We start from the raw sequence: 125,256 nt of genomic DNA, 5'->3' as shown, positions 1-125,256 counted from the left end.
TCATGAGTTTTGGGGGGGGGGGGGGGGGGGGGAGAGAAGGGAGGGGGTGTTGAAAAATAAATTTGATTTAGTTAGTGATTTGATATGATTTAATTAGGGATTTTATATTATTTGATTTGGTATAAGTTTTCATGTCTTGTGGACAAAGAATTATTTTGAATTATTCATAGTATTGCTTATTTGTGATTTTATAAATACATTCTCAAGGAGAAGAATAAACTATTGAAACTGTATTTAAGAATTGTGAGATTGTAAACAATTCTAAGTTTAAGGAAGACTTTGGATGCGGTCCCTATCTATCAATATTTTTTTACTGAAACCTTGTTGGTTTTCAATTTTTCATCTAAGTCTCTAAAATTTTCTATTTATGTTATTATATTTTTTAAATTAAAATTTGAAATTTATAGTTGTTTATGTTAATGAGATTTTAAATAAAAACCTATAATTTGTGGGATTAAAAATATTAAAATATAAATTATACTATTGTGTGTTATATATATAAGTGTGTGTGTGTGTGTCTATATATATATAGGAATCCTTTAATAAGAGGGATCCCTATTTTTCTAAAAAAATGGGGACACCCTCTTGATCGTTGGATTTGACTTTAACGAAATTGTGTGGCCTATGATTTAATCTCAACTACACAATTTCATTAAAGTCAATCTAACGGTCAAGAGGGTGTCTCCATTTTTTTTAACAAAATGGGTATATATATCAACATGGGTACATATACATATATATATATATATATATATATAAACATGGGTACATTCATCAAAATTAACAAAAAAATTATTGTACCAAAACATGGGTACATTCTTCAAAACCAAAAAAAAAAAAAAAGAAGAAGATATTAGGCTTAATAACATTAGTAAATTTCTTCAATAAAACTTGACATGAATACATTCTCAAATTAAAGAAAAAGAATGTATCCATATAAGTTTTAAAATGGATTAGAAAAAAATTGAATAGATTATATATATATATATATATATATATATATATATATAAAGTACTATTTTTTTTGCTAGCAAAAAATAGTACATTTTACATATAACAAATTGGAATATTTAAGTATGGGTACATTTTAAGATTAAAAATTTTAAAAATTACATGAATGGGTACATATAAGATTAAAAATTGAAAACATTTTTTAAAAAGCTAATGGGTACAAACTTATTCTAATTTTTTATTTATTTTGGAAATGTTTTGGATTAAAAATTAGTTAGGAGTTTAATCAAGGTGTGTATTAAAATCCTAAATCAATTATTAACTTTTATTTTAAAAAATTATGTAATTGACATGTAAATTCATTATTACATTAATGTTAGGGACTTGAATCAAAATCTGAAAACTAATAAGGTTTCAGTCAATCAACATTAGTAACTAGGGACTGGATACTAATTTTTTCTTATCCTAAACTCTTTATTTTCAATGGTTGCTAATTCATATTATGCTACATCAGATTTTTCTTTTCGATTGAAAAATATTTTTTCTACCATTTTTAACTTTAATGTTGATTTAGACATTTAGACATTTATTTTAAAGATGCTCTAAAAATTTAAAAAGGAGTGCATCAAGACAACCCTAAAAGTTTTCCATTCACTAACCCATCCATATAAAAATCCAAAAATTTGGCCAAGAGTTATAAATGGAATGGAATCTAATGAGAGAGAGCGCACAGTGCAGACATACTGGTGGGTACGTGAAATAATTAATCAGATTTATCTTAATTATGCAAAGTCTAACTAGTTGGCAAGTTGATTATTTGTTTTTGATATCTGTTTTCTCCTGTGCGTTCAAAAAAGCAACCCGTCCGGATGAATGCAGCTGCCCTATCATATCCAAAGACAGGGACATCTCCAAGACACATTAACCCTACCCACAAATTTCCGATCATCAAAAGACTAAATCGATATAACTTTTTCTATATATATTCAATATTGTTTTTTTCACTTGACGTCTATAAGTTTGCTGGGTTTCAAATCAACTTTCAATATTCACCAACCGCAATGTTTGTTGGTATCATATATACATTTAGCCGGCCAATGTATGTTCAAAAATGACACACTCTAATTTCTTATAATACTGACCTAGTGTGTGTGTGTGTGTGTACACCACACTACCGTGTTAGGTTATGTACACACTCAAAACCACAAGTGGGAAGAAATTGACTCGTCATCGTTAGAATGCTACTTGTTAATTACGATAATCTTTGTTTTGTTTGATATAGATGGTTAAACTAAACAATTTTCCAATCGGATGATTTTTTTTTTTTTTGTTTTAAGATGATAATAAAGAGTATGAACAGTAACGATTATAACGTCATCATAGCAAGTTATAAAAAGGTCTAAATTATTTATGCATTTCATAAAGGTGTAGAGACTTAGGCGACTACTGAAAGAGATGAAAAATGTTGAACATGTGTAACAAAAAAGAAACATTATAACCTAAAGAGAAGGCCACTTTTCAGTCTAAATGCATCAATTAGGTCAGATGTGAATAGCATATGGCTTAGACTTTGGATGTTAAGATCGGTAAGTAGCCTCTCTGTACATATCTGAGTTGACTGTTGAATTTTTAAAACTCAATTCCCCGCGCTCACCCTTGAATAATTTTTTCCTGCAATCATTTTTAACGTATAATTATACTAACTATTCTAATCTCCATTTACATTCCTTTAGTAATATTAAACATTGTACGAAAAATCAAAGATTCTTAATTCTCATCACCGAGATCAACGGTTGCGATCATTAAAAAAAACCCAGGTTTACATGATGCTTGGTCAATGTTCAATCCTATCCCTCGTCACGAATGAAGAAAATAAGAGTTACACTTAGACATGCTCGAGGTCACAAGTTTGACGCGAATGTTTATAGTGGAAGTAAAGCGCCGCAATGTTTGAGTCAAGAGAAAATAACAAAGCAAGATGGACCCCACGATTGAAATGTCCGACCAATAATGTAATGGTTTTGCTCAGAATCACATGGTCCAGCAATGCATGGAGCTAGCCAGCTAGGCCATGTCCACCTCAAACAAGTACATATTCTTCAGAATTTTGTCGCTATATCGTCATTGTTTAATTAATATGCCGTCGTTATTTAATCGTAATCATTTTTAAAATTTGCATTATCCTAATTTCAGCCGTTTTTTTTTTTAACAATAAAAAGATCAAATTAAACGCATGCAAAGCCAAAAAGAAATAATTGAGATTGCAATTTCAAGCTAAAAGATTGAGCCAATTTTCTTCCTTTGTGTGCGAAAATTATCTTTCACGCCAAATGTATCAAAATTAGCTTCCACCTTGTTTCATGAGGAGGATTTCAAACTAGGTATCTCTTTTTTCTGGTGAAAAACGGAACCTCAAAAGTCGCCACAAATAAATAGATATTTCTACACTTGTGTAGTTTTATTCCCACAACCTTTGATGCTCCTCACCGCTATCTTCTTGTTTCTTCATAACTTTCACCGGCTAAAATTACTGTTTTTGTTTTGTTTTGTTAGTTTTAATGCAACGATATAATTGATTCATAGCTACAATACTAAAAACTTGTCTAATGTTTCTCACATGTGATTGACCTTTTTTTCTGAATCAAGCTTTCACTGCACCACCATCTGTCAAACCGGCCTGCCCTGTACCGTCCATTGATCATGTTCTCATGCATTTACATGTAATATGCATGTCGACCGGACGTCATCCGATATATGTACCGACCAGAGTTGTTCCACCGTCGTCCTTTTCTTGCATATGTGGACGCCCATGCAAACCCTATTTATTGTACTTACAGCATATAGCTAGCTACCTCCGCATAATAGTTGAAATTGGGGGCCGATACTTTTAGTGACAAGTCACCAACTTTTTCTAGCGTACGTAACTTTTGCATACAAATTTCTAACCTCCACTTACATTAAATTATAAATGATCAATCGATACACCCACCCCAGCTGCATGCTGTTAAATTTGTCGAGGTACGTGTTACGGCATGCAGCTCCTTATCAAGTCGGCTTAGGAATGATGCGTCATAGAATTCCCATCGACACCCAAATTACTATTTGGCTGGTTTGTCCCAAATAACTTATTTGTTTCACTTTCGCTCCTTTGAACAGATCATACACGCGTATATTTCCTTATATATAGTCAAAAAGATAAAGAAAAAAAATCTCGCAGCACAAATGATTGAACGAGACTTTGTCGTATAGGTCTGGTTTAGTCTGATATTAGCACAGCTCAACCTTGTTTAAGCTTTGTCCACACAAGAAGTATGTAGGCTAGCTAGGTTTTAATTTTTTTTATTAGAAAGGTAGGGTATTCGTTAAAATTGAAACAATACGTATAGAAGAGGATAGAGTGCAATAAAAATGGGTCTCGTTACAAACTTTAATGGGAATTCCAACTTGATCAAAAGGAAAAAGTGGGTTTGCGCTGAACAAATCAATTACAGCTATCCTCAAATAACATATCAATAATCAAATCAAGAAATTCCTCGAATCAAATCTATTTTCTTTTCTCAAATAAACTAAAAGCGTGCAAGTCTATATGCGACTCTGTTGGTCTTCAGTTTCACAGTCAAGAGGTTTTCATTTGTACTTAGAGTTAATCACTTTAAGTATTCTTGTTAATTTGGATGTATATAGTGTACATTACGTAGCTACTTGATATATTTGCAATTAATTAATTTGGTCCATTGGTTTACTTACATTAATAAAGCAAGGCTATCTCTACCGCTTTAATTCAACCCTACTCGAACGAGTTTTTGATGACAAATTCATGTTCAATAAACCGACTTTAACTGATGAAAACAACTAATTAATGTATAGGTTAGACTAATGCAAAAAAGGGAAAATGGCAAGTTTGTCACTATATATGTCCATAAGCAATGATCGTAATTAACCATAGTAGTCTCTATGTCGGCTCCATCATTGTCACCAACATAATGTACACATTCAGTATACAGTTAATTAGTATAATAATTAACACGGATCGTGTCATAATCCGTAATTTAATATAAGCGATATCGGTCCAACTAGGCCACAGCTACATAAAAAGCAAAACTCCAAAAGAATGCAGTTGGTTCTTAATTTTGTGTTATCTCTTTTCCTAAGGTTACCCAAACCCACTTGGTTGACAGTTTGACAGTATTATCAAACTGTGGGATCGATATTGATATAAATTTAATGTACATATTGTTGCATGCAAGTTGATCAAACTAAAGTGACTTTTGCAAGTGGACTGCGATACAAAGACTTTCATGCAGTTGTACAAATTCATCTTGCTCAAGAGAAAGGAACCACGAAAACCATTGCTTAAAGTTTGATTATTATTAGCTTAGAGACGCCAGAGTCAAGTTTGAAACTCCACGTGGTTTTTGAATTCGACTATTCAAGTCTTCAAGATCAGACAAACACAAAAGTTGTTTTCAAATGGTATATAATTATCCATAAACAAATTAGTAATGGTTTGGTTCTTTTGTAATTTGCATTTTGTTTTCCTTTTCTTTATATTGGGTTCTAATTAAACATAGAAGGAATAGGGGACGGAAGACATAAGAGAGACAGGAGGAATCACTGGAGAAGAGAGAAGCTTTTGTGATGTCGGAACACAAGTTAGTCTATCAATTTACATGTTATAATAATTAAGAATAGATGTTGACATTGATGTTTCTTATTTTTAAGGTATATTAATAAAAGAAATTCAAAAATTATAATTTTAGTGAAATAGTTACACCATAAAGTTGTATTCTGAGTACACCAAAAAAAAATTACCCGAAAAAGTATAGTTACCTAAATTAAAAAAAAAATTTAAATACAAGATAAAATGTGATATGGTATAAACATGGTGGAATGAATTTTGTATGTATATCTGTTGATATCTACAAGGCTAAAATATTATTCTGGAAAAACACGCATTGGATAAAATTAATAATTATGGATAAATTTTGGTGATGCATGTGGAAGCCTGCAGAACCCTACATGACAATCACTTGATAAGCCAGATATTGCAAATTGGCTAGTCTAGTTTATGTTGGATTGTATTAATTTTGGTACTTAAGTTCTATAGCAGTTTTGTTCACAAAAAATAAAATTAAAAAAAAAAAAAGAAAAAAAAGAAAAAAAGAAGTTCTAGAGCAGTTACAAGTTCGATTCGGCTACAATGATATGTATTAACAGTACGAGTTTTATGCAAGAACTAACCGTTGTGAAAATTTCTTAAATTCTTGTATGCAAAATTTAACCATTAATTTTTCAAATTATTTCAGATTTCAGTGGTATGTACAATGAAAAAAATAAAAAATAAAAACTAATAAAAAGGGTTTGAAAACTTTGAGTTTTAATGATAAAGACAAAATAAAGAATAAAGTGAATAGTACCATGTTTGACTTTTTAGTGTAAAAATATGGTTTTTCATTAAAATGAACAGTATCGTAGACTTTTCGTTAAAATTAAAAAAAAAAAAAAAAGGTCATTTCCATATAAAATAAATAATAAAAAAGAAGTTTGTACGGTCATGCTTTTTTTGGGTTTTATATTTTCTTCAATGCCGAGTTTTAAATGCTAGAAGGTCCCTATTCCCTTTTCAAATATCTTTGTCAAGATATGAAGGACCCCAAAGGTAAACTAATGAGATTAGGAAAGTACGAATTGATACGTGGAATCTTTTTATTTTTCTTGCATTCTGCATTTTTTTTTTTTTTAATGAAAATACGATAACTTGTTGAATTTAAGATGAGATACAACTTGATTTTAGCTGACTGGCCAAGCCTTGGTTGCTCGCAGAAATCTGGACTGGAGGGTCTTCGATCAAATTCTCGTGTTTTTCGTAATTCACCGGTTGGGTTGTCGTTGATATTTTAATTAGACAGTGAGTTCTAACGACATTTGTGGGACGACTGCTCTCGTCACTTAGCACGATCGTCCTTTGCCAATAGATGAGACTTATTCTTCCTACAGCTAGCAACTCTCATCTGTGTAAAATACAAGCCACATTCAACTATAAACAAACCAGATCTGCTATCTTTCGTGAGGTTTCTTTATGTTAAGGATATCCTTAAATACAAATATGTTTAGATCTATATCATAATTTATGTTTGAATCCCGCATGGTTTAAGGGTTATCTATTCTAAAAATAATCCAAATCGAATCAATCGATGACATGCAAAAAAACAAGTTCATTAGTTAAAACTAAAATGAAAGTTCGGATAATATCGAGTGACGATAAAATTACTAATTTGACCAATGTTTTGCATGAAAAATTCTTAACCCTCTATTTAGATGAGGAAAATAAACTTAAATTTGAACAAATCTCAGAATTTATAAATTATCAAGCACAACTTCCTTGTTGGATTTGTAAGAAATTTAAAATTTTAGCGTGAAAAAATAAATTTAGTATTTGGAACCTTCAATTCCCACCTTCAAATTCTATATAAATAGTTGTCCTTTCTAAATTTTTATGAGAGAGTTTAAACAATAAAATAATAATAATTTTCTTACCACCCTTGCAGCCGCCGTCGCCACCACCCACCATAGCTTGTCGCCACCTTCAACGCCGCCACTGCCAACCATCAACATCATCGATGCCACCATTACCACCTATGATCACCACTACCACTGTACTGCCTTCAACAAACATCATCTTCGTCACTATCATCAATACCACCACTACTATCTACCATCATCATATTTGCCACCACTTCCATTCACCATCATCACTGTTGCAGCTGTCACCACCCACTATCGTCATTGTCATCACTACCATCACCATCTATTATCATCATTGTCTACGTTGCCGTCAATGCGCCATTACCCACCATCGTCGTCATCATCACTGTAACCAGTGGCGAAGCTAGGAATTAACGGGATGAGATGCAAAGTTAAAAGAGTGCAAGCTTCAAAAGAATAGCAACAACCAAATCCTTTTATATAGTAATGTCTTCCATAAATTATCAATACAAACAAATTATAATTGTTGCTGATGAGGTTTCATATCATGAAAATGCCGCATAATAGACTCATTATCAATAAAAGCAAATACGTATCTCTCAATGTAAACAAGCATGTTATCACTCAACCATTGATCTCTTATTTTGTTACGCAATGGTGTTTTCACAATCTTCGTAGCAGAAAAAGCTCTCTCCACCGAAGCGGTTACAACCGATAACACCAAAACCAATGTAAGAAGCTTATACACTAACATATAGCTTGCACACCTACCGGTCTTCACCAACTCCCTTGCAAGATCACCAATTCCTCTCATTGATGAAAACTCACTATGCATCTTCATATCGTGAATGTAAATGTCAAGTTGAATTGAAAGATTCATGAGGTCCATACGATCAAAATCTTGAGGATAAAGTTAGGCTAGACGAACCATTTTTACATTGTCAAAAGATGCAAAATTATTCATCGGACTCAAACATGCCATACAAATAAGCAATTCGGTGTTTACCTCATTGAAGCGTTCATTCAATTTCTTTAATTGCGTATCAAGGACGCGAAACTACTGCTAGGATTTTGTGAGGGGTTGGGGGGGGGGGGGGGCGCACGGGTCTTCTAATTGGTTTTCAAAAAGTGAAGGGCTCCATTGAATAATGGAAGGCACGGGGATAGTGGTCCTCTTTAATTTTTTTTAATCAATTAAATGAAACGGCGTCGTTTGATTAAGGAGTTTATTTATTTATTTTATTTTTAATACTAAATGAAACAACATCGTTTCATTTAAGGGATTTTAAAAAAATAACAAAAGTTGTTGCTATGCAGCAGCAGAAACCTGGAAACCGATATGCAATGCAGCCATTAATTATGACGAGACCAGAGGGGTGGAACCATGCTCTTGGGCTTAATTTTCAACGAGATGAGGGGTAGCTGCCCTTCCCAGTCCCTCTGTAGCTTTGCCACTGATTGTAACGCCCCGCCAATTTATTTTAGAATTTTCATTTAATGGTAGGCCAAAAATGTCCTAGTTACCCTTTATGTTATTAACCATACTAACAGTTCTTTCTTTGACGATTTTCCACTAATAATTAATCTCATTTATTTTATGGCTGCATCTAACTTCCCATTAGACTGCCTACGTACCCTTCAGAGGGATCAAGCCAATCGTAGTTCACCAACCGTAAGAAAAATTGAACAAACCCTACTTAGGTCCGTTTCCATCCATTTGCTTGTCAAATTTCCAAAATTAACAATCATGCGATATTGGAACACTTCGTTCGAAGAATTTACTCCAAATTAGTTTCTGCCGTCTAGTTTTTATTTAACAGTCACACACTTACTTAACACTCAACAAAGAATTATATATCCATATTGGAACACTTCGTTCGAAGAATTTACTCCAAATTAGTTTCTGCCGTCTAGTTTTTATTTAACAGTCACACACTTACTTAACACTCAACAAAGAATTATATATCCATAACCAGATTCCAAAACTTCTTATAATTCCTCCATCAAGTCCAACATGAATAAAGTTAGCCGAAGATCACTCAAAATCCAAGGTGAGGCTCATGGCAAGCCTACTCATCAACTTAAACCAATTCTTTGCCACTTTAGTTACAAGTTTAAAAATCCACACAAATTCATCCAACTTACACCAAGAAGTTAACATAACTTAACTTATCTGTTAGAACCAAAAAGAAAATATGAAAGGGTTTCTTGGGTTCTCACCTCCAAACTCCTCCAAAGTTGTTCATCAATCTGCCACTTCGCTACTATGCTCTTAAATCAACTTCATCATCACGAATCCTTACCAAGAATCCCGAAATTTCAAGTTGAACACTTCAATCTCAAACTTGTTTGAAAATGAAACTTGGAATTCGAAGGATTCACTTACATATCCTGGAAGTGCATGATGAGAGGAGTATTTTTCTCTCTTAGGTCGAGACCCATCTCCAGCGAGTTTGACTAGAATCGGCGAAAAACCCACAAAAACCGTCAAAACTTCTAGGCTTCAATAAATGAGCACGCTTATTTCCAGCATATGATTTTGGTATCAAATTGAAGAGGGATTCGCTATGAATACATAGCCTTCGACCATGCGTGATTTCGTTACCATATGAGAAAGTTATTATTTTTGGAGTGAAGAAGAATTAAGGGGGAGATGAACACAGCAGCCCCCCCTTTGCTGCATCTTCCTGCCGGGAAAGGAAAAGAAGAGAAGCCTTTGGCTTGGAGGATGCTCCCTCCCAAAATTACCATTTTACCCTCTAACTTCGTTCGTTAATAACTCATTCATTATAATTCTGTTTGTCAAACGGTTTTCGCCTACATGCTTGTAGGACTGAGCTCTATCCAAATTTATCAAGAAATCATTTAAATTATATTAGTATAAAATACGTCATCGTATAATTACGTTAAACCAACTAGGGGCATTTTCATCTTTTTCACTTAACGATAAATTTTATGATATAAACTATAATAATTTCCGGTATCAAAATTTTAAAATTTTCTCAATTAAATTATCATAACCATAAATCGATTTATTTTCGATTTTCTCAACATATTCATAATTGTGAATATCAAATTCATATACTTAAATTTTTTAGGGAATTACAGTCACCACCTCCGCCACCACCACCTCCATTAGTACATTTTCAAACTACTATCTCTCACATATATATTAATAATATGCGCATTAAATTTCATATTTGAATTTCCTTATATTTTTTAAGGTTAACCGAACAAGTAAATTTTCAAATTATAGAAAATAAATTTCCATCATTTGAAATTCCTTGAATTTATTCATCCAAATATAGTGTGGCATGTTTGGTATCCTTCTTGGACCTGAGAAAGATACCAAACAACCTCTTAAAAATGAAATAGTTCTAAACATCCAATCAAACTAGATATTCTTGCTCTTCTTAAACGGGACATCCTTAATAAATAAAGCTTCATTGTTTTGTATGAGGATTATAAACTTATAGAGTACATTGTTTTACATACGTTGCTTAATTTAACAGCCGGATAGAACCTCAATTACTTAATTTAACAGCCGGATAGAACCTCAATCATTTAGAAACAATAATACGATACTGATGTATTAGTAGAAATACTAGTATAAACTTTACTATTATTTATTTTCTCTGACATTGTTCCAACTTCCAAGCCATACCTAAGATAAACTATAAGTAGTACAGGTGTTCTCTAATTTAAAAACATAATAATAGTGCTCTTATAAAGACACAAATAAACAATGGTTTCAAATTAAAAACACGTGGGCTGTTTAAATAATATTAGTTGAATTTAACCTGCAAGTTGCAATAAACAAAAACCACTGACCCTAATACAAGCGAAGCAAGCTTTAGGGTTTATTAAACTGGCTCTGGAAGTAGCGTGGAAGCTTAGTAATTGAAAACGTGGTCCCTTTTTGAATAAAAAAGACATTAAAGTAATGGTATCCGTAGTCCAAGACCACTGTTTTTTTTGTGATTTATCTCACCAAGGTGACCAGATGATGTTTCCTATCTCTATCTTGGAAGCTAACGTGAAGGCCTCACCTTCACCTTTGAACACATACTTTTCAATCTTCCCGATCTTCCCTCCCCGTTATATATATTTCGTTCAAACCCACACTCTCTTCCATTCCACTATAACACTTCTAGTCTTCACTTCTTTCTTAGTTTTTGAAGTTTCTAAGGATTCGTCTGAGACTGCTTCTGTTTAGAGTTTTTGAAATGGCATCAGAAGACTCTTCAGCTTTAGAGCTGATTAGGCAACACCTTTTGAATGAATTTACAACAGTGGATGGCTTCATCACTAGTCTCAACCTTTGCACCTCCCATATCCCCCAACAACATGAAATCACCCAATCACCCTTTAACACAACTTCCTCCTCCTCCCCCTCCTCCTCCTCCTCCTCCACAATCACCACCAGCACCACCAACAGTGGTAGTGAGTCTACTGACCAATATTTCAAAATCTCTGATTACTTAGTCCCTGAAATTGATCGGGACACTCGATTCGAAACCAAACCCCAAATCTCCCACCCAAAACCACCAAAACACTCGACTCTCAGCCACCGCAAGCCCGCCATAAACGTGGCCATTCCATCCCCACCACCTCTGTCTTCTTCTTCTGGTGATGAAAATCAAAACACATCAAACACTTCCACCGTGGTTGAAGCTGCTGCAAGGCACTACAGGGGTGTGAGGAGAAGGCCGTGGGGAAAGTACGCAGCGGAGATTCGTGACCCAAACAGAAGGGGTTCCCGGGTTTGGCTCGGAACCTTCGACACCGCCATTGAAGCCGCCAAAGCTTACGACTTTGCTGCTTTCAAGCTGCGTGGAAGCAAAGCAATTGTCAACTTTCCACTTGAAGCTGGAAGATCAGAAGAACTCTCAGCCGATCATCCTCTGCTGGTCAGCAGAAAAAGGAGGAGAGAACGGAGCACCGAAAGTCATGAGAGTTCCGGTGAGTTGATCAGAAACAAAGAGATAAAGAAGGAGGAGGATGTTCAGGATATAAAAATCCCCGCCCAAGAGAGAGTTTCGACCGCCGTTTGCCCATTAACACCGTCAAGTTGGACGGCGGTTTGGGATCTGAGCAAAGAAAACGAACTGGGGATTTTCAGTGTGCCTCCTCTGTCTCCGTTATCTCCTCACCCCAATTTCATGGGATATTCTCAGCTCATGGTTACTTGAACTTTTAATTTATGGTTATCATTCCTTCATTGCCAGAGTTTAATTTGTATCATCCATCTGCAAAAAAGCAGCATAAACAGAGCACTGTAAATAGTCCAGAGGACCAGAGCAATGTGGATTGAAGAACTCATATTGTTTTTTAAGTTTGATTTGTTTATATATTCCTTTAATCTTTATATAATGAAATACTTTCTTCAACCAATTTTGTATGGACTTTCCGTATTTTCTTTGATTTTTGAGTGTTGAACCTGCAATTCTGCAAGTATAATAACTGGTTCTTTAGATGTAGGCCTTTGCCATTCGCATTTCATAAATAAAAACTCATATAATTTTAAACATCCAAGTAAAACTTAACTTTCAGATAATCTGTGGGCAAATAAGTGACCTATTATTAAAATATATTTCCAAGTTATGCAACAACACCTTATTTAAGTTAGAGATAAATGTTAGCATAACTCATCCTAATTCTGATGAGCAACAAGCCCCTATATACTAATATATCATACTAATTAATTTGCCTATATTTTGTAGATTAAATAATAAGTACATTTATATAAGAAATATGAATGATATGCCTACTCTTAGAGGCTCGGAATCCTAGATAAACATGTATGAAATATTATACTAGTTTTATAAATTAATTTATCTATATTTTGTAGATTCACTAAATTAAATAAACCCAAAAAAGATTCACTAATTTAAATACTAATATATTTATATGAAAAATATTATTAATATGTATGCAATGTTATACTAATTTACTATATAAATTAATTTGCCTATATTTTTTAGATCCATAAATTTAGTAATAGGTACATTATAGGGGTGGGCAAACGGATAGAGGAACCGCGGGTAGGGGCGGGTAGTGTAGGTTCGGGGCGGGTACGGGCCGGGTTCTTTTTTTTTTTTTTGGGAACAAACAGGGTGGGGCGGGGCGGGCCGGGACATGTTTATTTACGGGGCGGGCTGGTTCCTAAACCTTAGAAAAACGGGGCCCCGGACTGACCCGTTTCTAATTATAATCAACGGTTGAGATTGAATGATAACCTATCATTCAATCTGAACCGTTAATTTGTAACCTAGGTTTCCAAATCAGTTTCAGACTTCAGGGCTCAGTCTCGATCTCTCAAACACTCCAACCCTCTCTTGAATTCGCGGCACCGCTCCTCCGTCCACCTTCTCCGACACGACTCTGGCCAGCCATAAGCAAGCCCCACACACAGACAAGCACACGCACCCTGCTACTCACTCTTTCACTCCCACGCCCCACCTCTCCACTGTCACTCCCTCGAGCCTCGACTCCCTCAACGGCTACTGTCTAGTAGTGTCTACCATCAGTGTCGAGTTTGCCACTAAGACTTTTTGAGGTGGGAAAGTCGAACCTGCTTTCTAGGTTCACTAAGAACGAGTTTAATTCGGAGTCCAAGTCTACCATTGGCGTCGCCGTCGAGTTTGCCACCAAGACTTTAACCGTTGATTCCAAGCTCATCAAGGCTCAGATTTGGGATACTGCTGGCCAAGAAAGGTGATCTTTTTTCTCCTATTTCTTTTTTCCTCTCAGTATTCTCTATATTTTTAGTTTTTCTGATTTGGGTTTGATTATCTAGCTGATTACTGGGAAATATTTGATATATATATATATATATATAATATTGGTTTGAGTTTTGATTGAATGGTATGCTCAAAGGTTAGTTTGAGCTTTGGTTTGAGTTTTGATTGGTTTGAGTTCTGTGATCAGACAAACAATCTAGTTGGATTAGGTATGTATGCGATAAAACTACAGTTCATTGTTTGTCCATATGGTTGGAAACTTGGAATATGGTAGAGATCTTCAGATGAATGAATCTGTGAAGTTTTGAATATATATATATATATATATATATATGCGCAGTTTTGAATCTGTGCAGTTTTTGAATATGCGTAGTTTTTGAAATATATATGCGCAGTTTTGAATCTGTGCAGTTTTTGAATATGTGTAGTTTTTGAATCTGCACATATATATATATATATATATATATATATATATATATATTATGTTGTTGGATATATATATATATATGTGCAGTTTTGAATCTGTGCAGTTTTGTGCAGTTTTTGAATCTGTGCAGAACTGCTGTTTTTGCTTCTTCTGTGTTGTGCAATGTGCATTTCTGTGTGGTGTGCATTTATGTGCTGTGTGCTGAGCTTAGTTGTGTGTGTTTTGAAAACAGTGAACGTGCTTCCCCCATTAGTTGCTTGTCTCTTTGTATGTTAGATAGACACTAAAGTTGAAGCTCCAGATCACGTTTAGCAGTAGGATTTGTCGAATATTTGGCATTATTGTTGTTATTATGTTTCATTGGCTCTTTTTACATTTGACTTGTCCATGCGATGTCTTATATTTTTGTTGTTGCAGGCGTCGTGATCATAATGGGGAGTCATTTTATGGACTGGAAATTCTGGATGAAAAGGTGAATATTTGCTCGTTCTATTTCAGTTTTTGTGAACCGTATAAGCAATTCTACTTTAGCACATAACCTCATTATGCTCTTTGGTTCTACAAGCTTCTTCCTTTTCGTTCGGCACCGGAACCACACCTCATTCTGCTTCAATCTTAGTATGCCCATAACCAGATTAAAAAAAAGTTATTGGACCCGTCCTGAACTGGCCCGTTTGATACGGGCCGGGTTAGGTCCGGTTCCCAAACTTAAAATCCCTATACCCGGCCCGGCCCAGCTCGTTACATTTTAAAACGGGTAGGTCCGGTTCTTCCAAATTTGGGCCCGGCTCGACCCGTGCCCAGCCCTAGTACATTATTTTTCGCTATCAACATAAAATGCTATAATGACTTAATTGAGGGGAATTTGGGGAACCCGAAAAATATAAAATATGACACACACAATCTCAATTAGTTAATTTTCTTAGATGGAATCTAATCATCGAATTTTTGTTAGAAAAATAGACTGAAAATATGACTTTTACCAATTTCTTTCATATAAAACTTGATACAACCTTTTTACTCGAATAAAACCCAATGATTAGACTCCACATAAGCAAATCAATTAATTATGTTTGAGTTCACACATTTTAAATTTTTCGAATGCTTAAAATACCCATTTTTGTATGTTTAATGTGCACAATTAAACATATGAAGATTTTAAGGAGGATTAATGATTTTATAAAAATAAAAAAGGCACTAATATTCTAAATGCATTGCATGTTAGATGAGAATTTAGGATTTCCACATTTGTAATTAATTTGATATAGGAATTAATTTGGCAAGTTTTCTTAATCATAACTGTCACATCCCGGCCGGAGGTCCACCACATCTCGGGTCCGCTCCACCACCGTAGCACGATATTGTCAGCTTTGAGCCCCGACCACGCCCTCACTGTTTTGTTTTTGAGAACTCACACGAGAACTTCCCAGTGGGTCATCCATCATGGGATTGCTCTCGCGTTACTCGCTTAACTTCCGAGTTCCTACGAGCTCCCAAAAGGCCTCGTGCTAGGTAGGGATGGGAATATACATATAAGGATCACTCCCCTGTGCGATGTGGGATGTCACAATCCACCCCTCTTAGGGGCTCGACGTCCTCGTCGGCACACCACGGCCAGGGTTAGGCTTTGATACCAAATTATCACATCCCGGCTTGGGGGGACCACTTCCCAGGACCGTTCCACCACCATAGCACGATATTGTTCGCTTTGGGCCCCGACCACGCCCTCACGGTTTTGTTTCTGGGAACTTACACGAGAACTTCCCAATATGTCACCCATCATGGGATTGCTCTTATGCGTTACTCGCTTAACTTCGGCGTTCCCATGGAACCCGAAGCGAGTGAGCTCCCAAAAGGCCTCGTTCTAGGTAGAGATGGGAATATACATATAAGGATCACTCTTCTGGGCGACGTGGATATTACAATCCACCCCCACTTAGGGGCTCGACATCCTCGTCGGCATACCACGGCCAGGGTTAAGCTCTGATACCAAATTGTCACATCCCAGCCCGGGCGAGACCACTTCCCGGGCCTGACTCCACCGTAGCACAATATTGTCTGCTTTGGAGAGTGATCCTTATATGTATATTCCCATCCCTACCTAGCACGAGGCCTTTTGGGAGCTCACTCGCTTCGAGTTCCATGGGAACGCCGAAGTTAAGCGAGTAGTGCACGAAAGCAATCTCATGATGGGTGACATATTGGGGAGTTCTCGTGTGAGTTCCCAGAAACAAAACCGTGAGGGCATAGTCGGGGCCTAAAGCGGACAATATAGTGCTACGATAGTGGAGCGGGCGCGAAAAGTGGTCCCTCCCCCCTCCCCCCCCGGGGGCTGGGATGTGACAATTTGATATCAGAGCTTAACCCTGGCCGTGGTGTGCAGAGGAGGACGTCGGGCCCCTAAAGGGGGTGGATTGTGAAATCTCACATCGCCCAGGGGAGTGATCCTTATATGTATATTCTCATCTCTACCTAGCACGAGGTTTTCTAGGAACTCACACGAGAACTTCCCAGTGGGTCACCCATCATGGGATTGCTCTCGCGCGCTACTCGCTTAACTTTGGAGTTCCTACGGAACCCGAAGCCAGTGAGCTCCCAAAAAATCTCCTGCTAGGTAGAGATGAGAATATACATATAAGGATCACTCCCCTAGACGATGTGGGATGTCACAATAACAAAATTTTTGAATTTAAATATATATTTTTATTGAAATAGTCTATCTTATAAAATATTTATCAATAAAATAATGTACCTATAATTCTTTTTGCCAACTATAAATTTATACCATGATTTATCTATCATATCAAATATGTGGAGTAATAATGTACCTATTATTTAATTTGTACAACACTAACGTATCTTCAAAAATACTTTACTGATCGTTTAGTTTTAGCAAAAATAATTTACCTACTGTGTATAATTTGTGAAGCTAATGATGTACCTATTGTTTTAATTTTTTAAAAATTAATGTGAGTACAAAAATAATTTATCTATTGTTGCTGACTCTAAAAATTACAAAACCTACGTGGCGCGCAGGCCGAGTAACTAATAAGCTAACTACGTCCTTCGGTTGAATGCGGGGCGTGCCAACTCGTCGGCCAAGCTTGACCGAGGAGTAAAATTTGTTGATGTCGCGTTGAGCGCGTCGTTGACTTCTCTATCTTGCGATTGCGACCGAGGAAGGAACACTCTCGGTCTCTGGGTTCTATAGCCTGAAGACAAGGCTACTAATTCTGCGGAGTTCACAAATCGTCGGAGCCCGATTCGATCACTGTGATTATATTCGTAAGAGTATAAGCACGCCGAATCAAGACCAAACTATATGGGCACAGGTACTCAAATGTGATGTATGTCTTGATGGTAAATGTAGTTCGGCCGTCGGAATGCCGAACCCTGAAACTTACTTGCGAGTATCCAATCATAAAATCACTCGGCGTCCAGTACGCCGAGCAACACAATTCATAACACTGACTACGCCGAGAAGGCTAGCAAGGTGACCTCTACCAACAAGGGTTTGAAAACCCTTCTCGGCCGAGACTTAGATAGGTAACCGGTCTGCCTCGATGCAATGCTGTTTATCCAAACTGAAGGTGCTTCTCGGTCGGCTGGTTCTGCGGTAGCAATGCTGTTTATCCAAACTGAAGGTGCTCGCCGGGTGCCTCCACAATGCTGTTTATCCAAACTGAAGGTGTATCGGCAGAAAAGGAAAAGGAAAAAAATCTCAAGGTATTTGAGAGGTTTTGCGCAGGGCGATTGTATGCTGAATTGAAGGGGTTTTTCTGTTGCATGATTTCTTGTATTTATAGCACCCCAGTCCCTGAGACCGAATTACATCCTTATCTGGATTGGGAGTCCTTGTCCCGTTTCAACTCTACCTCGAACAAGCCTACTCCCACTAGGACTTTGAATTTTCCCCTTTTTCGAGGCTTTATTCTTTGCCAGTCGGGAATCCTGGTCGCACCAGGACTTCCTCGACCTTTTCTATTTATCCGGACTACTTCTTAGGATAGGACTTGACCGACCCTGCCAACTGGCCAGGGATTTATCATTCGGCCCATAGTATTTGACACCGCCTTGAGCCGAGCACATCTTGCTGCTCGGCCCAACAATATTATTTTGGGCCCAAACAATTGTTCAAATTTCAAGATAAAAATTTACATGTTCTTATTTAACAATAATGTATCCACAATTTTATTCTTGTATGCTTATAATTTACCCACTTTTAAATTTTTTATGAAACTAATTTACGTACTGTCACAATAATGCATCTACAATTTTAATAAAAAATATACCTATTTTTTACAACAATAGTGTATCTACAATTTTGGTTTTGTATGAATATAATTTACCTACAATTTAACTTTTCAAAAAATGTATCTTCTATTTTATGTTTTACTACTATATATATATATATATATATATATATGTTTGATGTTTCTGTGATCGCAAAATAATTTATCTGAAGTTACATAGTTAAGAGATATGGTAATGCATTATTTAATTCATTATTAGACTGGTAAAAGAAATTGTTAAAAACGTTAGCCATAACGGTTGACTAATAATGGTTGTATGAGAACAGTTATAGAAAATTGTGGCATAAATTGTAAATAACTTATATTAATAGGTTACTTATTTTCTTATATGGCAATTTATTTAATTTTTGGGTTTTTATTGAACGTTTATTCATAGATAGGTTTTAACCCAAAATATATGAGTTGTATGGGTCTATATTTATGATTCGTCTTATATAAAATGTTGAGTTTGAAAAGGTAAAGTCACATTTCAGTATAATATATATTCATATTTTAGGGTTTTAAAGTCATTGGAGACTGTTCATTACACTAATGTTCTTAAGTTCATAATATTATATTGGTTGGGATAATGGTATATATTTCCATACGGGAGGCTCCACATCTGATGTTTAACTTTTTAATTAGAAACTGATATGGACATGGATGACAGCTACAGGTTAATCGCAAAACATGATTTACAAAGGTGTTGAACAATCAAAAACGTTTTACATACATTGATTATTATAAAACTTTTGACCAAGTTAACTTTGTTCGAGGCTCATTGATCCCAATTGCTAACCTAACGTGTATGCCAAATCATTTCTGTCTTTATTCGAGGCAACGCGAGGGATACTTACACATACGTAGGTCTTGTACACACTATTGGAAGAGTGTGATGACGTTGTGCGTTTCAAGGAAAAAGATATGTACTTGATTCTTTTTGTGGAGAGATTTTTTGATGTGATTGTCACATGAGGTGATACATTATGTGTTTTTATATAAATAGTAGGTTATGTGTATTAAAAGATTAATAACTTAAAAATTAAAAATTTTCATCACTTATATAAAAACACGTGATGTATCATCTGTGTTTCTATCACAACTAAAAATTTCTCCTTTTCGTGTACATAACACAGACATAAATGTCTTCTATGTATGTAGACTCAAGGGAAATGTGTATTAAATAGAATTGATATGTTTAATGAGCGTAGAAAAGAGATCGGAGCTTGATGTTACAAGTGTGGACCATGATGAACGGCTTACAGTTAAGCTAGGGTTTACTTTTCCTTAGGTGTCCATACATAAGGGTTCATGTATATCCTCCACAAGTTGAAAGGCATGCAAATCTGAATGCGAAATGTTAATGTAATTAACTTTAATACAAATGGATGTAATGTAAAGTAATTAGGTTTCAAAGCATGCATGCATGGGGCATCAATTACCAAATTTAGTGATTCAACGATGCTTATTTATTTTTATACGAAAATGAAAAATCGAACACACGATCTTAAATGCGGTAGTGAAAGTTTAACCATTTAAAATACAAGTCATTTGCGTAATATAAAAGGCCTTCGATCTAACCAACATTTGTCAACATCAAAACCAGCTGATGCATGCATGCTCTAAAATATTTAACTAACAATGTTATGAAGCTGTTAATTAATCTTTGGTTTATTCATTTAATGACATGTAAGTACTATGTACCATGTTAGAGAGAGAGAGAGAGGTGTCTTCTCTTCTGTCTCTTTCAATTTGATAACAGGAAACTTAGTACTAGTTTGGTACTGAAGAGCTTTTATAAAATATGGGTATAATAAAAAGCTGACCTTAAAAATATGTTTGGTAAATACTTAAAAACAATTTATTTTCACAGTTTTGGGTTGCAAAAAATTGAAAACGTGATGAGCTTATTCTCACAATACAACAATTTTTTTCAAAGCACATCAATACCAAACCAATACTACTTTTTGTATTTCTTTTCAAAAGCACTTTTACAAAAAAAAATTACCAATTACTCTGCTGCTTATTCCCGCAGCACAAAATAAATAGTTTTTTTTAGAGGGGTCTGCTCACAAGTTGATGAGATGCGTGTGGGGGAGGATCCTCTTTAATAAATCAGTTAAGTTTCTTTTCGATACAGCTTTATTCATGCATATAGCTTGTATCTGGACAAGAGCGACAGTGAGAGATCGACATTATGTGTTAGTTGCATGGGAGGGACCCCTGTCATCACAAGTTGCAAAACTTCTTCAACCTAATTGCAAGCAAGTAGCAAGTTGGATAACCCTCGGCTGGAAACAAAACTGTGGGCTGCTCTCATTTAATTTATTTTTTGACAATTTGATATCTTAAATTACTTTAATCTTTAAAGATTGGAACTCTGGTGCAGTGATGCTAACGGTACACTACCATGGTCCACATATGCAAACATTGATGTCTTAAACTATTATAATTTATCGACAGTAACATTTGTACCTTACATTTCGTTGACGTCAGACGCCATGCTAACGAAGCTGCCCATCTCTTAGCTCACATTAGTCTCTTCTCCTCCAGCTCTTGCTTGTGATTCGAAGATCCTCCAAATTGTCTAGTGGATATTTTATTCGATGATTGTAATCAAATGTAGCTGTTAGGCTGTTTTGACCTGATTATTTCTTACATGATCCATTAACTCGACACGAAAAGACATGAAAAAAACATGTTTAGTTGGGTCGTTATCAAGGAACCCATTAACTTGTCGGGTCGTTATCGGATCACCATTTAAGAGCCTGATAATCGATGAGATATTATTTGCCAGATCTAGACATGCATGTCAATTTCTTGCATGACCCGTTAGTCCAACACAACACGACCCGTTAATGAATTAGGTCGTTATTGAGTCACTCCGTTAAGATAACAAGTTTAACACGACACGACCTGTTAATATAACAAGTATGACACGAATACGACAAATACGACCGTTTGCTAAGCCTTTCTTTATTATGAATGTAACTCTTCCATTTATCAATAAAATCTCATCATTTAAATATAAAGAAGTGGGGATTTGAACCAGAGTGCAAGGACCAGCACTCTGCGTTAAGTAATTAGTCTAAGTTCGTTGTAATTGAAAAGGATTGCATTCATCATTGCCGTAATCATTGAGAAGAATGGATAAGACCGTTGGATTACTAGAGCTGCCCCCTTTTATGGTGAAATGTGGGTGACTGTGTAGTGATTCCACCTAAGAAAATAAAAGAAAGAAAAAGAAAAAGAAATGATTTTTCCTTTATAAATTTCCTCAATTTCTTCTCCACAAGTCATCAAATATTATATCTTAAATTAAAAAATAAAAATAGTATCCATATCCTTCCTATGCATGGCAATTAGCTTCCCCTTGTGCTCTCACTTCAAAATGTCTACACATGAAGAACAAGATTATTCAACTCTTGAGCTCATCCGCCAACACCTCTTAGAAGACTTCACCTTCACAGATTCCTTCATTTCTCATCTCAATTTCGAGATCACCCCTGATGATATCTCATATTTCGAGTTCCAACCAGTCAAACCCGAGTACTCATCCCTCTCTGAATCAGGGTCCAGCTCCCCCATTTCAACCCCAAATTACCACAGCCCCCAACTCTCAAATTCCGAAACGAAACCCGAAAGCGTAAACTTACCATCCATGGAAGTAGAGCACCTGAATTTGAGCTCACAATGCTCACCAAAGAGAAAAAATAGTACTTGTCAAACTTCCAGTTCAAAAGATGAATTACAACAAGTTTCTGGCTCTGGTGATGTGTTAAGGCATTACAGGGGAGTCCGGCGGAGGCCGTGGGGCAAGTATGCGGCGGAGATACGTGATCCGGCCCGGAAAGGAACCCGGGTTTGGCTAGGGACATTTGAAACTGATGTTGACGCTGCCAAGGCCTATGATTGTGCTGCATTTAAGCTGAGGGGTAGGAAAGCAATACTGAATTTTCCGTTGGAGGCCGGACTGTCCAAACCGCCAGTGAACATGGCGCGGAAGAGGAGGAGATCGGTCAAGCAGGAGGAGGTAACAGAGACTGAAGAATTGGAGCTTCAAAGTTGGGTGCTTTGGGAAGGACAAGGTGCTTGAAGGAGCTCAGTGTTAATCTCAGGATCCTCCTCTGCTGACGTGTTAGAATATGATTGGATGGTGGATTTACTGATTTACTGATTTACTATATACATGGTTTATGTATTACTACAACAACCAAGCCTTAATTATCCACTAAGTGGAATTGGTTGTCTAAATATTAGAACGTAACTGCGTTTGATTTTACGTCAAATCTTCCGTTAGATTTATGTATTAGTACATTATGAAATACTGGAAGGATCAAATGTATGCACAAATGTGGAATAATAAAAGATTGTTCGTAAGATGAAATATGGAAGTGAAAACAGAGACTAGTTATAATTAATGAAATGTGTAATTATTATACAATCTTTGCTTGTTACATTCGTAATCAAAATCGTTCTACATTGTAAAGATGTGTTTCATCTTTCATGATCAACAACAATATTCATCACTTCGTTCAATAAAATAAAGACTAAATGTCACTAGATCAAATGATCATGTGCGATGCAATGTGTAATTATTATACGAGTAATACTATTCATACTATGTTTTTGTACCACATTTTCATACCATCTTAAGTGGCAATTGATGTGGATATCCACATCATTTGAATTAATCAGATTTTTTAATTTGATTGTGGTATATGAGAAGTCTTTCTTCTTCATTTCCTTGGGTTTTGCAAATTTTTGCAAACGATGTAGCTGTTTACATCAGATGTTATCTAATGTGGTACAAAAATATGGTATGAATAACATTACTCTTATTATACACTCCTAATTTGTTGCGTTTGTTATTAAAATTGTTTAAAATGGCAAGGTGTGAGGTCATTGGTCGAAACCCTAACATTTTCAGGATGCCGATGTCATGATGTTGATCTAGCTTCTAAGAGCACGACATCCGTGAAGCTCTCAATACACGCATTGATCTCTTTGCTCGATGTCCTAAATACATATTTGACATGGTTCAAAAAGTTAAAATCTTGTAACTCGGTTGATTAAAAGCTTACTCAACCACCCGAGATCCTGTGATTGACTTTCTCCTTCCAGATATCGCTTTGACATTTCATTTGGAATTGTTAACTTTTTTTAAACCCTTACGTGGACTTCACATAAGACCCACGGTAGGTGCTGTTGGGGTGGACTTGCTCTGCGGGTATAGAATCATATCATCAAAGCATGTCCCCAATTTTCCTACTTTCATACCTCACCACCTTCTTGATCAGAATGTTCAGGTAGAATGCAAATGTCTATGTTGACAAATGAGACCAAGAGATGATAACAAAAGTCAATAGGCATATTTCAGAGACAATCTCGTATCTAGGGATATCTAAAGGTAGGGAACACTTCGTCGACGAACAAGTGTTCGGTGCGGCACAGCCCATACGGCACACCTCACAACGGATGGGACCCTGGGTGGACCTGAATGATGCAATATACAATGGAGTTAGAGTTTACAATGTGACCGCACGTAAATGTGATCTGACTAATTCGACCTAATTGTGATCCTTGGAATTGTCACCATGTTCCGTACACGACTCAAGTTGCATGAGTATGCAACTCGCAGATAAATGACAGCCAATTTATGCAACTTGGAAGTTTGGGGTCCATGATGGAACTCTGCAAGTTGAAACTTTAAGATAAGCAGGGCAAGAGATATTGTTTGTCGATTTTGTTGTTGCCGTCACCGTATCGGGATGGTTTGAAACGGATTAGCGTGAAAAAATGATGCTAAACAATAAAACCTACACCACGAAAGAAAGAAATATTTTCTCTCTATTCGAACGATAATCTAATCTAATATAAACTGCGAAGAGAGAGATTCGAACTTGAAAACTTGGATGAAGATGCACAGCCCTAGCCAGGTTAGCTACGCTCGGGCCTGCAAAAAGGAAAGAAATGTTCTTAGAATAACCCGAGAGGAGGCTAAGTTCCTATGCTTATTCTGAGCATTTTTACTACTTAAGAGTTAGAGGTAAGGGAAGTAGGACAAATTTACAGCAAAAGCCCCCCTTCCATAGAGAAGCTTCCAAAGACCACAAAAAAATTTAGTATGGTTGTTCATTCTAATCCTTCATTTTACTCTAAAGTCCCTCCTAGAAGAAGCTAAAATTTAGTATTGGTCGAATCCCTGTAACCAGTCTCCCCCTCTCTATTCCTATCCGAGCCGACCATAGCCTTATCCCATAACCCGTCAACGACCTGACTGCAAGTGTATGTTGGCGAGTCAACTGAATGTTGAGAATGAATCCCACACTAAACACTTCTAAGCGCCATTATTCTATATTGTGTCCTCGCACAAAGCGAAAAACTTGGATAGCATACTTCATGCTGCAAGGAAATTTGGGCTGTGAAAAATATTACAAAGTGAAGTGATGATGCTTAAGATAGCAGAAGTATCTATTAACAGAATAACTGGATTGACGATATTGTTATACAAACATTTGCAGCATATTCAAAAGCCTAAGGGTCCTAAGATATTTCTTTCGAATTTTTGTACTTACTGAGTTTTATTCTAACTACTCTCCCAGCTCCTCTTTTCCTCACTTCTCTCGTCTCTTTTCTCGTCCTCCATGTCCTCTGTTTCTATTTGGTTTACCTTTTCTTGAAAATAAAAGCATGAACAAGAAGGCTCGTAGATGATGTAAAACCTCTTCATAATGGTAAGACCTGTTCGCATAATTCCAAGAAACAATGTTGAGTTGTGCTGTGCACTTGAATGAACCGAGCTCGGCTCCATAAATTTATAAAGTAGCTCTCATGTTGTTTATCACATCAACATCCTCTTCAGCTTTTCCTTGCCCCTCACTGTATTCCAAGAAACTAGGCTGGTTCGTTGATGCAAGAAGTCTAGCCCACATCCGATCTGTCAACTTTACTGTGTTTTGCGTCTCTGTCACACGCTGCAATACCACATATCCCGTTCATAACTATATACTTCCCATCTTTTAGTGAATCATAACCATATACCTCCAACTTAATCAACATATTGGACCCACAACAGTACACTAGCATATAGATTATGAACTATTAGCCTCTGGATTCATAACGTTGTTTCAGTTCAGGCCTCAAATTCAGTTCCATTGAACATGGGCAGTAGCTGTGGTCCATGAGTTTTATTCTATGCTCTCTATTCTAATTTCGTTTAACATATAAGTTATGCCGTTGAACATTTTATAGTTTGGCCTTGGCCACAGTCAAAATAATTGTAGTTTCTTAAGAGTGCCGTTTATGAACTTCTCCCATTTGTATAAAGGGAAATTTTTTTGCCAAAGTCTTGTTGTTACTTTCATGCATGCTACTGCAAATTCAACCTTGCATCATCTAGGTATCTAAAGATTCTATCCGCTCTTAGAATTTTCACACAAAAATTAAATAAAATGCAGTTCAAAAACCAACAACTCGAGCCAAAACTACCCAATAAGAACAAATGGAGCAGGGAAAGTACTTACAGCAATTGGAATATAAGCATGTCTACTGTTTACAGGCCCGACTGTGAAACCACTGAATCCTGCCATGGCTCCATGAACAGCACTCTGAGCAAGAAGAGTACAGTATATATTGTCCGATGCATTACTTGGGATAGCTCGAATCATATAGGTGGGATCTGTAGATAAGAAGATAAACATATATTTTACTGAGATGTATTGCCCAGAAACTTTCTAGTTTCTACAATAATAGTTTGCGAATGATTAGACTATAATTAATGTAAACAAAAAAGGAAATCGTAATAAGAATGAAATAAAAGGAAAAAGGAGTGCACAAACATTTCTTAGGATCCCAAACATTTCATTTCTTTCAAATGTTACCTACAAAGGTTACAGAAGGGGAAGAAAGGCCCTCTCTGAGTTTTGGCAAGAATCAATGGATTGACTATTAAGGGCTATTTATTAGAGACAAAACTCTATATATGATCAGATACAAAATTATATTCTCACTAGCTCAAAATTTACCTATATATTTCATATTTATCGCCATCTTCTGAACTTTTGTAAAATGATCCTGTGTCATAGAAGATATAAGCATATAACTGAATCAGTATTATTGGATGATACAAGTCTATAGCAGAAAAAACTACCCACGATGTAAATTAAGTAAAAAAGAAGTGTCTCAAAACTACTCAAAATACTATTGACAGTTTGTACTACACCTTAATCTTTTGGGTTAACCATAGACCAACATCGAGGAGTAGCTTATTTCCTGATGCATCTTTCACATCAACAGCATTCATCTCCCCTGCAATATATTCCTGCCCTGCTCCTTCTGCTAACACAATAACCACATGTCCATTTTCTTTAAGCCGCTCTTCGACAAATTCAAAAAGCCCGCCCCGGCCTTCCAAATAGAAAGGAGATTCTGGAATCAAGCAGCAATCCTGTTACATCCAAAAGGGTATCGAGAGTTTTTATAGAAGGTAAATTACTACTTGCTGAATATTTCATTCGAGCAATAACACTTAATCTATGAGCATGTTCTTAACAGTCGCAGCATATTTCATTTTACGGAGAACGGATGTTCAATATCATTGAAAATGGTGCTAGTCCAAATTAAAGCAAATTCCTTTGCAGATGTAACTGGATAGTCTCTAGGACAATGTTCACATCCTTGTCCGACATATAGAACATGGGCTAAATGAACACTCCCTCAGATTCACTATTTTGAATCACTGAATTATTCTGGAATGCACATACAAAGGTACGATTTCCATAAGTAATTTTTTTATCTAATCCTTATAATAGATGTCCTTGTTATAAATTTCATATATTTGAATTGCTGGACTATATTGGGGTGCGCATACAAAGTTATGATTTCTAAAACAAAGTATTTTGAAATGCTTTTAATACAAGTCCTTTTGGATCTCATTACATGTTATGATATGTGCAACTGTTCAAGCATCCTAAGTTTTTTCCATTCATTGAGATCATAAGTAGGTTATGTTCTAGGGAGAGGGGTTAAAATTCTTACCACATCTCGACTTGCCAAAGTTGCATGTAGAGCAATGAAACCTACAGAAGAAAAGTGTATCAGGTACAGGCAAAAAATTGTGAAACCAAATACTAGAGACGTTCATTCGTCATCTGACATAAGTTGATAAGGAAAAGGTGAAAAATGAAAGTATGTCATTTGTTCTTTCATTTAAGACACATACCACTGTATCTGCCCATGAGTTTGACAATTCCAACTCCATTTTCCACACTTTCAACCTCCACATGTGCAGCGTTAATAGCTCTCTGTGCTTCTTCAACAGCAGTATCAAAACCAAAAGATTTGTCTATCACCTAAAGCCAAATTTCAAAAATCATACAGGTAGATTAATGATCCACTTGATCAAAGCACAACATCCTAAACCGAAAGAAGAAAGATTTTCGAAGTACAAAACCAAATTGCATAATAAATGAGAAAAGGGAAAACAAACTTTCTTTTATGCCCTTTCCATTTAAGATTTTGGTGGAACTTTCTGAATGTTGACTCTAGAATTCAACAGCATGTCATCCAGATTAAATACAGTTCTTCATCATATGTGGACAAAAAATATGTTGCTCATGAAATTTAGAGTACTCGTATTGAGCTTGTGAAGTTTCCAAATTGAAAACTGGCATCAAAATTTTATTGCATCTTGCAGAAGTTAACAGGATAATGATACCAATAAATGCAAATCATTCATGAACGATAGAACTTACAGCAATATCATTATCAATTGTCTTAGGGATCCCAGCAACTGCCACTTGAAGACCACGTTTCTCAACTTCCTTGACAAAATATGCTAACGTCAATATGATGTGACAAGGAAATGGATTAATCTTAGAGAGAATACATTCACCTTGTATATAAGATCCGCTCCTCTTTGAGTGCCATCGCCTCCAATTATGTATACCTAGAAGTCATATTATCAACTTCCACTCATCTAGTTCAACATTTTTCATTGGGGTTAACACAACCCAACACAAACATGCAGGAAATGCGAGCATACATAATATATTCACCTGATTTATTCCTCGGTCCTGTATGTTATCAACTATCTTGTTCGTATCATGGCCACCTCGTGAAGTTCGAAGAAAGGTGCCACCGCGCTTATGGATATCATTGACAACTTTTGGTGTCAACCTCAATGTATTTTTAGAATAAAATCCCCTATATCCTCCCTGAAAGTTTTCAACATCAGCAAGTTTACATTTCTTGAATCGATAACATTCTTAAAAGTTCCAAAATCTTGAAATAGAACTTTTTAGCAGCCATTCACTACAAGTGTTGCAGAGTTAGAAACATTGTGAAGTGAACTAACCTCAATTCCAAGTATATCTTCAACACCATACATGTAGTTCAAGCCGCATACTATTTCCCGAATCACAGTATTGATCCCTGGGCATAAACCCCCACAAGTGACTATGCAAGCACGAACTTCATCCGACTTGAAATAAACCTAATATTAGAAGCCTCACGTCACATTTTCCGATAGAAAGAAATATCATGGTACAACAGTTTCATTTTCCCTAAGCATATGGTGGTTTGGATGAAAAAAATGCACCTTTTCCCGGGGTCCTGCACGTCGGAAATGCACCCCTCTAGGACCTTCCTTTTGGACAACAACCTAGAGCCATTGCACAATGCAATTATTCAAAAGCAGCAAAAAACGAAGACAAAAACAACAAAATTGAAAACTTGGCATTTAGATTTTACAAAAAACACTCACTTTCTGCGCAACCACATCGTCAGGGCTCACAAAAGTTTGCCTACCAACATAAACAGATCATCTGAATAAATATAATTACCGAAAATTTAAATTTTCAACATGAAATTGTTAGAATTTGCAATATTGACGTAAGCAAAACTTACTTGACAACTGCATAAGCTTGGCTCTGTTTCAATGGATTTGGATATGACTGCAAAAACAGGAAAAAAACAAATATTCAAAAAAATCAAACACAAATTGCTTAAATTTTTTTCAACGCTGATTAATTACTAATTAGAAAAATTACCGGCAAATTAGGGAGAAAATTAGTCAAGTGAGGAACGTCTTCGAGGACGAAGCCGTCGTTAGCCGGCTGATGATTCGGGCTCTGAGATCGGATAGGCTGGTTTTGGCGCGAACGGAACGGAAATCCGAGGAAGCTTCTGGATTTGAAGCTGGGATAGCGGAGGGTTTGAACCAACGGAAGCGACGGAAAAGACTGGGATCTGGAGCCGAGTGAATGGGAAGCCGAATGCAACAGGGGCGAGGACTTGGTGGAGGAGATAGGCGATGAAATGGTGGATTCCATTGGAATTTGCAGCCTCCGATTTCACAGCTTTTGAAAATTTGCAGAAAGAGAGAGGGTGTCAATGGCGGAAGTTTGGGAGGAGCTGCGTTTTGGGTCAGCTGCGTTTGATTCCGTTAAGTGGGGGCGGTAATGGCTAACCGAAACTAACATGGTCGTTAATGGTGTTTGACTACAACGCGACACGTGTTAGGTCAAAGTTAAGGAAGAGGTCACGTAGCTGATTTACGAAGAAACCCCTGGTGTTCACATTATTCACAAAACTTCCATTATATTAGAAAGAGATTCTTTCTGGATCTTTTATTCCTAATTCATCAAATCAGAGAATCTATGCTATTGAAATTTAATCTAACGGCTACAAACAAAGATCCACTTTAAAAATTATAATAACTTCAACTGTTGCATTAATTTTCAATGATACGGATCTCCTGATGTGGTGGATTAGAAGAAAATGATCGAGAGAGAATTCTTTCCCACACTATTGGGCGTCGATTGAAAAAAAATTATGCGCAACACTGACCGTCGTATTGTGTTGCTACCCATGTGTCAAAATACGATTGGGCAAAAGAAATTAATATTCATAAACATATGATATATTTAGAAATAAATTCATGAATATTTATATCCCCCGCCATTAGCATTATGGAAAAACTGTTTTATGTTATAAATAGACAAAAGTTAGTAGGATAATCTTTCTAAGGATAAGAGCGAAGCAGATGCAAAATATCACACTATGATTTTAGTAGCTATAACACAAAAAATGATGGCAGATAAAGAGAGGGAGGATACTGATATTATTTCTCTTGCTTTATTTCGCAGTGCATTTGATAACAGACGAAGTGCTCTATTTATAGAGCGACTCTCGTGACTACAACCATCAAAATACAATGATGATACTTTTGAAAGTACCAAACACTATTACTAAGTCTTTGGGCATTCTTTTGAGTGGGCATTCACGCACTATTTCTATAACATTTTCATATTATTAATCAATAGATAGAAGTGTTATATTTTAGCGGACTGAAGACACCGTGTAGCGTAAAGAATACACTGAAGATGCATATGGACTTAGCTAGTCAGACTCACAAGGGGCTCGTGGAACTGGTTAAGAACATTCACCTCTCGGAGTTTCTGTCCGAAATCCTACGTTCAATTTCCCCCTCTATAATTGGAAAGAAAAAGTAGTGAGGACATGGTAGTAGATAAACAAGTGGAAATGTTTGCATTTGTAATGAAGATCTGGTTCATATACATACATATCATCCCATACCGTAACGAGTAAACAAAATTTCTATCACATAGCTTGCTTGAATTGAACACATTTCGTGCACAGCTTTTCGGTCTAATAACCGATTGCCTTCGGCCACAAGCTGCAACGCACCAACAAAATACAGATACATTCTTCTTTCGGCCGGTAATTGAGATACAATTCAATGGTGCAGATAATCGTGGATTTATCTCCACTCCGCGTAGCATTACTGAAAGAACCGCAGTCAGGACCACGTCGCGATGACAATTCTTCTAGCTGTCGTTCGGTTTTACTTGAGGAAATGATCCATTATATGGCGTATGACATCTTCACCTTCTATATGTACACTTTTATTTTTGACCTGTAAAATGTTCAGAGTGCAAATTTGTTTCTTTAGCGTAAGGTGTGAGCATTCGGGTATGTGAGTGTGCGTGTGGGAGAGGGAGGAGAGAGAAAGAGACCTGAATGACACTATGAGCAGCAAATCTGTGTCTGCTGCTGTGGAAACTAACATCTACTTTTTCCCAGGACACGCGAGATAGGCCTTTCAATAATTCCTCTGCACAAAACAAAGGTGTTAAGAAAGAAATTATTTAGGAACAACCGACACCTCACTACGATAGAACAAATGAAAGTAAAAGGCAGGTAGCACACAGACGCAAACAGATACAAGAGCAATGAAAATTATTAATAAAATATAAGCAAATTAGCGAAGTAACACAAGCAGAAGAGCAACAAGAATAGACAACGACTTCTATTTACATAGAATTCAATAATTAGTATACTATTGAAAGTTGGAAACAAAAGAGAACTGAGTTGTTAACCTTCAAGCTCGTCAGAGCCACCATCCTCCGCTGAAGTAGGCTCACACTGCTCAGCGTCATAGGCCTTGCAGTGTTCTTCATAAACAATATGCGGATATTTTTCGTCAATAGTATTTTCCCACTGATAAGCAGAAAACTCAAAACTTTAAGCGAAAATCAGAAAACCTGACCTTAAAATTACAATTACAAAGCCATGCAGATGGCAATACCTTTGGAAGTTCACTATTACGTCTGATACATGATGTTTTCCAGCCGACAATATCTTTATAGCATTAATTATCGAAAACAAAAAAGTGAATAAGACATTGAAAAATGGAAAGTATATATATAGATTGTAGAAAATAGGATACGGTCATAGCCCACATTTGAATACACCACCCTTCGCTTAAAACTACGCAATGCAGACCTGTCAAACAAAAGACAAATGTCATTCTATATACATGAAATCTCAAGAAACTTCGGATCTCAATTTAATGTTTGGAATATGGATGCAAGTAACATACATGAAATAACAACCATCACAATCTTCTATCATGCGTTTAAGCAGTGGAGGCTTCCCATCGTCGTCATCATTAAGAAAAAGATGCCGACCTGTCCTCCTAAATATCAAATGAATAACTGCACTAGCAAGTTTTTCAAAGGCAGGCACACCAAAAAGGAATGGTACCTACACAAGGTGAATTAATTCATAAGTGAAAAGTGGCAAGTGCATATACCAACTGGGTTACTACCGAAGAAAACAACATAAGATCAACCTAACATCTATCTCTCCTGCATCCTACCTTAACTAAGTTTTTCACTACATAAAACAGAATCAGACAAACCAATACAAGCCAAGAATGTGATCAAACTTGAGACGTTACAAAAATTCTAGGAATTCCAGTACATTCTGAATGAGCAAGTGTTAAAGGCAATTGTATTACCTGCTTGTTACCCCTTGATCCAAGATGAGGTGTAGCAACAGTAATAAAGTTCATAGGCTCCAAGCCAGCTAATGTACTCCTTGCATCCTCTTCACGTCCATTAGGAGATGAATGCTCCGTATTGTCACTTTTAGGGGGTCTATACAGCCTCCCAATTGCATATCTTGCCACTAATCCTCCGACAGAATGTCCAATAAATGAGATCTTACATAGATTAGGCTTTTTTTGAGTCAGTTCGATAACCTAAAATTAATGAACTTGGTTAACAACGGTACAGAACTGGAAGTGGATGCATCTTTTCAGAAATGAAAATAGATCCAATAAATTCCACTATATATAAATACATCAGGTAGAAACCAACCTCCTCAGCCAATCGCTCCCCCATTACATCCACACCATCTAGAGTCAATGTAGAGACATTCCGTTCACTACCTGCAGCCGAATTTCAACCAAATTAATTAGATTGGACAAACATTATATTTTCTACAAACACTATCAACTGCAATCGATCACTTAGAAGTTAAGAACATCAACATTGCAGTAATTTCACTCTTTTAAAATTGTCTTAAAAGTTAAAAGAGCTAAAAATATAAGAAACAAGCAGCAAGGGCATCAGGATCCAAAAAGCTCGAACTTTGGACATGTAAACAGCGAAAAACAAAGAAGCACCACTAATGCAAGCAGGGATCCAAACTTAGACTAGAAAAGTAAAGCAGCAGGGTGATCTTTTCTCTGTTTCGAGGTTCTTTTCTTCCGCCAATCTTCTATGAAAATATTAACATTAAAAAGAAATGCTTAAAGTAGCAGTAAAGTGGCAGGTAACAAATCATGAAGAAGATACATTTTAATAAAAATGTAACCAACGACGGACGAAGACCATGGGACTTGAAATGATAGCATGTTTAATAAAATACAACCCAACAAAGCCTCACTAGATGAAGTGTATCGGCATTCATTGAATGCATAACACAATAGGATGTTCCTTACAATGAACAATAACTTTATCTGGAAGTGTTTTAACAAATTGCTCCGCCCCAAACTTCCAATCCGCGGCACTGCACGAGCAAATGCAAAAACGATATCAACATTGTACAAAACAGAACGGTTCAAATACTCAAACACACAAAATGAAGGAGGTCATGCTCAAAATCTACTTTAACGTACACACAACCAAAGCAGATACTTTCCGATTCGCCAAACATCAAACTGTAATATTTGCCCACTCAGCAAGCGTACATTCGTATAGTAAATAAAAAAAAATCAAAATTGTATACCAAAAATGAAGTCTTGGTACGACTAATACAGATTTAGAACTACCAATTTAACTAAAAGAAATCAAATTTATCATCAAAACAACATAATTTGTCAATAAAATCACTAGAAATTCAAAATTATCTATCGCAATAAGCAAAATCACCACCAAACCGTCTCAATCTCTCGATAAATCAAGAAAATTCAGAGTGCAGCTAAATCAAATCGTGATTATATAATTTTCTTCCAAGAAAAAAGATTAAAATATGAAATCGAAAAGTCGTACGTTCCCATAATTCCATGGACCATGACGACAAGATGATCAGCGGAGGAAGATTCTGACTCCTTCGAGCTCCAGACGTCGCGACTCCCGTTAGCCGACTCCAAGGAGCAGACTCCGTTCTCTACGACGCCGTTTTCCATAGCTACTACTGACCGCCGTTCGGCTACGGGCATTGACTGAGAACAACGGTGGCCGGAAGCAGAAAATCGGAAGCGATTGGGGAGATTGGAGAGAGGGTGAGGAAAAAGAAAAGGAGGAGCGCTTTTATGTTGTGGGACGTCGGAAGAACATATATATATATATTATATTTTTTGTACTAGAAAGGTAGATGTTGCAGATTCTAAAGTAAGTTTGTGAATTGACATCTTCATGGGTTTATAGTTGGTTTGTAATTGCCTTTAAAATGACTGAAAACGTTTTTGATGAAAATATTTTTAACATCAAACATTAATAAAAATTCAAGTGAATCTTGAAAAAAGCACTTTAAGTACTTCGAGCACTTTAGAACTCAAAATTAATTTCACTAAAAACGCTTTTAGTTATTTTAAAAAACACATTCAAACAAACTCTTAAACTACTTATCATATACTACTTGATTTTATAATATAATTCCAACTTTCTTCAGTTCATTAAGCTTAATAATATTTGTTCTTAATTTCCGAGAAATAAAATATAAAACCAAATTTTATTTTAGTGGATGAGAATTGTTGCATGACATCATAATAGTAGTTGATTACATAATCATATGATTCCGTTAAGATTCGTTAACGCGTTGTAGCGCGAGGGAAATAAAGGGGGTCGGGTCGGCACGCGGGTGATGTAAGATTTGGCGCTTCCCAAGTTGGGGGATTTTGGGAAGACGTAAGGAGAGAGATTTATGACCCATACATAGGATAGGATGATATATTATATATTACGTGTTATTATACAAATGATTGGATATATGTGCTAAAAAGTTAATAATTTAAAAAATAAAATTTCTCATCACTTGTATTAAAACACGTAATGTACCACTTACATTCCCGTCACAATTAAATTTTTTTCCGAGGGTCGATCGTAAATAGGCAACTATGGACAAGATTAAGTTTTGCACATCACATTTAAACGGTGGTAGTTTTGGCCGACCTACTTATTATTAATAGATAAGTTTAAATTTAAAAAATTTTATCTATCTTTTATGCTTATCTCAAAATTTAAACTCATCAACAATGATAGATAAATAATAAACATATTATCACTTGAAGGTGATGAACAAATTCAACCCGTGTAGGGTTGGTGGAATTAAAACATAAAGAATCTTATACTTTAATGAAAAATATCTTACGAATGATGTGATCAGATATCGTTTCCAAAGTTTTCTCTTGTGGATAGATCGTATATGACAGGTAAGGGAGCCAACTTAACTAGGCAGACAGGGCAATAGTTTGGACCTTGCTTGAATCTACAATTTGGTCCACTTTGGATTTTCAGATCCCAAATTTTTATACAAACGTGATATTCCAGCGTGCAGCACTATCCACTTATCCTCCTCCTCCAACTAACTAGGAAAACGACATGCAGTATGAGTTGTTCACCATTTGCCTATGGTGACCTATCTGTAATGGCTGTATTATCATAATTATTAATCAATGATCAACCAAATACCTTGACGCCACGTGTATGGACTTATCTCATATATGATGCCATCCATTGGAGCATTAGTCCACGAAAAACAGAATGAAATTTAATTACGTCACAAGTTATTGTGACTGTATTCTAAACTAATTTATCTCATGTTTAAAAAGTTGAAACACATGTCAATGTTTTACTAAATCTACAAAGGTCCTATTTGGAAATTCATCGTGCAGGTTCTCAAAGTCAAGTCAATTTCCTATGAGCACTAACGATAACTGAAACGCAAGTTATGACAGCATTCCAAACCAATTGAGTATTTGTCACATAGAAAATTTAAAATACAAAGCGGCGTTTGATTGATTTAGCAGTGTCACAGTGGCAGCCCAGTTATAGGTAAGTTCTAGGTTGTACGAAAGAAATTGGTCATGTGGGTTTAGTAAGTCAGTCAGTCAATTTCCATGAGCACTAACGCTAAACCAGAGAAATGAGAAACAAATGGGAGAGGGAAAGACCACCGTTATAGTCAGACTGTTGATGTTCCAACTACTACATAAACATTTTACACAGAGAGAGCATGTTAAACATTGAGAAAAGCAAACCTGGCTCAATCATCCGAGCTATATTCACTCGATTCTTCAGGAAGAACAGCGACAGCAGCGCAGCAAAACAACTCTTTATCCTTCAGGAGAAGACAACTTCCATCCGAATTCCATTTCAGATCAACTATGCTAAACTGTGGTTGCGGAGGGATGCTCACACAGTAGGCACCACCAGGAGTCCACATGTACAGATGAGAACTTCCCGTGCAAACAACAAGACGAGTGCACGTAGGATCCCAAACTGCTGCACGAATAGGATCTTTCTGCACCAAGATAGCAGCGAGTTCAAGATGGCGTATGTCCCATATCCAGAGAATGCTTGGCATGCTATCGTTGCGAGTACAAATATATTGGCTATCGTTGCTCCATGACATTAGACCTACAGCAAAACCTATAGCTTTAGCCATATTTTCATACGATGAACTCTTGAACAATTTCGAGGTAGCATCTAAGGGATACCACGACCATTATTCAAGCAAAATCCCTCACTAATACGTTGAAAGTGCATCTAAACTTTGCATTCCTGCGTACAAGTATATTATATTAGAACAGCTTGACTTAGTAAAAACGAAACCCTGTTCATCATTGGAATAAGTTTGCTACCCACAAGGCTGATAGTACCTTCCACATCAAGATCATCTATCCTCCAATCCGTTAAAATATTTCAATGAATGAAACTATTCTTACGCAAAGTCAACGAATAAAGGAAGCTGACACCGCTTTCCGCTAGTGAGGTTTCTATATTATTCAAGGGGAGTGGGAATATCCCATATAGTCAATATTTGACTCCAATATCGACAGACTTGTTACCACAACTTCAAGTTCCTCAACTTGCAGGATTTGTCCAGAAGTATGAATTGACTCAACCATTTGATGCCTTTGTTGAGGACATTGAATGTTATCTGATGGCTAGGCCTATGTATTTATGAACCCTCAGCCGTCTAAGTGCATCTTCTCTTGTCTGATGTAAAGTAGCTAAAACATAAACCAGTTTGATTGTCTTCATAGTTGACTGTTTACAAACTTTGTTTTCATTTGCATCAGACAGTACAAGAGGGAGAAAGGGCTTACCAATTCCTTGTTTGGGGTTAGGTTTGTCTGCAGGAGGCTTCTGGAAAGGCAAACTGATGGGCACTTCTGTAACCTCGTATCTAACTCTGACTTGTCCTTCCGAAGCATCTACTTGAAATGAAACAAAAATTATGCGGGAAAAAGAAAAGGGGATCAAATCAAATAAGTTTTGAATATTAACAGAAGGATTTGTGATTCTCCGGCCAAAAGGCGTAATTTATGTATCATGCAAAAGATGGCCAATGTGATGCAATGGCAAGCCACTCTTTGAGTTTTGCTTTGCAAGAGTAAAATTTAAGGATGTAGCGCTGTTACCTTATTTTCTTAGAATAAAATTATTCATCGAAGCTTATATTGATCTTACGTTATTAAAATTTTACTGTCATCCATCAACAGGTTAAAAGGTGAATGAAAGAATAAGTTATTCTGTGAGCTTCGAATACAAGTCGGTTCAAAAGGCAGAAATGAAATCTAGTAGATACAAACACATACCAACAACAGGAAAAGAAATCTGACCTAGCATACAAATGATACAGCATATTATTTTCATACTCTGAGCACCTTTTATAAGTTAAAAAATAACTGTATTAACATGGAAACATCATGCTTACCATTATTGCCTTCTGCAAAATCATCATTTAGACTTAGCTCGGACATATCAAGTAGCAGTGGCTCATCTACTTCCTGACATTTAGACATTATGGGGTGAGCAATCATCCAACACACTAAAAGAACATGATATCTCGCTATCTCTAATATTAACAATCAATAACCTTAAACACAGCCGCACAACAAGGAGCACGGACAGTAGATAGATGCATAAATTCAGCAAAAGTCTTCCAAGTCAAGTGATTTAAAACCCGCAACATCTGGTCATAACTACCCACTGCTAGAAACTGGCCACACGGAGACCATGAAACACTTTTTACACCCAAAGCACTTTCGTATGCTTGATACTTATACAGACACCTCCCATCTGGGGAGTATATCAGAACCTGCATCAAACCTCACCATGAGATGCTTCAAACTAAAACGTTATATAACTACTGCAAATCATTTTGCCATAACAAAGAAAAAAAACCGAAGTTCTCACCTTATATTCGAGAGGCGAATCCCATATCACTATTGCACTGTCATCTGGTGACCATTCAGTATCAGCCAAGTCCAAAGTGTCCACAGCAAATACACCCATTATTTCCCATGTATGACAGGACAGAAGATTAATATAGTCCTTGCAATCACGCCTTGTGCAAATTGCAGCAAATTGCCCATCTTTGGTGAACGAAACTCCCTTGGAAGGATGCTTTGGCCATTGCACATGTACACATGCTGTGTTTAACAGTGACCAAACTGTTAACCGCAGTTGGAAGTCTGATGTGGTAAGTATGTGACGGCTATCTGGGCTCCACCTAGCATAGGCAATACCGGCAGGACCTTCATCTATCTTACATGTCCATTCAGGTTGGGCCAGCGACCATGCTTGTATCATTGGTCTTTTATATAGACCACAAAGAATGTATTCAGAATCAAGTGCCCATTCGATGTAGCTTATCTTATCCAAACATGAGAACAACTGCACAACCTGCAGTAGAAATGACATTTAATTATATATCAGACAACTTACCTTCAAGATATATGAAATGGAGTTCAGCAATTCAAATTTTAAGCCAGACATAAGATGTTGCACAACAGCGCTGAATGTGAAGCATGCAGAAACCTGTTTAAACCATTGTTCGCTACAGCTTATGTTCAAACGCTTGAGGGTATATTTCTGCCTCCAAAAAGTCCAGAACCTTGTAACTGCTCATGAACCCTACTGTACAATTTTGTCCACGGTAAAAGAGTGATCAGAACGGAGCATTATTCCATGAATTAGTTCACCCCTAATTAGGGTTGAATCCTTCAGTCTGTATAAACTCTCTAGGTGTAAGAAACACTGAAATCATTTTCCTCAAATTTTCCGATTTACTTTTTAAGAACCTCAACGGAAACATGCCGCATGAACTCACTCAAGTTTTGAGGTTCTCTCCCAAGGACAGTCAAAAATACAAGAATACATAGCGGTCCAAAATTCGCTTTGAATCGCTTGGCGAAAAACTCATACTGCAACTACTGTGATCAGATCATCGGCATTAAACTAAGTTTCCCTTAAAATGAAGAAACAAAATTAAGATTTTTTTTTTACTAATTTCTCAGCAACCAAAAAAATTACAGCATACTGAAGCAACAACACCACATCTTGTTTGTCGACAGCTAAATGCAACGGCTGAGATCAACAGAAACTTAACCATGTACGTGCCAAACCCAATCGGCCCAGCTCAACTGTGCACCATATGGTTGCTTTTGAAAATGCAGAGAGATATGAACGAATTAGGACATTTGGACCATCATTTTCCTGGCATTTTCTCGGTAACCAAACAGAGCATGAAATAAATTTATTAAATTACAAAAAAGAAGCAAATTCGATAGCAGCATACCTTAAAGGAAAGAGTGTCGCGAATGACGAGGCGGTAGTCGACGGCGACGGCAATGTAGCGAGCATTAGGTGAGAAGCAACAAGGACCGGTCTGCTTGTAAGCCTCTGTGAACTCCATTCACATTCAGATCAAATTTCCGGACCACAGCACTCCCCGCTAGCTTATATTTCAAGCGTAGGTCCTCATATTAGCTGTAAAATTAAGTAATGCAGCGGTGGCGGTGGCGGTGATTGCTATTACTGTTGCTGTTGCCGTTGCTGGAGAGTGTTTGGCTGAGTGGATGAGATCTGCGAGGCTTCGTTTTGGAGTGAAATGTTGGAAGTTCGAATTTGTACTGGCAAAAGTCGATCGTGAAAGTTTCCAAAAAAAAAAAAAAAAAAAAAATCGATCGGGAAAATGTTGGAATTTTGGGTTTGAATTTCGAAACGGACGATGAGGGAAGGGCCGGGGATTAAAGTCAGTCGGCCCAAAGTGGTATTTTGATTTTTTTTTTTTGCGGGCCTTGGCGCTAGGACCTTCTGTTTTGTGGGAAACAGGTGTATCAAAGAAATTTTTGCGACATATCAATTGTATCAAAGAAATTTCAAACGTTTCACCAAGATATGTGACAATTCGATCCTATCAGCAGAGGAAGGGGTGATCCGGCGGTATCTCTTAAATATTTTTAGGGGCAGAATGGGAAGTTCAAAATGAATTTTATTTTTCTCTGATTTTTCTAATAATTTTACAGAAATATTGATTGTGGCAAAGAAATTTCAAACAAAAAAAAAAGTGGCAATCCGATGCTAGCGTAAAAAGAGGAAGGGGTGGCAGAATGGGGAGTTCAAAATTATAATTTTTTTTTTTGAAGGATCGATATAATCTATATTCAAGGAAGAGTGTGGGTTTAGCATTACAATCGACTAGTAATAATATGATTCAAATTTATCTTTGACGAGAACGATTTTAAAACTTCTCATTTATCAATGAAGAATAAAAAAAATATCACTAAATCATAATACTATGTCGCAGTTCAAAATTATAATTGGGTAAGGAAAGCGTAAATAGAGGGTGCAAATGGAATTGACCGAAAAAATGATAAACCCATTAACCGCCACCATCACCCGCAAAGGCGCAAACTTTAAAAAGAAGAAAAACCCTAAACCCCTGCAAAGGCGCCTCTGAGACTCTGAGAGAGTGAGTCAGCGTCCCCAAACCCAAAACCCTGAAACCTCCGGAGCTGTCCGACTCTTCCGCAGAGAACTCCATTGTTTGAGTATATCTTTCAGCTTCTAGAGAGAGAAAGAGAGGAGAGACAGACATGGCGACCTCGATTGCTGCTCAGCTAGAAGCCATAAAATCCGTGATACAAGCCGATACGGAGCCGTCGGGGTCGAGCAAGAGGCCGTTCACCCGCCCTTCCATTCTCTTCGACGAAAAAGAGGCTGCCGATATCGATGTCCACACCATTTTTTCCATAGCACTCCAAGGTCTCTCTTCTCTTTTCCGTTTGTTTCTCGAGAAAATTTAGAGGGAAAATTGCTGGTGCTCGCTATCGAAGTGGGCAAGCGATGCCTATAAATTGGCCTGTTAGTGTGCATTTTGGATTTAAAATTTTAAGTAGTCAATGCAAGCAACTTAATTTAGAGTTCAGTTTCTATTTTTTCTGATAAATTAGTTGAAACTTGAATATATGTTTCTCTATTTTCAGGTCTGGAGGTCCTTGTAAGCGTCGACGAGCGATTTAGAATCTATAAGAATGATTTGTTTAGCCAAAAAAGCAAAGATTTGGATAGAGAGTTGATGGGCATTGATGATAATAATCAGATTAATGCTTCGATTAGTTCATACTTACGGTTACTCTCAGGATACTTTGAACTGTCATCATCAATCAAGACACTTGAGTACTTGATACGAAGATACAAGTAGGTGTTCATTTCAATTGTTTTTATTTTCTTTTTCAAATAATTTATGAGTTATTTCATCACATTTTGTATCTGGGAATTTCAGGATTCACGTCTACAATTTTGAGGAATTAATTTTGTGTGGTTTGCCATACCATGACACGCACATTTTTGTTCAAATAGTTCAATTGATTAACTTGAGGTTAGTCAGTTATAATTCTTGTACATTGTCATTTGCTGAAGTTAACAGAATTGACTTGATATGTCATTGTGGTTCAGAAATAGTAAATGGAAATTTCTGGACGGTGTAAAGGTTTCTGGTGCACCACCGCCTAGAAATGTTATTGTCCAGCAATGTATTCGTGATAAGGGGGTTTTGGAGATTTTATGCAACTATGTAAGTTCTTGCAACTGTAATTGGTTGTTTGATTACTTTATTGTCATGGTTCTGTTTATAAAAGAAAAGTTCTTTTTAATGACTTTTTTTTCTTTTCCTGCAGGCATCCCCGTCAAAGAAGTATCGGCCTTCAAGGACCGTGATTAAATTTTGCATGGCAGTTGTCATTGAGGTTTTGGGTTCTGCTACATCTGTTGACAGTGATGTTGTGCAGAGAATCCTACCACTTGTTGTTTCTGGACTTGAGGCGGGCACAAAAGGACATCCAGAAAACAAGGTGAGGCTCCACAGATTGTCATTTTGGATATTTTAGCATCTCCTGAAAGTATTATGCAAACTGTACCAAAAAAAGTAGAAGTTATAGTATGCTTTCTAGACACATACAAGGAATAGGAAAGCAGAAAATATTGAATGATGGGATGAACTTTGATTACTTTGCCACATTAATTTCTTCCTGTCTTCTTGCTATGGGGTACCTCTGTGATTTTTGTTTTCTTTTTCATGAAGTTTAAATTATATATTCTTTTTGTAGGCTGGAGCCATGATGATTGTTGGTTTGCTAGTGAGTAAAGTTACATTATCTCCCAAACTAGTGAAGAGTTTGATTAGGTCAATTGCTGAAATTGCTCAAGAAGAGACGAAAGAGTTGGCTGATTTTCAGCTGCTTCGCTTATCACTTATGACTTTGATCAACCTTGTTCAGGTACTGCTTTGTTCTTATATGCAGTAGGTTGCAGCATTATTCCTGAATTTTGCCATGTCATTTCTCCTTGAATACTGTCTGATGTCCTTACAATAGATCATCTTTTTAGCTGGGTTTTGGTCCGTGTCCCTTAATCCAGTGGTCTTTTTATAACCCTATATTTTAATTGTTTTAAAGAAAAAATATATTCCTTCATTTAAAAGCGTTTTATAAGAGTTACTGAATTTCATGATTTAGTAATATGGTTTCCTGCTTGTATGTATACATTTTCTTAACTTTCTTTTACTTATAAGTTTCCATGAATTTTTTCAGTTGCAAGCTGTGGATATGTTTCCAATCAAGTGTTTGGAGATTTTTATGGACATTAGGTAGTTCTTGATTCCACTAATTTTCCGAACAGTTCCATATCTTTTGTGTGTTTGCAATTAATTTCATATTCCCTAAGGTTATTTTCTACTTTCGTTTGAAGGGATATTGCTGGAATACTTTTGGGACTGTTTAACGAGTTCAATATTGATAGATTCATTCTGGTGCTTTTGGATTCTCTAGTTGATTACAGGTGAGAATCCAATTTTGGCATTCAGTTATTTTTGTAGACATCTCTATTCTCCTTCCTGTTTCATTTAACTTATGATCATTTATTTGCAGTTCTTCTAATGAATCATGCCAGCTTGCTTTGATCTCGGTATTAGAGACAATTCCTTCTAAGAGTTTTGTTGAACATGTAGTTGCTAAGGTCTTATCATCCTGCTTGCAAAATTCACAGAAAATAAAAAATTCAACACCATCAGTATCAGGTATTTTTGTTTTGAGTTTTCAATTCTTATTTTGGTATGCATGTTATATCATTACATATGTGGGCATTCTTGTTTTGTCTTCTCTAATGTGCACATTCTTATGACTGCACTGGTTGCCTTCTAGGAAGCTGGACGAAGAAAATCTTAATTGTTCTTAGTAAGAAATATCCATCTGAACTACAGGCAGCAGTTCATAAATTTCTAGATGTATGTTTCCTACCCCTCTCTCTCTCTCTGTACCCATGCCTGCTTTCTTTGTTCATGTTCAGGGTATTCTGATTGACTTCTTGAACAGGAAAAGAATGTGAAATCTAAGAAAGGGGGCTCAGTATATGAAACTTTGGGTAAAATATTGGATGGTAATTTGGACACGTCACTAACTTTCTCGGAATCAAAAATTTGGTTTGGGTTGCATCATCCAAAGGTATTTTTGGTTATCTTCTCATTTCTATTTCTACGTATGAGTGCATATGCTGTCAATAAGTTATGGAAGCAATGTCCTGATGTAAGCTTGTGTTATTGTGTGTTTTTGTATTGTGGCCTAGGCTGATGTTCGTCGTCATATACTGTCTGCATTGGGCACATCAGGTGTTCTGGAAACCAAGGCTATTAATCCACAGGTAGCTATGTGGTTGCAAAATCTAAAGAAAATATTGTTCAATTTTACTATTGCTGCAACAACCAAGTTGCAAATGTATCCAGATTTAAAGATTTGTTTGTTTTTCTTGGGGAGATGCTATTATATAAATCTGGTAGAATTTGCTTTCTAATATTTCCTTTCCGGTTTTAACTGTTGATATAACCAAAGTGTTCAACACTTAAAACTGGAAGTGTTTGCGAGCAAAAAGGAAGGGAAGGGGGTGTTGTATAGGCTTGCCATGCATAAGCATTCTGTTACATTCAGTGTCAAATTGTCCTGCTTAGTTCATGATTTTATTTTCCTGTGTACCAGAGTTTTGTAACCATCCAAGATGCCATATTGCGGCAGCTTTATGATGATGATCTTACTGTCGTGCGGGCCGCTCTGTCCTTAGACAGATTGTCCACTATTGTAAATTCTTCCGATCTTGTTGAAGCACTGGATAATGTTCTTCAAAAATGTTTTGGTATTCTGATGTCATGTGAGTAATTATTTGTTGGATGCCTTCGCTCCATATTGTATTCTCTCTTGTTGAGTTTCCCATACTCTGGCATGCAAATATCTCATTTTCAGTCTATTTTCTTGCAGGTTCTTTGGAGAATACCAGTCTAGCATGTGATGTTGCTGTTTTATGCCTGAATAATGCTAGTTCTGATATCCATGATAATGTTGACCGTTGCAATACACTTGCTGCCATGATATTTCCTTTACTCCTTGCTCTGCCTAAGGTTCTTTCCTTTTTGTCTAAGACATCAAATTTAATCATTCTCCATTTCTCCCATTCTTGCACCACCAAGTTGAACTTTTGTTAAAAGATTTATATTTCACTGAGTACAGACACAGAAGTTAAATTTGAAAGCTTTGGAAATAGCTAAGGAGGTAAAATGGCCACTTTTTGGGAATCTTGCTGGCGTTTCAAGTACAGTGTTGGTAAGTCATCTTGTTGTTAGCTCCACCATGCTTGCTGTCTTCAATTCTCTTCTTCATTTAACAATGAGTTGGGTAAAATGTTAAATAAGCTTTTAGAAAGCTGTGTGCTGTGTATGGAGTGTGGTCTCTATTTCTATTTTGACTACCTTTTTTATGTTTTTGAGTTATGCATGGTTATTGATAGTGGTAAGTGTAATTCATGTGACATGAGTAACTCTGAAGTTGTAAATTTGTACATAGGCATCACAGCCAGGAAGGCTGTCCTCAATTAACATGGACACCATTACCGGTCTGGCCAGCAGGTTCTCATTGCACCCTGAAGAATTTATGCCGTGGCTTATTAATAGTGCTAATGCCTTCGAGTCGTCAAGGACACTTTTTTTCTTGGTGATGTTGCAGACACTTCTCATTCAGAAGAACAGTATGTTCTCTTTTTCCATTCCAGATCAGGAATCAATCAATCAATTTCTCTCTTGGGTGGACTTTTGAACCCTTTGTCTGTGTTTTCATTTGTAAATCTATATGTTGCCTATTGAATTCTGAATAACTTCTCCCTACTTTTTGTAATTCTTTTTGTTTTTTAGCATAATTGCTGGTTTGTGCTTCTTCTGTATCAATGTGTGCGTCTTTTGTTCTTGGTCTTCCTCTCTCCTTTCTGTTTTGGCACTTAAGATACTGATTCTATTTTTTTTCTTTATGCGTCAGAATCTGCTGAAACTTTGGCCTTTTTCGAAATTGGGTTTCCTGCACTAAAGACTGAATGGGAAGCATTTGAGTCTGTGGGTGACAGCTCTATAGAAGAGGTATGAGAAAAATTCTGGAGCTAGCCTGAAATTCCAACTTCCAGATCTTACATTCATACTGATGATCTTTGTTGTTTCATGTCTTTGTAGTTCGATACGGAGATGCTAAATTGGGATTGCAGAAAGTTCCTTGATAAGCTTGATTCCAATTTGAAATCACTAAACGCAAATATTCTCATATGCTTAGTTTGGAATTTAATGAAGGCATTTTTGTCTGTGATGCCTGCAAATGTCTCCATGGTTCGTGATTCCTTATTTGGACTGTTTCTTGAGACTAGTAGTCTAGTACGTTAAGTGGTCATGGATCCCTCTTGTAGAAAAATGGACATGGGTATCGTATCTGTATTTATTTGTGTTGTTACCTCTACTAAATGTGATAAATGCTTTTTAATTATTGCAGGATGATGATAAGAAGTGGCTTAGCTGGGTTAGGGACTTGTTTGTCTTTTTCTCAGTTTCTAAATTTAAGAAAGTTTTCAAAGAACACCTTCTTTACCTTGTCACGAAGTGCAAGGTCTCCGCTGTTTGCTTCTTGCCCAAGTTTTTCACAGAAGAAGGTGCACTGCTCCCTTTTGATATATCTTCTGTGACTTTTTTTTGCTTTCCTTCTTTTGGAACATTTGATTCTTTGGCATTATCATTACTCTGTATTTTTTTCTTCTGAAAGATCATCTTGAATTGACGTGTTGTCTGATTCATTTTACAGATGTTCCACTTGCAGTCCAAGTTGAAAGTCTTAATTGTTTTGCATATCTCTGTCGTCAACCAGAAGTTAGATTGCCAGTCCAACTTCTTGCGGAATTTCCATCTGTTCTTGTTCCATTGGCTAGTTATAATCAGGTAACCTCTGTTGTCTTTTCTCTTTTGTGATTGTATTTTTCCTTGGCTGACGAGTCAAATTATGTGCATTAAAACGTTTAATTTGGTACCTATTTCTTTTTCTGTCAAGTGTGTTAATTATGCTCTTTGTTTAGTTATGATACAAGCACTGGCAGTTGACTTGGTTTGCTGAGATTTATTCTTGGTTTGTACCCTTCTTGCAGGATATAAGAAATGCTGCTATGAGCTGTATTGAGGGGTTACTCACACTTTGGGCTCATGTTGACACTTCGAGCAAGAAAAATGGTATTACTTAGAATAAATACTTTCTACCCTTTTCCGATTTTGTTTTGACAAATGCCTAATCTGAGCTTGTAAAATGCCAGGAAACCATGCAACTTGGATTCATTTTCTTGGTAAGCTTTTGGACTTAGTGGTTCAGCAAAAAAGACTCATCTTATCAGACCAAAACTTTCTTTCTTCCCTTTTGGCCTCTTCGCTCAGCCCATCCTACAAGAACTTCATGGCACCAAAGAATATTGAGCTAAGGTGATATAGTGTTGTTATATTTGCCTTTGTTTAACTACTTTGCTCATCATCATTATCTCATCTTACATATTCATCTACAATGAGCCTTGCTTTGTTGCTTCTAACTTGGCTATTGAAGACATTTGACTTCAAATAATTTCTTCCATGTTTGAATTTCTTATGGAAAATGTTCGCTTTGTTATGTTGGTGCTGTGGTTAATCTGGTCTAAAGTTCATTCGCAAGCATGATAATAATGCATTTGATTGTTAAGTTAATCCGGATTTTTTTTGTAGGGTTGATCAATCTACAAGAGAGAAGATTCTTGCTTTCATTTTAAATTCTGCCCTGAAACTGCCTGATTATGCAAAGGTTTGTTTATTTGATCTGCTGTTACCTTTCAAATCCCGCTCTTCTACCAACTGTTTATAGTTATAATTACTCGTGTTTCAAATCAGATACATAGGATATAATAAAGTCAATTGTTTCTGGCAGCTTTCAATTTTATCTTTGCTTAAAGGAATGGGCAATGCCATTTTGCACGATAGCGAGATGAAGTCATTTTTATCACTGCTTTTGGAAAGACGCAGTCAAGATCATGTCTCCAGCCATAGTTTGTCAAAAATTGAAGTTCAGATACTATGCCATCTACTGGAGGTAAGTCAACAATGTTCTCAAAGCTTTGTTTGACTTTATGCATACATGCTTCATCTTATTTATACTCTGTAATGAGAAATTTGGCTTCTGCCTGTTCTAGAGCTGTGCTATGCCCTCTCCATCAGATAAGCACGTTTCAGAGGATCATTTGTTGGAGGCTTTGAAGGTGAGAAGCTATCAACTAGATTGTTGTGCATCCTGGTCTTCAATGTTAAATCCTTTTACCTTACGTGTATTGACATTACTTTTTGCTATTCTAGTTGGATGATTTGTCTTCAGAAGACCCTGCTGTTATACAGCCTTGTATAACTGTTCTGCAGAAGCTTAACAGTCAAATATACAGTGGGCTAGAAACAGAAATACAGGTTAACTTTTATCTATATTTTAGAATTATGCATGTATGTTGCTTGGGCAATATCAATGAGCTCTTTTGGTATTAAGAAAATGTGTTTAGTTATATCCAGAATTATGAATTTGAAGTAAAGATTAGTACATAGGACACTAATAAGGGTTAATTACAAACATGTGGCACCTATGTTAGTTCTCTCGTTGATATTCCCTGAATTCCCTGCTCTCCAGATGTAGGCACTGAACATTGACATCCTGTGAATTGTTATACTGTTCTTATTTGTCATATCACTGAAGCGTAGAGATTTGTTCATAAATTGGAGATAGCAAATACAGATAGGCTAAATTTGTCATTATTTTCCTGTATTGTGCAGGAGCTTCTATTTCGAAGACTTGTTTCTTTATTTCAGAATGCTAATGGTGATATACAAAATGCAACTAGAGCAGCGCTGCTGCGGTTAAATGTTTGTTCTTCTCTCTCCCTGCCTCTATCTCTTTTTTCTCTTTCTTTTTTGTGTTCATTTTGTGCTATTTGGTTTTGCTTTGCTTCACATGTTGTCAAACTAGCTATTTTCGACTGAAAATGCAATGCAAGAGATAACTAATTTTTTTTTTTTTAACATTCGTCAAGTATGTGATTGAGATTGAGTACTTTCTCTTGGAGTTGATTTATGTTTTTTCATTGAACCATTGTGCACACAACTCATTTGCATACATTTGGATGTATCAGATTACTTGCTCTACTATCATTCGGACACTTGATTACATAGTACAAGACAGAAGTTATGGTACTGGTTCAGTGCATGGAAAGAAGAAAATGAAATTAGTTGGTCATCCGAAGTCAAGCCAGTTCCATGATTTGTCATGTCATGGCTCTGTCCTTGGCTCTCTCCTTGATGTTTTGCTATTTAAGAAAGACATAGAGAACAGGTTTGTACTTTCTTATACTACCACTGTTTTAAAAAAACTAGAAAGCAAGGCCTAGATACCTTTTTAGACTTATTGCTTTCAATTTGTTTGTTGTAGGGATTCTCTTTTGGGGTCACTATTTAAACTTCTTTCCAAAACATTTTCCAATGAGTGGGTACACGGTGTTCTTGACCAGGATGAAAAGTTTATTCAAGTCCCTTCTAGCAAATCTGACTCCTTGAGCACAATAAGTTCCATACAACAGACATTGCTGATAATCCTAGAAGATATTTGTGCTTCTCTAACACATTCAGTGTTACTGGGGGTATGCTACGATATTTGGAATTTGAATTTGTTATTTGGAAATGCTGACAGTACCATAATTTTACAATGTTTTGTAGTTTGCGTTTCTTTATTTTAGTATTCTTTAATTTGTGGCAGGATGACATATTAAATGAGATTGATGTAAAAATGTTGGTTGAGTGTGCCCATTCAGCGAAAGATGGAGTTACTCGTAACCATGTATTTTCACTAATTTCCTCTGTCACAAAGATTATTCCGGAAAAAGTTTTGGAGCATGTACTGGATATTTTTACTGTTATTGGTGAAGCAGCAGTCACACAGGTTTGTTGATTTACTTTACTGCTTTTAACTAGCTAATATTGTGCCTTTGTGCCTTGCACTTTCAACTTCTGGCTTGAGTTCTGCTCTCTCAATGTGTAAAATAGTCATGGTTATTATGTTATTGTGTAGATTGACAGCCATTCACAGCATGTGTTTGAGGATCTTATATCCACAGTTGTTCCATGCTGGTTATCTGGGACAGGCAACAATGACAAATTGCTCCAGGTAATATTTCACTGTTTTCAATGGTGAAGTAAGCAACTTGCAATGGGGTTAATGTTCGTAACTAAGTTGTGATTTCATTTGCTTTTCAGATTTTTATCAATGTATTGCCTGAAGTTGCCGAGCATAGAAGGCTATCAATCCTTGTATACCTACTGAGGTACTATTGGTTTAAACACTAATGATTTTTTTCTTATTTTCTCTTCCGCTTATGTTTTATGTTCATATGCAGGACCTTGGGAGAGGCAAATAGTTTGGCTTCATTACTTGTCCTTCTCTTCCGTTCATTGGTTACACGAAAAGGATTATCTTGCTTTGAGAACACACATACTTCAGATAGCTCCACAGCCTCATTACAGAGAGAATGGGAATATTCTCTGGGTCTCCAAATATGTGAGCAATATTCGTGCATGATATGGCTTCCCCCTTTGGTTTTGATGCTTAAACAAATAGGAGCTGGTATTCAGTCGCAAGAACTGTTTATTGAATTATTAATTGCTATGCGATTCACCTTAAACAAATTGCAAGATCCAGAGTTTGCATTCAAGCTTGCATCAGGGGAAGATCCAGAAAAGATTCAGGTACCGATTTTGCACAAATGAGTTCAATATAACAAGAATGTTAGTTTAAATGGGCTAATTAATAATGATGAGTTCTGTTATATTGATCAACAAATGTCTACCTTATCGTTATGAATATTTTTCCCTTAGAAAAGTTGATATATTGTTAAGGGTGAGTAACTGTTTCTGCTGAAATATCCAGGCTACGCTGGAAGAACTCATGGAGCAGGTTGTCTCTATCCAGCAACTTGTTGATGCAACAAGGAAGAAAAAGAGTATCAATGTTTCTGTTAGAAAAGCGCTGAAGGAGTGCATGCATACTGTATTAAGGATGATTACAGTGGTCATGATCCCCCACACACACTTCAGTGGTATCACTAAGTTGCTTGGCCATAGAGATAGAAATGTGGCAAAGAAGGTACTTATTGGATTCTACTTCTAGGACTTATAGATGACTATATGCATGCATACATATTACATACATATATCTGTCTCTATATTTATATGAAAAAGATGAGTAGGATTTTGATGCTGCTTAGTATAATAATACATCATTGACAACTGAGTTAAAACTGCAATTTGTGTGACTGTACATTTTAGGCACTTGTTTCTGCTTTTACTGTGGCTTGACAAAATTGGAAATCTTGTAAAAAATGATTCCGCCTGAAATTGTAAACAGTAGGACTTCATCATAGTCAATAACGGGATACTTGATAATGGTTTTCGTCGCAAGAAAATCTTGAAACAACATGCACAAAGGGAGATATTCTGGTACTACTGATGAAATTCCCTGTTCTGCACTGCCAGTGTAATCATGTCATGATATAGATTAGCAGTCGGATAGTGGTTATTGGTCTATTAATATAGTCTTTGCTTACATGTGCCTTGTAATAACAATTTGAATTATGATAGGTAGTTGTTATTTTTTTCACATTAAGTTCAATTTTTGGCAGGCACTTGGACTGTTGTGTGAAACAGTTGGGAAGAATGACATGGTCCGACCAAAGCAAAAACATAAATCCATTTCCAGTGATCGGTGGCAGCATCTAGATGAGAATTCTCTTGAATCGTTTCGCAGTTTGTGTTTGAAAATTGTTCAGTTAATTGATAATTCATCAGATGATAAGGAAGTCTCCTTGAAGGTGGCAGCGGCTTTGGCTCTAGAAGTTCTGGCCCATAGGTTTTCTTCTAATCATTCCATCTTCAATGAGTGTCTACCATATGTTACAAAAAATATTAGTATGCACAACTTGGCAGTGTCCTCTAGCTGCCTTCAAGCAACTGGTGCTTTGATTAATGTGCTCGGCCCCAGGGCACTCTCTGAGCTTCCTCACATAATGGAAAATTTGATTAGGATTTCTCGCAAAATGTTTTTATCTTCAGATATGAAAACCATATCTGGTGTGGATGGCACGGATATTGCATTACAGATACCAAAGGAATCTCTTATTTTATCAATTCTAGTCACTCTGGAGGCTGTTGTGGTTAAGCTAGGAGGTTTCTTGAACCCATATCTTGAAGAAATTACAAGAATTATAGTGCTTGATCTTGATTATGCGTCAGGGTCTGATCCGAAGCTGAAAATGAAAGCTGACTCAGTACGAAGGCTCATCACTGAGAATATCCCTGTAAGCATCTTAATAATTTTTACCGTCAATTAGTTATTTTTCTCTGTTGCTTATAGTAAAAAGATTTTACACTTTGTTGTGTCATCTTTCTTTATATCAATTCGGGTTCTGTTATCCAGGTTCGACTTGCCCTACCGCCTTTGCTGAAAATATACTCTAGTACGGTTGAGTCTGGTGATTCGAGCTTAGCAGTTTATTTTGGAATGCTGGAAAACTTGATTGGGAGAATGGATAGATCATCTGTTAGTGGTTACCATGCTAAGATCTTTGACCTCTGCTTGCTTGCTCTTGATCTACGTTGCCAACATCCTGCATCGGTTCAGAAAATTGATGATGTAGAGAAGATTGTGTTCAATGCAATGATTGCTCTCACTATGAAACTCACTGAAAGCTTGTTCAAGCCTCTTTTCATTAGGAGTATTGATTGGGCAGAGTCAGATGTGGAAGATATTGCATGTCCAGGAAATATATCTAGGGCTATATCTTTCTATGGTCTGGTAAATAAACTTGCTGAGAACCATCGGTGAGTCAGTTCTTCCTGTTTGTGCTTACAATAGCCATAAGTTACTTATATTTGTTGTAGTGATTTGATTGCCCTTGTGTATGTCTGTGTCTATCCGTGGTGCCAATCTGTGAATTTGGTTTATAATTAGGGCCCTTGATTTCAGAGATTAGCTTGAATATATGATGAATGACTGCGACGAGGAATGGTTATTTTCTCCACATTGCATTTTGTGCGTTCTTGTTGGTAAAAATTGGTATTAATTGGATTCAGCTGGTCTATGATGATCTAACTTTCTGCATCTTAGGATTGATCATTGAATCACCTTTTTAAAGTCTTATTTTGTTTGATTTCCTTATTATTTAGGGGGCTGATAATTCAAGTGAATTCATGCTTTATTTTATGTTAAATCTCATTTAAACTGCAGATCTCTTTTTGTTCCTTACTTCAAATACTTGGTGGAGGGTTGTGTGCGTTACCTTACTGTTTCTGGAGATGCAAATACTTCTGGTTCAATACGAAAAAAGAAGGCTAAGATTCAGGAAGGGAAGGACAACAGTATGTTGCTTGGAAATTGGCATCTCAGGGCTTTGGTGTTATCGTCTTTGCACAAGTGTTTTCTTTATGATACTGGAAGCCTGAAATTTTTGGACTCTTCAAATTTTCAGGTCAGTCCATTTTTTGTTTTCCTGCAAATTTGGTACACAAGGATAAGTAATGTGTATACTTTCCTTGTTTATATTGGATGTCGTTGATCCCTAATTGATAGTCAGGACTCAGGAGAGATAAAAGAAGGGGAAAGGGGAATTTTTAATGGAGAGAACCTTTAATTAAAAATATTTTTTCGAAAATTTCAACCATTTTTTCTTTTAATCTCTCCACTTGTATTCAGTTGGTGATGATGTGAATAAGAGCTTGACATCCTTTTATTATTTTTCTCTCTGTCTCTCAGCATTTTGTCATGTATTCTGGCAAAACTGTTTAGAAAGTGATGCACACGTCTATAGGTTCCTTTTAGTATAGATGAAGAAAACAGAAACTTTTTATGTTTCTTCAGCGTGCTGTATGCTACTATGTTACTGTCTCACACTCAGTTTATGAATTTGTATGTGTTCTTGGTCTTCTACCAAGAATTTTCATTTCAGTTGTTGGAACCAACCTTTCCTTTAGGCTTGACTTGAGCCTCTTCTTGACCTTGGAATGAATGATAGCGTCTCGAAGACACGCTGCTTTTCAGAATTTTGAAGTGTCATTATGTTCTGCCATCATTTCTGTTATTTATTAAAGCCGCTTGTATTTGCAGGTTCTTCTGAAACCCATTGTTTCACAGCTTGTCGCTGAACCACCATCATCTCTAGAAGAGCATCCAGACATACCATCCGTAGAGGAAGTTGATAATTTATTGGTTGTTTGTATTGGTCAAATGGCTGTGACTGCAGGAAGTGACCTTTTATGGAAGCCCTTGAATTATGAGGTGATTTTCCTTTTCATGATATTTTACGCTTATATACACAAATCTCTACTTCGATCTTGTCTTTGTCACCGTACACATTCATATGAAGTTGGACTTTACCTAGGTTTCTTAAGGTAGCCGAACACTTGGTTGTTCTAGTCTTTTCAATTTTCTCTCTTTTAGTTCAAAGATTAAGCTTCTCTTCCTACATGTTTGTGTGTGTCCTTACGCTTTTATATTGTGAATCCAGGTGCTGATGCAGACGCGCAGCGACAAGGTCCGGACCCGAATTTTGGGCCTGAGAATTGTTAAGTTTTTATTGGAGCATCTGAGAGAAGAGTATCTGGTATTCCTGCCTGAGACCATTCCGATCTTGGGAGAATTGCTCGAGGATGTGGAGCTCCCTGTTAAATCTCTTGCACAGTCGATTCTCAAGGATATGGAGACCATGAGTGGTGAAAGCCTCAGGGAGTATCTGTGAATGCAGTTCATACGCTGACGTTGGCCGAGCTTTTTCGCATTCCAGTGGTCGTTTTGCTCTGTTTACCGACGCCTACGCAGGATCCCTCATCTTAGGAACGCATTTACTTGCGGTCTGAGCGGAACCGTAAAAGTTTTGACGTTTTAGTTTACAGAATGGTTCGGACAGCACCCGAATTATAGATGGTGGTGGTGTATGTATAGAGGCGCAGCCCGCAGGCTGAGCCGTTGAAATTTTGTAGTTTTATTTGCATATAGTTTTCAAAGTTAGTATTTGCTTCTTTGCAATTCTCTTGGCAACCGCTTTATCTAGTCTATCTTTATTACCATTTACTTTACGCACTGCATAGGGCAATCTGCTCAGGTACAACTCGTTTGGAAGTGCTTTTAAAAAGATTGAAAGCGTTTTAGAAAAATATTTTTGGGTTTCAAAAGCACTTGAACTGCTTGAAAGAAGCAATTCAAGTGTTTTTTCAGGATTCACTTGCGTTTTTACCATGTTTTGTTCTAAAAATATTTTCACCAAAAGTTATTTTAATTGTACTTAGCAGACAATCATATGAATGTGTTTGTTTCAACTTTCTAGTTAAAACCAACCTTCTGTGAGTTATATATTTGGTTGGGGGTTTAGTTCAGCAAGCAATCAAAACTTTCACTAGTTAGTTTCTTGTATCCTAAATTTAGATTCGACTCTCGTAAATAACGATAACAAATTGTCATGGCCAGAGTTCAATTTTCTCACCGTTTTAACTTAGTAAACGCATAAGACGACGTGGAAGCATCGTTGGAATATGGAAACATAATGAGCATGTGGTCGGCCCATTGGGCTTATTCGATGGAATCGGATACAGGCCTTCAACAATGACAACAACAAGCCCTTTCTAATTGGAATAAAAAAGAAAGAGAAAAAAAAAAAAGTGAAAAGAGAACATGGGGTTCGCCGGACTTCCACACCTACGGAGTCTCCGCCGTTAGTTTTTTTACTACGCGCGCTCCTCCTTTCCGGTCTGTTTCTCATTCGCGCACTCCACTGTAGGGTTTTGGACTCGCAAAACTCTCAAGTATTTCCATCAACTGCAACTCAAAACCTTTCAAATTTCAATCTAAGGTACGTGCACATTTCCTTGTCAACCGATTTTCAAACTGATTTGTGTTTGTTTTCTGTTTGGTTCCCGAGAAAATATTGATCCTGGAATTCTTGTTATTCGGATCGATTAATCTGTTTAAGATGAATATCTGTACGGTGTTTTTTGCCCCGTATGTATTTGAAGAAATGTTTCTGTGAATCCAACAGGGAGCTGGAGATGCTGCCGAGATGGAGCAGAGCTGTTGCTCAGCTCTCGAGGCTGGGTACGCAGCAGAACCTGAATCTCAGAAACGAATTCTATGTTGTTTCGCGCCAAAGTTATGCCAGGGCTTCTGCTACTGCTGCGGTGGCTCCGGATACGGCTTTTACAGTGGAAAAACCTCTCCCTGCCGAGCCAGTGGTACGATTTGGAGCTACCCCTTTGGTTATAGTAATCAAGCTTGCTGATTTTAGTAATTATTGGTTGTAATTTGAATTGGGTTTTATGGTTTTCTTGTTAATGTGCATAGATTATCCTGAAATTAAATCACTAATGGCGAACGTGTTTTCTCGTGATCGTGTATCTGTGGTTATGTTTGCATATTTTTATCGTTTTAAGGTTTCTGGAATCAGTTCATTGTTGAGACTTTGGGTAACAATGTTGGACAGGTAAATTTGGACAAAGTGTTTTGGTCTAAGCCCTCCTCATTGGCTTTGGCCCCGGACTCCCCATTGAGAATTGATGAGGCACAATATGGGAGGTTTAGGCGTGCGATTCTTATGATGTTGCTGTTTTATAGCAAACAAAGCAAGTCTATTCGAGGGGCCAATGTCGTGTATAAGCGAATTGTTTCACAAGTTGATAAACCGGGCATCTATGAAGGTCATTTCTTCCTCTCAATTTATTTTCTCCTGATCAGAGGGGGTGGTTTAATTTTCAAATGAGCATAAGTTTGAAGGGGGAATGGGCTATCTTTTGTGGAAGCATTTTTTTGTAGCCAAAAAAGGATGTTTTGGGTTTTCCGCGTTTGTGCAGTAACACCTCCACATCATATAATCAATGTAACAGAATCAACCATTTTATCTTTTTCATTTTTAAATTATTCTCACCTTTTGTAGGAGATGAGAATTTTCTATTTTTTTGGCCCAGGAAACTGTCCATATGTGTTAGGAAACTTTACTTGAAATAACTTCACTTACATAGTTCTGTGTAGGAACTAAACTGTTCTCCTAAATGTGCAGTATTCAATTTGGAGAAAACCTTTAAGACAACATTCTCTCTACTTGTACTTCATATGTGGCTTTGCTTACGCCGGTTGAAAGAAGAGGGAAAGGATGGTGTTGAATTCGGGCAATACATATATGAGATTTACAATCATGATGTGGAACTTAGAGTATCTAAGGCTGGGGTATGTTCCCTTAAGTTAAACCTAAATATTCTGCTTTGAACTCAATATTGACAGTTTAGTTGCTTTTTCGTGAGGTTTTTCTAGATCAAATCGAGTTCATCCGTCTTTGAAAAGAACTCAATAAGCTGTTGCTAATAACCTTTCTTTGTGTTATACTATTCAACGCCCTTGGGTTTGAACTTTTTTCCTTCTGGCATAAGAAGTTATGAGAGCATAGGATTTACCTTTAAGCTGTTTAACATCTTTGACGTTACATACTTGTGCTTCTATGCACATTTTCTAATTAATTGGCTCGGTCAACATACTTGGAGGCTAATAATATTTGAGACTTCAGCATTAGGAGAGCATAGGATTTACCGTTAAGCATGCTGATTGATTAATTTACCCTTGAAATCTCAGGTGAACTTACTACTGTCTAGATGGATGAAGGATTTGGAGAAGATATTCTATGGAAATATTGTTGCCTATGATGCTGCCGTGCTTCCAGAGGCTAAACTGGATGATCTGCAAAATGTGATATGGAGGTAAATACAGCATCTACCCTCCCGAGCCCCAACATAAAAATTATCAAACATTTAATCATGGGATACATATTAACCTTCTGCACTGATGTTGCAGGAATGTCTTTTCCGACGATGGTTCATCACAACCAACTGGAGATGCATCACGAGCAGTCCAGGCATGTTCTCTTCCTTGACCGGCACACTTTCAACAGCGTTTAGCATTAACTAATAACTCTCCCATATGATGCATAGAGCTAAAATGAAAGTTTGTGTACATGCAGGCAATGGCAAGATATATTCGCCGGGAACTTTGTTGCCTGTCGTTAACAGGTATTCCTTGTTTGTTCTTTGCGTTTCCTGTTCCGCGTTCGGTATTTCTGATGTTGTTAATTTGTTTCCCTTGAGATTGCACAAAAACTCTCATCTCTTGACGAGATATAACGTTGTAATTCGGATGTGCAGATAAAGAAGCTATGTTTTCTGGTAATTTCATGTTTTCTCCACTGAAGGGCGAGAAAACGAAACCGGAGGCCTCCAAATGAGAATCCATCTACTCACTTTCAAGTTTCTGTCGTTTGGAAGAAAAATCTTCACTCCAATCATAGACATGTAAAAACGATCACAATAAAATATTTTGTAAAATTATCAAAGGTAACTTTATTTTTGTTTTTATTGTTATTTTTATTATTTTTTGTTGAAACCGCAATTCAATAATACAAAAGGAGAGGTTGTGGCGTTTTTGCTCTGGTTTTTTAAACACGTGTGAATCCCAATTTTTTTTCCTTTTCCAACCAGGAATATGTAGTGTTACTATTTTATGTGTTATAATATAAGTGTACGGTTGTTAAGAAGTCTCACTAAGGTATAATTTAAGTAAAGTAACATAATAGCGGTGTTCCAGGTATACCAAAAAACTTATAAACAGCACAATTAAGCTACGAAATGTCATGAAACACCTTTTTCTTTTGGGCACTATTATTGATACTTCGAAAATTTAATTGTGTACTTCTCATAATGTTTTTATTTTTATTTTTTAATATAGAAAATTTGGAGAGCACAATTAAAATTTTGAAATATGTAATTAATAGAGTAAAAGCGAATTACCTTCTAGCCTTATTAAAACATTGACCCGAAGGTTTGTTCTTTGGGTTTGGGCTCTTATTCATATATCACACAGGCTTGGGGGCCTGATTCTTAATGGGCTTCGGCTCATTGATATGGGCTTAGTCATATAAAAGTCTCCCCTGGACCCTCTGGATGGGTCCCACTAGCCACCAGAGGATGGGTCCCACTTGCCACATTTCCCAGAATACCTGAGGATTCTCCAATTCAATTCATACGTCCGTTTACGTGCTCCATCTCAAGGTTCTTCCGTCAACTATTCAACCTCTGTAAAACCCCAACTTTCAAATCTTCTTGTTTCCTTCCCTCCCTCCCTCTCTCTCTCTCTCTCTCTCTCTCTCTCTCTCTTCTTTCTCTCTCTACAGTTACTTCACTCGCACGCAACACTTCCTCTTGAAACCAAAGCCTAAGAGGTTACTGTTCCATTACGGTTTTCTCCTTCGCATGCCAAGAAACACATTTTCCTGTTCTCTCAGATTTCGCTTTCCTCATATATTCTCTCCCTCGATTTTTCACATATACCCACAAAATCTTCTTCGATCTTCTCCAATACCCAGAATCTAATTTCCCCAAATTCATACTAATTCGCAGACTTTCTCCACCGACCACCATGAACTTTTTGAATATTTTCCTTCTTTTTTCCCTGCTTCCGGTGGCGTTTTCTCACGAGACCTTCGACTCCCGCCTCCTGCCGCGGCCGTTGATCCTTGAATACCCAGACATCGCCGAGACCCACCTCGATGATTTGGAGAATGAGCTCAGATTACACTGCGACAGCTGGAGATTTTCTGTGGAGGCAAACAATGTGAATCCCTGGAAAACAATCCCGGAGGAGTGTGCCGAGTATGTCAAGGATTACTTGACGGGTCGGGCTTACGAATTCGATCTCGAAAGGGTGTCTAAGGAGGCTGGGGTTTATGCCAAGCGTGTTGAATTGAATGGCGACGGAAAGGATGTGTGGATTTTCGACATTGATGACACTTTGCTTTCCAACCTTCCCTATTATGCTGACCATGGTTATGGGTATGACTCTTCAACATGCCCCTTGAGAAATTTAAATTTTGTTTGGTTTATTAGAAAGTGTAGCAAATTTTTAATTTTCATTGTTCCAACTTGTTAATACTAGAAATTCAGTCAGACTCTTCAATTCAACAAATTGAATTACTTGAATGAGAATTCTTATTACGAAAATTTGAATTGAGAGTTGTAGAAGGTGGTTTTATAGCCGAGATTTCGATAGTAAATTGGAATGTAGGAACTTGGAACACTGATAATATATTGAATCTATCAACTAGAAGGGTTTATGTTGTTAAAAAAGTATAACCAGAATCCTGTTTTCTAAATTTCATTGAATTTTATCATGATCTGTTGGTTTGGGTTTTCGTTTTTTGATGACATATTTGTGTGCTGATGTGGATATTCCGATATTGTGTGTAATTTTGTAGCTTGGAGGTATTTGATACGGTGGAGTTTGATAAGTGGGTTGAGAAGGCCATGGCACCTGCTATAAAGTCCAGCTTGAAACTCTATGAAGAGGTCTTGGGTTTGGGTTTTAAGGTTTTCTTGCTCACGGGGCGCACCGAAGGGAAAAGGAAGGTTACTGTTGAGAATCTGAACAATGCAGGATTCCGAGAATGGCATAAGCTTATTTTGAGGTGAGTACGAATGTCGCTTATGAATTGATATGGAACTGAATTGTTGTATTGCATTGCCTGACTAGTATAAGTACCCATATTTCTATTGCATTTGAATGTTTTAGCATGAGTAATCGTTGTAATTTTGAAGAAATGTTAGGTTACCTGTCTTGTTGCCGTAACTGTGGGTAGGAGTAGGACATGTGAAAACTAAGAACAATGCAGGATCGTGACTGTTAAAAATAGACGAACTTTATAGGCTTGTAGCATTAGCATGAATAATCGTTTTTCTTTTCATCATTCAGGCTGCTCTCGGTGGAGTAGAATAGATGAAGTGTTCAATTTCTTCCATGGTCTTTTTGTTATAATGTCGATCGTCCTTCCATCCTTTTTCCATTATTGCAGTTACCTGGGGTGGGGTACAGATCCGTCACTTTCTTGCATGATTACTTAGTTAGAAATAGAAATTGTTGATGCACAAAATCAGTGAGACTTTGGAACAACATAAAGCGTCAAGTTTGTGACCTTTGCTCGTTTGCTCCGGTCACTGGTGAGGATAATATATGTAAAGAGATAGAGATAGGGAAGCAAACACAAGATGTATGTGGTTCACTCTAAGTTTGGCTACGTCCACGGAGTAGAAGAGTTCTCATTAATAATGAAGGATTTACACAAATACATAGGTTCAAGCATAATCATCATTAGTGAGTTCTAATGATTAGTTTAAGCACATTAATGACATTAGGGATTAATCGTAGGAGAATGGTCTCCTTTTATAGTTGAGGAGAGTCTTTAGCTTTTGTCCGCGATCGATGTGAGACTTTATGAGCTTTATTCTGACGTTGACATGTGTCGCGATGTGGTTGACCTCCTGGTTGGAGGGAAACTCTTGTGCTTCGACAAGGGTGCCTCAACATGAACCTCTCAGTGGGTCCTTGAAGGTATGACGTTGACCGGTGCTCGATAGTTTCGGGATTGGTCAAGTATGGTACAAACACAAATGATTGAAATGGAAGAATGTTGGTTCAATCACATGAAAATATGATTTAGTTTTTAGTTGTGTCCTGCACATGCGCATATACATTAGCACACATCACTATTAAGGGCACACCTCCCCTATGGGCGTGTTATCTAAGATGAAACGATGGCTTTAACTATTTGAATTTTGTTTGATAATTAGACCCAATCGCTTTGTTAGGGGTGGTTGGTGCACCGTTTTGATGATTTCATCCTGGTTTCCGGATAAATGTTAAGTTTCCTTCTTGTAAATCTGTAAATATCATTGCATCATGTGTTTTTCACGTCATCCTATCGCTGGTATTCGTCAATTGAGTAAACAAATTAATGACACTGTTATTTGATGATTATGTCTGAATAGAGAACGTAAACTCGAAGCTTTCTTTTTAAGACAATGCTCATTATATATGCCATCATAAAGCTTCTGACTTTAGGTCATTGTGCTACTTTAGGTCCTTGTACCAGCTTCTTAATGGCCATTCGAAATTCTGAATCCTATGTTTGTTTTATGTACTATGCAGGTCCGCTGATGACCACGAGAAATTGGCGATAATTTACAAGTCCGAAAAGAGGAGTGAGATGGAAAGGGAGGGATATAGACTGCTTGGGAATTCCGGAGACCAGTGGAGTGATTTGCTGGGTACCTCAGTCGCCCTCCGCTCGTTCAAGCTTCCGAATCCAATGTATTACATTCCGTGATAGGGCAGGCGTCGTTCGTTTCAAAACTCGTACCGATGAATGCAAATCAAGCTGTCTTAGAATTGTCGTGCAGCTTGTACTGATTTAATTCATGATGCCATACACCAATAATACAGTGAATTGTTCATATCAAACTGAATCGTGTATAGAGAGAAAATTGTAGTGTAGGTCTTTGGATGCTTGGAATTGTAAGGGGCCACTTTTATGAGTACTTGAGTTGTATTATTATGAAAGCGCTTTTAAAGAAAATGTTTATGGGTATCAAAAGCACGTGTGCTTATTGCTGGAAACACTTCAAGTGTTTTCATATGATTTACCTGCAGTTTTACTAAAGTTTTGTTCTAAAAATATTTCTACCAAAACGCTTTTAGTTATTTTTAAAGCATTTTCAAACAAGTTCATTATTCATATGTTTTGGTCCTCCACATGACAAAGTATTGGAGATCCGAGAAGCCATCTTGACGGCATATTGGTTCAATGAAAGTCCTCCCTCCGTACATCCCACCACTCCCTGTGGATCCTCCTCCTAGTCCTCCCGTTTTAATCAAACCCGGTCCGGGTTCGCCTATTCGGACCCTCATAACAGCTGCAAAAAAATTTGTACACGTAATCATTAAGGGAATTCGAATTTAGGTAACGAGGATGCTTTTTAGATTCTTTTTGTAAGGATCTTACGAATTTTCAAATCGTATCTTTTTATCGTACATCGTACGATTAAAAATTATTTTAAATATTTTTATTTAAAATTAAATATAAATAATACTTAATAAAAATTGATCACATAATATACGATGAATGATTAAATTAAGAATCTCCGAAACCGGCACAAAGAAAATCAGGAAAAAATCCTCGTTCAGGCACATTCTTAATAACTTAATCGTCCAGTAAATGTCGTACACGTGTCCGTAGAGTCTGACTTTTTCTTTGACGAAACATCGTGTCTCACGTGGTGGGGAGATCCTACGCGTTTGATTTTGATGAAGAAGCTGGGCCCCAAAAACACCACATACTTTGGTGATGGGGGCCACCGAACAACGCATCAATCCCTGCCGTTAATTAACAAATAGTCTCCAACCGCCGCTTAACCTTCATTAGTTACAAATTAATAATGAGCAAGATCCTAATATGTATCTTTGACCCAAAAAAAAAAATTCCAATCTATATTTATTGTAGCGTTCTAGTTCAATGATAGATTATTGAAAAAAAATTTACATTTACCAATGCATTATTGGACTGAAACACCACATAATTGTGAACATATTTCATATAAATTAGTCGTCATATATATTTTAGAAAACTTAATAAAATAGGCTATTGTGGTACCAAAAAAACCATAAGATTTCCTTCTGCCCTAAGTTATTGAGGTGTACTTAAATTAATCTAAATAATAGATTAATTTTAACTAATTTTTACTTACAAACGCATGACTCAATTGTAATAAAGATATGCATCTAAGATGTTGATTCTACGAGGATTGCGTTAAAATCAATTAAGCGTATAGTTACGCCAAACTTAACTAAACAAATGGGTGATTGAATTTAAGGATTGGTCAAAACTAAAATTAACAAATGAATTAAAAAGTAAACAAAACAAAAGACAACGATGAAAACGAGTTTTGGAGATTAAGATGTGCACCGAATTTACGGCTAATAATCCTTTCTTTTTTTCTTTTTCTTTTTTGAACTCAACTACCTATCCGTTGACTAATCCAATTGATGTTGTTGATTAGTTTTCCTTATGGGGCACTCTATTTATACTAGAAAATTCTAAATCGTCTCGTAAAAACCCTTCTAAAAAGAAACAAAAACTTAAACAACATCAGACATAAACAAGTGAAGAATCATTAGACGCAAACTGGGAAATTACGGTCGTTCCACCTTCTAGAAAATTCCAAAAATAGGAAACTTGTATCTGTATCTTATATTTCCAAGCAGATATGTCACATCACCATGAAAAATTGCGAGAGCCTTCAAATCTTCAATCTCCTACAATTGCGCAATTATGACAGGAATGTAATTTTCATGGGAATGATTTGTAAAACTGGAATGTTTGGCTCCATGAAAAATATATGAAATTCAGACAAAATGATCTCCAACCTCTTAATTTCCTTCTCCAATTGGTCATGCATTAAAACTCCTCTAAAAGTCAATTATCATGAAACGTCTTTAGTGTACAATGTGGCTAAATTGAGAAAAAATAAATAAATAAGGCTCTTTTAAGACCAATCCTTTAACAAAACCAAAGGATAATTGACATGAAAAATGCCAAGCTTTGATACATAGCATGTTGAAGAAAAACCTCAAAACTCATTATATTAAAGTGAAAAATGGCTTTTTCACTAATCCCTGACTTGCATTGACGTTATGTTTCAAATTCATATATATTTTGTCACTCAATATTTTTGTCTAGTGGTATTCCTCTTTACTGATATTTCTTTTCATTTGTAAATATAACTTAGCCAAACTATTTATCCCCTTAACTTAAAATATATCATTATACTAAAAAAATGAAATTCATATTTTTTTTTCCGGCAATATCTTTTAAATAGATAAATTAATATTCAATATCAACCAGCGGTATTTACTATTTACCGTCGTATTAAGGTAAAAAAGAATCTCTATTGACCCGAACAACGCATCAATCCCTGCCGCTAATTAACAAATAGTCTCCAACCGCCGCTTAATCTTTCATTAGTTACTAATTAATAATGAGCAAGATCCTAATCTGTATATTTGAACCCCCCCCCCCCCCCAAAAAAAAAAAAAAAAAATTCAATCTGTATTTATTGTAGCGTTCTCAATGATAAATTACTATGTTGGAAAAAGTTTACAAGTGCCAATGCATTATTGGACTGAAATACCACGTGACTGTAAACATGTTTCATAGAAATTAGTCTTCATATATATTGTAGAAAACTTAATAAAATAGGCTATTGTGGTACCAAAAAAAACCATAAGATTTCCTTCTGCCCTAAGTTATTGATGTGTACTTAAATTAACCTAAATAATAGATTAATTTTAGCTAATTTTACTCACAAACACACGACTCAATTGTAGTAAAGATATGCATGTAAGACGTTGATTCTACGAGGATTGCGTTCAAATCAATTAAACGTATAGTTACGCCAAACTTAATTAAACAAATGAGTGATTGAATTTAAGGATTGGTCAAAACTAAAATTGACAAATGAATTAAAAAGTAAACAAAACAAAAGACAACGATGAAAACGAGTTTTGGAGATTAAGATGTGAAGACACTACGACACCGAATTTACGGCTAATAATCCAATCTTTTTTTCTTTTTCTTTTTTGAACAAGGCTAATAATCCAATCTAGCTTTCAACTACCTATCCGTTGATTAATCCAATTGATGCTGTTGATTAGTTTTCGTTATGCATAAACTTAGGGCACTCTATTTATACTAGAAAATTCGAAAAGGTCTCGTAAAAACCCTCCTAAAAAGAAACAAAAACTTAAACAACATCAAACACAAACAAGTGAAGAATCATCACACACAAGCTGGGAAAGAATCATTCTTCACTTGAGAAACACGTAAATTACTTTGCACGCCAAATTACGGTCGTTCCACCTTCTAGAAAATTCCAAAAAAATAGGAAACATGCATCTGTATCTTATATTTCCAAGCATATATGTCACATCACCATAAAAAATTGTGAAAGCCTTCAAATCTTCAATCTGCTACAACTGCGCAATTATGACAGAAATGTAATTTTCGCGGGAATGATTTGCAAAACTGGAATGTTTGGCTCCATGAAAAATATATGAAATTCAAACAAAATGATCTCCAACCTCTTAGTTTCCTTCTCCAATTGGTCATGCATTAAAACTCCTCTAAAAAGTCAATTATCATAAAAAAAACGTCTTTAGTGCACAATGTGACTAAATTGAGAAAAGAAAAATAATAAGGCTCTTTTAAGACCAATCCTTTAACAAAACCAAAGGATATTTGACATGAAAATATAGACAATAATACACCTATCAGTTATTCCACTGTTTTGGTGTATAAACATACCAAACTAAATTCAAAAACAAACTTGCTCAAAAGAGCAAACAAAGTTCACTAATCTATTGGTCATGTGTCAATATTTTTTTTCTTTTTTTAATATTATTTAATTACAATAATTGAACAAATATGGACCTGAAGATGGTTTCCAATTTCTTACTCTCGCCAATATTTTAATTAAATGACAATAACCTTGCAGCTTGTTTGTTAAATATGAACAAAATGCCAAAAATTGCTTCTAAAGGGAAATTAAAATACGCGTATTTTGTAACGATTATGCAGCTAAAAATTTCATAGCATGATGTGACATTCCTCCTTCCTTAGACCCCTTCACATTTTTAATCATCAATACCAATTTTAGGCAAGTGGTGAAATAAAATCGAACACAATAGTTCAGATGCAGATATAAGTTATTTTTCACACTCTTTGAATACATACTCTTTACTTCAAAACACAAAATCTCGAATATATACATATGTAACGTCCTTAATCGCTTTAAATGCAGAACATTTGCTTTAAGAAAAGAAATAAAAGTACCACTTTTTACAAAGGCAACTACTTTTTGTCTCCAGCTTCTAAATCTCACTATTCCTTCCTTCCATTAGCACATCAATCAGAAAAAGACACAAGGTCCATGCAAAAATGCAATGCGGAATATCAATTGGGTGGCAAAAGTGAACTTTCACACACTCAAAGCACAAAAACAAGAGTCAAAAACAGGTGCAACATCACATGGCTTAGATCTATCCTCCCAAGTTTTCGGCCATACCATATTAGCTCATCTTCTCATCTCCCTTCTCCAACTCCATCACCTCTCTCTCTCTCTCTCTCTCTCTCTCTCTCTCTCAAATCTTGGGTTCCACACACAACTCTCCACCCAAAAGTACAATTCCATCCCAACCTCTGGACTCCTACTTGCATTTAAATCTTTCCCCATGAAAGTTATCCACACCTGCAATATGTTCATCATCTTCTCAACTCCCCACATCAAAACCAGATCCCTCAATTGGGTTTTCCTCCAATGTTTCACATGAAGAAATTGCTTTTTTTGACACAATGAACAGAACCCAGGTGTTAAATTTGATTCTTGCACTGACTTCATCAACAACTTTGGTGTTTTTCCTACTTTTCATCTACTTTTACTGCAAGAAAACTGCAAAGAGTGAGCAAAAGGATGTGGAAAAAACAGAGCAGAAGCAAGAGGAAGTCGTGGAGGCAGAGGAGCTGGTGACTTTTCAGGATGGGGAGGACTTAACAATATGTGACATTCTGGATGCTCCGGGGGAAGTGATCGGAAAATCAAACTTCGGTACGCTGTATAAGGCGCTGTTGCAGAGCAGCAACTCGGTGAAGTTGCTGAGGTTTTTGAGGCCTGTTTGCACTGCAAAAGTTCAAGATTTTGGTGAAGTTATTCGGCTTTTGGGGTGCATAAGGCATCATAATTTGGTCCCTCTTTTGGGATTTTATGCAGGGCCGAGAGGTGAGAAGCTTTTGATTCATCCGTTTTACTGGCGCGGCAATCTGGCTCAGTTTGTGAGAGGTGATGATTCTAATTTCTCTTTCCTTGTTTGATCAGTTTGTGTTTTTGTTCTGTTTGCTTGCCGAGAAAATCCCCAAGAATATGAAAAGAAAGAAACTTGAATCTCTTTTTTTGTTCGGTTTATGAGGATTTTGTGTTTTGCCATTGTGTTTCAAAAGAACCGAATCAAAAAGTTTTGGCTTGAAAAAACCTGTTCTGTTTTCCGAGTCTGCATTGCTTCTGCTTTCGACTATTCTGTTTTCTCTGCATAATTTTGATCTCCTTTGTGCATGTTGTACAACCATATTTGGTTTCTTTCCTTCTAAATTTATATATATTGCTTGTCGGAATGAAACTTCTCTGATGTCATTATAGCGGAATTCCAAGCTGACACATACTTTCAGTCGTTTTAACTTTCCCCATGTGACATTGTGTGATTAAATTAGGATACCGCGAAATGACATCTCTATCTTTTCTTATCATTGCCAAATTTAGAGATGTTCTCTTAGAAGTTGTCTTTGCCTGTTTAACTTTAGTTCCCATTAACTATAAATTGACAGACAACCTTTGTTTTCAATGGCAGAAAGCAATCCTGACTCTCACAAATGGCCCATAATCTATAAAATCTCAGTTGGTATAGCCGAAGGCTTGGATCACCTTCATACCGGCTTTGAAAGGCCGATAATTCACGGCAATCTCAAGTCGAAAAACATACTCTTGGGTCACCATTATTGCCCTTTCATATCCGATTTCAGCCTCCATCTTCTGCTGAATCCAACTGCTGGCCATGAAATGCTTGAAGTCTCGGCATCCGAAGGCTACAAAGCACCTGAGCTGATGAAAATGAGGGATGCGAACGAAGAGACCGATATATACAGTCTTGGGGTTATCTTGCTTGAATTTCTCACAGGGAAGGAACCCATCAACCAAAACCCTACAACTCCTGATGAGGATTTTAGTTTGCCAGATTTCATGAGAAATGCAGTGCTTGGACATAGAATTCATGACTTGTTCCATCCAGATTTGCTTCTCAATAGCAACGCTGGCTACGGAGAAATCCCCGTCACAAAAGAAAGGATTCTCAAATTCTTTCAGCTTGCTATGGCATGTTGTGCTCCTTCTCCATCACTTAGACCAAACTCCAAGCAAGTTCTGTCGAAGCTTGAAGAAATTGGAAACTGAAAACTATGAGCTTTGTTTGGGTAGGGGAAGTAGTAACTACATCCAAGATGACACTGTAACGTAATTTCAAACCAACAACACACTGTCACGTAAAACAGTTGATCACATGATAGTGCTTAGATGACTTGAGATGCCGTCACTCTCACACTTCCATGTGTAAAGTAAGTTTCTCTCGTTTGAAGACCATAGAGCCTTGATTCGAGGATATTTGTATTTTGCAAAATCTGCATGATTGATGGCCATGACAACAACTCAGTGACCATATTGACATAGACATGTATAGGAAAAGTATAAGTGGAGGTGTACCGTATTGACAAATTCAAGATGATAAGTTGGTGATTTAGTTTGTCAGATTGCATATTTCTTTATTGCCAAGTAATGAGCAGCCTTAGACAATGGATTCCATATGGTCCCACCTAGCTTTCATATTGTGGAGCACAAATTTATAAAAGAAGGTGCCTTTAATCAGAAGTAAGCAATGAAATTATGCATTTTACTAAAACTTTTTTTTTAGCTAAAATGGTATTTGAGATTGACATAATTCTTTATTTTGATCATTGAGATTTAAAATCGATAAAATTGGTCATTGAGTTTGTCCACCGTCGACCATTTTGGTCATTCCGTGAAAAACCTCCATTAAATAAGGATAAAATAACAAAAATACCCTCACTTTTGTCAAATCATTTTGGCCCATTATTTATTAAATTGAAAGTATTTTTGTCATTTTGATCTTTATTTAATAGTCATTTTGATCCTTATCAAATCTCAAACCATTTTAGCTAAAATGCCTTTATCTAAATTCAAATTTGTTTGCAACTTTGACTTAACCATTTAAGCTTCATAGCTCGATTATGGAACAAGCATCTTTTCTTTTGTGAAAATAGATTCTTGATATCCCAATCTCATCAATAACGTGCCAATAACATTGTAGACACAAAAATGTGTCATGTTATTTATACAATATCGGCAATATCAATAATACGTTGGTACTCTAATAGACCCCCTGCAGATAGAATAAATGAAATTGTCCCAAAATAATTTAGATTAAGTATATTCTAACCTTGAGTATTGGAAACTTGTTTAGTTCGTTTCCTGTTCATTCCTTGATTATATAAAATACATGGTGGGTGGCGGGTGGGCATAAGTTGCTCTGAGTCCGGCTGTGAGAGATCACCATCTAGCTGGGGTGTGTGGAGGAGGTATGACAATATTGTGACCATCCAAAATAAGGCTTTATAACCGAAATGATCATTGAGATTTGCATAGTACATCACTTTGGTCCCTGAGATTGAAAACCAATAGAAATGTTCCCTGAGATTGTCCATCATCCATTATTTTGATCATTCCGTTAAAAACTCCGTTAAGTGTCTCGAAGCTTTTGGCCGGAAGTTTGGGCAATTTTCAAAGCTTCGTAACTCTATCGTTTCTTAACCAAATTCGACCCATAATATATCAAAACAAAGATAGAAAAGTTTATAACAAGATTATACCTATTTGGAAGCCCAATGGTTGCCGAAGATAGTCGGAAAATAGCCTGAAAGGTGACTGGAAGCAGGAAAACTGGAAAACTAACTAGGTAAATTTTAAACGTTCATAACTTTTTCAATACTCAACAAAATTGAGTGATTCATAAATGAAAATCATACTTCTCAATGAGAGGAAGAGAATGGTACCTTTCTTAACTGCTAATTCTTCGTGGTTTGGCTGGAAAACGACTCGAAAGTGGCTAACTCGAGACCAAGACAGCCACTTTCGAGCCGTTTTACGGCCAAACCAAGGTGATTTAGCCATCAAGAAAGGTACCATTCTTTTTGTCTCATCAAGAAGTATGATTTTTGTTTTTGAATCACTCAATTTCGTTGATTATTGAAGAAGTTATGAACGTTTAAAATTTACCCAGTTTCCGGCTACTTTTACAGTTCTCTAGCGGACCAGTCGACTTTCAGGCCATTTTCCGGCCATCTCTGGCAAACATTAGGCTTCCAAATAAGTATAATCTTGTTCTACACTTTTCTATCTTCATTTTGATATATTATGGGTCAAATTTGGTTAAGAAACGATTGAGTTACGAAGCTTTGAAAATTACCCAAACTTTCAGCCAAAGGCTCGAGACACTTAACAGAGTTTTTAACAGAATGAACAAAATAATGGATGATGAACAATCTCAAGGACCAAACTGATGTCTTATGCAAATCTCATAGACCATTTTAGCTAAAAAGCCCCAAAATAATAATAATAATATTATAGGTAGAGTACACTGTTATAGTGACGTTTTATATCAATATGTACAATACAAGAGCTTCTTTTCACCTAATATTATATCATTGGCATGAAACATGTGCTATATGCATTGTTCTTCAGAGTAAAAAAAATATTTTAAATATGACGCTCACGCTATTACACAATACGATTAATCAATTTGCGTGTTATAATATAAATAAATAATTTAATCGCTTCTTTTATAAACTCATATTACCATATGATCATTGTTGCACTGCTTTAATGAAATTGACACTTTTTTGTCAAGATCATTTTGCCAATTTAAGCCCTAGGAGTACCAAACCAAACAAATATATAAATTGGTTACATACATGGCATGACACGTGGTACATTGGTATGACAGAGGACCACCACACCCTCTTTTCCCAACAAATTTTGCCGCAATTTTGAAAAAGACTAATAGGTGTTTTAATTTTTTCACGTAACGTCGTATCATTGATTTAAAATGTTATTATTTTATTACTTTCGTTTTATACGTCATCATAATTTTTCATGTCTACAGTAAAATACTTTCTGGCCTTCAATTCTTGAGTCTTACACTTTTTTTTGTTGTTGGATGAAACAGAAACTCCATTGAAATTTGTAACCATTGACGAATTCAACTACTTACAGAATATCCAACTCTGGACACTACCTAATGCCAATTAACAAAGGAAGATGCTATTGTTCTCTCGACTTCCACCCCATAATTGCAGAAAGAAGAGTATAATTTGGCATTACATTCTTGTTTGGCAACGGCACATTTGTCACCGGCGAGTTATCGTTCTCTTCGAGCCATGTCTCAATCGCTTTGCGGTCGTAAGTGTAACCATCTGCGGCCACACAAGGCTCATTCATCACATCCTGCAACGAAAGATAGCATACAGATTACTAGGTGGAATTATTGCATGAAACTATGTATTCTTTATTTTGGATATGTGGATCAAACAATTGTCACGCATCACGACTCACTAATGTGGCGTTTAACGGTAAGAATTTGACATTGAACTGCAAGCGATTATGCGTACCTTGAGAATTGGACAGATGAAGTGGTTAGGAGGTAGGCAATGAACCGCAGAAGCTGAATTTTTCGCTGCATAAGCAACCTCCTTCAATCTCTCAAGCAGAGGAACTACTTGTTCTTTCAAGTCAGGTCTGTCTATGCGTCGAAGCTCTGCGCAGCTCAATCCCAATTTAGCCAACTGCCTTGTCTCTTCCATTGGCCAAAGACCGGCTTTAGGGTCCAAAATATCCGTTAAATTTTTATCGTTAACAGCTGTTTCTACCAGATGTGTTATAGCTCTTGCTGGTTTTGCAGTAAGCAACTGCAAGATCACCATTCCGAAAGCATAAACATCCGATTGTGGAGAGATTATTCCTGTCCTTTGATACTCGGGGTCTATGTAAGAGAGAGTTCCAACTGGCCCTGTGTCATTGTATATACTTGACGTAGAAGGATCTGAATTAAGCATTGTGGCAAGGCCAACGTCGCCAATCTTGCTCACAAGGTTATGATCTAGCAAGATATTTGCCGGTTTCAGATCACGATGGATGATTGGTTTTGGCTTTGAGCTGTGAAGAAAGACGAGAGTTGAGGCTACCTCCCAAGCAATTCGGAACCTCTCAAACCAAGGAATAGGAGGTGTACCGTTTTTCTGCAGCAACCTGTCCTCCAAGCTACCATTTTCCATGTACTCGTAGACTAGGCTACTGTGATCAGGACATGCACCGAGAAGGAGAAGCAAATGGGGATGGCAGATTTTGCTCAAGATCTCAAGCTGCAAGCCAAAACGAAATGTAAATTAGTGTTCAGTACATGCAGGAGGATATAATAAGTTTACTGCTTTATGTCATGATTGTCCCTTACCTCCTGCTGGAATTGCTTAGTTTGGTGATTCTCTATAGAGTGAAGGACTTTCACTGCTGCAGTTGTATGATGAAAGATGCATTTATAGACATTTCCGTACGCTCCCATTCCAATCTTATGATCCTCGGAGAAAGATGAGGTGGCTGTAACAATCTCATCCCACGAGAACTTCTGGTATTGTTGCACAGGACCTACAAGTGCATGTTCAAGTTTTTCGTTCTCCTTGGCATCAAGCATGGCTTTCATCTCTGCTTCTCTCCTTAGTGAAACTTCTCTTTCGACACATTCTCTCATGTAATCAGCTTCCCTCTTAGCAGATTCATACTTCTTCTTTTCTTGTGTTGCAAATACTTTGGCTTTCTCTTCCATAGAATTTATCTCCTTGAACCTTACTGCTTCCTCCAACCAGCGTTTATTTAAATTGTTTATCTGATTATCAAAAAGAAAATTTCTTACTATCCAAATTAAAGATCTTAAGGATCATGAAGTATTTTCTGCTGTCAACAAGGATAAGAATGCCTACCTTCCTAGAAGCATCCATATTCTCACTTTGAACCATTGCATACATTGCTTTGACATGTCTGAGTTCAATTCTCAGCTTTTCTATCTCGAGGTTCATAGTCGCCTGCATGGAAATTGTCAATACAATCACTACTGAAAAACATATAACTCTCATACTGTTGAAATCAAGGATAACTACCAACAATGTAATTTGTAAACCACATCTCATAAATGAAATTCCAACTATGTATTTTCTGCATGATTCATTGTGAAGCATCATTTAACCAAGTCAAAAGAAGTCAGGAAGTGCTACCTGCCTCTCCGACGAATAATCTGTAACCACGTCTGAGTTGGACACTTGATCTGAAGTCCATGACCGGCTATCTGCAACAAAGCTTCCAAGATCCTGAGATTGGCATCTAGGATCGATGGTGTCATTTGAATTTGTCTTTGTACGAAGAACGGTGTTGTTGATATTTGTAAGAGCTTGAAAGCGCTGCATTGTCAGAGGAGGAGAACGGAAATGAGAGTATGAACCAACCGAGCTGTGATCTGTGCCTGAAAAACAGAAGACCGGAATTAAATATTCATCTGCTTGCATAGGTAGCACCATTAGCACACGACATATGAAGATGGCACTCAACCCTAGTCAAGTATCGTACCTGTCTGTAAACTAGACGTGTAACTCAAAGAACTGCTGATAGAACATGTGTCACTGTTGTCATCTTTGATGCTTCCTACCGACTCAGAATCAGATGTGCGTAGGGATGACAACTTTCCTTTTGAAACAGCAGAATCAGATGCGCGTAGGGATGACAACTTTCCTTTTGAAACAGCATACACGGTGCAAAATCTTGGAGTGCAGGCTGAGATTTTTAAGGAGAGTCCCCTTTGTTTCCTAAGAGCATTAATTGTTAACATGATCACTCAGAAGGCAATTCTGACACAATTGCTCACAAAATACAAAGAAGATACATGGATGGTTCTCTATGTTCCTAATTAGTAATATTAATTTACGCTTGCGTGTGTGAGTGCAGGCAGACGTGATTTATAAAGACAACCTGAAAGTTATATAACCAAATCACATATGCTCGGGGACCAAAGAAACAAGAAGAAAATTTGAATAACTAACAAATGATTAGCAAGGTCCAACAAGTGTTAATCCATTTGAACACCTGCATTTCAGCAAAATACCTTTTAAACATGCCACGAGATGGGGCACCTATGACGAGATTGCTTATAGCGAACTTAGCAACCTCTTCTGCTATTGCATTTGCAACGTCATCTGATTCAACTAGTGCAACTTCTACTTGCACCTGCATTCAAAATATAGCGGATTACGCTTTTGTCACCTCCGATTTCCTTACTATCAAACTTCACAGAATAAGAAAGTTAATTTACCTTCCTATAAGCACACATTTTCTTGTATGGAACAAGCATTTCACTCGCCTGCCACTCCATTTCCTTTCGATAGGCAGCTACTACATCCTCTCGTACTTTCGAAATAGGAATCAGACTTCCCACTACAATCACAACAATAACAAGAATTTCTAAACATAATAGAAAATGAAAAATGTTCAAGACATGAGATTCAATTGTTTCGCGACACATGAACTCGAAGAAGCAAAGCTTACTTGGTGTTGGAACTACGGTGATCCTTTCCCTGACATGAATCAACTTAAAGAAAACATTTCCCTCCGGAACAAACTTATCCAGAGCCCACCTAACTATGTATTTGCTATTTCTGTCCCCACTGACAGCAATGCCAACAATTGAAAGAGAAGAAGGTTGAATATTTTCACCTCCTTCAGTAATTTCACTCCCATCCATCTCTCTGACACTCCTCTGTGGAACTGGAAATCGTCTGTAGCATGTAGAAACAAAGCACAATAGCACAACCAAATAAATCAGCATTTCCAATACAACAAATTAACAAATTGAAATAATCCTCGAACTACCAAAAAAAAACAAAAAATCTGAAAGAAAACGAGTGTGCGGAAATCACTATGGGTGTGCAAAGAAAGAAAACGAGTGTGCAGAAATCACTTCCCGCTTCCCATATAAATATAAAATTCCATGAAGTGGCACTCAAAAGTTCAAAAGAACAACAAAAACTCAAAACCCCAGAAAAGTAATGCACAGAAAACAAAAGAAGAACATACCAGCTGCTCAAGCTTCAAAACTCATCAGACTTGAAGCACTTGTTCAACTCCTCATGAGAAAAGAACAAAAACCCATCAATATCTCTCTCTGCAAAAACACGTTGACATTCAACCTCCATTTGCAAAACTGGAAATTTGGAATAAGTTATAGCTGGTCAGAAGCAGATGACGTGAGAAATGCAACCCCACCTAGGTATGTTTGATTCTGGTACGACTTTTCAGTTTCTGTTTGTTTTCAACGCAATGTACAACTTGTTTTTGTATTTATAAGTGTAATAATCTATATCACTGCTTCACGGAAGCGTTTGAAAATCCACCACCTTTGGACTCTTACCTAAAAGGCTTAAGATAAGAGCAAATTCGATGCTCCGGAAACCACCATGAATTTTCTCCTATTTATCTGCTAATTAATTAGTAATTAGGCACTTTCAGAAGTCACGAGATGATAGAGACCTTCGCATGCTAAAATACTACAACTGCAATTTCCTTATATATATATATATATATATATATATATATATATATTATTATATTATTATATTAGCAGCTGGTACAGGGAACTTAACTAGTTATTTCTTAGAATCTGGACGAAATTTCTTAGTGTATAATACCACTGAATCAGAATGCATAATCTTAATTAGAATTTAAAACCATTCAATTAATCCCAGAGTGAGTGGTTTATATAAATTATATTCATCTTGCGTAAATCATTGCCTTAGTGGTATGTTTACTCGATTAGTTTCTGAAATATGAGTATTAAAATTATTATGATCCTGATTCTCTACGCATATGAAAAAGAAAAATTGTTGGTTTTACATTAAAATTTGGACTTCAATATTTTGAATTAATTATTAATTTTCTGTGTATAAATTGTCCAAGACCATGACATGCTTTTTTCTAGTAGCATAAAAGTTTCGAGGGAGATTGGCTATTATCATCGTCAAGGCATACCTACAATCTCAAGTAGTAAGGACTTACGCGTAACACCTAATTGCCAATTATCACTGGTATGAATTTACGTAACGCCCATCAACAAGAATCGATGGCGGGGTTCGACCTTGGATTAAAGATTAACCACATACACATCCTTACCAACTGAACCAACTTTCGTTGGCCAAGGCCACGACATTACATATGAAAATGTGATAGAAATAATCAAACACTTGCATAAGTATGATCCTTCAAAAAATCGAAGTCCAATGTATGTGGTAGCAAAGGAAACAAACATGACCAGAATAATTAGTTGGTCTATCAAAAAATCGAAGTCCAATGGCAGAAATATGAGTTTTTTTTGTTTAATTTAGTTGGTCTATCATTTTTCCTTGTTTAATAAAATATTTAGTTGGTGTCGACGACCAACAATTACCGTGGACTCATCCAAGAGTATGACATTTGAAGCTCTTGACTGAGTAGCTCAACCTTTCCCATGCATGTCAATTCAACACCAACTTTGATATAACCATTTTCTATTGCATTTTGTTGGTAGGTTGCTAGGTTGTCTTGTTTTCTTTGAGCCACACTTTGGACTTCTCTTAAAAAAATAGAGCAGATGCTCACAAAAAGTATATGTAAACTTCTTGTCAAACATGATCAGAATCGATTATTATTTGAAAGCGATTTTTTCCGTCACTACTATAAATTTGTTGCACCGTCAAGTTCACATGGACCTTGGTCGAGTATTCAGAGAAATATAGGCAAATAATATTATAAATGTCCACCAAATGTAACGCTCTAGAGAGCATAGCCATTGTTATATCTCAGCTACAAATCTTTTGTAGCAACGATATCTGAGAGCTGATCATAGCGAACTGGCTAATCAATGACCGTTGAGGCGCCCGCCTGCTCCCCGGAAATCAACTCCGTCAGCCTGATTAGCTAGTTCGCTGCTTGTTTGTGGCTGCACTGGGGACTGCTTGTTCTTGTACTCCCGTTGAGTCGAAAGCTTCTTCTTTGGAATGCAACTCTGGCCTGTGGATTCCGCTCTCTAATAATTTGCGAGGACAAAGTTAGGATTCACTTTTGCTTTAGATTTCCCCTTTCCAATATCGCTTGTATAAAATACACAGTAATCAAAGTTCGGAAACGAAATTGTTGGATTGATTTTCTTGAAATTTATATTTGGGTACCAAACTAGAAAATGGAAAATACAAAAAAGGTATGAATATGGTACATCATGGGCAAAGTTGTATCAAATTTCAGGACCGGAGGCAAACAAGCTAACAAGGCCTCGAAATACTTGCGCCGATAATTGGTGTGCTTGAAAGAGTTCCCCGTCCAAATTCCATACACTCTCGTTGCCGGAAGACGTGAACGTAAAAGCAGTGGTCTGCACCAAACATATGAACAAAAAATATTACAGTTGAGATTAATTTGACAACACAAGCGATGAAAACGCGATGAGTAAACATATATACCTTGTGATGTTCAACAAACTTGAAATCGAAGGGGTTTCCGCCCTTCTTTGCAAGCTGGGTAAGATGCCTGCAAATTAATCATACATAAGAAACTTTTAGTGTGATCTTCGTGGATAAAGAAGCGAAAAAGTATCGACATATGTGCAATAATTGATGCCAAGAAACGGTAAAATCTTCAGAATTTTGCATAAAAACCTCTGTAACAGATAATTCTTAAGGTGGTGAGAGGAATTATAGACAGATGATTAAGAACTTGGAATCGAAACCTCCATAGAAGAACACTTAATGATTAAGAACTTGGAATCGAAACCTCCATAGAAGAACACTTCAGAAAACTAAACAAATAGACGACTCTAGACTGCCATGTTACTAATGGGGGCCTTTCAAATGTATCATAAAAATCATTTGGCCGTCAAAAGATTGGTGCAGCTTAGAATGTTCCCATCCCAACAATTTGAAACCCGAAATATTTTTCTAGCTTAAATGTGGGAACCGATATCAGCTATTATCCAATTCTCAAGGGGAGAAGGAAGGAATGTGCATTTAGATGGGGGCTATAAACTATTACCATAGATAGAGAGCATGAGAGCAGTCTTTGATCAATATGAGATGCATGAAACCGTCTGAAAGGTGTGCATCGGCCACCAAACCGTCAGGTGCTCTTTCATTTCTATTGGAAATTACTGCAGCACCAATGCTAAGAAACTTTCCCTTTGATATGGACCATTTTGTTTCTCCTGGATATGAGCAAGGGGTGGTGCTGCTACAGACCTTGCAGTTAACACGGCACATTGCTTGATCAGATTTATTTGGGCTCCAAAATGGTCGCTTGCGACCGCTCAAACTTCCTCTTTCAGGAATTGACTTTCCTTCTGGTTTGACTTCTATATATGCTACTTCCGCCTCATAGGACCTGAATGATACGACATATATAAGATAGATGGTTCAATGTTGTTAATTAAAATAAAAGATAATTTCTTGTTAGACACAATCATAGAAAGCTAACGAAGAGAATCTACGCGGTGAAAGTATATTGGGAAACAAATACACAGAGACCATATGAATGATTTAAGACCCAACATTCGTGATTTTGGGACTCGCATAGCAAAATATGAAATCCAACTAGTAAATTACCGGTGCTTTAAAAATACCCTTGTTCCTGCATAATCATATCTTTTCGGACCCATCCAACGGTATTTTTCACTCTCAGTAATGACATCTCCATAAAATCCGTACCTACAAAATATAGAACATCTGGAATTTTAGAGAACTTAAAATGAGAATCAAATATCTGATTTTCCAGACAAGAGCATCACCCATATCATTGAGTAATTGTAATGAGAAACTACCCGGCAAAAGACGCTGCATAGCGCACAAAAGGTTCAACCTTTGATGTAGATGTTGTTTTCCACCTTACAACTTGCACTACATCAAGGGAAACCCTTTTCCCAAGGACAATGTGAAATGTAGATGTTATAGGATCTCGAGCACCAGTTGTGCTGACAAAATGAAAATAAAAAAAAGTCAACACCTTACATTGGGCCAAAGGGAACAATACCAGATGAAATAAAGGTAGAATGATACTGAGATATGTTATTATGTCCAATAGAGACATTGAATATTAACGGTTTTTTGTGAAATGTGCTTAGTGAATTCATATATGATAAACGATAAGAGTTATACTTAAATACACCCCATGACAACAAACAGGAAGAGACCTAAAGAAGTTTCAACTTTTGATTAGGCACTTCAAGTTCAACCCTTCTGATGCAACATTGAAAAAAGTGGATTCAACAAACTCCTACAAGATCTAGGACCAAGAATCATACTGGAACAGGATCGAGAGCAGCAATCATTAACATTTCTAATATCCATCACTACTCAGCAGAGGTTCACTATCATAAACACTAATAGATTCCTTGGCATTTTGTAAGTTGGTGAACTATATTGCAATTTAAACGATCTAAATACCACATTATATATGTAAACTACAGTCAAACGGTTAATTATGTTCAATTCAAATTAAGTATCAATTTGGACAACATTGTGGGTAATGCAAGTGTAGACCCACCCAATAAGGCAGAAAAAATTGAATGCTGGCTGAGAAGTGTAGAGAAGTACCACATCACAATGGCATTGGTAGAGCCAGCAGGAATAATTCCAAATCTGAAATGTTCATTGGGGAAGGGAAACTCTGGATCTTCATCTGCTGGGTTTTCGAAAAGAGAAAAAACAGTAATCATGTTTTAGGCATTAGAAAATACAAATACAAATACTATATACTATTATTATATCATGTTTGTACAACAGAACCAATCAGCCGATGGGGGAAGAAATATCCTCAATTCTTGTAGTGTTAGATACATCCAGTGATATGTACGAAAACAACCAGTTACAACGAGAAATCAAATCAAAGCTGATGTGTATGGAAAATATTATTATGATACATACTGATAACTGTGGCTCCCGAACCATCATGGATTGGACTTGGGAGGAGAGGAGACTGCTCAATGTTCTGAGAAGAAGTTCCAATAACTGTTTCATTTGGATCATGAACACAGAAACTGTCATGATATGTATCAGAAGGAAGAAAACCTGAAGGAGTTGGCGGGTATGGAGCTTTATGCCTTGAAGAAAGAAATCCATTGAGGATTTCATTGAAGAAACCATCACCACCCTAGTTCCAAATCAATTATTACCAAGTAATCAACAATTAGGAATAGAATAAGTTCAAAATCCTTGAAAGGAATACAATATAGCATCAACTGAAGAAGTATGCCAGTATAGATGTTCCTTTTACAAAGATTGAAATAAGTCTAGGAAAGTTATAACTTACAACGGCTATAACTCCATCATATGAAGCAAGCTCTTTGTTACCTATAGATGCCATCATATCATATGCGTGCCCTGACCTTTGGGTCACAATGACCTGATGTTGGAATTGAAAACAAAATGTAAGCAGGATAACTTTGTACATTCAATAGGTTTGCTTGTGGTCTTGATTCCCATTACAGAGTAACCAAACAAGCTAGAACTCTACCTTTGTTTTCACTTTAGCATGGGAGAATATAGGAGCCACCGAGTCCCAAATTTTGCAGCCGTTTCCCTTCCCACTCTTTGGATGAACAAAAACCTAGTCAATCAGAAAAAGATTCTGGAAAAATATAATACCACTTTATGTCAATTTTCATAAACCACCTAAAGGACACAAAAACCCAAACAAGCATAATGATATAGCGATTGGCAAAGTACAAAACATACCAATAGATTCTTTGGTCGCCCCTGTTCTAGGGCCAGAGAAGCATTAATCTGATTGACCCACATATGACATGTTTGGAGATCATTATGACCAAACGTATATGCAGCCAGGACCCGAAGAGAAGGCAGAGTCTTTGACTGCTGGAAACCATGCACTGTAAAGCGGTAAACCTGAACCTATGTAAACACCAACATCAATACCATATGAGGGAGTGAAACAAAATAGCCAAGAATGGGAATTGAACAAACCTCAGATTCATGACGACCCGTAAGGCATCTTCTAGCATTTGAAACCTTTGGCACATGGATCAAACCGTGGCTGATCAACTCAACGGAATACACATCGGAAAATTTGATCTCGGTTGCAACCTTTGAAGTAAATGTGATGCCCAAACAAGTTGAGTCATCCTGATATATTAGACATCAATAAAAAATTTCAAAATTTCATGATTAAACGGTATAATCAACTCATCGATTAACGATCATAAATGCTTCACCGAATAATCATACAGGATCCCGAGTAAATAAATTAACAAAGTAAAATGTTTGTCACAAAGCTCAGGCAAAAGTGATGAAAAATCAGAAATTTAGAAGAACCCAGTTGCCATTGGGCCTAATAAGCAGCAGAAATCCCAGAATCCATACTAAAATTCGAAAGTATCACAACTGTAACACAATTAAGAACAAATTTCAATCCAGAGTTGATAAAAATAGAAACTTTACTATCAAATAAATCAATTTAAAGACAAAAACAAAAGGGAAAGAAGAGGAGAGAAATTAAATACATTTTCCAATGGCTCGAGCGATTTCCAAGACAACCCATCTGAGTTTAAGGAGAGAAGGACTTCCCCGACGCGGTCCAAGGTGAGGCTGCAGCTCAAAGCCGCCGGCGTGGCTCCGCCGTAAAACTGTGCGTGCGGGAGAGGGGGAGATTCATCTGGTTCAATACAGCAATCTACATCACGTTCCATTCAACGAGGTTTGAATTATATGAAGGATAATGTTGAAGGCGGCGAAAACGGAAGAACTTTCAGGTGGAATTTCAAAAAACCGGTGATCGCGTTCGTTGGGCGAAGTGGAATTTGGCGCTTTATTGACCAAAAATGGAAACAAAACGACAGGAAAACGGGTCGTTGTAGCCAGAGATCTAGGCTTCTAGCATGTTTGCTTTTCTCTGGTTATTTTCTTTTTACCCTTTGACAACGGTCATTGTTTGTTGGTCCAACTTAGCGGGTTGGAAGGCCAATCTAATTTTAACTCAACTTTTACAATTTGAGATCGGGTTCGAGTTGAGTTTTAATCGAGTTTATTCGAATTTGGGTTTAATCGGATTCAGGTTTACTTGGATTGGATTCAGATTGTCTAACTTTTTCAAGTTTTAATCGGGCATTAGCATCGAATTTTAAATCATATATTTCTAAAAGCACCCACACAGGCATGTATACATCCACAAAGACATCAACCTATTTGTATTAGCAAACAACTGACCTTAAAATCACTTCCCCTCAACTTGCTCAATAGTCTGCTTCGTCTGAATTGGCACAAGAAAGCAGCATAAGAAACAATCACTACTCAAACTGTGAAGCAGATCAGAAGGAGGGAGGCAGATTGTCTGCTCTCCTGTTTGGATGTCCTTCCCATCATTTTCTATTTTATGCGATCACGGTTAAGCCACGTCAATGATGTAGCTTAATTATGACCGTACAAATAGAAAAAGATGGAAATGGTACCTAAACAAAAGGGCAGACAATCTCCCTCTCTCAAGAAGAGGTTGAATAGTTGCAATATTAATTTAATAAAGGAAGTTGTTCAACATGATGTGATGTGGAAAGCAGAATAAACGTAATATTATTCCTTTTCAAGTCAAATTGTACATCATATCAGTAAGTTGTGATAAAGGTGCAAAAGATGAAAAGGTCATTGAGAAGCATGTTGCACAACTCAATCCAATCGGGTTTGGTTAATCGGGTTAGGGTGGGTTGGGTTGAGCAAATGATCAATCCAATCCAACCTAATCAATGAACGAGTTGAAATTGAGTTGGATGCGGACGAGTTATAACTAAAAAAAATTCGCTTGTTTAGATTTAAAGTCGAGTTAGATATGAGTGGATTCGGGTCGGCCCAACCCAAGTTGCACCCCTATTGGTCAATGCAAAGAGAAAATTTTCATTGTGATAGAAATACGAATGATATACTACTTGTTTTTATATAAGTGGTGAGAAATTTTATTTTTTAAATTATTAACTTTTCAACACATAGATCTCATCATTTATATAGTGACATGTGATATATTATCCTGTGTGTCAATCATACTGAAAAATCTCTCCAAAGCCAAATCCAACCAATAAAATATGGTAAAAAATATATTTACGATTAAATGATAAGTTTGTTGGTCTGTGCATTGTGCTTATCTTTGTATTCCGGGTCAAAATTTTCTTCTCATATATTAGATTGGTCCAAAATACTGTAAACCAAATTTGCAAATTAAATTGTTGAGCTTTTTCTTTTTCTCAAAAGTAAAACTTTTTTATTCAGAAACATAACATGATAAAACATCAAACAAAAAAGGATCTATGCACTACCTATATTACAATCAAGTGGAGTATATTATAGCGCGAGTTAAGTTATAGGAGTTTAAAAGGTTTTTTTAGTCAAAATGGTTTTTTTAGTCAAAATGGTCTATGAGATTCACTCATTGTTTATTAAATTGAAAGTATTATTATCATTTTGGTCTTTATTTAACAAAAAAATTTCATGGAATGAACAACGATTGATCGTGATTTGTGAACAAACTCAAAACCACTTCTATTGATTTCAAATCTTAAGGATCATAGTAAGAAGTATCTCATAAACCAATTTAGCTAAAATGCCGAGTTTATTACATCTCCGGGCTTCTCACTGAGTACTGAAATGTCCATCCGTGGCAAACTCCAGCATGGGCGCCCATCTCATCGATGGCAAAAACAGCTCCAACAAAACCAGGGAATTTTCTCCTGATTCGTGATATCGCATCCTTGGCAGCGAGTTTAGGTTCCATCCCTAATTTCATACTCCACAACTTGATAACTGTAATTCAATCATTTAAAGTGAACTGTTAAGAGTCATTAAATACAAGTGAATGGATTAAGTAGAGGAGCGAACTGGGAACTAAGGGCTCATTGTTTTTAAAATACACAGGGCAAGATAGAAACAAAGCCTACTCGACACACGCACAATGCGTTCTTTTTATCAGGTGAATGAACCTACATAGAAACTACGTACCGAGAGAAGTTTTCACATCAAAACATACTGCCGCTGCAAAATGATGGATCGGATTGGTTTGTTACGTTCAAAACACAAGCCACCAGGCCGGAAACCAGTTTATAATGCTTAACAAGCTTCCAACAGGCATGGTTTGATTAATAACAGTGTTTGCCTTTGCTTTACATTTAAGACAAACTATATATAATTCTTGATTAAGGCTTTAAGAAGGCAAATCAATAGCAATAATTCATAATTCCATCGTCACCCTGTTGGTATTGTCGGAGCAAAACCTAATTTCAAATACGAAGATTTGTAGTTGCTGACTGACATTGACATCCTTCAGCAATATATGCTGCAAAAGAAGAACCTAAGTAAGACCAGGACCAAAGGTGACCAATATTGTTCAAGAGGTGTTTTTTGCATTACCGTGGAAGGAAACGCATCATGACATCGCCATCTCCGGTTGCACCACAAGCCCCGACTTCGTCATCTGCATATTCAGAAGATCCTGCAAGCACTCAACAAACTGTGCTTTCACTCATGCACTCGGAGTTCTGTGTTAGACTCTCCTTGGTGCCAACCCTAGTAATCGCTTGTAGCAAAATCTTGATCACATCCAACGGTGATCCATGATATTGCAAATCATACAAGAGGACATATACTTAATTTTACATCAATTTTGAACAAGCAAAGAAGTGCGGGGGTGGGTGCTTGCCACTAACCGTCATAACCGTCTTTACGTGGTAGTGGGATAAAATTTTCCCTGTTTTTCATACACAATTTAGATGACCAATTAGAAACGTGAACACCTTAATCAGGCCCTTCAAATTTCATCATCTTTGATCCTTAATGGTCCCACAATCTAAGTACTTTGATTCAACGGCTAGCTTTAATTCACCAGTTACGTTTCCATAAGATGCGCCATGTGCATGCAAACCCTAGCATGCTCGAGAATTTTTTTATTTTTTTTTTAAAAACTCAGAACTCAAAAGTTCATATTCCATAATCTCATTTTTTCCAAGAAACCCAATTAATTTCCGGAAGAAAATTTTGTTTCCCATAGGAGTGAAGAAAATTGAGAGATTAATTTTGTAGAAAAATGGCGAGGCAAAAGCAAAACGATGGAGCATACATTAGGAAGGGGCCATGGACTGCTGAGGAAGATGAGGTGCTCATAAGTCATGTGAAGAGAAATGGTCCTAGAGACTGGAGCTCCATTCGATCCAAAGGACTCTTGCCGCGAACTGGAAAATCATGCCGGCTTAGATGGGTTAATAAGCTCCGACCGAACTTGAAGACGTAAGTCAGCCCTACGAATCCTTGGAATATTATATAGATATCCAACAGTAATTAGTTTTTGTAAGTTTAGTTGATGAGTGTCCATTAATTTGTTATGTTCACGTTTTTGTTGAGTACTGGTGGGTTTTTGCCAAATTAGTAGTTGTAATCTGCATTTTCTTGCTTAAGATTGACGCTAACAAAAAATGTGAACTTGGACTTTTACAACAAAGTGGATGCAAGTTTTCTGCAGAGGAGGAGAGGATGGTGATACAACTGCAAGCGCAATTCGGGAACAAGTGGGCGAAAATCGCAGCGTATCTGCAAGGCAGAACGGACAATGATGTGAAGAATTTCTGGAGCACTCGGCGAAAGAGGTTTGAGAGGATTCTGCAGAAATCGACATCCTCAAACTCCCCCAAAAACAAAGGGGAGAGCCTTGTGCATCATGAATTTCCAGTGGATAAGGTAAGGTAGCATTTTTCTCAAATTTCCAAGACAACCTTTTCAAATTAACAATTGTGAATTCTCAGGTTTCTTCTCATCCAAGCAATTCCTTTTTGAATTCTGAAGAGTTGGGAATGGTGGATCTACCGGATTTGGTGAAAGCAAACCAACTGCTGAATGTGGAAGCAGAGCAGCAGCCCATGCTTGAGGCCACGCCAAATAATATGATCCCGTCTTCTGATTTCCCACCACACTTATCTTTGTCTCAGCTTCCTCAACCCCAACTAGACCTCTCGTTTTTATCAGGATGCAAAGAAATTGACCAGGACCCTATTGTTCTGAACTTGCTGGACATGTTCGGGGAGGAGATCCCACCTCTTGGACTGGAGGAGAATGCTCAAGGTAACAAGTTAGGAGAGCTTAAAGACCTTTCGACTCCTGACATTTTCTTCGATGAATTCCCACCTGAGATGCTTGATTATCTTGAAACTCTTACAAGCTCGTCAGAGTTATGAATTCCTGGGAGTCTTGTGCAACTGTTATTTGGTATGAATTCTTGGACACAATTGATGTTTGATACACACTAGAAATGAAGATTGGATCTTGTTTAATAAATATTCTGTTTAATTGTTAAACATGACGAAAATCGCTTCTTTATACAATGTGCTAGTCCAATATACTGCAACCTGAGTCCATAAACTCGGTGTTCACTGATCTTATTAAGAAATTTACATAATCAATGGTGATGAAATACATTTTCCTAATAGTAACTCTACCCGAAGTAAGAAAACAATGCCAAAACCAATCACAACGTCCAATTCAGTATTAAATCCAAGCTTTTTCACAGCTGCACCAAACAATTCATGGTCTACCATGCTCCAACTAGAAATATTGAACCTTCGTAGGACTGGCAAAGGTCATAAATTCTTCTACTTTGCAATTATCGTCTCAGCCAGATCTGGTTTCAGTCTCAAAGCGTTAGTCAGTAGGACTGCCCAAGGAATTTGTGTCATCTCCAGATTGTTTCATTAGCATCTGTGAAAATTGCGTTGTGATGTTCCATGAGACACTGGACAACCTCAATGGCGCCGAAGTCCATGGGCACGCCATCATCCAAGGGGATGGAATCATCTACAGCATCACCTTCATCTGAATCCACAACAAAAAAAAAAAAATACATGCAAAAGAAATGAATATGTTCTTTCAAAAAACCAACAATATAACACCTGTTTAGTTCGTATAATTTCTCTAAAATAGAAATAGGTTGCTAATGAAGAACCGCTCACCAGAAAGCATGTCCCAAGCAGTATAAGTAGGCTCAGGATCCAAGTTCTTCCTGGAAGGACCTTTTGAAGGTTGATTCCAATATTTCCTGTATAGGTCCTGTGTCATACCCTTCTGCCAAATTATAACAGGGGCAATCTCCATCGCGAGACTTTGGGTGCTCATCTGTGTACAGTAAACAACTATTTAAGCAAGCTTATCAATGATTCAGGCTATGAACAACCCACCATGCATACAACAGAGACAGAGAGAGATGCTTCCTGCCTTGTTAAGAACTGACTTCTGGTTAACACGGAACAGTAATGCAGTGACAAATTCTAGGGTTGTGTAGTTGACTGTAGGAAGCCTCCTGAGCATGGTTCTCATCGCATGTATGCTGGATCGAGCACCCTTGATCTCATTATAAAGCTCAAATGTGGTTAGTGGCTCAGGAAGGGTAGATAGGTAACATTTGACTAGAGCCGCTACATCAATTGGGTTTACACCCTCTGGTAATGGTGCATTTGAATCTGATATTACAACACTAGATTAGTGTCATCTAAATAGAACTAAGAAAATTATGTTTCAAAGAAATAAATAAAAAGAAATTATACACACTTCATACACCTTGGTTGTACAGTGAAATCAGTTGGTGAATGACTTTTCTATCTCCCTCGCCTTTAAATAGATAAGGTGTATTTAGTCCTAGGAGTCAAAAACATCACGAACAAGTTAATCATGCTTGCAAAGGAAATCAAAGTACTATATGTGTAAGTGATCATACATGCACCAGAAGTGTATAAATTAGAGAAGAACAGACTATAGAGTACCTGATAATATGAGATAATCTGCACATCTGACCAAAATTTGAGGAATGGGCCTACTAGATTGTTGCCGTTGCACAATAACTTCAATCGGAACTCCAAAAACTGAAAATAAAATTTTTAATAACTATCACCATTTAGCCCAAGATTAAAAGCAACTACCATCCTGATACAGTTTATCTTGACACACAAACCACCAAATTGGGGAGATGCAGAGGACCCGGAATTTCACCATTCTTCAAACAATGCTAACTATAAAAAACCTGAGTCATTTTCTATAAATTCTCAGCTACAAATTTCACCTTACTGCTATAAGTACAAATACATTTTAGGGGGAACCCCGTGTAACAGAAGGTCATGTGTAATATTATTAGGAGTCAAAGAAACAAAGCTTCCAAAGTTTCCTCAATCCCAACTTCGTCCACCAGCACTAACATCTACCCACTATCTCATCTCCTACAATTAATATGTATATTCCTTGCTTGTTGATTCCAGAGAAAAACCAGACATGGGTCATTGGAGAAGAAGTAGCCGAACAGCCAAACAAGCCACAAATCCTCAACAATCCCCACTATAACCCTCGAAATCAAATGTAGTACAGTATCTCAGTTTCAAATTCCACCCAATTTAACACTGTAAATCTCACAGATAAAAAGCTGTTATCCAAATATTACAATTAGGGGTGTGCTATCCACACACCCCTTTTTACTTCTCACACACCCCTTGTTAATTTCTGGGCTTTGATCTTCTTTAATTTAGTCGATCCGACAGCTGCAAATTAAGAGAGTGTGTATGAAGTAAAAAGGGGTGTGTGGATAGCACACCCCTACAATTAATGATGCTAGGCAAAAAAGTATATGGAGGGTGTAGAAAATTCAAGAAACTTACCGTCGGTGCTTGCAACACCCTGAAAATGAAAAGAACAAGATTAGACTTTCAAAGCGTGTATAACAAAGAAGAAAAAGAAAGGTAACAATTGTTTCAAAATTCTATACCTTCTGCCATCTTTCGATATCACTCAAAATGGTTTTGCTCTTTTGGGCAGTCTTCTTTGCCACCTGAAACAAAAATCACCATTTCAAATGTGTCAGTGATGAGTTCAACTAAAAAACATGCTCTAGGCACACACTTGGATTGTCAAGCTCTGGAGCATTACCAGAAGTCTTTACGATCAATTGCATTCACCGTTGGGGTTAAAGAAACAGAAAAATAGTACTATACGTTCAGTGACTTCAGTCTAAGTTCAAGTTGGATATGAATCATTATCGCCAAACAAAGTTCTAGCCAGTTTACCTCTTCAACTTTTATCTTCCCAACAGAAACCTTTTCCTTTGTCTCTGATAAGCCCTTCCTAAACAACGTACCGGTCGTCGCAGCAGCAGTTATAAGGCGTTCCTGCACAGCATGTCTTGTAGCCGGTTGCTGAAGAATCGCCCATCGACTTTTGAACATGGACCCAACTCGTTCTGCCACATCAGCAACATTCACTTTTGCATCTTTAGTGACCTCTCCAACAAATGTTCCAGCTTCTTTAATCTTCCCCCCTGCATTAAAATATAGTTGGCTATAGTCAAACACCGATCTTTTTCTTAGAAAATGATTAAACAATAAAAAACGGTGTAATCGGAAGGTACCTGAGGATGAAAAAAAATCGGTAGCTGCCTCTTGTGTGATGGGGGGTGAGAACGGGAAAGCCATTGTAGCAGTTGCAGAGACCAGAATCAAATTATAAAGGCAAAGACCAGTTCAGCCTGTTTTGAAGGGAACAGATAAAAAATATGTCAAAGAAGATCGAAGGACACTACTTTTCAGAGGTTCTACAAATTCAAGAAAAAAAATTACAACAAATCACAACGGTTTCCCGCTTTCGCTAAGAAAAACTAAGGTATATATAAGAAGGAAACCAGCTTTGATTTCACAGGCAGTAAGTCTCTTGAATCCATTTGTTAACACGAACTCGAAAACCAAGTTAAACAATAAATCATCAAAGTTTCCCTTTACTCCAATAAATCAACGTAAACAATAATCTTTCTAAGTCAACTGTTTGGTTGGTGAGAAAATGAAAGAAAGTCAAATCCCCTCCCCCCATCAATCCCAAATACAAAATTTCTCAACTTACAATTAAAAAAATTATGATCCCAACTCGGCCAATCAGCTCGGATCAATTCTCTTTCACTGTAATCCGTCTAAAGATTAATCCTTTTTCATCAAATTTTATCCAATTATCAAAACCCAGTTCCTACTAATTACATATAAAAATTGGCCAAATCAACATCAATCAACCTGATTAAAATTTTAATTACAAATTGAAAAGAAAAATAGTACTAATACAGCAGTAGTTGAATAAAATTTTAATTTACTTTTCCACCAATTAAAACAAACAAAAACGCTAGTTTTAATCAGTGAAATTGGAGAGAAGATTACCTCGTTGGGGCTTGCTGATCAAGGAAGCTGGAAGCGAAGCAGCTGAAGGGCGAAAATTGCACAACTGCAAATAGAAAAATCCCTTCTTTTTAGAGATAGAGAGAGAGAGAGAGAGAGAGGAGAGAGAAAGAGAGAGAGGAGAGAGAAAGTCGTCCTCTCTAGAAAATTCAAAAAAAGGCGCTTGTCTGCGATTGGTTGGCCATTCAGTGGGGTAGGCGGACGAATAGTATGACGCCACGTAGGCGCTAACTGGCGAACACGCGGACAGGGACCCGCGGGTGATCCTGGAGGTTTTTTAACTGATATAACCGTCGCGTGCGCAGACTGAGATTAACACTTTTGTTTAGTTTAAAGTTTAAAGTTAAGACTGAGATTAACGTATTCTTTTGTTGAAAGTAGACTGAGATTAACATTCCCCCTGTCCCCACCTTAATCCTTGAATGTTCAACTTTTTAATCAAACTGACTGTGTCAAGGGCCCCACTCCACTCCCACGTTGTAATCTTTTCTGTTATGGTGATGATGCTACGTAAAATCAAGGGTGAGGATTGAGGGAATCAATCAAACGGTTAGCAATAAATAAGAAAGTTGGAAAAGTCAACCTGCTCATATCAGGTAATGTTTGGACCTACTTATTTCAACTCGTTTCTAAGACAAATTTAGTTCAGGATTTCGTTGGATCAGTTGAGCTAACTTACTATATATGTGTACCTTTTTTAGTTTTATATTTATAAATTTATTGAATTCAACGGCTAAAACCGAATATGATCAAATCCAACGATAAAAAGAAAAACAAATTTAACGTTCCAAATGTAAATTCAACTGCTAAAATAAATAAATAAATTATTTTATGTGTTTGATATTTTTTCATAATGTTCCATGAGTTTCATGGTGTTGATTTAGAGATTTTTCAATATTTATCGGAATCTAAATTTTTTTAGGTTAAAATGTTCATAAAATTAAATTATGATAGTCTACATAATATTTTTATTAAGTTACTTTAAGAAAAAAAATATCATAAATTCATTCTTTAATACTCTCGAGCTAAAAATTTAACCCAAAAGCATTGGAGGAGAAAAATTGTTTATGGTTAAACCCAAAATTTTCTAGATTAAAAATTTTAGGTTTTAACCCAAAGGTTGGAGATGATCAAGTAAAGGAATAGGATCCTCTCAAGATCCTACCAAACATTGAACAGTCATAAATTAATTTTTTTGTTTACGTTCACTTTTTTCTGTCCATCTTCTTTTATCTTCAACTCTTGCTATTCATCTTCTTCCATCTTCACCTCTTGCTGTTCATCTTCTTCCATCTTCTTCTCAGTTAATCTTCTCATGTTCATCTTCTTCTCTCTTCATGGTCATTTAGTGGAATAATGTTTTGTTGTTATTGTCATTGTATTTTTTTTTTTTAAGAAACGATATTATTTACACTAACAAGGTGGGGGAGTTGGCTCAACCTTACAATGGGTTAGCAATGATGTGATTTAAATTTGTCCTTGACGAAAATCGAACCTAAGACCTCTCACTTACAAATGATATTGTTGTTGTATTTAAGCCTTGAATTTTTAACATTTTTTAATATTTGGTATTGAATGATACGAAAATGAATGGTTAATATTAAAAAAATAATATTTGCAACATAACATTGAATAATAAAAGCAATGAAGACATACTCGTAAATCACTGTAATTTATTTATGTTAATTTAATTTAATTTATTTTTCAAAATTACTAGAAATTAGTAGAACAATGAAAAATTATCGTGTGCTACAGTTATAAAGTGGTATAATCAATTCATTGATCTTCGTTATAAGTACATCAAGGAGCTTCCATCTTGGTGTCCTTGCTAGAGTCCCCCACAATCCTCCTCCAAAACCAGTGCTCCTGCCACACTATCTCCATCTTCTCGATCGGCACATTCTTTGTCTCCGGCAAAAACAAGTACACAAACACCGTCATCACCGCCACCCAACCCCCGAAAAAGAAGAAAATCCCAGCCTTGAAGTGGCACAGCATTGCTAGAAAAGTTTGAGCAACAATGAAAGTGAACAAAAAGTTCACCACCACATTGATGCTTTGTCCCGCTGATCGAATTTCCAACGGGAAAATCTCACTCGGAACCAACCATCCGAGAGGCCCCCATGACCACCCGAATCCCGCTACATAAATGCATATCAAAACCAGCACCAAATAGGCATAGCCTTTGCTCACTCCGCCGCGATCACCAAGCTGAGCTGCCATTACACCTCCCACCATAATTTGTGACACCAACATTTGAATCCCACCAGCTAAAAACAACGCTCTTCGCCCAAATTTGTCTACGATAAGCATAGATACGAATGTTGAGCTTGTACCAACCACTCCAGTCGTCATGGCAACGGACAAGAGCGAAGCGCTTTCTCCCAACCCAATTGTTCGAAAAAGTATGGCGGAGTAAAAGGATATGACGTTGATCCCTGTCACCTGCTGAAAAAATGGTATGGCTATTGCCATCACAAGCTGAGGCCTATACTTTCTCTCCAGGATTTTCTTGAAAGGGTGTTTGATGTTTTTCGATATGCTGTTTGCCTTGATCAGATCATCGAGTTCTGCTTGGACATCATCGACACCTCTGATACGTTGTAGCATTTGCTTGGCTGTTTGGTGATCCGTGCTACGCTGGATTAGGCTGTTAGGTGTTTCGGGAAGGAAAAATGCGCCCAGTGTTAGCATTGAGGCAGGGACTGCAGCCATGGCTAGGGAGATTCGCCACCCCCAACCACCTTTAATCTTCTCAGAGCCGTAGTTGATGAGGTTAGCTGATAATACGCCAATGCCGACGCTAAATTGGAAGCCATTGTTAATTGCTCCTCTGTATTTTGGTGGTGCCATTTCCGAAAGGTACAATGGAACAGCCTGCACAACACAAACACAGATTACACAAGTAACACGAAAAATAGAAACATCAAATAGGGTATGTTTATATGATTAATGTTGGGGGCAAAAAGAACTACCCGATTTCCAAAACCAATACCAACTCCAAGCAATAAGCGGCCGAGGATGAGCATGTAGATGTTCATAGCTGCGCCGTTTAGAGCTGAGCCGGCAAGGAATGCTGCTCCACCGGCAAGGATTGAAGGCTTGCGGCCGTAAGCCCTTGTGACCAAACTGGCAAAAAGGGAAGCTACAAGACCAGCTATGTAGAGTGAGGATGTGAAGGAGGTCAACAGTTCACTGTCGAATTTACAGTAGTTGCTGATTTTGGTGTCCGATTTCATCTTAGTGTTTACTTCAGGGAAGAATTTTTTAAGAAACGGCTCCATTGAAGTCACGCCGCCTGAAATTCCAATGTCGTAGCCGAAAATTACACCTCCTATGGCTGCCATCATGCAAGAGAGGATGACGAACGGCGTCATCCTGCCGTTGTATTGCCCGGCTTTGCCTGCTATCGCTAACCCAACTGCCATTGCTTCTTCCAAGCTCACACACAGAGATATGAAGACAGAACTCAAAGTTGTAATTTTTACTAAGAGAATGGAAATATAGAGAGCAGTCTTACTCCATTTTCCTACAATATTTTAAACTACTATAATCTACGGAGAACAAATTCTTCGCCTAACCACGTCTGCAAAAGCAGCCTTACTTGACTAGTATAGTCAACAAATGGTTTTGGACTTCTGCGGAATATGTAGGCAGTGGTTGCAATCACTACCACTACCAGACAACTTCAGGCAGGACCATGAGCATTTGTCTGAACTCTGAAGAAAGTTAAGCGCCTGTTTGGCCACTCTTCAGCTGCCATTGCCTGGTTTAACAAACCCTTTTGTACTTAATCACTCTTTTTTGCTGCTTTAATATCTGCTTTGCCATTAATCGCAAGCACTTAAACTTGTCAACCGCTGCCAACCGTTGGTACCCTGCCGGAGCTACTAATACAAAGAACAAAAATAAACAGAGAATGTGCAGAAGGAGAAAAAAATGTGTGCGAGTCGGGCACCTTGGCATGCTTCCCACATCACTCTAGTTCCTAGCATGAACTCCACATACTAGAATTTGAGGGCTCGCTTGAGAAAACCGTGTGTATACTCACATGATGAGAGAGACATACATTACGTGATACATACCCTGCTGTTTGACATAAACAGTTTTGCCTTTCAGCAGAAATGCGAAAAATACAATTGCCTTTTTTGCTTGCTTAACAAGTCTGTCTGTCACTAAAGTTGGAGATAACATCATTGCATTTTGCAAACCAACTCATATTAATCTGTTCACGAAGAACAGCAATTGAGGCAGAAATTTTAGGGTATAAGCACAGCCGAGCCGGATATTTTCCTGTTCTCGAGGTCTGCATGAGCTTGTGCTGCGTGAGACAATGCGTATTTGTGATTTACTCGAACGCGCAATACGCCTGATGCAACATTAGCAAAGACCTCTCCCGCAACCTCTAACAATTTGTCTCGAGCTGCAGTGTACTGGAACAAGGCCGGCCTGGTCAGGAAGAGTGACTTTGCTGCAAGAGCTGATAGTGGGACCGGATCAATTGCACCTGATGCTTGTCCGAAACTCACCATGTATCCACGAGTCTTCAAGCATGCCAATGATCCCTGCAAACAATGCCCCAATTAAGTACTAAATATAAAATTCACCATCAAGAAATTAGACTAGCTAATCTTCTGAACTGAAAAAATCAAAGGGTAACCAGCATTTGCTTTAACAGTTTCATAAAACTAGCTCGAACGGAACAGTATAGAGATTTGCTATACCTGGCGTAGCATTGAGAAACTTCAACGCTAGATTAGGTAATAAGCCACGGTAAAGCAGAAGCAGTAACAGGCTGTGTTGATACTCAATGAAACCAAGAACATCAAAGGAACGGTGCAGAAGGAGAACCTAGAATCATTTCTGTAAGTTCTGTATAAAATTGAGGGATGAAAAGTAAGATTTACCTGAAAGGTATCCTTCCCTACAGAATCATAGACAACATCAACGCCATTGTCAGATGTTATTTCTGTCACTCGAGCAACAAAATCCTCTTCCGTGTAGACTATGACATGGCGACATCCATCATCCTTGGCCTGAGCTGTCTTCTCTTTAGTTGATACAGTTCCAATGACAATTGCACCAAGCGCATTAGCCCACTGGCATAAAAGGGATCCAACTCCACCAGCTGCTGCGTGAACAAGGACTGTGTGTCCTGGTTCGACCTCCATAGCAGCACAAAATTCAGATCAAACAACAAAAGCAGCAGCATTGAAATTTATAAACAACTTCTAACACTGAATCAACCATGTTAAGATAATGAAATTTCACATTCAGGAAGCATTTAGTTACAACTTGACCACCAATATTTGTCAGTTGATTGTACTTTTTCGACACATAAATCACATAGTTAACAAAACAGAAAATCGTAACAACCTTGAAAGACTGGCGTAGTAGAACCTGAGCTGTCATACCCTTAAGCAATACGGATGCTGCAACAATAGGATCAATTGAAGGAGGAACGGGCACCACTTTGTTTTCAGGAAGAATCTGCTCTTCCGCATATGACCCCATCGGAGTGCCAACATAGGCCACCAGATCTCCAACTCGCCTGCCTGTTACTCCAGGTCCTACGGCTGTCACAACTCCACAAGCTTCCATACCTGAAATGAAAATTGATTTGTTAACGAATAGGGTTTATCCGTCAGCCTTCTGATCAGGAACTGGAAGGACAAAAGAAGGCTGGACTCCAAGTTGTTGAAGAATAGTGACGTTGAGTTTTTCGACCATTTCTCTTAGGATTAGTCAGTTCTATTTCAAACAGCAGGAATGGCTAATCTGGTTTCATGCCCGGCATTCTTTTAGGTTTGAAAAATCATTCTTGATCATATCTGAAAACTGTAATCTCACGCAAAATGTTTACGCAAGAAACTGTTAAGAAAAAACTAAACTTAGAAATTATGCCTTCAAAGAGTGGACTAGATGTCAATCCTTCCTACATTTTAGAACTTGGAGATGAAGCAAAACCTGGGGAGAAGGGCATTGTATCAGCTTTATAATAAAGTCCTTTGCGGAAGTATACATCGATGAAATTAACCCCTATCGCCTTGTTCTTCACACGAACCTCCCCCTCCTTCGGCTCTCCTATTTCCACATCTTCCCATTTCAAGACCTAGCAGCATTACATCACAAAATTAAGTGAAATGGGGATAAAAGCATTGGAAATTTGGAAATTTGGAATAATGCAGATCAAAGAAAAATACAATAAAAGTTTACGAAATCAAATATTATAAAAGTTTACACTTGATACACTTGATATGAATACACTTGATATAGCTCTAGATAAACCATAAATACAATAAAAGTTTAAGAACTCAAATACTTCAAGGCCTCGCTGGATGTCTATGATTGAACTGGATTGAAAAATCGCTTAGATTCATTAAATGTATGTCAATGAAAGAAATTGGGAAGGCAGGAGAAAGATTAGTCACGAAGAACATTCCAATCGCCAAAGAAATGGTAGGATTGGAAGGGATAAGCTTACTTCATGACTTCCATTTCTTCCTTCGGCATTGAACTAATCTAGTGACTTATCGAATCCAATCAAATCCTCGACGACAAACGAGAACTAACCTTCTCCGGATTAGTCCGATGAATACAATGGCATAAGAAATCATGTACTCTTGGCTAAAAGCAGAAAGGCTATCACTTTCAGCCTGTTACCAGATTTCCCATCAAACAACTTGGATTTATTGTAAATAGAAATAGTTTACAAATGAAATCAGGCACATAAGATTGCAACTGACGAACAAGTCTTGATTTTGTGATCACCAATTCAAACATTCAAGTTACCCAAAAAAATACAGGGGAGAGAGAGAGAGACCTGAGGACCACCAAGTTCATGAACTCGAATGCCTTTCACCATCTTTGTTGGCGATACTGCTTGATTTCTGGGTATTTTCCGGTCAAAAGTGTGATTTCTAGGTAATTATCCCTTAATAATTGGCCCAACTCTTGTCCATATACAGGGTAAAGTGGATAGCATCATGTTTAACTTTTTTTAGTCCATGTGTGTTGATCCCTAAGATCCCTAGGGACGGGATCCGTCGATGATCCAAATCCTCGTACACACACCTGAAATCATAAATTGTAATGATTTTAATACTCATTTCATGTTAAATAAACTGGTAATTATAAGCACATTAAAACTATAAATTTTGATTACAAACAACACAAATTGAATATCTAATGTTGTTTTTTTTTCCTTAACAAAGGATATTAATATTAAGGAGAGATGGTGAGTTTAGCCTCTGGGCTAGGAATAATGTGGTTTAAATTTGCTTTTGGTGAGAATCAAACCTAAGATCTTTCACTTACAAGTAGAGATGAAATCATTAAACCGTAATATTAAGTGGCAATATCTAATGTTGTTAGATATGGATATTCTTTTGTTCAAAAAAAGATATGGATATTCTTTATTTATTTATTATTACATTGAGCAACAAATGTATATTTAATATAATATTTAAGCCCAAAACTGAAAAAATAAGTGAAAATTATAGTAGTGAGGTCCAAAACATTATCAAATGGATTCTACCTTCAAGAATCTCAATGAAAAGTTTCACCTTACTTTTCAAAACTACACAATGAGGTATAGGTGAAAATAAATTGAACGATGATTTAACTAGGTCTGGACAAGGATTGATAGCGTGGTACTGATTTTTACTTTTCCAATTTATTTATTTGTTTTTTGTTTTTTTGTTTTTTCCTTTGAGTTTCTTATTTATATGTTACGTTATTTGAATAACCACTATTAAATTTAAATATTTTTAAATTTATGTTTTAAATTGTTGATTATAAATGTTTAAAAATGAATTATAATAGATTTTGCACGGAAAAATATATTCGAAGAACATGAATATGATAATTTGTTGTTATGTTAAAAGAAATAAAAGAAACATTAGCAAAAAATATAAATAAATAAAAATTGAAAAGGGAGATTGTTATGATGTTAGCGATTCTTTCTCAAAGAAGTCGCTATCTGGCTACCAACATTACTTGTGGACAATCGGTACCTAAGCAACGATCGTATCATTTTCTATTTTATTATTTATGTTTTGTTTTTTTTCTTCCTACATTACTTTATTTAGATTCAAATACCTTTATATTTAATGTATATCCTTATTTTTCAGGCCCTGGCCCTCCTCGTTTTGTGTGCCTTATTTATCTGACGTCGAGCCCACCTCAGTTTGCACGATGGTCCTGCCTCGTTTTCGATGCATAGAGCCTACCTCGTTTACGGAGCCCTTCCTCACTTTCTGTGCACCGAGGTACGCCTTGTTCTGTGTGCGCAGAGTCCACCTTGTTTTGCGTTTGTCAAGCCCCCCTAACACCTAAGTTTTTTTTTTTTGTTAAAATTTCAAATTGTTTATTTTGGTAAAATATTTTCGGTGAGCATTAAGGAAAACTTTATAAGGCATATGGAAACAGTATTACGGTTTATTGAGCAATAAATATAGCATAACATCTAAGCCGAAAGCTAAAAAAATAAGTGAAAAATATAGTAATGAAGTCCAAAACATTGTTAAAATGGAGACTCATAGAAACAATAAAAATGAGTGACATGAGAGAGAAGTCCTCTTCCCCCATCTTCTTAATTCTCATGAAGAATATGAACATGAATTATGAGACCACCCTCCCAACCACTTATCTTCATTGGCATCTGGAAGGCTTATCTCCCATTTCAACTTGGCCAATTCTAAAAATGTAAATTATAGTTACCTGACTAGAATGCCTTAATTTATGGGGACTTGAGGGCACATAGTTTAAAAAAACCAGCTCTTGGAGCCCATGGTTTTCATGGCAAGGATTGTGTGTTCGCACATGTGCATGCTTCCCACGTCACTTGGTTACATTGGCACCCTCACATGAACTCCACGTACTAGAATTAGAGGGCTCATACATTAAAGTAATTTTTTTTTTTTACTGTTTTTTTCTTCCTTCACACACATGTTACCAAATATATCTCTCTCAACTCCCACACTCTCCTCACACAATTTTATCTTCTCTCTGTTCCATATATGTTTTCCCTCTTTTGAAATCTTTTATATTTACACACTGTGTGAGCTTCTCACTCAAAAAATAGTGTATGAGCTCATTAGTATTTATTACCTAAAAAAAAATTGGAGATGTAATACAGATACTCTAACCAACTAGTATTACGATTTAGTGATTTTCCTTTTTACTTGTTAGCGAGAAGTTTTAGTTTATGCTGAGTTCGGTGCCTAGTTAGTGGTTGGTCCATTGTATGGCCTAACCAAATCCCCAATCCCTTAGAATTACGTTGTATAAAAGAAATACCAAAACTGCAAAAGTTGTTGTCCCTTACACGAAAGTTCAAATCCCTCTCACCTAGATTTTAGTGATTTACAATATCGCCGGATTATAGTGATTTTCAAATCCCTCTCAAGAACAAGGATTTTAGTTCTTCGGCTGGATCTAAAAGAGTTTACATATGATGTTCCAAAAGTTTTAGCTCAAAACTACTTTTAAGATAATACTTAGAAATCAGTAACAATGCAAAAAAGTTCAGCTCTTTTTATTGCTAGCTTAACAAGTTCATTTCTTGACGAGTACGGTAAGAGACATCCATCGCAGTCGGATATCCTCATCAACCTGAAGCCCTTATTCGCTTTAGACTTAGGGGGTAAGCACAACAGATCCAGATGTTTTCCTGTTCTCCAGGTCTGCGTGTGCATGTGCTGCTTCGGACAATGAGTAGGTGTGATTCACTCGAACCCGCAATGTACCCAATGCAACATTGGCAAATACCTCTCCTACAGTTTCTGACAATTCATCTCGAGTTATAGCGTAATGAAATAGGCTAGGCCGAGTCAAGAAGAGGGATTTTGCTGCAATAGCTGATAAGGGAATCGGATATGGCTCGTCTGATGACTGCCCAAAACTCACCATGAGTCCACGAGTCTTTAAGGTTGCCAGCGATCCCTGAAAACAATATCTATTGGTAAGAATTCATAGTCCAAAACAAATGTTATATATCAGATGAAGTCGAATGCTCTTAACCAACTGAGTTACAAGTCACTTGCGTCGATTTTGGAGTTGATCAAGCATATGTATGCAACAACATTTGAGTAAATCATGACACACTTATGGAGATAAATAAAAAAAGTAAAACTTATACGTCAAACGTATCCTTCCCTACGCCATCATAAACAACATCAACGCCATTGTCGAAAATTATTTCTTTCACACGAGCGACAAAGTCCTCTTCCTTACAGATTATGACATGGTGGCATCCATCCTCCTTGGCTTGAGCTGCTTTCTCTTGAGTTGATACGGTTCCTTACAGATTATGACATGGTGGTACTACAACTGTAACAACTCCACAAGCTTCCATACCTGAAATCATAAATTGCATGTTTTTTTGTTGTTAGTCAAAAATCATTAATTGTTAAGTCTATACTACTTATTAATAGATGAGTAATGTATTCTTACTACATTTTTGTACTATATTTTTATATAGGATGTGATATCTACACATCTTTTTTTACTTCTCACATACCCTTTTAATTTTCGACCGTCGGATCAGATGAATTGAATAAGATTAAAGGGCATAAATTAATAAGAGGTGTGTGAGAAGTAAAAAATGGTGGGTGGATAGTACACCCCTTTCATACTATCTTAGGTGACATCTGATGTGGACAACCACATTATTTGAATTAATCAGATTTTTAAATTTAGTTTATTATTTAATAAACTAATAATTAAGAAAAACTAGTTAATTAAATGATGATTGTAGTATACGAAGAGTCTTTCCCTTTTCTTTTCTTGGGTTTTGCAAATTTTTCAAATAATATGACTGTCCACATCAAATGCCACTGAAAATGGTATAGAAATATAGTATGAATAGTATTACTATTAATAGATTATTCTTTATAAATTACTTTAGTCTAAAGTAAGGTTTGAAATTGGCAATATTTAAATGAACAGAACAGTGTTCGAACCCGAATTTTGCTCTATTTACGACCATGCCACTGCTTTTCAGAGTGGCCTATGTGTTGGGTCCGAATTTCAGTTTAATTACGGTAATGCCACTGCTTTAAAGAGTGGGCTTTGTGGGTTTTGCGTTCGGTGGGATCGACTGCTCGGTGTGGGATTTGGTGAGGGGGAAGGCATGCGGCTTACAGAGAGGAGGAGAGATAGAGGGGGAGGGGGGGAGAGAGAGAGAGAGAGGGATTCGGTGAGGGGAAGGCATGCGGCTTGCAGAGAGGAGGGAGGGAGGGAGGGAGGAGAAGACGAAAAACAACTGCAGCAAGTTCATGGACAGGGAGAGAGAGAGAGAGCGTTCTGCAGCCCGCTAGCAGATTTTGTTCAGATCCAGGTTTGTTTTTTTCCCCTTAAAATTTAGTTTTTATTCGCCATTTTATGTTTCGTTCAGATCCGGGTCCGCTTGGCTACCGAGAAATTCACCTGAAAATTTTCTTTTCGTTGGGTTTTAATTTGTTATTTGGGGTCGCGTCTGGGATGAATTGCTTGCCGGCATTTGAATTCGGCTTCTGGGATTGCGAAATTCTTCGATTCGAAGTATTGCTTGTCGGCATTTCATAGATCACATTATGCATTATGTTAGTGAATCGTGCTGAGAACATGTCAATCATATTTAGATTCTGTGCAAGGAAGGGGACATATGAATCCTGCTCTTGATGATTCAATATGTCATCAAACATTACTTAGGCTTCTAATTTCATACAGAAATCGAAAACCCATTTGGTGAGCCCTTGATTATGAGAGTGGTCAAAGCCAATCATGTTTTTGTATTATTTTCGAGTTGAAAAATTAGGTTTTGCTTCATAAGAAGTTCAAATTACACTCTATTGGCTCTGAGACTTGGAAACTCAATATCTTTGTGATGTTAGATTAACATAGTTAAACTATATTTTCTTTTGATGGACATATCTAAATTTCTGTATTTGCACTGTAGGGATGTCTTATCTGGTGAGGTGTTCAAAATCCTTCTGCTAACTGATTTAATAGGTTGAATTTGTATCCAAGGTTTTCTTCCAATATGGTCTGAACTATTTTGTTTAATTAACGAAAACAGGTCACTTCTCTCTATGGTGGTCCCTTAGAGTTTACGTTTATCGTGCAAAGCACAGAAGACCCTGCTTATCGGGCTGTATCTATGCTACTATCAGAGCTTAAGGTATACGCAACAATAATCATGGTTTCTTTAATATAAGAAGAACATCCAGGACAAGTCATATATAATATATGCTTGGAAGCACAAGTTTAATGCATAACATTTTTTTAGGTTACATGTGTTCCCAGAATGATCTGTTTTACGTTTAACTTCATTTCCTTGCAGGACGAGGTTGATGTTAAGATTGTTGTGGCTGGTATTTCAACAACCTGCGATCAGAAAATTCACAACCAATTGGTATGTACCCGATTAAAATAATTTACGCTTTGCTACCATGCTGGTGCAATTGCAAGGTCTTGCACAGTTTAAGTGTTATCTTATCAAATCATTATGTACCTATAATTGTTCTATATGACGAGTTTCTTTTCTTTATGGAATACAGGAATATAAATTTATTACAATGTCTTAATGGTGTAGGGTATATGTAAATGAATTCAATTAGAACTCACATTTTTGTTTTCTGTTTTGTAGCTGCCTTGATCATTAGTTGGTGATATTTGAGAGATTGGGTCATCTGGTTGTTTGGATTTAAGTGGGATTGAGGTTATATTTGCCGCTTTTTGTGATTTGGGTCTGGGTTATGGTTAAGTTATTGCTATTTATTCTGGGTATTTGCTGAAATTTGTGTTCAATTAGTGTGAGTTTTGTAATTGGTTTGTGTTCGTTCATATAACCTTCTGTTCTTGGAATGTGATTTAGTTGTGGCTCTTTCATTTGATTCTTAATTCTTTATGATTCAGCACTAAGTTGATATTGATGATGAATTTTTTCTAGAGATTAATGCTTTCATGTTTAAATCTTAATAACTATACTTGCTTCTCTTGGGTGTATGTTTTGCCGGTCATGAAAAACTGTCGGCCAGTCTTTTTGCACCACTCTTTCGCACTCTTTTCCGTGGCTATCATGTTTCTCTCTGACCTTATAAATTTTGTCTTCATTCACAGCAAAAAACCTTGCGGCGAGCAAACAGGCACAACCAATTCTGCCAGAATTGCTGGAGAATTCCACAACCAAGGTCATCGAGTACGGCCGGAAGCATGTTGAGGGTCGAGATGGCGAAAGCACCAATGTTGGCAAGAGCTGCGACCCCTTTTCAAGGTATGGTCTTCACTGATTTGAAGTTTTATTTTGTTTGTGATTTTTTTTTTCTTTTGGATTTGTAATTTATCCTTTTGTACCTGACAATTTGTGATCCAAAATTTTTTTCGCGCGTTTTGATTTTCCTGTGAATTTATATGGGTTTAGATTTTTATTGTTAATTTACTGATGTTGGGGGATCATTTTGGCTTCTAGATTGGTTTGAACATTTTTCTGTCTTTGTTTTTTCCTTTGTGAAGTTTTAGTCAGATTGAAGTGTTCTTTTCAATTTGAGATTTAATTGAAGTGTTTAGGATTATCTACATATATATAATCAATGTTGAAATTTTAAACTAAATCACTATGCTGCAATCAAACCCACAGATTGTTGGGTCCAAAAGAAGAAGAAGAAGAAGGAGTGAACAACATGAAATTGGCTTTGGGTAAGCTTCCACTCTCTTCTGTGTATGATCTCTTTGAGAAGTGATTTTGGTTTGTGCTTTCAAAAAAGATGATGGCAATTCCATATTTGGACTGAGAAAACAATATGCATGTATAATGAAGTGGAATTTTTCGTGGTATTATCAACATGCATGTTATAAAGAATTCTTCATTTAATTTTTGGGTTGTGTGTTTTGTGCTGTTTCATTCGTGACTTGTGTGTTTTGTTGTATCTGATTCCGGTATCTGATTCGAGCATACGTCATTGAAGAATGTTAATGAATTCAAACATGGGTTTTGGCGTGTTCTTGCTAGAAAAGCCAAAGACATTCTCGACGATGATGATAATGGAGTTCAGGATTATGATTCATCCCGAACAACAAGGATGGATATGCTGTCTATGCCAACAAGGGGGTAAGGTGAGATATAGTTTTCGTCATGTCTTTATAGTAGCTTGGCCTTTTCCAAGGACTTTTAATTGCTGCTGCATTGTTGAATACATTAAGAATGATCCGGTAAACCAGAGAGGGAGTCATCAGCTTATGGATCTGTTAACACATCCAATGTGTTGTAATCTTTTCGCTACTTAAACATGTTAAGACATCAACTCTAAAAAAAACTTTGGTCTGCTACTTTACTTATGTTGCTGTTGGTTTACTCCAACGATAATACCTAGCTAGGATAGCCTTTTCTTTATGTCTTAATTATTGATAGTGCTATCATCATGGCAGGCTATGTTGGAGCAAAAACTGTGCAGGCAAAGACATAAGAGTGATGGATTTTGGAATGAAATGCAGAGGATATCATTTTGTGCTGCTTAAGTAAAAGTTTCCTCCTCTGTTATATTTGTGTGTTGGATATTGTAGAAAATTAATATAAGTTGTATATTCATGATAACTGACTGATTAAGATTACTTACAAGGGGTCTATATGCACAGGAGAGCTCAGCATGAGGGTGCTGTTCGTTTACCTTGCCTGGATGTGTTGTGTTGCGGGGTTGTTCAAGAAAAAAGGTTTTAAAGGATCCTTTGCAGATGCAGGATCTTCTGCTAAGGTTTGGGAATTCCTATTATTAAATGATAACATTGTAATCCGAGTGTAATTAGTTTAGGTTTTTTTTTTTTTTTTTTTTTTTTCTGTGAAATGTTATTTACAATGTCAGAATGTTTCTTTGAATTCAGTTGCTAAGGTTTCTTTTTATAATTTCCCCTTTTAAGACATTCGCAGTTTTGTCCGGATTGTGTGAGCCGTTGCTTCAGCCAAAACAGGTGCTCTCTCCATTTTTCATCTCTTCCATACTCAAACCCTAGCCGCTTCACCTCTCTCTCCCACACATAAGCAAACTCCATTTGAAAGCCGTAGAATCCAAAGGTAAATCCCTTCGAACTCTTCGATTATCAACCAGATTTCAGACTGTTTTTGGGATATACACTGCTATTTCATATAGTGTTAGTTCAATAGTTTAATCCTAAGACCTAGCTCATGAGACATCAGAATTTCGATTGACTTAGCTTTTGTCCTATGCCTTTTTTGTAGGAACAACAGGGATTGTAGACTACACAAACTTGGAAGATATGAAGTACGCGGTAAGTCCTTTTACTTTCTCACTCCAGAGTCCAGACATTCATATTTTCTGTAACCTTCTATGGAGCATGGGTACTAGGTTGTTGAATATTGCTTTTTCAATATGTCGATGTGTCTGAAGCGTCTATAAGAATCTCAAACTTCATAAATAATTTCCATGCAGATCAAAAAGCTTGATGGCTCTGAGTTTTGAAATGCTTTTGACCGCCAATCTGTTCGCGTATGAATCTTACAAGTTGAAAATTTATTTTCTTTCCTCCTGTATTTTTGTTTATCTGTTGCTCTGATGGGTTTTTTTCCAATAACTCAAAGGGCCGAAAGGTATTCCCTTTTCATATTCTTCTCTCCCAATTTCTTTAGGGTTAATCCCAATTTTCTAATGCTATTTGCAGTGGTGCTGTTTAGGGTTTAACTATTTGATTTCACAGATTCATTTCAGACACGGTAAATAGTTACATTTTAAATTCGTATTTCATAACTTGGTTGCTTGATTCTAATGTCGATTCGTTACAACAGAAGTGAACTTTTTCTTTCAATAATTTAATCTGATGCAACTCTGTTTTTGTTCTCTCATGTCTAGGTTGGTGAAGGACATGGGGAGAAGAGCACTTTTGAAATGGGTATGAAAGGAAATAAACTTGCTGAACTGCATTGGCATCTATTGTTCCGGTTTTTCTTTGACAAGTTAACTTGCTCTCTCTTTGCAGTAAGGTGCACAAATATGGGAAAAGCACGACAGGGGAAAGCTGGGATATTGTTGTGGATGAGGAGACCTATTACGAGTGAGTCTGGACTTGGTTCTGGTTCTGTCTGCATATAGTATGTTGAAGCAGTCAAAAGGATTTCAGGGGAACCAAATATAAATAATTTAGATTACATCTTCTGGTATTGCTCTTACTGTAAAAGTAATTTTGATCTTTCACTTTTTTATGAAGGGCTGAGCTGTGAATTAAACCTCGAGAAAGGCCACCTGGCGTCTACCCTGCCCTTGATTTTGGATCGTCGTCGCTTTCAGTTGATGAACCACCAGATGAATTTTCTCCAATATCGTGCGGCTCAAAAAAATTTGTATGTGTTTACGCGTATTTTTGAGCTCTGAATAATTCTAATCAAATTCCATTGCTCCTAAGCTTAATATATTTTTGTAGGTGTAGCATCTGCTTGGAAAAAGGTTTCAAGTTTAATGTCTGTATGTGTTATTACTCTTCACTGATTGTCAAGAACCAGGATTAAAGAAAAGCATCCTTTAAAGTTTGAAAAGCATCCTTTAAAGGTTATAAATTACAGGTGAAATGAAACTAGAAATATATAGTCTTATGATTTGTGTCTAAAAACATAATAAATGATATTACATCCATCCATGATAATAATAAGATTGTTATTTATGTGGTTATGAGTTTCACGTCTCTTTGATTAAACATTTTCTTTCGCACTCAGGGGTTCACCATGAACCACCTCTTTTTGATCAGCTATTATACTTGAATAGAAGTCTGATCTTTTGTATGGTGGTACTATTGTTGATCCATAGCCACAAGAACTTTGTTGGTCTAATCTTTTTTGCATGTAAATAGAAGTCTGATCTTTTGTGTGTATACAAGCAACAGTATCATTTAAATGCTTTTAAAACCTGCAACATCGCATGGGCAATTGTTGCTAGTTATAACCAAATGTATGAAATTGAAATGCTATAGAAATGTTGTACGAGGTTACAATTGGAGAGATTTTTCAATGTGACCGGAACATGAGATTTTTAATATCTTTTTGTAGGTGTAGCATCTGCTTGGAAAAAGGTTTCAACTTTAATGTCTGTATGTGTCATTACTCTTCACTGATTGTGAAGAACCAGGATTGAAGAAAAGCATCCTTTAAAGTTTAAAGTGGAAGGGGGCAGGTTATAAATTACAGGTGAAATGAAACTAGAAATATAGTCTTATGATTTGTGTCTAAAAACATAATAAATGATATTACATCCATCCATGATAATAATAAGATTGTTATTTATGTGGTTATGAGTTTCAAGTCTCTTTGATTAAACATTTTCTTTCTCACTCAGGGGTTCACCATGAACCACCTCTTTTTGATCAGCTATTGTACTTGAATATGATTATCAAGTATAAACATTTTCTTCGGTTATCAAATTATGTAGCAGTAGCCAAATATAAACATTTGAAATAACGTTGCTTAAAAGAGCGGCTTTAATCCAAACTCAATTCTTTTCGGGGGCATATTGTAGGTTGATTCACATTCATTCTGATTACTCGAGAAGTTCCATTTCTTGAAATAGCTTGCATCCTTATTGCTGGTCTGACAATCATTCTGTGGCTAATTGTGGTTGTCTCAGAATGCACGGGCTAATTGTGGTTGCATCCTAGCTAGCTACGAAGGGTCTTTAATCTTAGCCATGACTTGTACGAAGGACTGTTCCCAGTTCCTGGTGGGGTTGTGAATATGACTCTACAGATGGCCTACAGATGGACTAGCTTCTTAAATGGCAGTATGTATAGTTCAACCCTTCTTATCATCTTTGAGTAAGAAAAATCAAAGCATTAATTATTCTGCATGAGTTTTCATGCATTCACCATCGTGTGAATACATCAGAGTTTTTGGCCAAAATTTCCACATAAAGTTTAGAGAGTTTTAATGAAATACTCCTGGTACTCGGTTTTAGCTACGACTTGTATGAAGGACTGTTCCCAGTTCCTGGTGGGGTTGTGAATATGACTGGTCTTAAAGTTCTGTCCCTACAGATGGACTAGTTAAATGGCCGTATGTACAGTTCAACCCTTCTTATCATCTTTGAGCAAGAAAAATCAAAGCTTTAATTATTCTGCATGACTTTTCATGCATTCACCATCGTATGGAATACATCAGAGTTTTTGGCTAAATTTTCCACATAAAATTTAGAGAGTTTTAACGAAATACTCTTGTACTTCATTATATAGCTACGACTTGTATGAAGGACTGTTCCCAGTTCCTGGTGGGGTTGTGAATATGACTGGTCTTAAAGTTCTGCCCCTACAGATGGACTAGCTACTTACATGGCCGTATGTACAGTTCACTCCTTCTTATCATCTTTGAGCAAGAAAAATCAAAGCTTTAATTATTCTGCATGACTTTTCATGCATTCACCATCGTATGGAATACATCAGAGTTTTTGGCCAAATTTTCCACATAAAATTTAATCCTCTCAACTTCCTAACATTATCAAACATTAATTTAATCCTCTGAACAAATTAAAGAAAGATAGTTTTAAAGTTGAATCTGATCTGGAGATAAAGTTGACAAGTATTATTACACGGCAACTTGATGATGTTGCTGGTGATGTATCTGGATTGGCCGTGAAATGGTATGGAATTTGTTTATGCTTTTACGCTACACAAACTGAGTTGTTTTTGCTCTTATTTGTTGGAGTTTTATGAGTTGCTCTTATCTGTTGGACTGTGCCTTGCCATGAATAGTGAAGGATGGTCTTTCATATACAATTCGATCATGATAATGTTTCGAGGCATTTCAAATTATTCCACATGTAAATAGTTTTGAATTCAGAGTTTAGTCTTTCAATTTCAAGCTGGCATATGATCTTTGAATATTATCATTCTAATTTTCTGAAGGTAAATAGAAAAATTGCATGTAAATCGAACAATGTTTCATAATCTTTTGTATGGTGGTCCTATTGTTGATCCAAAGCCACAAGAACTTTGTTGGTCTAATCTTTTTGGCATGTAATTAGAAGTCTGATCTTTTGTGTGTATACAAGCAACAATATCATTTAGATGCTTTTAAAACCCACAGCATCGCATGGGCAATTTTTGCTAGTTATAACCAAATGTATGAAATTGAAATGTTATCCAAATGTTGTACGAGGTTACAATTGGAGAGATTTTTCAATGTGACCGGAACATAGGATGGTACATCACATGTCACTATATAAATGATAGAACATCCATCAAAAAAATTAATTTTTCATGTATATTAATACAATGTATTTGAAGGAGCGACGATTCCCAATTCCAAGTGGGGTCTTAAATTAACTTGTGTCTCTATGGATGTGGACTAGCTAGTCCTAAATAGCCGCTTAGTTTAATCCATCTTATCATCTATGAAACTTTTGTCCAAGATTCCAAGAGTCCGTCCGACGACTGCTACTCATTGATGTGCACCGATTTGAAAATGCAGTCTCATGCCGTAGAGGATGGTTTAGAAAAGGTGAAGCTCCCCAGTATATATAGGTAGCACTACTCGGGATCCTTCATTGCTCATACACATCACCTGCTTCATACACTTGAACTTTATGGAGAGAACCATGAGAGTTTTACTACTAATCAGGTTTCTAGCCATTGCAACCATTACTTTCCATATTGGTTTATGCAATGGAAATCCTAGTCGGCCACCGCTTTGCAAAGAAAGCGAAAGACAGGCACTTCTGATGTTCAAGCAAGATCTCGAGGACCCTGCCAATCGGCTTGCATCGTGGGTTGCAGAAGAAGATTCAGACTGTTGCAGTTGGACAGGAGTTGTCTGTGATCACATAACCGGCCATATCCATGAGCTGCACCTTAATAGTTCCATCTCTGATTGGGACTTCAACTCTTTCTTCGGTGGTAAGATAAATCCTTCTTTGCTCAGTTTAAAGCATCTCAACTACTTGGACTTGAGTCAAAATAATTTCATTGGAACACAAATTCCTAGTTTCTTTGGTTCTATGACAAGTTTAACACACCTTAATCTTGGATACTCATTTTTTGATGGAGTAATTCCTCATAAACTAGGAAATCTCTCCAGTCTATGCTATCTCGCTCTCAGTAGTTACACTCTGACGGTTGAGAACCTTCGGTGGATTTCTGGTCTTTCTCTGCTAAAACACTTGGACTTGAGCCTGGTACATCTTAGCAGAGCAGCTGATTGGTTGCAAGTTACAAACATGCTTCCTTCTTTGGCAGAGTTAATTATGTTTGATTGTCAACTTGATCAAATTCCCCATTTACCCACCGCAAATTTTACTTCCCTGGTCGTCCTTGATCTCTCTGAAAACTATTTTAATTCTTTGATGTCGAGGTGGGTTTTCAGTCTTAAAAATCTAGTTTCTCTTCATCTCAGTTTTTGTGGTTTCCAAGGTCCAATTCCTAGCATTTCACATAATATCACATCTTTGAGGGAAATTGATTTGTCACAGAATTCTATTAGTCTTGATTCGATTCCCAATTCTATTCGGAATATGACTGGTCTTAAAGTCCTTAATCTTGTGGATAACAACTTCAATTCTACCATACCTGAATGGTTGTATAGCTTGAACAATCTCTAGTCCTTACTTCTTTCTTACAATTTCTTACGCGGTGAAATATCGAGTTCCATTGGAAACATGACATCCCTTGTCAATCTTCACTTGGATGGTAATTGGTTGGAAGGAAAAATACCAAATTCTTTGGGGCATCTTTGTAAGTTGAAAGTTCTTGATCTGTCAGGGAACCATTTCACGGTTCGAAAACCATCCAAAATCTTTGAAAGTTTGTCTAGATGTGGTCCAGATGGAATAAAGTCATTGTCCTTGAGGCATATTAATATATCAGGTCCCATTCCAATGTCACTAGGAAATCTGTCAAGCTTGGAAAACTTGGACATATCTGAAAATCAGTTTAATGGAACTTTCACAGAAGTTATTGGTCAACTCAAAATGCTAACGGAATTGGATATATCTTATAATTCGTTAGAAGGTGCAGTGTCGGAAGTTTCTTTTAGCAACCTTACAAAGTTGAAGCTTTTCTTTGCAAATGGAAACTCATTTACTCTGAAAACTAGTCGAGATTGGGTTCCTCCTTTTCAACTTATAATTTTGCTGCTGGATTCCTGGCATTTGGGGCCTGAATGGCCGATGTGGTTGCGGACACAAACGCAATTAAAAGAACTAAGCTTGTCTGGTACACAAATTTCAAGTACTATTCCAACTTGGTTTTGGAACTTAACTTCCCAAGTACAATCTCTGAATCTCTCTCACAATCAGTTGTATGGGCAGATTCCAAATATATTTGTTGCTCCATATTCAATGGTTGATCTTAGTTCTAACCATTTCACTGGTGCACTGCCTATTGTTCCCACCTCATTAGTATGGCTAGATCTTTCCAATTCATCATTTTCTGGATCTGTTTTCCACTTCTTCTGTGATAGGCCGGATGAAACAAAGCAACTTTATTTTCTTCATCTCGGGAACAACAACCTGACTGGAAAAGTACCCGATTGTTGGATGAGTTGGCAATACTTGGGATTCCTAAATTTAGAAAACAACCACCTAATTGGGAATGTCCCAATGTCCATGGGATACTTACTGGGACTGCAATCACTGCACTTGCGCAATAATCACCTGTACGGAGAATTGCCACATTCCCTGCAGAACTGTACGGAGTTGTCAGTTGTTGACCTTAGTGGAAATGGGTTTTCCGGAAGCATACCAATATGGATAGGGAAAAGCCTTTCAAAGTTGAATGTTCTTAACCTTCGTTCAAATAAGTTTGAAGGAGATATTCCTAATGAAGTTTGTTATTTGAAAAGTCTCCAGATATTGGACCTTGCACATAACAAACTCTCAGGAATGATACCGAGATGCTTCCACAATTTGAGCGCATTGGCTAATTTTTCAGAATCATTTTCTCCAACTAGAATGTATGGGGCTAATTTTATAGAGAATGCAATCTTGGTAACGAAAGGGATAGAAATGGAATATAGCAAGATTCTGGGATTCGTAAAGGGCATGGACCTTTCATGCAACTTTATGTATGGAGAGATCCCTGAAGAACTTACCGGCCTCCTCGCATTGCAGTCCCTCAATTTATCGAACAATCGCTTCACCGGAAGAATTCCTTCAAAGATTGGTAATATGGCACAGTTAGAATCTCTCGATTTTTCCATGAACCAACTTGATGGTGAAATTCCTCCAAGCATGACGAATTTGACATTTCTGAGTCACTTAAACTTGGCCTACAACAATTTGACGGGACGAATTTCGGAAAGCACTCAACTGCAAAGCCTCGATCAGTCGAGCTTCGTCGGCAACGAACTATGCGGAGCTCCACTCAACAAGAACTGCGGCACGAATGGGGTGATACCGTCAGCAACAGTTGAGCAAGACGGAGGAGGTGGATACCGTTTACTAGAAGATGGGTGGTTCTACGTGAGCTTAGGAGTTGGATTCTTCACGGGGTTTTGGATTGTGCTTGGTTCTTTGCTGGTAAACATGCCATGGAGCATTCTTCTTTCACAGTTGCTGAATAGGATAGTGCTTAAAATGTATCATGTAATTGTTGAATATGTTTAGCTTTGTTTTGTACTTTGCGTAAGTTTGTTGGCATTTTCCTTGCCGTGACGAATATGCCAGTATGGTTGTGTTGTATGATTTTGTCAAATTTCGTCCTCTTGTTTCATTGTATTTTTCTTTCAGGTTTGGCTTTAGAGGGGTTAGGTTTCATGTCACCCCTCCCTTGTATCGGTTTTGTTTTCGTTTTTAGAGGGGTAAGGTTTATGCCCCCCTTTCTTACTCAATGTTGTTTTTCTCCTTTTCTTGGCATTATGAGGGGTAAGGTTTATATTCTCCCCTGACTAAGTGTAACTTATTTGTTTCGTTATTAATAAAATATCCCTCATACCATCGAGGTTTTCTTAAAAAATAAAAATATAAAAAAAAATCCCATATAAAATTAAAAGACTTGTTTTCTGAACAAGTAACTCTTAATTCAGCAGAAGCAAATTGAATGACAAGAGAAATGTGTGAAAATGGTTTAGGGATTAGTTACCTATTAATTAAGGGGTGTGATATCCACACATCCCATTTTACTTCTCACACACCTTTTTAATTTTCGGTCGTCGGATTGGATGAATTGAAGAAGATCAACGGACAAAAATTATCAAGAGGTGTGTGAGAAGTAAAATAGGGTGTGTAGATAACACACCCCATTAATTAATTATCAGCAAACTCACATTATTCACATTATTTCGTGGTTGTATTTTTAATTATTTTTCATTTGCAATTTTACCTCTGGATCTTTCTTTTGTTCTCTCTCTTCTGTCTCCCCTTCTTCTTTGTAGTACTTATCTCTCTCTCTCTTCTTTGTACTAATTCACATGACACCTCTTGCTCTTTTACGAGAAAACCCAATTGCTATGCAGCTTTGAAATGATTGTGGAGCAAGCAAAATGGTGACGATAGAGTTAGCATGTTCCTATGTTATTTAGAGGCACTTTCTGTCACAAAGCATTCGTATTGATGCCAATATACGCAAAGTTTACAAACTTGAAACATGAAGCAACTTTGTTCCTAGAATAAATAAAATCGACTCGACTCGACTCGACTCAACATGTATCGATCTGTAGTTGCTTGACATCCTAAGCATAAGGGTTAAGAACAGGGGTCTGTTTAAATCTCTGAAAAGAAAATAATAAAGGCATATATTGCATGTACAAAATCCGAATCCTGTACTCTACATGAGTCTCCAGCATTAGCGAAACTTCATCTCATTTGGTTTGTTGCCCCTAATGCTGTGGTTGAGCCTACTTGTTTTACATAGGCTAACAAATATCCCGAATGGCGACAGGCAATGGCAAAAGAGTTTAATGCTCTTTTGTGTACTGGCACATGGTCCTTGGTTCCATTTCTTCCATCCATGAATGTTCTTCCAAATAAATGGGTATATCGGATCAAACGATATTATGATGGTTCCATACAGCGGCATAAGGCTCGATTAGTCGCAAATGGCTTTCACCAGCAAGAAAGTATGGATTGCAGCGAGGCGTTCAGTCCGGTTGTCACTCATGCAACAATCAGAATCATTCTCTTCATTGCACTTCACTACAATTGGCCTATCTGACAACTTGATGTTCAGAATGCTTTCTTACATGGTTCTTTGGCAGAAGAAGTTTATATGCAACAAAACTTCAGGTTTTGTGGATCCTCAGTTTCCATCACATATTTGTAGACTGCAAAAATCATTATATGGTTTGAAACAAGCACCTCGTGCCTGGTTTCAATGTTTCTCCCAACATCTTGAAGAACTTGGGTTTTAGGCCTTAATAGCATATTCTTCGCTATTCACCTTATTTAATGGATCCACAGTTATCTACTTGTTGACATATGTTGACGACATCCTTGTTACGGGCAATAATCCATCACATATATCTCGGTTCATTCAACAGCTTGGTCAAAAGTTTTCTATGAAGGATCTAGGTCCTTTGCATTAATTTTTGTGAATGGAAATTACACAGGCATCCATTGCCATGTATCTTTCTCAATCCAAGTACATCCTGGACCTTCTAAAGAAGACCAAAATGTCTGATGCAAAGCCTCTCACCACTCCCGCTACAATTGGCCGTAAGTTGAGTATATATGACGGAGAACCTTTGTCAGATGGCACTAATTTTTGAAGTATAGTCGGTGCTCTCCAATATCTTCTTTTCACAAGACCTAATATTACTTTCACCGTCAATTAGGTCTGCCAATATATGCATTCACCCACTACTACGCATTGGGCTGCTGTTAAACGCATATTCTGATACTTGAAGGCCATTCTTGATCAGGGCATTGTCTATAAACCTAGTCCTCTCACACTCACTACATTTGCCGATGTGGACTACGCTGGAGATCCTGATGATCGGCGCTCCACTAGGGGCTATTGCATTTTCCTTGGAGATAATCTCGTCTCTTGGAGCTCCAAGAAACAGCGAGGGGTGTTTTGCTCAAGCACTGAGGCCGAGTATAGACAACAGACCTATATGGCAGCCACTTTATCTTGGTTTTGCCATATCTTTCATGACCTGCACCTTTCTCTTTCTCCACCAAAGTTATGGTGCGATAATATCAGTGCACTTGCAGTAGCTTCTAATCCTGTTTATCAGGCAAAGATGAGACACGTTGAAGTTGACTATCACTATGTGCGAGAAAAGGTTGTTCGCAAAGAAATTCAAGTTGGCTACGTTGCAATTACTGATCAGATTGCAGATCTTCTCACAAAAGGTTGTCCTCTGCTTGTTTCAGTTATCTCCTCTCCAAGCTTCCTGGTAGTAAATGCCCGTTTAGCTTGCGAGGGCATGATAAACCTATTATTCTTACATGTACTCCAGGTCAGCAATCCACATCCCTGCATTTTTAATCACCTAAGTCCCGTTCACCAAGTCAAAGTTAGTTTGGATAACTCAAGGATTGTTCACCAAATAGAGAACCCAACGTAGTCCTATCTCTTCTTAGACTCTATCAGTTTATATTTGTAATTTGAATTCACTTGTAATCTACTATACGTTTATATTGTAACATACTTATCTTGTAATCTCTATATAATAAAGGCAAAACATCACTCATCTTCAATTGAGTTGAGCTTATGCAATCAGACTTTACAACCCTAGCTTAAATTCTTTCAAGTAAAGTATTGGAATCTTAATCAAGCGAATTATTAGAAATGGTGCATTGAATTCACTTGTAAGGGAACTGGATCTGGCTCGCCTGATGACTTCCCAAAACTCACCATGTGCCCACGAGTCTTCATCGTTGCCAGCGATCCTTGAAAACAATATCTATTTGTAAGAATTCATAGTCCAAAATAAATGTTATATATCAGATAATGTCGAATGCTCTTGACCAACTGAATTAGAAGTCACTTGCGTCAATTTTGGAGTTGGTCAGGCATATATATGTAGCAACATATGAGTAAATGATGACATACTTATGGAGATCATAAGAAAAGTAAAACTTAAACCTTAAACGTATCCTTCCCTACTCCATCATAGACAACATCAACGCCATTGTCGAAAGTTATTTCTTTCACACGAGCGACAAAGTCCTCTTTCTTTCACACAAATGCCATTGTATAATTTGAGTAGGCAACTACCATCAGAATTGAACTTCTCATTTATTTTTATTTGGGTAAAAAAAAAAGGTAAAAAGGAAGGTGATTGGAAATCACTCCCAAAAAGCGAAAAGCATTTGACTGAGGGGTAATTTGTTTGAGATCGTGAAATATTTTTTATATTAATAAATGTTTTGACTCCGGGATTTGAATTTACTCTCAAAAAACATAAAATGGCATTTTTACCTTCACATCATCAAACAAGGCTTATTGCTCATACTTCACACAACTATTGGCCTCCAGTCGAAGGAGGCAGGTGGTTTAACTGTAGCTGCTAACTATGATTCATGTGGACCTGTTAAGGGAGTGGACCATGTGGGTAGGAACTACTATGTTATCTTGTTTTCTAAATTCGCTTTAGAGACAGACGGTGCACTCTTTCAAGGAACAACTGAAGAGAAAAAAGCGTATTGGTGGAAAATTTTTGGAACTTAACTTGGTTTTGGAACTTAACTTCCCAAGTAGACTATTTGAATCTCTCTCACAATCAGTTGTATGGGCAGATTCAAAATATATCTCGTGCTAATTATTTAGTGGTTGATCTTAGTTCTAACCATTTCACTGGTGCATTGCCTATTGTTCCCACCTCATTAATTTGGCTAGATCTTTCCAATTCATCATTTTCTGGATCTGTTTTCCACTTCTTCTGTGATAGGCTGGATGAAACAAAGCTACTTTTTGTTCTTCATCTCGGGAATAATTTTCTCACTGGAAAAGTACCTGATTGTTGGATGAGTTGGCAGTACTTGAGATTCCTAAATTTAGAAAACAACCACCTAATTGGGAATGTCCCAATGTCCACGGGATACTTACAAGAGCTGGACTCACTGCACTTGCGCAATAATCACCTGTACGGCGAATTGCCACATTCCCTGCAAAACTGTACCTTGTTGTTAGTTGTTGACCTTAGAGGAAATGGGTTTTCCGGAAGCATACCAATACGGATAGGGAAAAGCCTTTCATGGTTAAATGTTCTTAACCTTCGTTCAAATAAATTTGAAGGAGATATTCCTAATGAAGTTTGTTATTTGAAAAGTCTCCAGATATTGGACCTTGCACATAACAAACTTTCAGGAATGATACCGAGATGCTTCCACAATTTGAGCGCCTTGGCTATTTTATCAGAATCATTTGATGAGGGTGAAGTTCCAGAGAATGCAATCTTGGTAACGAAAGGGATAGAAATGGAATTGTTGACTTTTAAAGTTTCTAATCTTTTGTATTATCTGATCGTATTGAGAACAAACACAAGTTACAAATATATAAAGGAGTTTAAGTGAGTTGCAAACTACACTCAACACTCAAGAACCTATCCTAGATCTCCTTGAATCACGCTATGAAGCCGACATAGGAAACATAGCTAAGCTCTTTGGATTAAGGAGATGACAACCAGATAAGACCCTTATACAAGTTGAGAAGAACAAGAAGAAAACAAACGGCTATTAACTAGGTAATACACTAATAGGGTTGACATAAACCCTATTACCCAGATAATACCGAGAAACCCTAATCCAGAGAAACCCTAAATACCCAGAGGACTTTCAATACTCCCCCTCAAGCTGGATCCAGAAGGTTGATGGATCCAAGCTTGCCGAGAAGCCGCTGAAATTGAGGAGAGGCTAATGGTTTAGTGAATAGGTTTGCGAGTTGATCGTAGCTCTTAACAAAATGAGTTTTGATGACCCGTGATTGTACTTGTGCACGAACATAGTGACAGTCAACTTCAATGTGCTTGGTTCTCTCGTGGAAGACGGGGTTGGAAGCAATGTGCATTGCTGCTTGGTTGTCACAGAAAAGAGACATGGACTGAGGAGTAAAGACACCTAAGTCGCATAGTAGACCTTTCAGCCATATTAGTTCACATGCAGTAGATGTCATGGCTCGATATTCAGCCTCAGTGCTGGATCTTGCAACAACTACTTGCTTTTTACTTTTCCAGGTAACGAGGTTGCCTCCCACAAATGTGTAATACCCCGTTGTAGACTTATGATCAATAGAGTTACCAGCCCAATCAGCGTCACAATAACCGGTGATCTCAGTGCTCTCATTCTTCTTCGTGATGATGCCACGACCTACTGAACCTTTTAGGTACCGAAGTAGTCTTATGACAAGGTTAAAATGCTCCATCGTGGGAGAGTGCATAAATTGGCTAGCAATGCTTACTGAATAGGCTATGTCAGGCCTTGTAATAGTCAAGTAGATCAGCTTACCAACAAGACGCTGATAATAGCTAATGTTTGGAAGTGGTTGCCCCTCCAAGATAAGTTTGAGTTTCGTGTCAAAAGGTGTATGGACAGGTTTAGCATCACTCATGTTTGCTTTCTTGAGAAGGTCCAGAACATATTTCCGTTAACTGAGAAAGAAACCCTTGTGAGAGGTAGCCATTTCGATGCCAAGAAAATATTTGAGTATGCCAAGATCTTTGATTGCAAAACGTTGTTGTAGTGAATGCTTGAGCTCAGTTATTTCGTCTGGGTTATCTCCTGTAATGACCAAATCATCGACATATACAAGGACGACCAATTTCTCAGCAGTGCCAATGCGCACGAACAATGAGGAGTCTGCGTTGCTTCTTTTAAAACCAACCGTTATGAGGACTGAACTGAGCTTGGCATACCAAGCTCTCGGTGACTATTTAAGACCATAAATTGATTTATGCAATCTGCACACAATATCAGGTTCATGACTTTGAGGATGACCTTGGGGTAACCTCATGTAGACTTCTTCTTCAAGCTCACCATGTAAAAAGGTGTTCTTTACGTCCATTTGATACATAGGCCACCCTTTGTTAACAGCAACTGAAAGGAGTACTCTTACAGAGTTCATCTTTGCAACAGGAGCAAATGTTTCTTTGTAGTCCACATTAAATGTTTGAGTAAAGCCACGAGCTACTAATCTTGCCTTGTGTCTTTCTATGAACCCATCTGAGTTGAATTTAACCTTGTATATCCACCTGCAACCTACTGTCTTCTTTCTCTTAGGCAGTGTTTTAATGCTCCAGGTTTTATGTTGATCAAGAGCATGCAGTTCATCTTGCATAGCTTGCTGCCAAACATGTGATTGATTTGCTTCTTGAAATGACTGAGGCTCAACATGCTCAGATATAGTACAAAGAAAAGCAGTGTGTTTAGGTGACAGTTTGTGATAGGACACATAGTTGGACAGTGGATGTTTTGGCTTGTAAGTGACAAAGTCTTGTAGTCTTGCTTGAGGATGTCTTTCACGAATGGGATTGCGTCGAGGCATAGTAGAATGAGACTCGTATGAAGATTCCTCAGGAGCAATACTGTGGAGAGATTCATTTCCAGCAGAAGTGTTGATCTCATCACTTGAAGCGTGGTTGTCAATTTCAGCAGGGAAATTTGTGTGATGTACAGGCACCATTGCAATAGGTTGAGGTTGAGTGACTTCAGTGGCAAGGGTCTCAGTTCTTGGTAATGGAAACAGATCCAAGCAATACTCCCCCTCACTTGTACTATCCAGAGATTTGCTGTAATAAGGGTTAGTTTCATGAAATCTAACATCCTTGGAAACAATTAACCTCTTAAGTTGTGGATTGTAACATTTGTATCCTTTTTGTGTGGATGAGTAACCAAGGAAAATGCATTTGGTTGCCCTTGGGTCAAGTTTGTCTCGATGCAATGACTGAACATGGACAAAACAAATGCATCCAAAGACCTTAAGGTGTGACAAGTCTACTTTTCTGTTTTTGACAATTTCCATTGGTGATTTGAACCCCAAAACCCTACTAGGTAACCTGTTGATCAAGTAAGTTGCTGTCATAACACTTTGAGACCAAAAACATTTAGGTACATTCATTTGGAACATCAATGACCTAGTTTTTTCAAGAAGATCTCGATTTTTTCTCTCGGCAATACCATTTTGTTGAGGTGTGCCAACACAACTAGTTTGATGCATGATGCCATTGTTGCTTAAATATTGAGTCATGACTTGGGACATGTATTCGGTGCCATTATCAGACCTTAGAGTTTTGATTTGAGAGGAAAAATGGTTTTTAACAAGACTATGAAAGTCTTTAAACACTTCCATTACTTCACTCTTTGATTTTAACAAATGTAGCCAAGTTGCTCTTGAATAGTCATCAACAAACGTTATGAAATATTTGTAACCATCAAAAGACTCACTAGTTGGTCCCCATATATCTGAGTGTACAAGTTCAAAAAGATGAAAAACTCTAGACAAAGATGAACCGAGGGGTAGTTTAGTTGCCTTTGACATATGGCAAGTTTCACAATGAATTGGTTCTTTGCCTAAGTCAGGAAACAAGGTGGACAAAACATGTTGAGACGGGTGAGCTAGGCGCTGGTGCCACAAAAACTGATCTTGAATGAAGGCATGGATGGATATAGACTTGGCTTGTAATCCACTGGAAGAGCTTTTCGATATGTAATAGAGACCATCTAGGTAAAATCCCTCACCAATCTTCCTCTTGGTGACAAGATACTGAAAAATGACATTTTCTGGTGAAAAAATGGCTAAACAGTTTAAGGAATTTGTGATTTGTCCCACTGAGAGAAGTTGGAATGGAAAAGAAGGAACATATAAGGCCATAGACTCTATTTGGTCAGATATCAAGTGAATTTTTCCCTTGCTTACAATCCTAGCACCTTCACCATTAGCTACAGACACATGTGATGGTTTATGAAGTTTCTCAAATTTATGCAATTTTGACACTTGATTAGTCATATAATTTATGGCACCTGAATCTACAACCCAAAGATCATGCAACTCATTAATTTTAAGAGCAGTTTTGAAAGCATTCACGAAACCTTTCATGTCTTGTTGAGGTAAGCAATCAGCATCGGCCAGAAACCCTGCAAACTTGCTAAGCAATGTTGTGGTACTTCCATCTTCATGGTCAACAGCTCGATCTTCCCTACCCTTCTTTTGATGGAGATAGGTTGCGAACTCATTTATAAGAGTGGCAGGATTTGCCGTGAACTGTTTGTATAGATCAGAACTGTTGAAAGATGAAGATGATGTAGTGTTGGCACGAGGATATGCTCGACTTGTCTTCTGCATAGTTTTATCCTTCATGAAATTCGGCTTGAGTTCTGGATGCAGGATCCAGCACTTATCTCTCAGATGCCCAATGTTGTCACAGTGTAGGCACTTTAGAAGAGGGTTTTTTCCTTTGTATCTTTTTTCATTTGTCAGATAAGCCCTAGCTTCAGTCACAATGGTTTTTGTACCACTGTTCATGACTTTTCTTCTTACTTCCTCACGTTGGATGGTTGCACAAACGCTAGTAAAGGATGGTAGCTCAGGATTCATGAGGATATGGCTTCTCAAATCCTCATATTCTGAGTTCAAGCTAGACAACAATTGAAATATCTTATCTTCTTCAGTTCTTTTAAGAAGCACAGTGGGATCAGTGGTGTGAGGTTTATAGACATCCAGCTCATTCCACATGCTTCACAGAGAACCAAGATGTTGAACAAAGGTTTTACATTCTTGTTGAAAGTTGGAGATATCCTTCTTGAGTTGAAAGATGCGTGCAGAATTATTTTGATTACCATACATCTCCTTCACAGTTGTCCAGAGAGTGAGTGATGACTCGGAATAGTTGAAGATTTGAGCAATCTTCCTTTCCATGGAATTAAGCAGCCATGACATGACCAGTTGATCTTTACAAAGCCACCCTCCATATTCAGGAGAAGTAACTCCAGGAGCAAGATGACTGCCATCGATGAAACCAAGTTTGGATCTTCCACCAAGTGCGAGACTAACTGCTCTTGCCCACGGCAAATAATTAAACTCATTCAGTAACACTGAACTGAGTCGTTGATTTAGATTGATATCTATTTCAGAGATGTGAGTAGAAGGAGAAGCAATGGTGCTTTCATCATCTGAATTCTCATCGGCCATATTCTTGCTGAAGGGAAATCACAATGGTGAGATATACAAAGACAGGCTCAGAATGATGCCAGCTCTGATACCATGTTGACTTTTAAAGTTTCTAATCTTTTGTATTATCTGATCATATTGAGGACAAACACAAGTTACAAATATATAGAGGAGTTTGAGTGAGTTGCAAACTACACTCAACACTCAAGAACCTATCCTAGATCTCCTTGAATCACGCTATGAAGCCGGCATAGAAAACATAACTAAGCTCCTCGGATTAAGGAGATGACAACCAGATAAGACCCTTATACAAGTTGAGAAGAACAAGAAGAAAACAAACGGCTATTAACTAGGTAAAACACTAATAGGGTTGACACAAACCCTATTACCCAGATAATACCGAGAAACCCTAATCCAGAGAAACCCTAAATACCCAGAGGACTTTCAATAGGAATATAGTAAGATTCTGGGGTTCGTAAAAGGCATGGACCTTTCATGCAACTTTATGTATGGAGAGATCCCTAAAGAACTTACCGGCCTCCTTGCATTGCAGTCACTCAATTTATCGAATAATCGCTTCACCAGAAGAATTCCTTCAAAGATTGGTAATATGGCACAGTTAGAATCTCTCGATTTTTCCATGAACCAACTTGATGATGAAATTCCTCCAAGCATGACGAATTTGACATTTCTGAGTCACTTAAACTTGGCCTACAACAATTTGACGGGACGAATTCCGGGAAGCACTCAACTGCAGAGCCTCGATCAGTCGAGCTTCGTCGGCAATGAACAATGCGGAGCTCCACTCAACAAGAATTGCAGCACGAATGGGGTGATACCGCCACCAACAATTGAGCAAGACGGAGGAGGTGGATACCGTTTACTAGAAGATGGGTGGTTCTATATGGGCTTAGGAGTTGGATTCTTCACGGGGTTTTGGATTGTGCTTGGTTCTTTGCTGGTAAACATGCCATGGAGCGTTCTTCTTTCACAGTTGCTGAATAAGATAGTGCTTAAAATGTATCATGTAATTGTTGAATATGTTTAGCTTTGTTTTGTACTTTCCGTAAGTTTGTTGGCATTTTCATTGCTGTGACGAATATGCCAGTATGGTTGTGTTGTATGATTTTGTCAAATTTCGTCCTCTTGTTTCATTGTATTTTTCTTTTAGGTTTGGCTTTAGAGGGGTTATGTTTCATGTCCCCCCTCCCTTGTATCATTTTTGTTTTCGTTTCTAGAGGGGTAAGGTTTATGTCCCCCCTTCTTACTCAATGTTGTTTTCCTCATTTTCTTGGCATTATGAGAGGTAAGGTTTATGTTCTCCCTTAACTAAGTGTAACTTATTTTTTTCGTTATCAATAAAATATCGCTCGTACCGTCGAGGTTTTCTTAAAAAATAAAAAATAGAAAAAATTATCCCATATAAAATTAAAAGACTTGTTTTCACATCCCGGCCCGGGGCACATCACTTCCCGGGCCCGCTCCACCACCGTAGCACGATATTGTCCGCTTTGGGCTTACCATTCCCTCACGGTTTTGTTTTTGGGAACTCACGAGCAACTTCCAAGTGGGTCACCCATCATGGGATTGCTCTAGCCCCCTTCTCGCTTAACTTCGGAGTTCCTACGGAACCCGAAGCCAGTGAGCTCCCAAAAGGCCTCGTACTAAGTAGGGATGGGAATATACATATAAGGATCACTCCCCTGGGCGATG

General features: G+C 37.1%; 19 protein-coding genes across 46 annotated transcripts; 11 read left to right on the top strand and 8 right to left on the bottom strand.

The window, feature by feature from the left end:
• Positions 1–11,351: 11,351 nt before the first annotated feature.
• LOC137720613 (ethylene-responsive transcription factor ERF105-like) lies at positions 11,352–12,831 on the top strand. Its single transcript, XM_068459700.2, has one exon. The coding sequence runs from the start codon at positions 11,664–11,666 to the stop codon at positions 12,627–12,629; it is 966 nt and encodes a 321-aa protein (XP_068315801.2). The 5' UTR covers positions 11,352–11,663; the 3' UTR covers positions 12,630–12,831.
• Positions 12,832–22,184: 9,353 nt separating this feature from the next.
• On the top strand, positions 22,185–23,286 carry LOC137720386 (ethylene-responsive transcription factor ERF107). Its single transcript, XM_068459451.2, has one exon. It carries the CDS (start codon positions 22,255–22,257, stop codon positions 22,993–22,995), a length of 741 nt encoding a protein of 246 aa, XP_068315552.2. The 5' UTR covers positions 22,185–22,254; the 3' UTR covers positions 22,996–23,286.
• Positions 23,287–25,346: 2,060 nt separating this feature from the next.
• Positions 25,347–30,473, bottom strand: LOC137721076 (ATP-dependent 6-phosphofructokinase 4, chloroplastic). Its single transcript, XM_068460197.2, has 14 exons — positions 29,951–30,473; positions 29,808–29,854; positions 29,665–29,704; positions 29,500–29,562; positions 29,257–29,394; positions 28,958–29,116; positions 28,795–28,848; positions 28,655–28,723; positions 28,123–28,252; positions 27,939–27,979; positions 27,124–27,348; positions 26,927–26,975; positions 26,426–26,580; positions 25,347–25,876 (listed from the first exon to the last, which is right to left on the bottom strand). Exons 1-14 carry the CDS (start codon positions 30,230–30,232, stop codon positions 25,718–25,720), a joined length of 1,611 nt encoding a protein of 536 aa, XP_068316298.2. The 5' UTR covers positions 30,233–30,473; the 3' UTR covers positions 25,347–25,717.
• A 955-nt stretch (positions 30,474–31,428) lies between these two features.
• On the bottom strand, positions 31,429–35,042 carry LOC137720486 (lipid droplet phospholipase 1-like). Of its 4 annotated transcripts, none has more exons than XR_015961970.1 (10): positions 34,763–35,042; positions 34,213–34,280; positions 33,587–33,657; positions 33,226–33,468; positions 32,806–32,969; positions 32,653–32,708; positions 32,512–32,564; positions 32,303–32,377; positions 31,940–32,037; positions 31,429–31,839 (listed from the first exon to the last, which is right to left on the bottom strand). XR_015961970.1 is itself a non-coding variant. In XM_068459562.2 (10 exons), exons 1-10 carry the CDS (start codon positions 34,930–34,932, stop codon positions 31,768–31,770), a joined length of 1,116 nt encoding a protein of 371 aa, XP_068315663.2. In that variant the 5' UTR covers positions 34,933–35,042; the 3' UTR covers positions 31,429–31,767. The 4 variants fall into 4 exon arrangements, 2 of the variants coding, with proteins under 2 accessions (XP_068315663.2, XP_088549344.1); XM_068459562.2 differs by having other exon boundaries at positions 32,303–32,423; XR_015961969.1 differs by having other exon boundaries at positions 31,701–31,839; positions 32,473–32,564.
• A 1,763-nt stretch (positions 35,043–36,805) lies between these two features.
• On the bottom strand, positions 36,806–40,882 carry LOC137721248 (Transducin/WD40 repeat-like superfamily protein). 2 transcript variants are annotated; one of them, XM_068460349.2, is made up of 6 exons: positions 40,521–40,882; positions 39,137–39,625; positions 38,817–39,038; positions 38,655–38,727; positions 38,044–38,151; positions 36,806–37,351 (listed from the first exon to the last, which is right to left on the bottom strand). In XM_068460349.2, exons 1-6 carry the CDS (start codon positions 40,635–40,637, stop codon positions 36,978–36,980), a joined length of 1,383 nt encoding a protein of 460 aa, XP_068316450.2. In that variant the 5' UTR covers positions 40,638–40,882; the 3' UTR covers positions 36,806–36,977. The 2 variants fall into 2 exon arrangements, with proteins under 2 accessions (XP_068316450.2, XP_088549343.1); XM_088693217.1 differs by having other exon boundaries at positions 38,044–38,154; positions 40,521–40,824.
• Positions 40,883–41,605: 723 nt separating this feature from the next.
• Positions 41,606–55,689, top strand: LOC137720726 (uncharacterized protein At3g06530-like). Of its 2 annotated transcripts, none has more exons than XM_088693211.1 (39): positions 41,606–41,989; positions 42,211–42,424; positions 42,510–42,605; positions 42,683–42,800; positions 42,904–43,077; positions 43,333–43,503; positions 43,816–43,871; positions 43,973–44,062; positions 44,152–44,300; positions 44,425–44,507; positions 44,596–44,724; positions 44,846–44,920; positions 45,253–45,421; positions 45,529–45,668; positions 45,778–45,870; positions 46,111–46,291; positions 46,576–46,673; positions 46,764–46,913; positions 47,074–47,230; positions 47,380–47,513; positions 47,717–47,786; positions 47,879–48,041; positions 48,315–48,390; positions 48,514–48,675; positions 48,776–48,841; positions 48,936–49,040; positions 49,398–49,487; positions 49,754–49,953; positions 50,050–50,257; positions 50,374–50,556; positions 50,686–50,781; positions 50,871–50,938; positions 51,011–51,359; positions 51,541–51,756; positions 52,292–52,966; positions 53,086–53,489; positions 53,896–54,136; positions 54,772–54,942; positions 55,172–55,689. In XM_088693211.1, the coding sequence occupies exons 1-39, from the start codon at positions 41,821–41,823 to the stop codon at positions 55,400–55,402; spliced, it is 6,420 nt and encodes a 2,139-aa protein (XP_088549337.1). In that variant the 5' UTR covers positions 41,606–41,820; the 3' UTR covers positions 55,403–55,689. The 2 variants fall into 2 exon arrangements, with proteins under 2 accessions (XP_088549337.1, XP_088549335.1); XM_088693209.1 differs by having other exon boundaries at positions 47,717–47,798.
• A 598-nt stretch (positions 55,690–56,287) lies between these two features.
• LOC137721161 (uncharacterized) lies at positions 56,288–59,136 on the top strand. The gene is made up of 8 exons (XM_068460269.2): positions 56,288–56,509; positions 56,696–56,888; positions 57,137–57,350; positions 57,710–57,876; positions 58,276–58,400; positions 58,495–58,555; positions 58,661–58,709; positions 58,842–59,136. Exons 2-8 carry the CDS (start codon positions 56,706–56,708, stop codon positions 58,919–58,921), a joined length of 879 nt encoding a protein of 292 aa, XP_068316370.2. The 5' UTR covers positions 56,288–56,509; positions 56,696–56,705; the 3' UTR covers positions 58,922–59,136.
• A 670-nt stretch (positions 59,137–59,806) lies between these two features.
• Positions 59,807–63,118, top strand: LOC137719399 (acid phosphatase 1-like). Its single transcript, XM_068458438.2, has 3 exons — positions 59,807–60,524; positions 60,947–61,156; positions 62,674–63,118. The coding sequence occupies exons 1-3, from the start codon at positions 60,112–60,114 to the stop codon at positions 62,849–62,851; spliced, it is 801 nt and encodes a 266-aa protein (XP_068314539.2). The 5' UTR covers positions 59,807–60,111; the 3' UTR covers positions 62,852–63,118.
• A 4,444-nt stretch (positions 63,119–67,562) lies between these two features.
• On the top strand, positions 67,563–69,980 carry LOC137719406 (putative kinase-like protein TMKL1). Its single transcript, XM_068458446.2, has 2 exons — positions 67,563–68,414; positions 68,977–69,980. Exons 1-2 carry the CDS (start codon positions 67,931–67,933, stop codon positions 69,573–69,575), a joined length of 1,083 nt encoding a protein of 360 aa, XP_068314547.2. The 5' UTR covers positions 67,563–67,930; the 3' UTR covers positions 69,576–69,980.
• A 2,338-nt stretch (positions 69,981–72,318) lies between these two features.
• Positions 72,319–76,488, bottom strand: LOC137721276 (U-box domain-containing protein 35-like). The gene is made up of 10 exons (XM_068460382.2): positions 76,365–76,488; positions 75,837–76,066; positions 75,604–75,725; positions 75,397–75,518; positions 74,865–75,100; positions 74,516–74,760; positions 74,225–74,326; positions 73,702–74,130; positions 72,863–73,612; positions 72,319–72,698 (listed from the first exon to the last, which is right to left on the bottom strand). The coding sequence occupies exons 2-10, from the start codon at positions 76,030–76,032 to the stop codon at positions 72,516–72,518; spliced, it is 2,385 nt and encodes a 794-aa protein (XP_068316483.2). The 5' UTR covers positions 76,033–76,066; positions 76,365–76,488; the 3' UTR covers positions 72,319–72,515.
• A 1,950-nt stretch (positions 76,489–78,438) lies between these two features.
• ACD5 (Diacylglycerol kinase family protein) lies at positions 78,439–83,259 on the bottom strand. Of its 8 annotated transcripts, none has more exons than XM_068460579.2 (12): positions 82,822–83,259; positions 82,286–82,405; positions 82,040–82,213; positions 81,819–81,911; positions 81,615–81,707; positions 81,230–81,455; positions 80,900–80,987; positions 80,128–80,277; positions 79,913–80,014; positions 79,347–79,691; positions 78,779–78,845; positions 78,439–78,690 (listed from the first exon to the last, which is right to left on the bottom strand). In XM_068460579.2, exons 1-12 carry the CDS (start codon positions 83,005–83,007, stop codon positions 78,553–78,555), a joined length of 1,782 nt encoding a protein of 593 aa, XP_068316680.2. In that variant the 5' UTR covers positions 83,008–83,259; the 3' UTR covers positions 78,439–78,552. The 8 variants fall into 8 exon arrangements, with proteins under 8 accessions (XP_068316680.2, XP_088549297.1, XP_068316681.2 ...); XM_088693171.1 differs by having other exon boundaries at positions 80,900–80,984; XM_068460580.2 differs by having other exon boundaries at positions 82,040–82,207.
• Positions 83,260–86,378: 3,119 nt separating this feature from the next.
• Positions 86,379–87,580, top strand: LOC137721170 (transcription factor DUO1-like). The gene is made up of 3 exons (XM_088693197.1): positions 86,379–86,578; positions 86,791–87,025; positions 87,091–87,580. The coding sequence occupies exons 1-3, from the start codon at positions 86,379–86,381 to the stop codon at positions 87,517–87,519; spliced, it is 864 nt and encodes a 287-aa protein (XP_088549323.1). The 3' UTR covers positions 87,520–87,580.
• Positions 87,581–87,594: 14 nt separating this feature from the next.
• LOC137721485 (putative Rho GTPase-activating protein At5g61530) lies at positions 87,595–91,836 on the bottom strand. The gene is made up of 10 exons (XM_068460584.2): positions 91,516–91,836; positions 90,726–90,842; positions 90,385–90,635; positions 90,087–90,149; positions 89,980–89,998; positions 89,098–89,196; positions 88,895–88,972; positions 88,553–88,797; positions 88,291–88,453; positions 87,595–88,153 (listed from the first exon to the last, which is right to left on the bottom strand). The coding sequence occupies exons 2-10, from the start codon at positions 90,787–90,789 to the stop codon at positions 88,014–88,016; spliced, it is 1,122 nt and encodes a 373-aa protein (XP_068316685.2). The 5' UTR covers positions 90,790–90,842; positions 91,516–91,836; the 3' UTR covers positions 87,595–88,013.
• Positions 91,837–93,186: 1,350 nt separating this feature from the next.
• Positions 93,187–95,556, bottom strand: LOC137721483 (hexose carrier protein HEX6-like). Its single transcript, XM_068460581.2, has 2 exons — positions 94,509–95,556; positions 93,187–94,410 (listed from the first exon to the last, which is right to left on the bottom strand). The coding sequence occupies exons 1-2, from the start codon at positions 94,959–94,961 to the stop codon at positions 93,334–93,336; spliced, it is 1,530 nt and encodes a 509-aa protein (XP_068316682.2). The 5' UTR covers positions 94,962–95,556; the 3' UTR covers positions 93,187–93,333.
• Positions 95,557–95,559: 3 nt separating this feature from the next.
• On the bottom strand, positions 95,560–98,479 carry LOC137721484 (uncharacterized). 6 transcript variants are annotated; one of them, XM_068460582.2, is made up of 5 exons: positions 98,357–98,479; positions 97,501–97,645; positions 96,910–97,136; positions 96,441–96,698; positions 95,560–96,098 (listed from the first exon to the last, which is right to left on the bottom strand). In XM_068460582.2, exons 1-5 carry the CDS (start codon positions 98,396–98,398, stop codon positions 95,793–95,795), a joined length of 978 nt encoding a protein of 325 aa, XP_068316683.2. In that variant the 5' UTR covers positions 98,399–98,479; the 3' UTR covers positions 95,560–95,792. The 6 variants fall into 6 exon arrangements, with proteins under 6 accessions (XP_068316683.2, XP_088549308.1, XP_068316684.2 ...); XM_088693182.1 differs by having other exon boundaries at positions 96,441–96,688; positions 96,948–97,136; XM_068460583.2 differs by lacking the exon at positions 98,357–98,479 and adding an exon at positions 98,107–98,300.
• A 4,162-nt stretch (positions 98,480–102,641) lies between these two features.
• LOC148698992 (uncharacterized) lies at positions 102,642–110,505 on the top strand. Of its 11 annotated transcripts, none has more exons than XM_088693070.1 (17): positions 102,642–102,874; positions 103,595–103,696; positions 103,859–103,930; positions 104,638–104,791; positions 105,532–105,625; positions 105,943–106,032; positions 106,150–106,265; positions 106,439–106,582; positions 106,748–106,797; positions 106,959–107,015; positions 107,188–107,239; positions 107,376–107,415; positions 107,503–107,577; positions 107,731–107,863; positions 107,944–108,082; positions 108,563–108,700; positions 109,137–110,505. In XM_088693070.1, exons 1-7 carry the CDS (start codon positions 102,668–102,670, stop codon positions 106,229–106,231), a joined length of 801 nt encoding a protein of 266 aa, XP_088549196.1. In that variant the 5' UTR covers positions 102,642–102,667; the 3' UTR covers positions 106,232–106,265; positions 106,439–106,582; positions 106,748–106,797; positions 106,959–107,015; positions 107,188–107,239; positions 107,376–107,415; positions 107,503–107,577; positions 107,731–107,863; positions 107,944–108,082; positions 108,563–108,700; positions 109,137–110,505. The 11 variants fall into 11 exon arrangements, with proteins under 11 accessions (XP_088549196.1, XP_088549195.1, XP_088549209.1 ...); XM_088693069.1 differs by having other exon boundaries at positions 106,429–106,582; XM_088693083.1 differs by having other exon boundaries at positions 105,527–105,625.
• A 581-nt stretch (positions 110,506–111,086) lies between these two features.
• LOC148698991 (receptor-like protein EIX1) lies at positions 111,087–114,374 on the top strand. Its single transcript, XM_088693091.1, has one exon. The coding sequence runs from the start codon at positions 111,087–111,089 to the stop codon at positions 112,095–112,097; it is 1,011 nt and encodes a 336-aa protein (XP_088549217.1). The 3' UTR covers positions 112,098–114,374.
• LOC148698990 (receptor-like protein EIX2) lies at positions 112,155–114,374 on the top strand. Its single transcript, XM_088693060.1, has one exon. It carries the CDS (start codon positions 112,155–112,157, stop codon positions 114,099–114,101), a length of 1,947 nt encoding a protein of 648 aa, XP_088549186.1. The 3' UTR covers positions 114,102–114,374.
• Positions 114,375–115,531: 1,157 nt separating this feature from the next.
• Positions 115,532–124,864, top strand: LOC137721169 (receptor-like protein EIX2). The gene is made up of 5 exons (XM_088700035.1): positions 115,532–115,678; positions 116,339–116,896; positions 117,919–118,016; positions 118,073–118,880; positions 123,995–124,864. The coding sequence occupies exons 1-5, from the start codon at positions 115,532–115,534 to the stop codon at positions 124,589–124,591; spliced, it is 2,208 nt and encodes a 735-aa protein (XP_088556161.1). The 3' UTR covers positions 124,592–124,864.
• Positions 124,865–125,256: the final 392 nt, after the last annotated feature.

This window comes from Pyrus communis, chromosome 1, assembly GCF_041283825.1.
Source record: "Pyrus communis isolate YQ-2024b chromosome 1, ASM4128382v1, whole genome shotgun sequence".
Lineage (NCBI taxonomy): Eukaryota > Viridiplantae > Streptophyta > Magnoliopsida > Rosales > Rosaceae > Pyrus > Pyrus communis.
Note: the sequence above shows the minus strand (reverse complement) of the source record. Positions and strands in the feature narration are given on the sequence as shown.

What these genes read in the sequence shown, in the direction of transcription:
- LOC137721248 (XM_088693217.1), bottom strand. Translation starts at nt 40,637, where the DNA reads ATGGAGTTCACAGAGGCTTACAAGCAGACCGGTCCTTGTTGCTTCTCA. An exon ending in ATTCGCCTCTCGAATATAAG is followed by an intron (nt 39,039 to 39,136) that starts GTGAGAACTTCG and finishes GGTTTGATGCAG; the next exon opens with GTTCTGATATACTCCCCAGA. An exon ending in GTTGTGCGGCTGTGTTTAAG is followed by an intron (nt 38,728 to 38,816) that starts GTTATTGATTGT and finishes TCTAAATGTCAG; the next exon opens with GAAGTAGATGAGCCACTGCT.
- LOC137721483 (XM_068460581.2), bottom strand. Translation starts at nt 94,961, where the DNA reads ATGGCAGTTGGGTTAGCGATAGCAGGCAAAGCCGGGCAATACAACGGC. An exon ending in GTATTGGTTTTGGAAATCGG is followed by an intron (nt 94,411 to 94,508) that starts GTAGTTCTTTTT and finishes TGTGTTGTGCAG; the next exon opens with GCTGTTCCATTGTACCTTTC.
- LOC148698992 (XM_088693062.1), top strand. Translation starts at nt 102,668, where the DNA reads ATGCGGCTTACAGAGAGGAGGAGAGATAGAGGGGGAGGGGGGGAGAGA. An exon ending in AGCTGCGACCCCTTTTCAAG is followed by an intron (nt 104,792 to 105,531) that starts GTATGGTCTTCA and finishes TTGCTAGAAAAG; the next exon opens with CCAAAGACATTCTCGACGAT. An exon ending in ATCATTTTGTGCTGCTTAAG is followed by an intron (nt 106,034 to 106,133) that starts TAAAAGTTTCCT and finishes ATTACTTACAAG; the next exon opens with GGGTCTATATGCACAGGAGA.
- LOC137720386 (XM_068459451.2), top strand. Translation starts at nt 22,255, where the DNA reads ATGGCAATTAGCTTCCCCTTGTGCTCTCACTTCAAAATGTCTACACAT.
- LOC137720726 (XM_088693209.1), top strand. Translation starts at nt 41,821, where the DNA reads ATGGCGACCTCGATTGCTGCTCAGCTAGAAGCCATAAAATCCGTGATA. An exon ending in CACTTCGAGCAAGAAAAATG is followed by an intron (nt 47,799 to 47,878) that starts GTATTACTTAGA and finishes GTAAAATGCCAG; the next exon opens with GAAACCATGCAACTTGGATT. An exon ending in ACAATGACAAATTGCTCCAG is followed by an intron (nt 50,782 to 50,870) that starts GTAATATTTCAC and finishes TTTGCTTTTCAG; the next exon opens with ATTTTTATCAATGTATTGCC.
- LOC137721169 (XM_088700035.1), top strand. Translation starts at nt 115,532, where the DNA reads ATGGCTTTCACCAGCAAGAAAGTATGGATTGCAGCGAGGCGTTCAGTC. An exon ending in TCAGAATGCTTTCTTACATG is followed by an intron (nt 115,679 to 116,338) that starts GTTCTTTGGCAG and finishes TGATACTTGAAG; the next exon opens with GCCATTCTTGATCAGGGCAT. An exon ending in TATTCTTACATGTACTCCAG is followed by an intron (nt 116,897 to 117,918) that starts GTCAGCAATCCA and finishes ATTGGCCTCCAG; the next exon opens with TCGAAGGAGGCAGGTGGTTT.
- LOC137721161 (XM_068460269.2), top strand. Translation starts at nt 56,706, where the DNA reads ATGCTGCCGAGATGGAGCAGAGCTGTTGCTCAGCTCTCGAGGCTGGGT. An exon ending in CTCTCCCTGCCGAGCCAGTG is followed by an intron (nt 56,889 to 57,136) that starts GTACGATTTGGA and finishes AATGTTGGACAG; the next exon opens with GTAAATTTGGACAAAGTGTT. An exon ending in ATGCATCACGAGCAGTCCAG is followed by an intron (nt 58,556 to 58,660) that starts GCATGTTCTCTT and finishes GTGTACATGCAG; the next exon opens with GCAATGGCAAGATATATTCG.
- LOC137721484 (XM_068460582.2), bottom strand. Translation starts at nt 98,398, where the DNA reads ATGGTGAAAGGCATTCGAGTTCATGAACTTGGTGGTCCTCAG. An exon ending in ATGAACTTGGTGGTCCTCAG is followed by an intron (nt 97,646 to 98,356) that starts GTCTCTCTCTCT and finishes TAATGCTGCTAG; the next exon opens with GTCTTGAAATGGGAAGATGT. An exon ending in TAGGGAAGGATACCTTTCAG is followed by an intron (nt 96,099 to 96,440) that starts GTAAATCTTACT and finishes CATTGTTTGCAG; the next exon opens with GGATCATTGGCATGCTTGAA.
- LOC137720486 (XM_068459562.2), bottom strand. Translation starts at nt 34,932, where the DNA reads ATGCCCGTAGCCGAACGGCGGTCAGTAGTAGCTATGGAAAACGGCGTC. An exon ending in AGATAAAGTTATTGTTCATT is followed by an intron (nt 33,658 to 34,212) that starts GTAAGGAACATC and finishes ATTCGGCTGCAG; the next exon opens with GTAGTGAACGGAATGTCTCT. An exon ending in GATCAAGGGGTAACAAGCAG is followed by an intron (nt 32,970 to 33,225) that starts GTAATACAATTG and finishes CACCTTGTGTAG; the next exon opens with GTACCATTCCTTTTTGGTGT.
- LOC137719406 (XM_068458446.2), top strand. Translation starts at nt 67,931, where the DNA reads ATGAACAGAACCCAGGTGTTAAATTTGATTCTTGCACTGACTTCATCA. An exon ending in TCTGGCTCAGTTTGTGAGAG is followed by an intron (nt 68,415 to 68,976) that starts GTGATGATTCTA and finishes TTTCAATGGCAG; the next exon opens with AAAGCAATCCTGACTCTCAC.
- LOC137720613 (XM_068459700.2), top strand. Translation starts at nt 11,664, where the DNA reads ATGGCATCAGAAGACTCTTCAGCTTTAGAGCTGATTAGGCAACACCTT.
- LOC137719399 (XM_068458438.2), top strand. Translation starts at nt 60,112, where the DNA reads ATGAACTTTTTGAATATTTTCCTTCTTTTTTCCCTGCTTCCGGTGGCG. An exon ending in TATGCTGACCATGGTTATGG is followed by an intron (nt 60,525 to 60,946) that starts GTATGACTCTTC and finishes GTAATTTTGTAG; the next exon opens with CTTGGAGGTATTTGATACGG. An exon ending in TGGCATAAGCTTATTTTGAG is followed by an intron (nt 61,157 to 62,673) that starts GTGAGTACGAAT and finishes TGTACTATGCAG; the next exon opens with GTCCGCTGATGACCACGAGA.
- LOC137721276 (XM_068460382.2), bottom strand. Translation starts at nt 76,032, where the DNA reads ATGGATGGGAGTGAAATTACTGAAGGAGGTGAAAATATTCAACCTTCT. An exon ending in AAATGTGTGCTTATAGGAAG is followed by an intron (nt 75,519 to 75,603) that starts GTAAATTAACTT and finishes TTTTGAATGCAG; the next exon opens with GTGCAAGTAGAAGTTGCACT. An exon ending in TCTCGTGGCATGTTTAAAAG is followed by an intron (nt 75,101 to 75,396) that starts GTATTTTGCTGA and finishes TAATGCTCTTAG; the next exon opens with GAAACAAAGGGGACTCTCCT.
- ACD5 (XM_068460575.2), bottom strand. Translation starts at nt 83,007, where the DNA reads ATGGAACGTGATGTAGATTGCTGTATTGAACCAGATGAATCTCCCCCT. An exon ending in ATGATGGAGTTATAGCCGTT is followed by an intron (nt 81,456 to 81,614) that starts GTAAGTTATAAC and finishes ATTTGGAACTAG; the next exon opens with GGTGGTGATGGTTTCTTCAA. An exon ending in TCTCATGCTCTCTATCTATG is followed by an intron (nt 78,846 to 79,346) that starts GTAATAGTTTAT and finishes ATTAATTTGCAG; the next exon opens with GCATCTTACCCAGCTTGCAA.
- LOC137721485 (XM_068460584.2), bottom strand. Translation starts at nt 90,789, where the DNA reads ATGGCTTTCCCGTTCTCACCCCCCATCACACAAGAGGCAGCTACCGAT. An exon ending in GATTTCACTGTACAACCAAG is followed by an intron (nt 88,798 to 88,894) that starts GTGTATGAAGTG and finishes TTGTAATATCAG; the next exon opens with ATTCAAATGCACCATTACCA. An exon ending in TGCTTGGGACATGCTTTCTG is followed by an intron (nt 88,154 to 88,290) that starts GTGAGCGGTTCT and finishes TTGTGGATTCAG; the next exon opens with ATGAAGGTGATGCTGTAGAT.
- LOC137721076 (XM_068460197.2), bottom strand. Translation starts at nt 30,232, where the DNA reads ATGGAATCCACCATTTCATCGCCTATCTCCTCCACCAAGTCCTCGCCC. An exon ending in ACGATGTGGTTGCGCAGAAA is followed by an intron (nt 29,563 to 29,664) that starts GTGAGTGTTTTT and finishes CAATGGCTCTAG; the next exon opens with GTTGTTGTCCAAAAGGAAGG. An exon ending in ATGCTTATATTCCAATTGCT is followed by an intron (nt 25,877 to 26,425) that starts GTAAGTACTTTC and finishes GTGGTATTGCAG; the next exon opens with CGTGTGACAGAGACGCAAAA.
- LOC148698990 (XM_088693060.1), top strand. Translation starts at nt 112,155, where the DNA reads ATGACATCCCTTGTCAATCTTCACTTGGATGGTAATTGGTTGGAAGGA.
- LOC137721170 (XM_088693197.1), top strand. Translation starts at nt 86,379, where the DNA reads ATGGCGAGGCAAAAGCAAAACGATGGAGCATACATTAGGAAGGGGCCA. An exon ending in CTCCGACCGAACTTGAAGAC is followed by an intron (nt 86,579 to 86,790) that starts GTAAGTCAGCCC and finishes TTTACAACAAAG; the next exon opens with TGGATGCAAGTTTTCTGCAG. An exon ending in ATGAATTTCCAGTGGATAAG is followed by an intron (nt 87,026 to 87,090) that starts GTAAGGTAGCAT and finishes GTGAATTCTCAG; the next exon opens with GTTTCTTCTCATCCAAGCAA.
- LOC148698991 (XM_088693091.1), top strand. Translation starts at nt 111,087, where the DNA reads ATGGAGAGAACCATGAGAGTTTTACTACTAATCAGGTTTCTAGCCATT.